Source organism: Brachyistius frenatus, unplaced genomic scaffold (genome assembly GCF_029030835.1).
Source record: "Brachyistius frenatus isolate BFR_SWC_R1_liver_20210118 unplaced genomic scaffold, ASM2903083v1 Contig_20, whole genome shotgun sequence".
Lineage (NCBI taxonomy): Eukaryota > Metazoa > Chordata > Actinopteri > Embiotocidae > Brachyistius > Brachyistius frenatus.
In genome coordinates this window covers 5,522,274-5,665,053 of record NW_027210619.1, presented here as the reverse complement: position 1 = coordinate 5,665,053, position 142,780 = coordinate 5,522,274, and the positions used below count along the sequence as shown (strand labels likewise).

Below are 142,780 nucleotides of genomic sequence, written 5' to 3'. Positions count from 1 at the left end.
AAGATCTGGCATTTCCCCATCAGCTGTCACTAAAGGTAGATATGACATGACTGACAAAACTATCTGGATTTGCTTTCTTTGAATGTTCCCGTAACATTTCTTGTGACTCCAGTGTGATTACTTGGTGGCAGGATGGAGTAGATTGAAGCTGGAGCGGTTTGAGTCTTGTGATTGAAAATGTTTTATATTGCTTGAAATCAGACCAGTTTGAATGCAATTGGATTAATTTATAATCATTGCATCGGTCTTGTATTTACTTCCGTTCGGATAAGATAAATCGAATAAAATGTGAACGTGTCGGTTTCTCAGTTCTTACTCTATTTTTGTTGTTGCAGATGTTGGGTCTCCATCAGAATCAGACAGTCCCGGGCTGTCCGATCCAAAGGTCACCAAGGTCAAGAAGCCGTCAAATTTTGTGAAACGGAAAGGACTCGGGCCGTTTGGGTATCGCTCTCGGAGGTGTGGAGTATGCAAAGGCTGCAACCACGAGGATGATTGTGGCAAGTGCATGAACTGCCTCGACAAACCCAAGTTTGGTGGTCCCAACACCAAGCGGCAGTGTTGTGTGTAAGTTCACTTACTTACTAGTTGTTGTGGAGCACAGGACAATGTTCAGAAGTAAGGATTCTGTTCTTTTTCTAAAAGGTATAAGAGATGTGATCAAATTGAGGAAAGGAAAGCACGCAGATTAAGTGGAAGAACGGCGCCCAAAGGTAATTTTTCACTTCAGCATGAAAGCTTCATGTTGCTAATACTAACACTTTCATAACATTCAGTCTGTCAGCTACAATGCCACCTGTGTTTTTTGTTTTTAAGGTTCCTCTAAGCGACGGCGATCCTCTCTCAGCGGGGGTCATTCAAGCAATGACGAAGGGAACGAGGGCGCTGTGGACTCGCCATCTGGTCTCCAGGGTGACGGCCACAGTCCGTCAGTAAGGAAGCAGCCGAAGCGTGTTGTGAAACCCCGTGTCTATTTTGACCTGGTAGACTATGACTCAGATCTAGATGACAAAGCTGTCTCAAGCTCTGCTTCACCAGCAAGGAGACGGGGTGCTGGACCTCGTTTCAGCCAAGGTAAATATAAATTTAAGAGACCGTATGAGATACACAATCTCGTTTAGTATATTTAATAACACCACGGATGATTAGTATCTGTTTTTGTATGGTGTAAAGAAGGGGTTTAAGAAAATATCAATACATTTGTGTATCTCGGTATTGCTTTGTATTGATTCTCAAAAACATTGAATTGAATTTTAATCCATAAAATTAGGTGTAGAGATTTGTGGCAGCCGGTAGTTCATTTTATGCCGTGTTTAAATATCTGAGCAGAATAAGTAGCATATACCTTAACAGTTTTCCTAAAATTTGATTTAAGACATTTGCAATGTATTGCTTACAGTATGGCAATATATCCCAGTATTTATCATATTGCAGACACTTGCCCGTACACAGCTCTTTAACCCCAGCTCTAAAACTGCACTGTATAAAGACATGTTTTTAAAGTTCGATATTATTTTGCTGGGAAGCGGACTCAGCCTTGTCATGATGTGTTTCTGTTTTTTTTTTTTTTATCCTGTCCTCTGAAGACTTTGTGTCACTTGATGGATTCTTGGGAGACATTTCAGATGATGAGGTCAGGCATCGAAAGTCCAGTTCACATCGTGTGCCACCATGTCGACGCAAACCTGAGAAGGTGGGTAATGCTGTGTTCGATCAGGGGCACAACTTTGTTGCAGTTTTGTTTTGTGTTTGATTTGCTATGTCTCGGCTGTCGGTCCGGGGTCTATTGAAGGTTCGCAAACAAGGCCAACAACGTCTGCTGTCCAGCTTTGGCACACTGAGTTATGCTTCACTAAACATGACAACATTTGAGGAGGTCGCTGTTGTAATTGCGACAGTAGCAGACAAAACAGAAGCTTCGGCAAAAGTCAGCTGCTGATCTTGCCCCATCTCCTGATTTACTTGCCCCACCATTAATGCTCTTAATTGCTTTCTGTGAACTTGACATGTGTCAGTGTGTATCCATGGTGACATGACATGTGTGAAAGCATAGTCAAAAGCAAATGAAAAAAAAAAGCGCCACATAAGTGTGTCCGTTACTGCCCACATTAAAGTTCTGGTTGTCACTCAGGGTCCTTTGGAGCAGACTCCTCCAAGTGTCCTGGCTGCACTGGCCCATGGGTTTGAGCAGCGAGATGTTGAGTCTTCAAAACCTACTCACAAAATCAGGGTTGACTTCAAGGTATGTTATTTTTTTTTTTACAGTTGCGTTACATATATTTTAATATGAACACACTTCTTTTATATGTTCCCGATGTAGAACAGGTAGTGATGTAAATGTAGCTATTTGATGTAAAGTGATATTTGGAGTTAAACACAAAAGTTTTTATATTTGTTTTCCTCAAACATTATTTATTCCATAGATGTAGTCACACGTGCAAGAAGCTCAAATGCAATTCACTAGTTCAAACAATACTATCATTTTTACCCAATAGAGGTCAGTGTTTGTCTCTAAATCCCAAAATGACTTCATTGCAGTATTTGGTTAGAAGCATGTTTCTACTGATCTTTACAAAGATACATTTTAAATGTTTGACTTGACATTACCACTTACCTCAAAATTTAAGATGTAAACCCACCAATCAACTGTCCCATCATAACTGAAACAACAAGATAAGAATATACATACTGTATATGTCATTTTTTCTTTAAATGGACAGTTTGCCTGACAGAATACTATGCGAGCAGTCTTTTCTCATCTATTATTGTCTCGTTGCCAGGAGGACTGTACTTTGGAGAACGTCTGGAATATGGGTGGTTTGAGCATACTGACCTCTGCACCGCTTATGCCACCTTATGTCTGCTTCCTTTGTGCCAGTAAAGGGCAACATGAGGTAACTGCTCAATATTTTCCGCTCAGTTTTAATTGAAATGGTTAATCTGTTTCTTTGTCTTTGATTCTACCACATATTCATAAATTGTTAACTGATACAGTTGTACATTCATGTTGAACCTACTTGTACACATGACACCACATGATACAGCTGAAAAAAGGAATTTCATCATGTTATACATTATTTGAGTGCCATTTTGAAATTAAAGTCTTGTTTGTTTTGTGAATTTCTTTGTACAGATGCTGTATTGCCAAGTATGCTGTGAACCTTTCCACCAGTTTTGCCTTGAACCAGCGGAGCGCCCCTCTGAGGAAAACAAGGAAAACTGGTGCTGCCGACGCTGCAAGTTTTGCCATGTATGCGGCAGGAAAAACAAGCTCTCAAAGGTACAGACAGCTATTTTGACTTGTTTTGTTTCCTCGCCATGAATGTAGTTCCGTCTGTTGGCTTCACGTTGTTCGTGTGTTCCGCAGCCTTTATTGGAGTGTGAACGCTGCCAGAACTGTTATCATGCTTCCTGTCTTGGACCCAACTATCCAAAACAAAACAAGAAGAGGAAAGCCTGGGTAGGTTTCTTGGAAAATGCAAAGTCATGAATTAGAATCGTGCTAACTTCTTGTACTAATATGATGCACTTTGTGCAGGTTTGTATGACATGCATCAGGTGTAAAAGTTGTGGTGTCACACCTGGCAAGAGTTGGGACACTGAGTGGAACCACGACAAAGGACTCTGTCCAGACTGTTCAAAGCTCTATGAACAGGGTGAGGGGAGACTTTAACTTTTGAGAGTACATGTGTGTTTCATTTGGTGATCTTGTCAGTTACTGTATCCTGTATATCGTTTGCATCTTCCAACATTGCCTGTATGATGAGGCTAAACATCCTTACATTTCTCTTTACCTTTCTCATAGGTAACTACTGTCCAATCTGCTTCAAGTGTTATGAGGACAATGACTATGATAGTCAGATGATGCAGTGTGGCACCTGCAACCACTGGGTACATGCCAAATGTGAGGATCTAACAGGTGAGTTTTATTTGTCATCTTTCTGGATAACTTGCACTTCCCGTAGTGCTGCTATTATTTTTATGTAAAGCCCAGCTTCACACACATGCAGTATGCTCACCTGATCTTGGGGAATTTCTGCTTTCTTTGGAATACAGTAAAAATATTGTATTGTGTGTAGATTTTGGATACAGATACATTTCGCTAAATCTCCACCCTAACTCCCGCTCCTGTAAAATCCATTTCAGATGAGCTGTACGAGATCCTGTCCAGCTTGCCAGAGAGCGTAGTGTATTCGTGTCGGCCGTGCAGCGTGACGCAGCCCAGTGCCTGGAGAGAGCTGCTCTACATTGAGCTCAGGGCTGGGGTGGAGAAAGTGCTAGCTTGCCTGCTTTCCTCCACCCTCACCCAGCACCTTGTTACATGCTCGCAGGTAGGAGACTATGCTTCCATTTTTATGAATCAAACGCACATGTGACAGATAAAGTCCAGTTTAGACCAAAGACTAAATCAGAACTATTTTAGAAGATTGCGGGGAACTGTTGCAGCAGTGTGAACTGGATGGTTTTAGCTCAACTCAAGTCAGCTGACAAGTGCTGCCAGCAACTCAGTTTGTCAAGTTTTCAGTAGCAAAGTTAGCTGGTCATGTTATTTACAAAATGTCAGGTGATCGAAATTTCAGAGTTAGAGAAGACACCAGCTCCTTGAAATGACAGAACTGCTCCAGGAGAAATTGACAAAAGGGGAGATCTCCTGTCTTAGATGTATGGCATTTGCCTTTTTTTTTTTTTTTTTTTCTCTCCATCATTTATGCTATTTGCATAAGCCCTTTGGGTATTCCATTGAAGCACCAATGGGGGGCTCCAAATTCCCTACCCTTTAAAAAAAAATTAATATTTTCGCTGTTTCATCACTACACAAAATTCAACTGTTGCAAGTAACTCACTATCATTATCCTCATTCACGTTTTAAGACGCTACACGTTTATATTCAGCCACAAAAAAACCCGGAAAAACAGGCAGTTAAAACAGAAGTACAGAGAGTTGTTGCTTTGGAGATGTTACATCATCTTGTTTAGTTGTTTTGGTGTAACCTGGCAGGTTTTGTAAAGGAACGTATCCACGACTGAATATACCTATGAAATAAAAAATGTCAAATATGCTTTGGTTTCTGTTACAGTGTGAAAAGTTGGTTGACCCTGACAGTGGAATAGAAGGACAGCCAGCCTGTGACCTGCGAGCTGTGGGCAAGAAGTTTGACAAAAGCCTTTATACTACATTGGTGAGAATATAACCTCTTAATAATGTCAACACTTAAGCACTTTGTGTTAATTGTATGGAGCTTTATAGCTTTTAGCTTTAACATGTCAATAAGAATTGAGAGGTATTTTAAAGGAAAGAAAACCGAAATGCTAATATGCTTGGGATATTAGGATTGACATATTTATAGTGACACTGTACCTCAGCAAAGACGGTGCGCAGGTGAAAAGGATGTTGCATTAAATACTGTCGGACATATTCGGAAAAACACTTAGACCAAGAAAACGAAATTTCCTAACGCTTCTACTCAATTTACTTAAGTTTTGAGCTATTTTTTTTTTCTTTCTTTTTTTTTTTAAGTTTGGAAGCTTTCAGAGCCACACATCTGATTGGTTCTATGAAGTAAATTTACTCCAGTTTCCACTGTTACACATAGTATTGTAGGATAGTGGTTTCATGCTGTTAGGAATTGCTCCAGCTGTCGTTTGGCAGGGCATCAAACCTGTTCAGTGGTAGATGACAAAAAGCTCTGCAACATAATTGATTGTTGTTCTTTTAATAGAAAATGTTCCATGAAGATGTGGTTCAGGTGGTGCGAAAGAGGCTTGAGCAGGAGGAAGATCTTCCAGAGGAGAGGAGACCCACTGCACTGGCACGCTCTTACTACTTAAAGGTGCTGTATGGTCAAAGAGGGTTAAGGGGGATATTACCCAGAGCTACCCAGTTATGTAATTGTTGTAGAAATGCAGGTGGGTTAATTGATTAATGATTTTTCTCTTTAGCTCCTCGAGGAGGTATTCAATTGGTTCAACAGCCAAGACCCAAAGGTGTGGAATCCTTGTACCAAAGACTTGCCCGTGTGAGTAATGGTTACCATTTACTGGTTTGTATACATGTGTCTATTTATGAATTACTCTGGTCCAAGCCAAAACTAATAAAGTGCATGCGATTCTAACACTCTAGATGTTTAAAACGCACTAGCAGTCTTATCATCTTATGTATTTAGCGTGCTGTAGACCTACTTGTTTATCTGTAGTTTCCAAATATCTAAAGTGTTTTTTTTGTTTTTTTTAGGGGGATGGTGTCCCATGCTGTTCATCCTCCTACAACGGAGCATGTTTATGCCCAGTGGCAGGAGAGGGAGGAGCTCTCGTGCAGGGCTCCACTGGGGCTCCTGCTGGAGGACAATGGACAAAACTTGGATATAAAGGAAGAAGAGGCAGTTTCTCCGTTGTCTGGGGAGCCAACAAGCCTGAACCACTTCAAAACCAGCAGGGCTGTTAGGCTGAAATTCAAAGGTAATGCTGTAGGTTCAGGAGGGATGTTGAAATGAATGAATGAATGAATGAATGAATGAATGAATGAATGAACGAACGAAAAAGAACTGGCTATTCGTAATTTATTTTTTATCTTATATGTGGAGTTTGGGCCAACTAAGTGTCTACTTTTGTACACTGATACAGGTAAAAGAGGCCGTCTTTCAAAAGCGGATCTTGACACTGGATGGTCTAAAGATGATGAGAGACAGTGCTCTTTGTGCCAAAAATATGGAGACCTTAAACCTAATGTAAGTAAAGCATTACACATGAAAATGATATATGTTGTCAACTCATTTCACTGCTTGTAAATACTGGATATACGGCTTTAGTTGTTTACTCACTGAACTTGTTTGTCGTTGTTGTTCAATAGGAAGCTGGCAGGTTACTGTACTTGGGCCAGAATGAGTGGGCGCATGTCAACTGCTGTCTGTGGTCAGCTGAGGTGTTTGAAGAGGACAATGGCTCTCTGTTACATGTTCACAGTGCCGTCACAAGAGGGCGTCTGATGGTTAGTATTTAATCAACCTGATTTTGATTACTCGCAAACCTGTAAATAGAGCCTGACTGACCAATGCTGGTACTGATATTTGAGTATCAATACGTCTGTCTGGCTCTGCTAACTGCTTGCTGTTTCTTTATTATTTTGACTCAAACTTAACATTTCACTCTTCTGCCCCACTAATCCTAATCTCGTTAGCGATGTGAACGCTGCAACCAAACGGGAGCCACAGTGGGCTGCTGCCTGACATCTTGTCAAAGCAACTACCACTTCATGTGTGCCCGCTCCCGTCAGTGTGTGTTCCAGGACGATAAGAAGGTCTACTGCTACAAACACCGACATCTCATCAGTGGCAGGGTAAATTCTACGCTTCCACCTTGTCTCGTCGGATGTTGCAACAGTTTAAAGGTTTATAATTTGAGTCTGAGTTGTTTTCTTTCTGTGTTTCACTTGCTGTTCAGATGATAACTGGTCAGGAGTTTGAAGTGAACCGCCGGGTGTACGTGGATTTTGAGGGAATCAGCCTCCGCAGGAAGTTCTTGACTGGGTTGGAACCAGAATTGATCAACGTGATGATTGGTAGGTCGGTTTCTCATCATCGATGCTTGTTTCTTTTGAACTTTGGTAAACTAATAATTGCTATTCACATTGTCACTACATAGGTTCCTTACAGATTGACAAACTAGGTGTCCTGTCAGAACTTTCAGCAGGCAAGGGAAAATTGTTTCCTGTGGGTTTTCAGTAAGTTGCTTTTTTTCTTTTTAAATATAAATGTGTGAATAAATCATATTTGCAACATGGACTGAGAAGCATTTCTAAAAAAATATATTTTTCCTTCGTCAGGTGTTCCCGCTGGTACTGGAGTACAGTTAACCCATCGCGCCGGTGCAAATATACATGTACAGTCCGAGAGGTCCGGCCCATTGTCCCAGAGAAGCCTGTTGAGGAGATGCCTGATCGAGGAGACAATCACACCATTGCTCACAGCCCCCGTCCGCTACCCGGTGTGTGTCCTAATAGTGAAAAACCACACTACATTAGTAAGTGATCTCCTGCAAATTAATATATAAAGGTACCTATTGTTTCATAAGCTGTGATTATGAATCTTCAGAATCTAAAGCCCAAGAGACTGACATGGCAGAATCCCAACCTCCAGCGGAAGAAACCTTTGCCCCAGGTCCTCCACTGAAGTCAGATAACGGTGCAAGGCCAAAGATTCCCAGCTATCCCCAACCCAGGAGACCACCAGGAGGAATGTCCCGACCCCTGCCATCCCCAGGTAAAATATAAACTCCTAACTGTTTCTTGATAATGATAATTATCAACTGATAATTATTTTTATCCACTAATAAACTATATGTGAATCCAATCAAAAGCTCACAAGCCTTGAGCTGCTAATTACTTCTGTTTTTGTCTTAGGAGTAACCCAGTTGAAACCCCACCACATATTGACCATAAGTGATCTGGAAGAGACTCGAAGAGCTCGTCGCCACAGCCCACACTCACAGCCCACAGGCATACGCACTCACATATCCCCTCCCCCTCTGGGCCCTCTGACTGGACCAATCACCCTGCGTGCTGGAAAATCTTCCCTTCCTACCTCCCCACTGTTCCCACTTGGTGCTACAGACAACCTGATAAATTCTCCATCGTCCCGCCCAGTTGGAGGTAGAAGTGCTTCCTCCGTCCGATGCCCTGGGAATACAATAACTCATTGTATCTCGCTCTTCCCTCAGTCTACCTGGCAGGACAGTGCCGGGAGCTTTTCCACTGCAGGTCTGCCCTTCTCATCATCCATGCAACATGTACCCCGAACTCGATTGTCATTTGATTTGAGCCAGTCGGACTCAGTCGAGGTGCCGCACAATTTCTTGGCTTCACCAGAGCCTGAAGATGTCTCGCCAGCAAATGGTACATCGCCCCAGGGGGACTTAGACCAACAGAAGGATGAAGAAGAGTTCCCCTACAGTTCATTTCATAAGGATCCCAGCATGAGTCTGGGCCAAGAGATGCGGACAGAACTGGAGATTGAAGAAACACCCCTGAATGAAGGTGTGGCAATGAACTGTGGGGGGCAAATAGTGGTGGAAGGTGATGATCAGGAGGAATTTTGGGGAAGAGCCCAAGAGGTACACAAGAAGAAGACCCTTGTTGCCAATCTGCCACGGTCTGCGGCCTCAGCCAGGGATGATTTGGGCAACACATCCTCTGATGATGATATGGAGCACTACTTTGACTTTTCACGGACAATAGTCAGCTGTCCTACATCAAAAGATCATTCCAAGTCTCCCTCTTCTCCTATGGCTCAGCTGGATGGGGTAGATGATGGCACAGAGAGTGATGCAAGCATAGCGACTAATGATGATGCTCAGAAAGTTGGTGGTTCTAGTCAAACCCAGATACAAGCCAAAAACCTAAATAATAAAAATGTCCCTGACACAGAAACTACAGTCGGCCCCCAGTGCCCCAAAGCATTATCCGATGATAAGAAAAACAATTCTTCATCAGTCGCCATCTCCGTTGCCAGAATAGGTCCTACCTATAGTGCACCCAATGAGCCACCTAAATCCCATGACGCCAGTCAAAGCTCTGACACTCCTTTAGCAGATCGGGAGACCATGCGTTCTGCTCCAGTTGATGCCGCTCTGCCTAATTTACTCACAAAGGTGCCTGAAACGTCATATTCAGGGGAGTTATTGGTAGCTTCCAGTTTAGGGTTGGCCTCTGAAACGCCTCTTGTCCTTGAGAGATGTGACACTAACCCACCATTCACAGAGATGGTTCCTGTGCTGCAAGGCACACCACCTGAGACCAAACAGTCTGAAACTTGTAAAGCCCCGAACTCGGAGCCTGACAGCAGCCACTTTGCATCATCAACCGAGGGGTCTACTGTGTTGCTGAACCACGTAACATCGGCTACGATGGAGCCGTCATTGGCAGATTCTTCTGATACTAGTCAGGGCTCCCTGCTGAGTCTTCTTCAGCCTGCTCCTTTAATGTCTGCAGGTGTGCAAAACCCCTCTCAAGGCCTTGTAGACTCTATCCAGATGTATTCTTGTTTACCAGGTTTCAGTCAGCCTTCTCTAACAAGCATTACACTTCAGCCAGTGACGGTCACACAAGAGTCAACGACCCTCCCGGCCATGGAGCCGTTGCCCACTAAACTGACCACCCTGAGTCCGGTTGAAGATGTGACACAAACACTGCTAAATGTCACCCCTCAAAATGATCCAGTGTTATCAGCTACACTGAGTACTGGTTCCCCAGCAGGAACTTGTGGTACCGTCTCTGTACCTATCTACTCAACGCAAACACAGCCATTGGGTTCTACAGCTGTCACCATTGTGTCTTCCTCTGCTTCAGTATCATCTCTTTCTGGACTGTCGACACACTGTTCAGTGGCTCCAACACCAGTACAAACCAGCTCGGCCCCTGTGATATTAAATGGTTACAGCTCCTCGTCTGTGCAGAAGGAAGCCACATCTGGTCACACAATCTCCATCAACTTCTCTGCACCCAGGCCAGCTATAGAACCTCAACAGCCTTTGGTATCCCAGGCGTTACCTGGTCACGCCATTCTTACTGTGAAGGAGGTGGGAGGCCCAAATGTCGATCCTACACCACATGTCCTGCTGGTGAACCGCCTTGGGCAGATCTTTGTGAAAAACCCGGAAAGCAACACTTTCCAGCTGCCCACTCCCAACTCCCCTTCCTACAACTGTGTCACTCAGATTGCCAGCCTTTTGCAGAGCAACGCACTGTCAGCCACACTGGCAGCAGCTGGCAATATGACTCCTCCACCACCTGGGGGCAATGCGTCGACAGCAGTTTCTCCGTTGGTCACACCTGCAGTTCAGAGTCCAGCCACGGTTACGCAGCTGCTCACTCACAACAGCAACGGTGGAGTGGCAGCGGTCAATGTGAAAAAATCGAGAAAAAACCCCAAAAAATCTAAAGATGAAGCTGCCACAGAGTTGAGAAAACCAAAGAAGAAGAAGGATTCCAATGCCTCCCGAAAATCCAAGTCATCCAAGGCCTCAGAACAGCCTGCTGTGTCAACTGACAATAATCCCATGACTCCTGGTGAAAGCGCCCAAGCAATTATCAACCAAGCAATGGCGAGCAATTACACACCCAAGTGGAGTGGTCTTCGAACAATGAGCCCTTCCTCACTGGTTTTGCCACCTGGCCTCTTAATTGAACCAGAGCCACCAGTGCCGCCTCGCTCTCCGTCACCAAAATCAACACCAACTCCCGCACCCCGCCCTCGCAGCCACGTCCGCATGAAAAGAGTTTCTTCGCTTTCAGACCGCATTGTGACAAAGAAGTCCAAAGTTGATTTCCTAAAACCAGAGCCCATCTGTGAGGATGAGGAGCGTCGCAAACCAACCTTCCCAAGCATCTCCAGCAGGGCGTCAGGAGTTCGCATCAAGACCCCAACAGTGAAAGGAGTCCTGAACCTGGACGAGTTAAAGGAGGAGCATATAAGCGATTCTGATAGCTCGGGGTAAGTTTTTTTGTTTGTTTGTTTGTTTTCTTTTTTCTTCTTCTTCTTCTTCTCACGTAGCACTGGAACTAAAACTACTTATTACAGTTGTCCAGAGCCAGAAGGGAAAATAGTCATGTTGTTTGTTCTGGCTGAGCAACAATGCAAAACCACGAGACATTGCATGAGAAATGATTAACGAAGATGATTGTCGCGGCTCTTCTACAATGTTAGATGTAGCCTTCTTGTTTGAAATGGAGCTAACACAAGAAATGGACTTTGAATACACACAAGGAAGAGTTGTTAAGAGCTGAAGCTTTGCGTGCTTCTTTTGCATTCCTGTTCTTGTTTTGCAATATTCACAAATGATGTAATTTATTCAGTGATTTGAGTTCAACGTCCATATTGAGCTGACTCTCATGTTTTATGAATGAATTTGGTTTTGGTTTTTAATAGACCAGACATCAGTTTACCAGTTGTGGGTACTGAAGTGTAGATATTACATATGGGGACAGTTTTTACACCTTGTGGATTTGGTTACAAATGGAAAGCGTTTCATAAAGCAAAACCAAACATCTATTAAGTTCAGAAGTACATATTTGTAGATATGGAATTGATGTAGTTTTGTGTTTGAAAAGCTTTTGTGCTCTTCATATTTTTTTGCAGATCGGAGCCTTGGAATTACATGTCTCAGGGTGAACAAGGCAAACAGCATGCTTGGGAACCAGTGGGACACAGCACCCTGACGGACTGGAAGAAATACTCTGGTATTCTTTAGTTAAAACTGTTTAATCTAATTATTTCTGTGACTTGGAAAACAAATTCTTGCTTGGAACTTCTTTTGCTTCTGACCTCTTTCAGTTTGCTCAAAATGCAGTTATAATCATTTAAGAGTAGCGTAACAGACGGGCTGCATGAATTGTGTTGTGTCAGGTGCTGCTTCTACCTCGGATGATGAACCAACACCGTCTGATGAGCACGAGGGATGTCCGACTAACAGAGACCAGCCACACTTAAGATTTGAGATAACCAGTGACGATGGTTTCAATGTGGAGGCAGACAGCATTGAGGGTGAGGGGCGATATTGCATCGGAAAAATATTCTTCAGAAGCCTCCAAATGACCTCAAATCTCCTGAAAATAATTCAACAAGTTTCCTGATATGACGATTATCTAGCAATTTACTGACAACTAGTTCTCAACTCTTCCTTCAGTGGCTTGGAAAGCGGTGATCGACGGGGTGCAGGAGGGACGAGCTATTGCGAGGCTGAGGCCTCTGACGTTTCAGAGGATCACTGGCGGCCGTATGCTCGGTCTGGTCCACGACGCAGTGGTGTTCTTGCTGGAGCAACTTCAAGGAGCTCATCGTTGTCAACGCCACACTTTCCGTTTCTTCAAACAGTTCAGCCAGGAGGATGATCTGCCGGTCAACCCCAGTGGCTGTGCCCGCTCTGAGCTCTACCTTAGGTATGTTTAACAGCTACACTTCTTTGGAGCTGTGTTTCATGAACACAATAAAAGTAGAACTAATGTCATTTTCTCTGCTCCAACAGGAAGTCTACGTTCGATATGTTCAACTTCCTGGCTTCTCAGCACCGACAGCTTCCAGACATTGGGCTTTATGACGACGAAGAGGATGAGGTGCTTTTGAAGTCTACGAGGTCAGGCGTCACTCACTTACCTGTGAATGTTTCTTGGGTTGAAATGTCGTCTTTTAAAAACATCTTTCTCTTAGAATATATATTTTTTTTTGCAACGTAGCATTTAAACATAAACTTCAACGATTACATTAAATGCAGGGATATTTTTTTCAACAAAATATGTCTTCACCTTATTTCTTCATATTTGAACCGTTCACACCATTTGCTTTAGTACAAAATACTGTTGTGAATGTTTTGGTGGAATCAATTTCTGCTATTTCACTTAGACGGGCTACTAGTTTGGAGTTACCGATGGCCATGCGCTTCAGACATCTGGAACGGACATCCAAGGAGGCCGTAGGAGTGTACAGGTAAGCCACGTTTGTGGAAAAGTTGGATGAAAAAGAATTGTCAGTAGAAAATACGAGTAGTTTTTTTTAGTTGTTTAAACCAAGTGGAAGTGGCTCATGTCTCTGATGTGTTACGTGCAAATAAAAAGTTTTAGTATAGGGAAATTGCGAGTGTGCAATGGTAAAAACGGCACTGAAAAAAACCCAAACACTCTGCAGTCATGCTGGCAGCTTTACCATCGTAAAGTGTCAACTTTTACTGACTATAATTAAACACAAATCGCAGCTGAAGCTGATGGGAACATGATTAGTTTTGCAAAATATGGGCGATAAACCAAAGCAGTGGACGACTTGATTGCTATTAAAAATGTAATATTTTATGCTTCATATACTTTTTAATTTTAAAGAATGATGGGGAAATCCCATCCAAAATTGCGATCTGCTGGACTAATCGTGGTTTATCATCACTGTTTTCGGCATCCCGCCGACTGAATTTGTGACCTAACCAGTTCGGACCTTTGTTCGTCTGTTGTAGGTCTGCTATCCACGGGCGTGGTCTGTTTTGCAAGAGGAACATTGAAGCAGGGGAGATGGTTATTGAATATGCAGGCATCGTCATTCGCTCAGTGCTCACAGACAAACGGGAGAAGTACTACGATGGCAAGGTTTGTCGGGCTTCTCTCTATTCCATCATTTTCAGTCTAATGTTGGGGAATCAATCCACAGTAATCGAGATGGGTTAAAGAATGCACCAATAGGTCTCATTTTCTGCCTGCACAGGGTATTGGCTGTTACATGTTCCGCATTGATGACTTTGACGTGGTGGATGCGACCATGCACGGCAACGCAGCAAGGTTCATCAACCACTCGTGCGAGCCCAACTGCTACTCGCGGGTGATCAACGTGGAAGGTCGGAAGCATATCGTCATCTTTGCTCTTAGGAAAATCTACAGGGGGGAGGAGCTCACCTACGACTACAAGTTCCCCATTGAAGACGCCAGCAACAAACTCAACTGCAACTGTGGGGCCCGGCGATGCCGTCGTTTCCTCAACTGAGAGATCCCTCGGACGAAATGGGGGAGGATCCTGTTTACTAGTAAGCCTTAAATTAAGGTGGCACTGGATTGGGCTCGGGGAGGCTGCGGTCTTTCTGCGCAGCAGGGGAATTAGCCACTATTTGACTGGCCGGAAAACGTGTGGCTGGTTACAGCTGATATGTGGACGTTGTGTGGGTCAGAGAATAAGAAGAGAACCAGCAATCTTAACTTTTGAAACTGGGAAAGTTTCTTGCCTCGTACATGTTCACAATGTACGTCTGCTTGTGAAGAGTTCACATGTAGAGCTGATGTCACCGCAGCAGTGATCATTGTGGAGGAAAAGGTTTTGGTGTTCATGACAACAGGACATTTTAAACCAGCTGTTTAATACGTGGGCAGTTCCAGGATCTTTATGGATGACGCCAACAGAATTTTTTTCTGATACACACATCAAAGCCTTATCTGTTTGACTCGTGGCAGAGAACCTATAGCTAAACTTTGAGAGATTCCTTATGTTTTATTTGTTTCTGGGGGGATATGTCTGTCTAAAGTACACTTATAATCATGATCGCTCCATCCTCCAGTGACAGGAACATTATAGCACCCATCCGTGCTGTGGTGAAGTCAGTTCTTGAGCCATACATTCACCCAAACCTTTATTTTACCTGTATTTTACCTTACATTCGACACGTTGGTAACTTTTTTCCTTTTCAGAATTCTTTTATTTGTTGTTGTGAATAACAAAACAACCACGGTGCTAAGCTTTGAAAGCTTTGTCTTTAGTTGGACTTTGATATCTTGCAAATCAGGAATTGTTTAGCGGTTTATTCACCCTGCTGAGATGATGTACCTTAAATTTATGCACTCTTATCTTCATTGGATTAGTAAGTATCTGCTAAGTTTCACATTCAACATCACAGATCCGCTATTTTTTCCAGACTCTTCTGGTGTTAAGTTTAAAATAGATGGTTGCAATGCACTGGTTTCAGTCAGTAACATAGTGTCATACTTCTCACAACAGAAACATGTCATGAAGACATGTTGTTTTTCCTTGATTTACCGTGTATGTAGCAAACACTACCCAAGCCAAAAGTGCAGATTTGTGGTGAATATCATTTTTTTTAAAATATATATTTTATTACTCTCACGGCAGTTGCTCATCACCTATGGCAATAAAACTTTGCTGCCCTACAGTTGCACAGAAATAACCATCAAACACGCAAATTATCTTCATCTTCGTAAAACCTGCTACAGTTTCTCTTAATCAGGAAGAGCACTGGTGTTAAAGCGATGCTACTGAGTGTGTACGTTCAGCTCCTGCACCAGGCTAGTGGAGAAGACGGTGCACAGACTTTCTAGATGTTGCTGTTGCAGAAAACAGTCAGCCAGACACGGAGCTGACAGGATGCATTCAGCACCTTTAAAAAAAAAATAAAAAATAATGTTTAATGTTGTTGTAAGTTGATGTTCAGTGCTGTCATTGACGAGGCTTTTTGAATTCACACACTGTTCAAATTGTTAGTTATATTTATTCATGTTTTGATTTATATTTTTAATGGTAAACGGTTGTGCTGTGTATAATTGGTGGCGGTGTAGTGTATTCGGAGATTTCCCCCCATTTGTATCCTTTGTTTTGTTTACAAACGATGTACTTTCTTTCACTAATTTACTTGAATTTTCGTTTGGGGCAGTTGTGTCATGCATTTTAAGCCTTTATGACAGAAATTGTTCTAAAGCAGGTATTTTTAAAGAGTTTTTTGTTTTTTTTATTTAATTCTTTTGTTATGGTAGATTACTTATGGTCTTAGAATCAGGAGTAAAGTGAGAACTGTTTGCCTACTCAAGCCCACGATCTTTTTTTTTTTTTTTTCACCCCCTCTTTCTCCGAACTTGACATCAAGTTTTGTCTATATCTTAATCCCCTTTTCCTTCTTGCATGTCCAATCACTGGGATGGAGCCCAGATTATCTTGTGTCAATCACCTAGCTGACAACAACAGCAGAGTCACTCCCAACTCCTTGCAAGGATTCTACCTCAGCTGTTCAGACAGATGTTTGGGAATACTGATGCAAAATGAGAGGATGATGATTTAAGAATGGCTTGGTTTTAATATCCTGATGTGTGAGTGTGTGTCTGTGTGTATGTATGCTTATATGGGTGTGTTTGTCATTTTGTGAGTATGTGCGCAATGAAGGATGCAAAGCACTAGTCAAAACCTGAAGTTATCATGACCATCTCTCCCAGAATCTGTTAACAAAGCTGTATGTTATATATACACATATATATAAAAAAAATATATATATATATATAAAGTAGGGTTATTTTAAAGTAAATGTAAAAGACATGAAAATGAAAAATTATGTGCTCTTTAAATTTGTCTTTGTTACCATGTACAAATAAACCCTGAGTTTGTAAATATTTGTATACATATTTCTAAACCTGTTTAATTTTTCTATGCACTTTTTTATTTATAATGTTATTTGCTTAATAAAGATGTTCGGATGTTTGAACAGCCTTTACTTTTTATTACAAAAGTCAAGAGTTGAAAATACATGGTAATATGAATGTTACAGAAAGTTGTTTGAATCTAAAAAAAAAAAAATGGACCATGTTGTATTTTGCTAAAAAAAAAAAAAAAAAGTCAGTCAATATAGCTTGTATATTTCAGTATATGCCAGCATCTGGGATATTTTGGCTTTACTTCTTTCCAGTGGGAGGAAGTGGAGCCGCATCGCTTATGTTTATATGCAGTCTACTGGATACACCAGTGGAAAAAGGGTGGAAATGCAAGAGACACCATTTTGTGATATAAAAGAACTGTCACATGTCAATCTCATTTACTCTTTGAGTTGTTTCGAGTTTGGCAAGAACCGCAATGGCATCATTGCGCTCCATATTTTTTAGCAGCTTAGCCAAGTGCTCAACAGTCCAGTCAGGGTTCCTGCTGGTGACTCCCTCCAGTAAAGCTTTCAGAGGGCTTTTACTGTCCTTCATAGAGTAGGCGTAAGTAATCCAGGTGGAGGGGAAGGAGCAGTAGGAAGCCAGATGTTTGGTGTTCTTTTGTCCAAGGCTCTCTGGATCCAACAAAATCACCAACTCCTCCAAAACATCCAGGTTGTCTAGGACTGTCTGTAAGGGCGCTGACAGAATGTGAGGACCTGTACATTACAAAAAAAAAAGACGTGTAACATCTTAGACTGAGCAGAGGAAGTAAAAACAACTGGTTTGGCTGCAGCCTGCATTAGTTATTTCCACTCACTGAGAATATTCTCCAAGTCATTGTTACTTGCTGAAGCAGAAAGGGAAGAGAAGCCTGGACTGATGCATGAAGATCTAACGTTGAAACTCATTGCTGTGTGTTGTCCTGCGTTACAGATAGGAGAGACACACAGTTACAGTACATTCAATGTCAGAATCATTTTCACCAGTCGCTCATGAAGCTGTGCTGCAAAATTACTCGGCAGGATAATAACATGTTTGCCCTGCACAGAAAGGCAGTAGTCAGCTTGTATGCCATTTCCCAGGCTCTGCTTTATTTATGCTCACTCGTCTGTAGTTAAATTTACAGACCTCTTTTCCGTTTGACGATCCAAGCAGATAAGACGACAATGATTAAAATAAGGATGACAAATGGTACTGCCCCTGCAAAAATATAAGTTCAATTTAGTCAAGGAGGAAATGCATTCTTGTTTTCATGATTGAGTGCAGGTTTAACTTACATGCTACACCCAAGTCATTTGGGATGGCTGTTGTAGTTGGTGTAAAGATGGATCTTCTGTATGTTTGAGTCTGTAATGAAAACAGGTCTCTATCTGTTGCTAAAAGCCAAATAAAAACTCGTGTCTATGAACCATCTGTCATGTCAAAGCAAAACCATTTCCCTAGTTCTGTTAAGATAAAACTACCCCCAAAAAATACGAGTAAATGCCACTGCTGTCATATTGTTTTACCTATCAATTTACATTTATTGATTTTGTCAGCAGCTGTGAGCAGATGACTACAGATTACTGATTTAAAAGCTGAATTAAAGATTTGATTTTGACCTGTTGATTATTATCTTATTGTTATTAGTATTAACTATCACCGTGCAACAACTATTTTTTTTCTTTAAATAATTAATATCAACAGAAAAATATTAATGATCTGACTCAAACTGTAAAATCAGGGAAATTTTACACGTGGGTGTGTTTCCGTTTTTGAGCTACGACCAGACGTAATAGTTTCCATAGGAACACAAAATATCTGCTTGTTCTACCTGTCATGTCAGGACAGTCATGATTACCGCTGAGACATTACTACAAATAGCGGACATGCTGAGGAATCTTAGGTTTTAGAGGAGACAGAGTTCAACTTAAAATGCCTTTAAACTTTTGCTATATTTAGGGGGGCCAGCCTACTCACTGTGACAGGAATTTCGGTCGTCGCACTTCTGTTGAATGACAAAAACAAAAAACGAAACAAAACAGCCAGGATGTTTTACTTAGAAAAAAACAAGGCGAGAAAATCATCTCCATGTAAAATAACGTGATTTTGTGGTGGGGTTGGAAAAACAACATCCTTCAACTTAAACTACACAAAAACTCCGATGCCTTTTCAGGGCGAGAAATAATTCCCGAAATCATTAAAAAAAAAAAAAAAAAAAGTCGACTTTCGGTCGGCCCGCTGTTTAGCAACGTCACCAATGGTAAAAAAAAACAAGTTCTTACCTTAGGTGGTGGCAAAGGATGTCATTTTCTCTGTCGCAGTCTCTCGTAACGTTATGTCCAAGCGGACATGAATTACAGGGTTTACAAAATGGGCTGCTGCCATCGTTGAAAGTGTTGACTTTGCACGGTCTATTGGGGGGCTCGTGTTGCCCTCCGTCGTCATCAAAGCCACAGTTAGTCGTAATTTCATGTCCTATAATATAACATAATACAATATAATATAATATAATATAATATAATATAATATAATATAATATAATATAATATAATATAATAATAGTTGCACATACCTGGCTTTATAACACACGGTATACATTGTTTAATTTCCCTATCCCATCGGAATGCCAGATCAGGACAGTTCTTAGAGTGCCCCATCCTAAACTTTGATCAAAAGAACAAATTCACAACCACTAATCTGTACAGCACAAACCCCTCCCACACAGACCATGATCCAGATCTTATTTTTGTTCCGTTTCCTTTTTTACTTAGAAATCACACCTCTTACGTCGGTTTAGTCTTACTTCCGTCCCCAACGGGAGCCACCAGTTTATGTTCACAACTAATGAGACATTAGCCCGTCGTTTGTCTTCTTCCGTCTGTGTGAGTTCACAGTTTCTCACTTCTTGTGTTCATGCCACTGTTCTGCCACTTCCTGAGTATTTGTTGCTTGTTTGTGTAGAAGTGCTCAACTCCCCCAGTTTTTGCATTGGCTTTGAAGTAAACTTTTTGTTTGCTTGAGTTTATCACCTGCTGTCTTGTTCATTGGAATCCTCTCCCCTGTGGATCTGCCTCAGATGAATAGTGCATGACTGAGTCACATTCATGTCAGTAATTTAGGCAACTGATTTTAGTTAGTTTCATCTCTTCCCCTTTTTGTTGTTTTGAAGGGGCACTCCAACCAGTATACTATTCATGTCAACTTGTGCGTCTGTAGCCTTATTACAAATTGAAAATGTGGACTTTGAAAGGTTGAAAAACGGACCAGGCACAAGAGGACTATCAAAATATATCGGGTTGTACTATGGGAAATGCAAGATCCTGTGTCTTTTTGCGTTTTTACATAAGTTTCCCACCATTACCATTCAGGGGTTCCAAAAAAAAAATCAGGATCCTACATTTCCTATAATGCAACTCACAAGATTCTGTCATTAACCCCTCCCTCCTAATGCACATTTCTTTATACACCACACAAGTTTTCAACAACTGCTTTTGTAACATTTAAGTGTTCAGCTGAAGCCAATGATAATGAGTAAAAGGAGCTTAATAAAAATCAGTGGCGAGCCCCTATGAAGGTTAGATAGATGTATGACTTTGTTGCTTACTTATTTGTTACTCATTAAATCTGACATTTCATTGGAGCATTTCACTTCCCCAAATGTACCCCCACATTATTATTGCAAGGTTTTAAGTTGGAAATGGTATCATAGGCTGGTTCAGGTGTATTTTCTTGACATGTTAAGTGTTAAATTAGGGTTAATTCAGCTATGTTCAAGGTAACGGGTTTAGATAACCTTAGTACTCAGTACTATGTAGATATTCTCCATTAGAAGAGCAGCTGAGTCGATTGCTTGACTCAGTAGTATGCAGCCCTGCTGATTGTTGATACAGACGTATGATTGAGAGGATATCTCCCTAAAGCTTGCTCTTCCTGTGTTGGTTGCTCAGGGCTCTCAGTATGCTGTCCAAAAAACATTGCTTGAAAAGAAAGTATTTGTCATCTTATGTCTGGAATGTATCAACTGCCCTGCTCACTGGTTGGTTCATCTCGGACTTAATGTGGGAGTTCTGCTTTATCCCAAGAAAAGAAAATCCCGGAGAAATGCAAGCCACTGAGATGTATTTTCCAAGAAGCAGGAGTTTTTCTTGCGAATCCTTTGAAGATACACTGCACTGCTTATGTCAAATATTTTCTTTGCCATTGTGAAATGGAAAAGGAAATGTTCAAGACAAAAAGACATACAGTATTACCACTTGGTCCATGCTTTGGAGTTTTCAGTGGCATGACACTATCTTCACCAAATTAAATCTTCCCTGGCTTAATGGACGAGTGTGCTATGTGTTACAGTTTTCTGAGCACTTTGAGTACTTCTAGTAATAAATTGGCTTGAAGGTTGAGATTGAAAGTTCATTGTTGACCTTGGAAACAGTTATTGACAAATTAATTTCAATCTGAAAGTCCAGTTTGCAGCTGATCTGTAGTTTTCAATTGTTGTTTAAAATGTTTCTGCTCAGGCCAATAGAAACCGCGCATTGTTTTGTGCGAAGGTTGAAACATGCATTTAGGGATGAAAATGCTCTTGAGGAAAATATGTCTTCTATTACTGTACTGAGAAGAATCAACTCAAATAACCTCTTAAAATGATCCAAGATGTGGTGGTGAGTATTAACATCTGTTCCTCTTTTTCTTAGCAGACACAAGCAATAAAAATTCCAGACATCACGCCAGGGACTTAGTGTGTCATGCCGCCCTCGCAGTGCACTCGGTGTGCTGAACATGGGCTGCACCAGTCCCTTTCCTGTTATTAACAGCAGTCCTCCCCACAGCACCCCACTCTCTCCAGTACACAGCAACATATCCAGCCCTGCTAAAGACTCCCAACCTGCCCCCAGAAACCAGAGAGCAACTGTGCTATGTCTCCAAGGAAGCCAAGTGCCGTGTCAACCTGTCAGCTAAATGTAATGTAACCTGTGTCATATTTCTGAGAGGGGACGATTCCTGTCTGATATCTTTGTCTTTTGTGGACCTCCAGTACCGCTGGTTTATATTTGTTTTCATGATGTGCTATATCACCACCTGGTTCTTGTTTGCTGAGTTGTACTTCTTTAATGCCTCCTTTCGAGGTGACCTGGGACAAGAGAGACCTCTTGGCACCCGTGAGAACCACCTCGAAGCCCAAAGGCCCTGCTGTTTAGGTGTAGACGGCTTCATGGGGGGGCTGCATGTTCGTTAAAATATCCCGACCTAAGAAGCGGGCAGAGACGCTTCTTTTCAGTCGCACTTGTGTTATCGCAAACCGGGACGATGTTCCGTCTAGGAGACCTGAAGGAAACCCACATGGTGGATGTAAAAGTCAGAGAAAAATTAATCAAGTCCCGCCAAAAAGCTGTGGGCGAGTTCTGGCCACTGGAGCAGACAGAGATTGACATTGGCTGTGAAACCGACTTTCCCTGGTGGAGCCTCAAGTAATTCAGCACATTATTGACTCAAACAGTCCGCTGTGGGAACTGGGCTCAGAGCAGTTTAGATGATGACAGTTTGAGATTATTGTAATCATGGAGGGAATTATTGAGGCAACAGGGAAGTAATCAATTATAGTGTTTTTTTTTTTTAAAGGGATAAAGAGGCAGATATCACACAAGTAAAGCAGGTTTCCTCAAGATTCCTACTTCTGTTCCAAAATATTTTAGATTTTCTGTTGTCTTCCACACACAGTTTAGGATATCCACATAGATTTTCAGTGATGTTCAGGTCAGCTCCAGCTTTTGTTTCTTTAAGTAGCTCATGGTAGATTTTAAGGATGGCTTTGGATTAGTTTCTTGACAGACTTTATGATATTTGCATCCATAATTTGCAATGTTTCCTGGGCCACTCCCTGCAACACAACCTCAAAGCAGAATATTTTCACACAGTCAACAAGACATTCATTTCATCAACTGTTGCTCCTTTTTTCCCCTCTGAACATAACTTTTGGCAATTGTGGACAAAGGGTTACATTTCCATCTGTCCACAGCACTTGTTTCCAGTGACTCTGGTTTATCTAGATATATGTCTGTATACTTCAGAAGTTGACTTTAGTGATATGGTGACATAAAGGTGTTGCATGCTGTGAAACCATTTTACACGGTGAGTGATGGAATAGCACTTATTAATATTTCTTCTTGAATATATTTGCTGTTGCAAACGGGTAATATGGAGCTGTAATTTCCAGGAGTCAACGATAACCTGGATTACAAACAACTGTCTCAAAAAGAAAGGGCATTCTATATTTCACAACAATACCATCGGTACCGGCGATTTTAATGGGGAACGTGAGGTCGTTGGCCAATAAGACGGATGAGCTCGGCGCACTGGTAAAGGCCCAGCGGGAATACCGGGAATGCAGCATCATGTGTCTCACTGAGACATAGCTGCACTCACATTTCCCGGACCACAGTGCGGCCGTACCCGGCTTTAGGACTGTTCGGGCGGACAGGGACGCTGTGCAGAGCGGCAAGAAGAAAAGTGATGGGATTGCAGTCTATGTGAACAAGAGGTGGTGCAATCCCGACCACGTGTGTGTGAAGGAACGTTTCTGTAGCCCGGACATTGAACTTCTAGCTGTGGGGATGCGCCCGTATTATTTGCCGAGGGAGTTCTCGTCCGCCATTGTTATCGCTGTGTACGTTCCTCCATCAGCTGACGCAGAGGCAGCAGTGGACACCATCCACTCCACTGTGTCCAAACTTCAGACTAAGCATCCCGGTGCATTTTTGGCAGTTACTGGAGACTTTAACCACACCAGTCTGGATAAAGTACTGCCAACTTTGCACCAGCATGTTAACTGCCCCACCCGGAACAATAAAACCCCGGATCTCCTGTATGCTAATGCCATGGATGCATACAGTGCTACTGCCCTTCCCCCCCTTGGTAGATCAGATCACAACCTGGTCTTGCTGACTCCAAAGTATGTTCGTCTGGTGCAGAGGCAGCCTGTAACCACCAGGACTGTGAGGAGGTGGACACAGGAGGCTAAAGACACCCTGCAGGACTGCTTTGAGTCCACGGACTGGGATGTGCTGTGTGGACCACATGGGGAGGACATCAACAGCATGACGGACTGTATCACAGAATACATCAAATTCTGTGAACGCACCACCGTACCATCCCGGACTGTACGCTGCTTCCCCAACAACAAGCCGTGGATCACCAGTGACCTGAAGATGCTTCTTAATAAGAAGAAAGCAGCCTTCAGGTCTGGGAACAGGGAGGAGCTCAGGAGAGTGCAGCGCCACCTGAAGGAGAAGCTGAGGGAGTGCAAGGACTCCTACAGGAGGAAGCTGGAGGCAAAACTCCAGCAGAACAATGTGAGGGAGGTGTGGACCGGTATGAAGGAGATTACTGGGTTCAAGGGGAGAGAGAGACAACCAGGGGGCTCCCTGAAGAGGTCCAATGAGCTAAATTGTTTCTTCTACAGGTTTAGTTCACCGCCCTCATCTGTCTCCTCCACACCTCACACCTCCCAAACACCTCTGCTGCCTTCCCCCCTCCCCCCTCCGTCCCACCTGGTGAGCTGCATGGACACAGAGCCCTCAACTCCAAAGGGCTCTTCCACCATGACTCCCCTCCCCCCCTCTCTGTAACGACTGGCCAGGTTAGGAGACAGCTGGAGAGACTCCACCAGCGCAAGGCTGCAGGACCTGACGGCATCAGCCCCGGGGTCCTGAAGACTTGACGCCGTCCAGCTGGCTGAGGTCCTACAACACCTCTTCAACCTGAGCCTGAAGCAGGAGGAAGTCCCGGTGCTGTGGAAGACGTCGTGCCTGGTTCCAGTCCCCAAGAAGACGACTCCATCTGGCCTCAACGACTACCGACATTGTCCTGCTGCAGAACCCAAGTTGGCTTCAGCTTGAGGTCACGAACAAATGGCCGGACATTCTCCTTCAGGATTTTTTTGGTAGACAGTAGAATTCATGGTTCCATTTATCACAGCAAGTCTTCCAGGTCCTGAAGCAGCAAACCAGCCCCAGACCATCACACTACCACCACCATATTTTACTGTTGGTATGATGTTCTTTTTCTGAAATGCGGTGTTACTTTTACGCCAGATGTAACGGGACACACACCTTCCAAAAAGTTCAACTTTTGTCTCGTCAGTCCACAGAGTATTTTCCCAAAAGTCTTGCGGATCATCAAGATGTTTTCTGGCAAAAATGAGACGAGCCTTAATGTTATTTTTGCTCAGCGGTGGTTTTCGTCTTGGAACTCTGCCATGCGAGCCATTTTTGCCGAGTCTCTTTCTTATGGTGGAGTCATGAACACTGACCTTAACTGAGGCAAGTGAGGCCTGCAGTTCTTTGGATGTTGTCGTGGGGTCTTTTGTGACCTCTTGGATGAGTCGTCGCTACGCTCTTGGGGTAATTTTGGTCGGCCGGCCACTCCTGGGAAGGTTCCCCACTGTTCCATGTTTTCTCCATTTGTGGATAATGGCTCTCACTGTGGTTCACTGGAGTCCCAAAGCTTCAGAAATGGCTTTATAACCTTTTCCAGACTGATAGATCTCAATTACTTTCTTTCTCATTTGTTCCTGAATTTCTTTGGATCTAGGCATGATGTCTAGCTTTTGAGGATCTTTTGGTCTACTTCACTTTGTCAGGCAGGTCCTATTTAAGTGATTTCTTGATTGAGAACAGGTGTGTCAGTAATCAGGCCTGGGTGTGGCTAGAGAAATTGAACTCAGGTGTTATAAACCAGTTAAGTTATGTTTTAACAGGAGGGGGCAAACACTTTTTCACACAGGGCCATGTGGGTTTGGATTGTTTTTCTCCCTTAATAATAAAAACCTTCATTTAAAAACTGCATTTTGTGTTTACTTTTGTTATCTTTGACTAATATTTAAATTTGTTTGATGATCTGAAACATTTAAGTGTGACAGACATGCAAAAAAATTGGAAATCAGGAAGGGGACAAACACTTTTTCACACCACTGTATCTATCTACAACACTACATTGTTTCAGACTGCATTACATTTCAGGTATAATTCAATTTAAATTGCCTGTTTTCGTGTGAAACATTTTGACTTGTCACAGGTAGTGAATGTTATTGAATTCCATTTAGATGTTTCAGATTCTGGCCTTTTACATGCTGCCTGCCTCACAGTCACTCTGTCATGGCTTACTGGGACACTTGAACAGAACATCATTAGTGTTACAACACAATTGTATTTTCCTAAGTCAAATGTCTGATGTGAAAAAGAGCTGTTTAATGCCCTGACTTGCAATGCAATCTTGACTTCTACAAATGTGGAGATTCAGACATGCAGTTGCATCATGTGGCCATCGCTGTGTACTCAAAACTAACCGTTACTTCTATCTCATTATTTTAATCACAGGGATGATGTGCCAAGCCAAGCCATCTTGTTTTGAAACACAGGTTGAGTGGGGTGCTCGCTTTGAACTGTGCATGATGCTGGAGAAGAGCTCATTCAGGGTGGACCTCCGGTGGTTCCACACCACCTACTGGGTACCTCTACCTGACTGCAGTGCCAGCCAGGTACACCAGTTAATGGCTCTAGCAGAGTGTAAAGTCCAAAGCCACAAAGGCAACAGAGACTGGGAAACTTGGGCCAAGGGAATGGCTGAGGAGGACAATAACAAGCAACCAACTCATGGAGCTTTCACTGTTGATAATATTCAGCAGGAGAGAATGTCTGAAGGGAATGAAAGTGAAGTGAGTGCAGTAAAAAGCATGCCATAACAGGAGCTGATACAATACTTTTTGCACTATTTCTAATAGTATTTATAGTAAATAATTTATCAGAAAGGTGTATAAGAATCAGCCTTTTTCACATATGGCCCTGGCATGTCAGAATATGAAACCCACAGGTATGAATAGAAAAAATTGTTGTTTTAATTGACTGTTTGTTAAACCTCACACACACAAATATTGTTTCAAGGGTAATTCCCAGCATTATATGTTCCCCAGATTCATATGGCACATATTGGTCACATAAAAAAAAGGGCCCTATGTTTCCCAGCTTTACATAACACATACTAGGAAACTGAATAAGATGTTGCTTAGCTCTATATAGCTTTAATCAGATAATCACTGTTCTGGGAAGTTGATCAGCCAGCGGTCAGCTCAAACTCATTTTAACATTGATATGTACATGTCTTTCATTAGCTGTACAAATGACAATGAGAACTGCCACACTAACTGTTTTTTGTAAGCTTGTTTATTTGATGCTAGTGGTCAAGGACATGGCATATTGATACATTAAAGTCCGTAAATGAAAAAAAAAAAAAAAAACGAGTACAATTTTTATTTATGACAAGCGTACATATTAAAATTATGGTGTACAAAACAAATAATTTTCAGTGAAAATAGGCCCGAAAGCTGTACAGAGAGCTCACTCTAGGCAGCAATGTGCATAGTTACGTATATGAGGACAGCTGGGATAACTTCAGCCGTACAACTTGTGTGATTTCTCTACAGAAGTATGTCAGCTACTAAATATCACTATTACTTTTGAGACACAGTACAGTATGTTCAGATATTTCGAGTTATAGGCAGCCTGGTATCAAAGACTAAAAATGCAGGAAACCTAGTAATGGAAGAATTAAAATTTGAAAGTGCTGGACCTTTTTTTTTTTTTTTTTTTTAATTTTTTTAATTTTTTTAATCTCTAGCCAGACAGACAACAGCAAAAGGTCTTTTGTTCTCATCACAATCCATCCAATGAACTGGTCCACATTAATAAAATGTATAGTAACAAATATTTGGTAAAATAAAGTCCCTTTTAACTGTTATTTTGTTGTCATATGTGGGATTTGGCTGGCCTTTCTGTCATGCTGTGGCATGCTACAAGATTGTTGCAGTGATTATCCTCATGAGGGTGCTATAAACCTGGGTCAAACTTGCAAAGCTTGCACAACCAGTCCAATAATTGTGAAAAGTCAGGGGGAAGGTGCCTGCTTCATTAGAGAGGATGAGTTGTTAATGTGGCATTAAATGCACGGTAAACACTTTCAATACCTTTTCAGACATTTTATTGGAAATTAAAGCTGCACTTCTCTGTTCAATACTTGTGCATGTGAATAGAGAACAGTTTCAGTTTGTACAGACGTTATTGCTTCGACCTTAATAGCCCCAGTTTGTGCCTATGTATTATTGTGTTGTGTTATTATAGTGTTCGGAAAATGGCCTTCTGTTTTTTTTTCACTTCACGAGTAATTTATCCTTCTGATAAAAAAAAAAAGATGTTCACACTGAGTATGTAATGATAAAACACAAAACGCACAAAGCAAAGCTACAGCTATGAGAACTTTGTATAGATGGAGGTGTCTGGGCTGTGAGGTATATGGCTTCAGATGTGGGAGATGTACAGGTAGGTGTTGTTGATGCTCCAGTCAGGAGGGAAGTCTTGCACGGCGTGGCCCTTGATGTGCCTCTGCATGGCGACCAGGCTGCTGCAAAACTCCAGGCACACCGTGCACTGGTAGGGTGCAGCCCCGCCGTGAGTCCGCAGGTGCTTGATCATGGCTGAGTAGTCCCGTGAGCGCTGACCACAGAGACGACACTCGAAGGGTTTCTCTCCTTGAAGCAGAGAGAAGAGACAGCAGGGGGCACAGGAAGGAAGACAGCAGAGGGGGAAGAGAGGTGTCACTTCCGAGAGGGACTCGTACATTTCGGTGTTAAAACCATATTTTTTGCCTGTTTTCTAACATTTGGTCATTTTATAGCCAATAACTTTTCAATATTTAGTTGTTATATCCCAAACTGTAAAACCCAAACCCAGGCATGTCACTGCTACTTAATAGTAGTTTATCCAGTATTTTTTTTTTCCAATTTAAAGGTGAGTGAAATCACAAACTGGGATATTTTTTAAAAACATCTGTGCGAATATGAAAAAATACAACTTATTAGATTCAATATTATGCAAGATTTGCATCTTTCAGGTTTATAACAATAACATTCAAGTAGGCTAGTGGTTAAAAGTTGCGTTTAAGATATTGTTTTAATGTTTTTACCAGTGGCCTATTTTGAAGTAGTTTCATTTAACACCATTAGCTTGGCAAGTTTGAACCAATTCAAATTATTGTGTGTGCGTCACAATGTTGCAAATTGTTTTTCCTTTTGAATTATTCGCTGCTGGTTTCACAACAATATGCAATATACAGCTACATATGTTTAAAAATGTGTTTGAACTATTGCTACATAAAAATGTTGTTGCCTCGATGATAGCAGTTAAAGCAGAAATGATGTTCACTGTCGATCAATAGATTTTTTTGTGTCACGCAAGTTCCAAGTCTGCCAGTTCCAAGTTTCTGTCAGGGGAGCTTCACAGTATTAAAATGAGTAGAAAACTGTCACCTGCCTGGAAGATGGTTAAAAATGAAAAAAAAAAAACAGTCCTCTTTGGAAGACGTTCATATGTAATCGAAAGTATACAGCTGAATTGTTAGGAAATGGTCTAAAATATTCAAAAGTGCTGGCACAGGCCTGACAGCCTAGTTTATCTGACTTCAGTCTGTAACAAGCTTTATGCTAAACTTGTAAATTATTTTATTTAATTTTTATTAGCCATCACTATGGTTAGGAATACTCTTGGGTCCTAACAGATGTAATGTCTAACTATTCTCATAAGCACCATGAGTCACAGAGCAAGTTTAGATTTCTTGTCAGAATTTTTTTAAATGTATCCTTAAGTGTGACACATACTGTAAATAATAAATAATCAGAGTAAATGAACTCAAAAGTTAGTGCACTTTTGTTGTGCATTGCACATTTAACAGCACGTTTACCGGTGTGAACTCGGTGGTGTGTGTCCAGTTGATGTTTAAGGCTAAACTTCTTGGGACAGTGTTGGCACTGGTAGGGTTTTTCTCCTCTGTGGTCTCCTCTGGTCTCTGCCTCACGCTGCACCACGTCTCCTCTTCCACAGAACCGACATCCTGCACAGGTTTTACCTGTAAAAACAACAGGATGAGGGAAAATGGGTGAAGGTGTGAATATTGAAGTGACAAAAACACCATAAACGTACTGTGGTTCAAACGCTTACAACAACCAACATTGCTGTTAAAATGTTATAGAAACATACAGCTCCAGTATGTTCCTTCATGCTTCTGCCAAACACAGTATTAAATGAGAATTTCTCACTGTTTTCCTCTATGTTTTTTCTTTAACTCTTTAGTTGTGAATTATTTGCAAAGGTGATTGTTATATATTGACGTTAAATAATAAAGAGATCTACAGGCCACCAGCATATTTCAAAAACATAACTGAATCCATTTTAGACCTACAATTCTTAATTGATTAATCAATTAGTGGATCAACAGAAAATGTTTTGCAGAATAATTATTAAGTATGTAATTGGTCAATTGTTTATGTCTTTGTAAGTTGGGCATTTTTGGGCTTTTGGAGTTATGGTTGTACAAAACAAGATTCCTCATGGGCTCTATAACATATTGGTGGGCATGTTTCACTATTTTCTAACATTTTATGGACCAAATTTCAAATTAGGTAGTTGAAAAATAAACATCAGATTAATTGATAATGACAGTGCAGTTCCTACAATCCTGTTCACGGGAACAGTCACACTTACTGACCACCTTGACCTGACCAAGTATTAAAAAAAAAAGGGAACTAATGATTGTTGCGAGAGCTTTAAAAATATATGTTAGTGTGACAAATAGTATTGTTGCATTTTAGAGACACAAGTAATTTTTTGTTTAGCACCCTGTTATTTTCCTGTCACTCTACATGTATCTCTTCTCTAAAAATGACAAAGGTGTGATTTTGAGGTTGAGGTAGCAACTCTGAAGCTTTTCAGTAGCCTATTTTGTTTTTAGGGTCGCTCAAGTGAAAACATGGGCCTTGTAGTTTAGACAGGATGCTGAACGTTTTGAAAATAAACCGCAACAATTGAATACTTACTATTCTAGACACCAACTACTGTCATTTGCGTGTTTCCTGTCCAATATACCGCTTCACTTCTAACTTTAAAAACCCAACTTTGTATCACACTTGAATTTGTGTGAATCCTCTTTGAGAATAAATCATTTCTTGGGAAGGTATTTTGCTTTGAAATGATAATAATAATAACAAATTTTGTTAACATGCCAAAAATAGAATTCATATACAGTATCTATACATTATATAAAGTACATATACAGTACATGTATAGTGAAGAAAAAGCGATAAGGAAACAAGGCAACATAAGGAAATGGTGAATGATTTTTAGTAATGACTTGAGCAGCTTCATTAATTGAAAAGTGAGTTATTGCACTGGAGTCACTTGTAATGCACATTTTTACCATAATCTAATCTTTTCAAGTATGAACATGATGTTCCATTGAGCAGAGATATTTAACATCAGATAAGGAGTTTGTCAGCTTGATTGTGCACATACACACGGATGTACACATATACATGCACACATGCAAACTGACAGTGAGGCTCATTTTTGTGTTTCTCACAATTACATAAGTAGAATCAATATGTTTGACTTTTTTGGCGAAGGAAAAACCGCTGTTACGACGAAGTACATACTGTACTGCATGTATCTAGCTGTATCTTGTAACCACACTACTGCTCCTGCTGCACCATGCTTTCAAAACCACAGCTCTTTTTTTTTTTATCACTTTCCATTGCGTTGCTACGTAGCTGGAGTCTGCCAAGGTAGGGGTCATGAGAAGAACTGTCTCACTATCTTGTTAAATTGATCAGTTCTACACAGGATAAGTACTTCTGCAGCTGCCAAAGTGCTGTAGAGCAATAATAGTACATTCAGTGTGTTGTGATTATTAATAAAGAGCATGTTTTTTCTTTTTCATATCATTACCTAATTGTGTGGAGGCTGATTCCCGCAGTACTGCATTATCCTGGAGACTTGTACTGCAGTGCTGGCAGTCTTTCACTCTCACTGTGCTGGCTTTATGCTCCTCTGGGTAACTGTGAAAAAAGAAAAAAGAATTCTTACGCAACAAGTTACAAAATAAAAGGAAGATGCACTAATTGTATCTTTAACACAATTGAAACAACTCTTATTTGTGTGCCTACAACATACATCAATGCAAAAAAAAAAAAACTGCAATAAACTTATTCTAAGGCATATTTTTAAAGTATAACATAAAAAAGGTCTGCTTTTACAACATTATGCATTAGGTTAGGTAGTTACTTTATTAATCCCCGAGGGGAAATTTTTTAAATTTATCATATACTGTATTACGTCCTCAAACACCCTTTCCTTCCTCTCCAATCCCAACCACAAAATAAAAGTGCTTTCAACTTTCAACTCCATTATTCAGGTAGCAGGATAATAGAGGATACTAGAGGAAAGCTATTCTTTCCACAAAGACACACAGTAGTTTTGAACATTTTCTTGTGGTACAAACATGGCCAGTCTAAACACTGAAAGTATGTTTCAGTGGGTGGAAAAACATAAATTCTGCAAAGAAGGGGAGAAATTTAGGGGGCTCCCCTTCATGCATTGTCTGGTTACGCTGTGTGGAACACTGTATAATGTGCACAGACTTGAAAGAAATTGGTAAATCACATAAAAACAAAGTCAGTGAGGTTTTCACACTATCTAGTATCGCCAAGGAGTGCGGTGAATTTCCTTAGAATCAGAGCAAAAGTATAATTTCTCTCAATCCAATTAAAAAAAAAAAAAAAATCAGAAGTTGTATTTGTTTAATTATTTTGCTATCTTATGCTGTGAAACCAGGATTATTGTTTCTCAAAAAAAAAAGAGCTTGAGAGACTTGGACTGGCAGGGAAGGGTTAACAGCTGAAACTCATCTAGCTGGAAAGTGCAAGAGCCTTGATCGCACACATCTACCCAAACAGTAGTGAGTCAGGTACGGTGGCTGTCGCAAAGGAACAATTGAGCACATTCGGGGATTCTAAATGACTCTGTGAGAGGAAAAACATGGAGACAATGACTAGAAATAAAAAAATAAAGTTTCCAAAATCATGTCCAAGTTCTGACTTACCTTGTATCACCAGTTTGAAATGCTCTCTGGCTGGATTTTTTTCTTTTTAACAGGCCTTGCTTGATTATGCTGCCCATCCGTGCAGATCCAGTGTAAAGGTTTTGTGTATAACGGGGATGGAAATATGGGTAGCTCATTACAGAGTTCTGAACTGGAGCTTGAGAGAGGGAACCCAGTAGGGGGAACATGTGGGGAGTGGAGAGGGAGAATGGGTTTACTACAGAGGTCTGGTTTGGGGACTGAAGAGGGTGACCTGCAACTAGGTTTGTGTAGTTTTCTGCGAAACGCCTCAGGGTGCTCACAGAGTCCCACACGTTTGTGGAGAAAGTCCAAGGACAAGAGAACGAGGAACTGCTGGCGGTAGGCCTGGTAATAACACTATCTCTGTTGTAGCATGAGGCAGACCCGGGGGACAATCTGGGTTTCTTTGTGGGGGATGGTGGACTGTTGTGGTTCTTAGGAGGATCAGAGGGGGAAAGGTTTTCTGTGACAGTGCTACCGCTTGCTTTCTCTCGACGGGAACATGTCTGTTGGAGTCTGTCCTCATGAACTGGACTTTTGTTTTTCTTTTGACCTTTCTTGTCTGCACTTTGCTTTTCTTCTTTGACATCTGTGATCTCTCTGCTTTTGGCCTCTTCTCTGGCTTGAGAATGCCGGTCTAGCTGCTTCCGGCACTGGTCCACCAGTAGCTGCATCTCCAGCAGCTGAGCAGCTCTCAGCAGGAGATGCAGATCATCCACAGACACCTCAAGAGCTTCAGTGTAGGTGAAGTCCAGAACTTGCTGGAAGGTATGGGGTGAGAAATACTCCAGAGTGCAGTGGACAGAGCTGTCTGTCTCTCCTTGGACTAACTGCTTTGCTAAAGTTCTGCTAGCACAGGCTAGTACCAGCCGATGAGCCCGGAAAGTTTGACTCTTTACTGAGATGATGGCATCGCAGAACGACCCTGAGCGACGTAAGGCATCTGCCTGCCGCAGAAAGTTGAAGTACTGGGTGTTATTGATTCGGATCATTTCTGAAGTTCTGTAGAAATTCTATGAAAGGTCTGAAAAGAGAAAACCAAATAGCATGATCCTATCAGATTATGCCCACACTTTTTATAATTAGTTATTCATTTGGTTGTTGTGTGACATTTGCAGAAATGAAAGTAGGAGAATCACTTTGCAAATCAACAGCAGGGATCGGCCTGTGTTAAACAGACATATTTTTGTTTCTCTGTGGTTTTTACTGTTTTTTTCCCCCCATCCTTTCCAGACAGTATTACCTGTATTGAAAGTTGAGGGGGCAGAATATACCTGAGGGGATTTCAGTATTGTTTATATTATGAAAAGTTGGTTTAACAGGCAGTTTAACTTTAAGCTACTTTGAAAAACTGTCTGTTGTTTGATTTTTTTTTTCTTAAAGTGTAAAGATTCTCACTTTTTTTTAAAAAAATGACAATTTTCCTCAATCACAGTTCTGTATGTTATCATGTTAAAATGTCTGGTTGATGGTTTGAAATGTATTCTGCTGTGTGGAAGCTTTGATATTCGGAGTCTGCATACACACTCTGAAGCCACAAAGCCCTAACAATATATGAAACCATGACTAATGACTGTACACACGAGTAAACATGAGTAAAGTTTGAATGTCAATAACAATAAGACAAAATTTGGGCGCACTTAACACCAAATGCAGGAGTGTGCAGGGGTTGAATATGTAAATATGTAAGTAAGTCACAGAAATCATTGGAATTTTACATCTAAAATTGAGAATACATGGATGAAAATGCTGCAGTTGCGCGATGAAACTACCGGATGCCTGAGAAGTTGTGATCTTCACACAGTCAGAAGTTTATAATGAACTTTTATGATTATACAGTGTGCGGTCGGCTTCTGAGGCATAGGTCACAAGTACTACGTGCTATTACAGAGGGTTTTTTTTGTTGTCTTTTTGTGCACAATTGCAAACCCATCTGATAGTGACTGTAAATGGAAAAAAGATGTAAAACGAAACAACATTTAACAGTCTCGTTACTGGAATAATACAAAACAATTCATACATTACTAGGGCACTTTCAAAGTGTCCAGCCCTCTCTCGCTGTTGTTAAATTTATTTAGTAAAGTGATTTGAAATCACTGAAATCAGCAATAACTCTAAATTGATTTCTCAATAATTTTATTCAAAATTTAAAAAAATAGCAGCATTTCCAAGACATTTAAATATATGTACTGCATGTTACAGCATGTAGCACTGACAGTGAAAGTAACAATAGAGCAACGGTATTATCAACATAAATAGTTCCTTAGATTTACTGTACGCACGGGTGAGATGGCAAGCTAAAGGTTTCACTTTAGTATACATTCATTATTTTAATTAAAAGATTCACCACAATAATCAAATATGTAGTGGTCAGTGAACAGTGTTGAGAGCATGAAGGAAAATTATCAGCAAAGTATAGCAAATTAAGCATGCATTATTAGTATATCATCAGCATACAAGAATGGAAGGTGGTACCGTAGATCTGTTATTGTCATGACATTCATAATTATCATAAACTTTTCACAGATTGAGCACAATTGTTTTACTTCATATTATGACAAATAGCAGCATCACAAATTTATCAAGTGATAGGCCTATGTTTTGGAGTTTTTGTCAAGAGAAAATGACTTCTGTAAATTCACAGGTTTTTTACAGTTGTTATTTTAATTCATTTAAAACAACAACAATAATAATAACAATAATTATAATAAGGCTATCAGTATATTTAATAATAATAATGTCTCGGTAATATTAGTAGTCACGGTAGCAAAACTACAATGATAGTAATTGAGCGGGTGGATTCACATGGTGTTCTACAATATATTTTGTGATAAATAACTTTAAAGTTACTTTGGTTAAACATGATTTTATATACATGAACATTTTGCAGAGACTTTAAATTGCTTCTAATAGGGAAATTCTCTATTTATTTGCAACCACATTTCAGAAATGTTACAGTCTTTTGGTGCAAGTTAAATGGCAATTAATAATTTGTTAGAATGTATTTTCAAACACTGCAGCTGTCTTTATTCACGTGAATACTATAAACCTAAAGCTGTATAATTGTGGGTTGTAGTAATGCATGTAGTAGTGCGCTCCTTAGGCTGCCAGCCGCTATATTATTATTATTATTTTTTTATAGCACAGTATTTTGTTTTATCAGGCTTTGGGTCCTTGCTAACCTTGTCTAAATCTTTTATTCCTTTAGAATTTGACTTTACATCTGATTTGTTGATAAACTGACTTGTGCAATAATCAATTCCCCCTGATCCTGCCCACATCTATAATGCACTCTTGCAGAGTTGTGACATAGTTAGCAGCTTCTTTCAGTCACAATAGAATCTAAAGGGGAAAACCAGATATACACATCCTTTGACAGGACATGAACTCACATGCAGCCTCCCCACAGCTCACACGTAAAGGACTGGAGTCACAGGAGAGATGCCTGATTCAAAAGACTCTGTGGGTTACAGCGAATCAGCAGTACAGTGCTAAGCTGTGTTTACACTACATTACAGAAAACATAGTAAAACAGACCAAAGATGAGCTATGATAAAGTGTATCTGCTTGTGGTTTCAAGTCTCTGAAACTTAAGAAGCAACGAGCAACATGAATGAGACACTTACCGGGTGTTTAGTAAAGAGTCTCCCTGGAGAAGGGTGAGCTATCTGGTGTCATGACTACAAAGGGACTTGTGAAGTGACATGTCTGTCGTGGCACAGGTTATGCCGTAGGACAGCGTGGTTTCCTTTTTAGTTTTACAGTCCCTCCTCTTCATGTTAACTCTTTCTCATTGGTGCATTGATTTCAAAGCTTAATGGTTTGCATTTTGTGATGAAAGACGGTGCTAATTCATTGCTATATGTTGTTTATTTTGCATAATGCACAATTTAATGTCCTTCACCTCTTGTCTTGTATGGACAGCATACAGCATATTATTGTTGCATGCAGAACACAAACTAAACCAAAGTAACAAAAAATATTGTGCATTTTCTAAAAATGAAGAAAAGAGTGATCGAGAAAGTGGGTAGAAAAACGGGGACAGTGGTTTGATGGATAGTTTCGGGTCTTACTGATGTTGTATACCTGTACATGCTGCACACGATTTCCTCCCTTTCAGCATCATTTGCTGGTCACTTACTCTAATAGACTCTGTCTGTTTGTCTCTGTGCTGAGACAAAAACCACTTCAAAGACATAGATCTGTGACAGGAAACAAGCAGACCAGTGGTGCAGATATATAGGACTAGGCTTCACTGAAACCTGCACCCCTGAAATAGAAGTATCGGCTTTGCCCTTTTGATATGTCAGATGTCATGGTGTGAGAACCTGTAAAAATAGGCCAACTGTAGAGAGCTGGTCAGTTTGTCAGACCTTAATGGTTGAGTGCATGGTTTTGTCAATACAAAAACAAGCCGAACATTCAGTCTAAAAGACATTGAGTCAACAGAGGTGATCACATTAGTCCAGCAAACCTTGGACTTTTCAGCTGCCTATTACGTGTGGGTTGTTTTGGTTAATTCTGACTAGATAAGTTGCTCATTCAGCATCAGGTCTGTGGACAGTTGATCATTAGTCCAGTAACGGACAGTGTGAGTTTGTGGTCTCTCAATCTGAGGCTGAAATGTGGCCAAACCTGTGTCTGATGCTGCTGCAGCAACAGACAGCATAACTGCAGCATACTGTGAAACTTTAAGCTATTTTAAAACTGAAGATTTGAAAGGTCTTATATATGTCATAAAAAAAAATATACATACAAAGTAGCATTTTATTTCCAGACTTGTTTGGGTCTTTACATGTATACATGCATGATATCATTGGAATTTGCAGTTCTTTTCAGTATGCTACTCTCCATTTTGTATGTGCAACAATGCTTTCATTTCATGAATACAGTGAGCAAATATGCTGACTTATTGCAACAGATTTTAGAATTTACACAGTTGAACTTATAAATTAATATCTAACTCTGAGCCGCCATGAGATACGTCCCAAATTGCATAAATTTGCTCACGTCCAGCTTAATATTACTACTGAACGTAATGGAACTGTGAAATGCACAAAAACTTTGTCATCTAACTTGGAAATTAAGTCCAAACATGTCGTATTTAAACTTTGGTGTCTCTTGCAATTCTCACCTTTATAGTCATCAGGCACACACATCGTGTTAACCACACAATGGTTTCCTTATCACAGGTTTTAGTTGTTGATGCATGAGGAGTGGAGCAAAACTGACATTTCTTGTTCGTTTTAGAGATGTCTTACCATGTATTGTTTTCATTTCTGGCCCATACAGCGATACAGTTCTTCCTCATAATATTCTATAACTGACCATCTATGATAACTTAATCTGTGTATGTTGTTTTGTGGATGTATACTGTAGGTACACTGGTAATTTTCTATATCAGCAAAGCAGGCCAAAGCCATGATGCTACCACCACTATGTTTCACAGATGGGATGAGGGTCTAATGCTGGAATGTAGTTTTTCCTTTCTCCAAACGTAACCATTGTCATTTAAACCAAAAGGTTATATTTAAGTCTCATCCGTCCACAAAATATTGTTGTAATAGCCCTCTGGTTTGTTCCCCTCAGCTTTGAAAAAAATTGGCACTATTGCTGTTTTTGGGGAGCATTGGATTTCTCGTTGCAACCCTACCATGCACACCTTTGTTGTTCAGTGTTCTCCTGATGGTGGACTCATGAACATTAACGTTAGCCAATGTGAGAGAGGTCTTTAGTTGCTTAGAAGTTACCCTGGCTTCTTGTGACCTCGTAGAATATTACGTACCTTTTTCTTGGAGTGATCCTTGTTGGTTCACTTCTGGGGAGGGTAATACTGGTCTTAAATTTCCTCCATTTGTACACAATCTGTTTGACTGTGGACTTGAGGTGTCCAAACTCTTTGAAGATGGTTTTGTAACCTTTTCCAGGCTGAATAACTGTTTTTCTGAGCTCTTCAGAAATCTATTTTGTTTGTGCCATGATGCATTTTCACAACCACGTGTAGTGAAGCTCAGACTTTGACAGATCCCTGTTCTTTAAGTAAAACTCCCACTCACACCTGATTATCATCCCTAAAAATAGCTGATCTCAATTTAACCTTAATTTAACTGCTAATCCTACAGGTTCACATAATTTTGCAACTCAGATGTGTAATGTTGTTTAATTTTCCTCAATAGATAAAAGTTTAAAAATATATTTTTTTCTCATTTGTGTGATTCAGTTCTATCTATCTACTTTTAAAACTTGATGTTTTTGGTCAGATTTATGCAGAAATCTCTCTTTCTTTCTTGAACAGAGATACGACTTTATTTAATCCCACAGCAGTGAAATTTAGTCTTCACAGCAGCATAGAATCACAGTTAGGAAAAAAGGTGCACACAATAAGAAAAGAATACAAATACGTATACAATAAAAATAAGATAGATAAAAAAGCATTTTTTTTTCGAAAAAGTAAGACCAATGAATACACACAAATACACACACACACACACACACACACACACACACACACACACACACACACACACACACACACACACACACACACACACACACACACACACACACACACACACACACACACACACACACACAATCTATATACACAAAAATAAATGAAGGAGATGAAAAAAAGTGTGAGGTGCTATGACATATGACAAACGACCTGCGGCAGCGCTCTTTCCTACACTGAGGGTGCAGCAGTTTGACACTGAAGGAGCTGCTTAAAGCTCCTACAGTCTCATGGAGGGGGTGAGAGGTCTTGTCCATGATCGATGTCAGTTTGGCTAACATCCTCCTCTCACCCACCTCCTCTATGGAGTCCAGAGGACTGTGCTGGACAGAGCTGGCCCTTTTGACCAGCTTGTTCAGTGTCCTCCTGTCCCTCTCTGTGCCTGCACAGCCCCAGCAGACCACTGCATAGAAGATGGCAGACGCCACCAGTGTCGTAGAATGTCCTCAGCAGAGTCTTGCAGACTCCAAAGGACTCCAGCTCCCTCCAGCTTCCCCCGTAGCATTGATGGAAAAAACTGTTGTCTGTGCAAGCAATTATTGTCAAGAATTGCTCAAACCACTGGACAGTCTGATCTCATCTATTCCTGTCAGAGAAATTAGCATTATACCAACACTTAAATGTCATCCTGTGCTAAATGGGAAGGAAACAGCTAGAGCTGCTGCACAGGGCTTTACCTTCCAGTAATATCAAGACTATCAGCCCCCCTACACCACACTCCTCAGCACCTCCTATCCCCCCACTGTCAGTTGAATAATAACCATCAGACACCCTACACAACATCATTGCTGAGTCACTGAGGTGTCTGTGTGGGTTGTTTGAGAGAATGTTCGTCAATGCACAATCTACATTAGTGAGTCCCTCATCCTCCCACACATATGATGATAACTGTATTTATCTTTACACATCTCATGCAATAACATTTATCTATCCAACAAATGCTTTTAACCTCTGCATACGAATGGGTTTAATATTGTTGTTTTGTTGAATGAATCAATGTGTTACTGAGCTAAACAAAAAGCACACTCAGACTGCGATGTGATTAAAGGTCTAGGTTAATATGAGTCGTCTTACATTACCACAGTGGCGGTATGTGAGCAGTTGACTTCAGAGGAACCACTACCAAGATGACTGATGTGTGCTGGAGGTATCAATGGTAAACTGTCACTGTACAGCCACAGCGCCGTTTCACAGTAATCTGGGTAAGCAGGACTACCCGTTAAGTGTTGTGGTTTGGAGGAAGGGAACCTGTGCAGAGCAAGGGGCTTGGGCTTCTTTGTAATTTGTGGGTGAAGGAAGTGTGAGGCGTACCCACGCTAGAGACTGTCAAGTGAATTAGTGCTTGGGAACTGTGTCAAGGCAGCTTACTAGTTGCTCTTACTGAGGGTCTAATGTTTATCAATGCTTATCACAGCATAAAAGTTCAAGAACATGATTAGATTAAAGCAGTCATTTGCTCAGGCATGAAAGGAAACTAACACACACCCCAGCTACAGTATACCATTAATCATCGCACCACACTGAGTTCAAAGGAAAATAACTCATCACCTGCTAACATATTTTAATGAGTTGGAGATTGTAATTGGACATACTGTATATCTGAGGTGTTAGTTGTTTTTCTCTGTATTGTATTTAAGAGTTCAAATGCAAATGAGATGTTTTAGCTCTGGTGCCTTAATTACACAGCTTAATATGGGCAATTAAAGCTAAATGAAACTTTACTTAGTGAAACATTTTTCTTCGTCAGCTTGAAAAAGGTGAATGACGTGATAATGTCAGAGGTTTTCCTGACAAAGGAAGTGCAATTTTGGCTTCACAGAAATGACACAATCACTTCAGGTGTCACTGAAACTCCACACGGAAAGCTGAGAGAAAATCTTATCTTCATCTTGTAGAAAGTTTTACAACTAAATGTTGTTATATTACGTAAATTTTTCACTGTCGTTATACAGCTGTTAAATCCCGTCTCGTACTTTCAGATAAACTGGGTGTTCAGTAATGAAAACAATGGTAACATACTATAATACCGCAAAACAAATACTTTCGAAAGGCACTTTAGGTTTCTTTTTCCAAAGAAATTTGACTGAGGAGATGCATCAGAAAAAAATAATTTTCCAGTGTGAGTATGTAAAAGGTTTCCCCTTTTGACTGTGGCTTTTACATCATAGGGTTTATGACACAAGCCACATCATGGTCAGTATTCAGTCTCCTGCCTCTGTGAGATGATGTTTCCTTACCACGTGAAGAGAAAAATGTGCATGTGAAGAGGAGGACTGAAAAAGCACAGGCAGTTATTTATGGGTCATTCATTTTTTATTACACTATTAATTAGCTTGACCAGTTTTAATTTGTCAGATTGCTTGTAATATAGTTTAAACAGAAAACATTTTGCCAAATTAGATTATCTGTCTGTTTATTTATGGAGCATGTCTTTGGTTTAAGGTCTGAATGGAAATGAAGAACAGCTCTCCTCGATAATTCTATCGACATCCCTAGAATAATGCAGTGTATTTGAAATCAGACAGACAGAATAGATGTCTAACGTTTAGCAACCTGTACACAAATGGAGTAATTTAGTTCTACTTGTGCTTAGTGCCACTCCTTGTCAATTAGGCAGAAGCCATATGTCTGTCTATAGTTCACATTTTATAAACTTGTCAGTGTTTTATTCATACAAGCTTCTAAAATTACATTACATGTGAAAAGCATGACCCTTGATCCAACTGATTATTACATATAAATAAAAAATACAGAATAATTACATCCAAAACACAGCATTGTAAAAGGCAATAATGCAGCAATTAAAATCTCAACAACATTGTTTATATTTCATTGGGAAGTAAGGGGACAGACCAACAAAGAAGTCTAGAGTTCGACAGAGGACGTAAGTACAAATGTGATTTGAGTAACTACAGTATACACCATTCTAAGTCTGCTAAATGCTGGTAGGAAACCTTCAGTGGTTTGGGAAACACAGGTAAGCTTATTCTCATCTATGGTTTCAGTAGTATCATTACAAGATCAACTGACTTAAACTGTGAACATACAATGTTTTCATTCACTAACGTAGCTGTACAAATTATACAAGGGCTATTCTTCACTTGTCATAACACAACCTGCAATGAACCTGCCCAACGAGAGAAACAGAAGATTGATGCTAACGCAAATAGTCCATCATCAAATCTCGTTGCTTATTTCCAAGCAAACTTTACATTAAAAAACACAAATCATAAGTCATTTACTTTTCCTCCAAATGAATAAATGCAGGTTGTTGTTGTTTTTTTTTTTTTTTTTTACAGAAAATGTCCACCAGAAATAAATAAATAAATCTATCCTGATTTTGGTATGGATTATCTGTACTATAGCATATATTTAAAGACTGATGAACCAAAAGCAACATTCCACAATGTGACCTTTCTTAACCAAGACAGTCCGGTAGAATTAAGTGGCGAACGGAAGTCAAACTGACACACTAAGCAGTCAACAATCAGCCAGAAACAAAAGGGACAATCCCTTTTTTACTTACCTATACAGGGTACTATGTTGATCATAAATATGACAAACTACAATGAGTCATTCAGTGAAAAGCTTTTTATGAAGAGAGTAACTTAAATATAGCATCTATAGAGTACTAGCATTCAATGTTGTTGAGTTTAAAGATGTCAAACTGGCAGATTCAAAGACACAGTAGCTTTTTACTACTGTCATGCCAGAGTGTGGTCTCATTTTAGGAGATACTACACACACTGACACTTCACGTTACTATAGCTGTGCCCTCTTTTACACTGTCTGCTGCTCTGCGCTATATCATAACCGTCAAGTTCCTCTGCTCTAACACACCCGCCATATGTGAAGATGAATATGCTGCTACACAAAGTGATGAAAAGGGCATCAGGCATGTAGTCTGTTGGGTGTGTTGAACTTCACTACTCCTACTAAGGTTTACTAAGGGAATGATGCATTACTGAAAAGAAGATGAATCTCAACGTCTACCTTAAATACATTCAGAAAGTAGTTGCTGTGTCGTTGTCTTGTGCTGGTTTTTACAACAGTCCGTTTTCAATCAGCCATGTTAGGAAAATGTTTCTCCTTCTCGTAACAGCACAATGCACTATTTTTATGTATTATTCCATTACATCAATGCAAATTAATCATCATAGAAATGTCTACATCTAGTAGCATGTATTTCTTACGTTATTTACAGTGTCCATTTTGAACGGTGACATTTCTGACTCTTCAAAAGCAATGACAGGAACAACACAAATAAATACAGCTGCATCATACACCAAGTTGTCATGCTTTCATTAAAATAACGGACTTCCAATTATTCTGTTTTACAGTTCTTTAGACAGCAGAACAAATAAAACAAACCCATTCACCGACGAAATGAAATATTTGGTATATTTTGCCAAACAATTAACAATAATTTTGAGGGCAGATCCTCATAATTGAAAAACATGGTGCTTATTGTACCACCAGCACGCAGTTCTGTATCGACCAGTGTGGTCATTTTGATATTTAAAAAAAAAATTAAAGGCTAAAATGTTCTTCACATTCAAAGTAAACACCTCCCCATCCTTGCTTAATATTCGTGTCCTAATATTTGTGTCCAATGTTACAGTAGCTCACAGAGGTGAGTTTAGTTGAACAATGAACTCTGTATTTGTCCTTCTATCACTAAGTGGGTTTTAAATTGAGAATTACACCATGATTTAACTAGGCTGTCACTCACACTCATCTACACTGATACATTATATCTAACTGTGGTACAATTTAAACAAAAGACTACTACTGAAAAATAAATACTATGAAGCATTATGCACCGTTCAAATTCAGCTTCTAGTGAGGAGCAATCGGTCAAGTCATGCCACTGGGATGAGGTGAATGCTTTCAGGATCATGAAATGTTGTAGCTCTGGTAATGGGATGCTAACCCAAAGGAGTATAAGATTACAGTTGGTGATGTGGGTTTGTATCATATCTCATTATTCACATTCTGGTACTGATGAAAGGTTGTTGTTGATCATTTACAATGGGTTTGGGATGTACCCCGTACTTTTCACTTACTGTATATTTGCAACACATCATAAATCCATCAAAGGGAGTGTAGCTGGGACACCACTGAGGGAGAGTGGGAAGGGGGGACAAAACAGGTGGTCAGGCATGACTTGTGGGCAGCCCCAGTACTTCAGTTCATCTGTTCAAAGAATTTGTAGGTGGGGTTTTCATAGCCGTGGTTTTGCATTTTGTTGAGCTGTCGTTCTTCTGGTGTCAGCATTGGGTCGACCTGCTGCGAGACACACAAGAGCTTGGATTATTACACACTAAAGACAAATTCACAAGCAAGGACAACAACATCAACGGACACGTAAATACATTGTTCACTGAATATGGAAAATATGAGTAGTAATTGACGGATGGAAAGGCACTGGGCCTGGGAGAACCCCCAAAAGCCATTTTGAAAAAAAACGAGAGCATTGAGAATTGCACAGGTCTTGAGTCAGAGCTGATGTTTGTAGACTAGGTATGGCTGTAAGGCCATGGTTTTGATTACATGATCTATGTCCTTAACAAGTCCATAATGTGACAGTTTTAAAAGCTTTCAGTATTCAGTATCAGCCAGTTCCAAGTTAGCAGTAAGTACCTCTACATCTTGGCAATTAGTATGGTATGTCTCATTTGTTTAATCCATACAAAAGTCAAAGTGTAGAAAGAACAATTCTTCTCTCTACCCAGGTTTATATACTGGACTACTTCTTGTTCAAGAGCAGTAACTGGAAGTTTCTGGAGCTGGAAGGCAGGTTTTCTTTTTTTTTTTTTTTTTTACCTTTGAACACAGCCATGCATAATTCCAGTGCAAACATGAGGGTGCTATCAATCTTGCTCATTCAGCTTTTTACATGAAAACATGTATGCAAATTTCCCATAATGCCAAACCTATTCCTTTAACCCAAAGGATCATACCAGTGGTTTGCAGACAAAATGTTCAAATATGTTTCATTTTGGCAACAATAAATAACTTTATTTTTGGACTGATGCCTCATTTTGGACTGATGCCAATACCCTTCAAACAGCCACTGGTTTCCAAATCTATTTTACAGTTAAAAATGAGCTTGCAATAAAATGATAAAATAATAAAAAATAATAAAAGCTTTGCTTGCAGGTCTTCCACCAAAAAGTATCCTTTATTTAACATTGTCTGAGTGTGAGGCAGTTCAAAGCTAGAACAACTTCTAAAATTATTTGCATGCTGAATTTAAGCACAGTCCTGAAGTCAAAAATAGTAAACAAATGTGGTTTGAGTTAGCGTTGGTTCTGGAACTTGCATCAATCCCTGTGGGTTGATATTTCAATATTGTGGTGAAGTAACCAGTGGAAGACAGTGAAGGTTAGCAAAGACTCTAAAAACCTTTGTTAACAGTGTTGCACAGTGTATATGTATATATTTGTAGTTAAACTATAAAATGCTAAACACAGGTGTGGTCCTTTAAGACTGCGCTTTGCTTAATAGCCTAGCTGGGGTCGTACCTCTATGATGCCATGGCTGATTGTGCCATATGGCTTCCTGCGCACCAGCAGCAGGCTGATTACCATCACCATGGCAATAGCCACGGCCACCACAAGCAACCCCACCATTGCGCCACGGTTGAACGTCTCCAAGGCGTCAGGTTGCTAAGGAAAGAAAGAAATGCATGACATTAACCAGGAGAAACATGTAGAGGCAAAAATAAAAAGATCATTATAATTTCATGCAGAATGATTATACTCTCACCAGTTCATCTCTGGCAATCTCATTAGGCTTGACTACCTGCTTGAGCTCTGCAGAGGTGTTGATCTAAGAGGAGAGGGAATTAGTGAAAGACAGGAAAATATAGAGGCACAGAAATGTCAAAAATAGACCAAACAAAAAGGACATATTTCTGTATCTAAGTCAAGCGGTAACTAACACTGACATCGCCCATTGGTTTGTGAACTGCTGCTATGAAGCCTCAAGTTCAGCATTTTTGGCTGTCATCTTGCTATTTCTGAGCCTTAAGTGACCTAAGTGACCATATTTGGACGAGCTGGGGAGGAGTGAGACGTGGATCTGACTCAATCTAATTGGGAACCAGAGGACTCTACACCTGACCACTTATAGCTGTAACCTGTCTGCACCACAGCCATTTCAATCAAACAGACACACCACCAAACATACCCCCTTTTTTGAGGCCTATTATCTAATTAATGATGGAATAGTTTTTAGATGGACCACCAGAAAACTAATAAGAAGGAGTGACTTTAATGAATGAAACCATAATGACACTTGGAAAAAATGTATTGACTTTGTATTTCATGAGACAAGTTGAATAGGAGTCCATGGAGCCAGAGCCTTCTTGGAGCCAACCCCTAGTAGCCCTCGTTTGCACTTTATGAGACTTCCTCATTGCCGTAATTTTTTAGACCCGGACGCTACAGTATATCCACTTTTGTTTACAGTCTATGATCTAAGCACACTTACTGTCTGCTGATCGTGGAAATATCACTGCAATGATCATCATCTTACCTTTTCCTCATATTCATAAGTAGGGCCTCTCTCAGATGTGGTATAATCATATTCATCTTCTGCAAACATAATGATGGAGACAAAAATGCAATAGCACATTTAGCCGTGAGAAAAACTGTACAAAAGTACAAAACACTGCAGTTATTGTAAACAGTAAAATTCCAACAACAGAATCCCAGCTGACCTTTCTTATTAGACTGAAGTTCTAAAGAGAAAATAGGAGAAAAAAACCCACAGTATTAATGAGATCAACCTATGAGAAGTAGTTTATCATTTTACGTCACTTACACAATTAGGACAAACTTAAGGATGTCAAATTTGTGGATGTGTGTATGAGTAATAGGTGAATATGTACCAATGCGGGGAGGATAAGGCCTGTTCTGGAAGGCCCTCTCCTCTTCCTCCTCATCATCCTTTTCCTCCTCGCTCTCAGCTGGCAGAAGCTCCTCAGTAGTGCGAGTCTCGGAGAAGGAGGTGGTCATGAGTTCACTGATGTCTCCTCGTTCAGCCTTGACCAGGTCCTCTATTGGTGATATGTAAAAAAATGTGAGTCATCAATACAGATATCTGACAACATTAACATCTATCAAAAAATACAGCAGAGTGCACAGAGCGGTCAGCAGATTTGAAAAACGATAAAAAAATGATTTGTAACAGTAGTTTATCTTACGAATATCATTGTGTAGTTCCTCAGCCAACGTAGGATCCTTGTACAGCAGTGCAAGACTCTGGTTCATCCTCTCCTCAATCACATGGAGATGTGTGTACACCTTGAAATATAAAAATCCATTCTGATTAGGCTTTTTGCCCCAAAAAAGGACCAACAGAGCTCAGACAAGCATTCTCTGTGTTGAACTTGGCTGTTTAAAGAGAAGTCGTCAACTGATTCCTGAAGTGAATCCACAATGAAAAATTAAGTTCAGATAGATTTTTTTTTTTTATCAAGTCATGTGTATGAAGCTGCTTTTGAAGTCAGGAGAGATGGCCTTTGATCTTATTTTAATGAAAAGAAGATTGGTAGCTGCTTCACATCTGTGAGTTCAGCAATTAACTTAACTGCAGCATGTACGAACTTTTCAGCACACAATGTTCTGTAGGTTTCATGGTCAGCAGAAAGCAGCCTCGCATCTCTAAAGCACAGATGTGTGCGAAAAGATTTTCCAAAGCGAATACCGCTCACACACACACACACACACACACACACACACACACACACACACACACACACACACACACACACACACACACACACACACACACACACACACACACACACACACACACACACACACACACACACACACACACACACACACCTGGAATTTCATCTGCTCAGCCTTCTGGGGGTCGACTGCCACAATGTGCTGGTAATGCCTCAGCGTGTGTCTGCGGTCCTTCTGCTCAGCAGCCATGTACCGTTTCAGAGCTTGCAGCACATGTTCCGGCTACAAGTTTAAGAGAAGACAGAGTCAGGAAATGCCAGACTTCGAGATAAAGGCTCATCTGTTACATTGAATCTAAAGCAGATCTGTTATTGTTGCCAGGTTTAACTTTGTTTTTTTTTGTCTTCCTCCTTTGCACTTCAGGATCGATTTACCTGTGGGGGATCGGATTGTACAGCAGCCAGGTAGTTCTCCAGAGCCAGGCGCCGGTTGTTGTTGAGTATGGCCTCGACTCTGGCAAGATGATTCTCCACCAGCCTCTGCCTCTCTCCAGCGACCTGCTCCTCCAGCGTCTGCAGCACAGACTGGAAGTGCTGGTCGAGACAAGGTGAGGGAGTGGATACAAGGATGAGTGACGCAAATGCTCGTTATACTATTAACGTTTAAAGTACTGAACAAAGTCAATAAAGCAGGTTGACAAATGTCTGCTCACCTCATTCAGGGCCTGTCGCTCTAACTTTGGCAGATTTTTGGACTGGTTGTCTGCCTCTGCCCATTCCTTCATGATCTGAGTGATGGAAAGACACAGTCAATATATTATGTGTCCATTAATTAAGACGTTATCAATTGGAGATATATATATATATATATATAAAAGGGAGAGTGGTATTAATTATCTTATGGAACTGAGCAAAAAAGCTACTAAGTGTAGACACAGAACAGTTGAGTGGGATGGCTTGACTGTTATGATAAAAAAAAGAAAAAAAAACACCCTGTATTGGTGGTATGTGATACAAGAGCAAAAACCAAATCAAAGAGATGATCTTGAAGTTGTACTGTTGCTATCTTGAGATTGTGAGCAAAGATACCCAATTACACATATGCAAACATAGCCAGATGTAAGGATGTAGATTACATTTTTATCATTGATTAATGTGAAGGAAAAAAAAGTCTTGTTTAATATAGATTTTGTGTTAAAAATGTCAGAAAACAGTGAAAATGTCTGTTATAATTCCTCTTTAAATATCTTGCTTTATGTGCCCCACAGTCTAAAGATATTCGGTTTTGATCATGAATGACAAAGACAAGCAACAAATCTTTATATTTGAGAAACTGGGATCATCAACTGTTAAGACTTAATCCTTTGACTATTCTGTTTACTATTCCAGGTTCTGTTCTATTGAAATTAAAAAGGGATTCTACGTCCAATAAAATATTATATATATATATATATTAAACAAATATGAGAAATTGCCTTTTTTATTTGCTCCCTTGAATGCATGTGAAACATGTTCAGGCCAATTTCCCCTGTCACTCTGAGAATTAGATTAGACAAAGAGAGCAAGTCTCATCGCAGATTAATGAATCACCTGTCAAAAGTGTGACTTGCCAGCCAACAGGCTATTAGCCTGTTCTCAGCCCTGTGAAATTTACCTCATTGATGCGCTTCATTCTGCGCTCCTCTAGGTCTGTTTTGGCACGCAGGAAGTTGGCATGCTCAGTGTCATCCACAGGTTTCTCAAAATAAACATCGACACCATCTGTGGGCCGAGGTGTAGTCACTAGATGAAAAAGACAGGAAACCGGTAGTTAGTCACGCTGCAGGAGCTAGAGAGCAGTTACAATGTGACTACAAGGAGAGCTTAGGTATTCAGACAGCAGCACAAGAAATGCACTTTTACACCACATGGAGAGGAGTGGAAAAAAAATTAAGCAAGCAACAATGGAAAGCAACATCTGCTTTGGCCAGGAAAGACTCCAAATGTAAAATTGATAATTATAATGATCTATAACTCCACCATAATACCAGGGAAATATACAAAATGTTATTTATTCATTACAATAGATTCTTAGGCTTTCAACAGTAACACTGAAAAAAGTTAAGAAGATTATTGAAAAGTAAAATGAAAATACCAATCTCATTAGTTTAGAGACGACATACTTAATTCCAGTTCTGAAGATAAACATGCTTTCAGTGTTATTTTAAATGTAATTAGAACAGCCTATAAAACTATGGATGAGACAATGTATAATGTTTGAGGATTAATTGAACCTAATCCTCTCTTTGTAAAACATAAATTAACATTAATTTTCTTTGAAATGTAATTGAAAATTAGTTTATCCACTTTCTTAAACGATGTGTGTGAAGCATCCACACTTGAGAATTTGGAGCTTCTTTGCAGAATCAAGGACGCATTCATACGGTTAGAGACGGTTTGTGCTTTGTGTTAACCTGGCAGCTTGCCTTTCCCAAATCCCTGATATTGCTGTGGGGTGCAGTGATAGAGAATAAATTGAGAGTATTCTGCAATCTGGGTCAATTGTAATAAAAGACAACACGAAGTCACTGAGTGATCTCTTAGAGAGGTTCGAACGGGTACTTGGCTTGTCAAAGTTGAGAAATTTGTTGATAATTTAAAACATTTAGGATATTAAGGGTCAAAACTGAGTAGACATCGTGATCTATTTCAGTTCCTTAATTGAGCATGTGCATTGCATAACCAGAAGACCAGGTAGGGGAGAAGAGAACAGTCTGCTGAGAAGTGACTACTTGCTGATGCCTTTGTTTTTATCAATTCAGACTTGTGTAATGGGATTCCAGAGTAGCAGGCACAGAGACCAAAGACCAAGAGCTGAGGGTAAATCCTCAGCCTGCAGTCCACTAAGAGAGACTGGAGCATTAAACACCAGATGGCTCCGAGCTTGCCTCAGGCTGCTCAAGCTCAGGCTTGCGGACGTGGGTGTGGCCAAGGAGGAGGACAGAGGGACAGAGATGAAATGCACAACACCCTGAATGGCTTTTGTGTGTTACAACTTCAACAAAAAACAGGACACCTCGACCCCTACTACCCTGAGCTCCAGTATGAAAGCACCCTGGGGGATTGACGGTGTGTGGGGTCGGATTAAAGAGGACAGTAGGAACTCTATCACCAATACACACACTGACAAACAACAATTAGATACTAAATGTGTCTGGTCAGACTGTTTTTAGTCGACTCAGGAGCAACAGAGTCTGTAATTAAAACTACCAAACTGTCTTCTGCCCCAAACATGAGTGGCAGAACTCTCAACAAAGTAGATGCAAGTGCTGGGAGATAAACACTCCCAGCAGGCCAAGATTTTGTTTATAAACAGAAAAAAAAAATGAAGAAGACTCACAGCTGTCTCCCTTCATCAGAGGTGCAGAGGGGGTGGGTTTGTGGCTTTTCTCATAGTAGGAGTCCAAATAGTCTGATGTCTGGTAGGGACCCGAGTCAATAGGGTATTCATACTCCTCTGGATCTTTCACAGCTATCACCTCCTCTTCCTCCTCTTCCTCTGCCTCCTCCTCATCAACTTCTTCCTCCTCTTCCTCCTCCTCTTCCTCCACCACTTCATCATCCTCCTCTTCCATGTCGGCCTCGTCTACATCTGTGTCAGGAGAGGGGCTCGGAGTGGGAGCTGTCACTTTGGTGCTGTGGAAAAGCAGGGAGTTGTTACTCTGATGAATATTAATATTAATAGCAAACTAGGGCCTCCTACTGTGAACATCTCCGTGTGGTCAAGGTGTGTAAGAAATTATCTTACACAGAGTTGAGTTTTCCACTGGTCTGCGATGTCTGAGGACCAGCAGGGACATCTCTCTCATCTGTCTCTCCTTTACCGCTAGAACTCCCTCGGCCCGGGCAGCACACATATTCAACACCCCGGAAATGGTCGCCACACGGTAACAGCATCCCGTAGCTGTGGAGCTCCAGATTGTCCACAGTGCATTCCTGATACAAACAAAGAAACATTCAAGAGAGAGAGAGTGAAATTTAGGATGTGATTCATAAATATTGTGAAGGTACTGCCCACAAATGTTTGCTATTGAGTTAAAAACTCAATGTATAATGTCCATTGAAATATTTAATGTCTGGATATAAACCTTGTATGAAAACCTTAGGATCTGTAAGGCAAGGCAAGGCAAGGCAAGTTTATTTGTATAGCACATTTCAACAACAAGGCAATTCAAAGTGCTTCACATAAAACCATTAAAAGCATCAAAACATCAGGCAAAGGAAAAGCAAATTAAAAAAAAAATTAAGAACATTGATTGAAACATTAAAAACAATCATTAAAACATTAAACAAGCTAAAAATAGAATAAAAGTTGCAGAGCAATTTAAGAAATAAAATACAGTAATAAAATGCAGAAATGCAGGAAATTGATCAAAATCCTTGAGTCTGGTTCAATTGAAGGCAGCAGCAAACAGAAAAGTCTTCAATCTTGATATGAAGCAGCTGAGAGTCTCAGCAGACCTGCAGCTTTCTGGGAGTTTGTTCCAGATATGTGGAGCAGAAAAACTGAACGCTGCATCTCCATGTTTAGTTCTGACTCTGGGGACAGAAAGGAGACTCATCCCAGACGACCTGAGGGGTGGGGATGGTTCATAAGGTTGCAGCAGATCACAAATGTATTTTGGCCCTAAACCATTCAGTGCTTTATAAACCAACAGCAGGATTTTAAGTCAATTCTTTGTTGGACAGGAAGCCAGTGTAAAGACTTCAGAACTGGAGTGATGTGATCCACTTTCTTGGTCTTAGTGAGGACTCGAGCTGCAGCGTTCTAAATCAGCTGCAGCGTTCTGATTGACTTTTTACAGAGACCTGTGAACACCGTTACAATAGTGGAGTCTACTGAAGATGAATGCATGGACACGTTTTTCCAAATCCTGTTGAGACATAAGTCCTCTAATCCTTGATATATTCTTCAGGTGATAGTAGGCTGATTTTGTAATTGTCTAGATATGGCTGTTCAGATTGAGGTCTGATTGTTTTTTAACATCAGTGATTGAAGCTGAGCGCTGACTTTCAATCGTTCTTCCTTGGCCCCAAAAACAATTACTTCCGTTTTATCTTTGTTTAATTGAAGAAAATTGTGGCACATCCAGTTGTTGATTTGTTCAATGCATTTACCCAACCCGTGTATGGGATTATAGTCCCCTGGCGATATAATTATGTAGATTTGTGTGTCGTCTGCATAATTATGATAACACACTTTGTTTCTTTCCATAATCTGAGCCAGTGGAAGCATGTAGATGTTGAACAGAAGAGGCCCCAGAATTGAACCTTGGGGAACACCACATATCATTTTAGTCCTCTCTGATGTGTAATTAGCTACAGACACAAAGTATTCTCGGCCCTTCAAGTAGGATTCAAACCAGTTTAGTGCTGTGCCAGAGAGTCCCACCCAGATTTTTTGTCTGTCTAGTAGTATGTCATGGTTGACCGTGTCAAATGCAGCACTGAGATCCCGTAATACTAAGACTGAAATTCTGCCACTGTCTGTGTTTAAGTGGATGTCATTGGAAACCTTAACAAGAGCAGTTTCAGTACTGTGGTGCTGTTGAAACCCTGACTGGAAGACATCAAAACACTTATTTACGGCCAAGAAGTTATTCAGCTGTTGAAAAACCGCCTTTTCAATTATTTTACTTAAAAATGGGAGGTTTGATATTGGCCTGTAATTTTTCATTGTTGCGGAGTCTAAATTAGCCTTTAGGTATTTGTAGCAATAATACGTCCTGTATACACCACCTCACTTCGCACCATTGTTTCCTCGAGTGCACAGCCAAAGACAGTGTAAAAGTGTACCTTTTTCCTTTCCACACTTGATATGTACGTCGGGTATAGTGCTGTTGTATTTATTGTATTTAGTGCTGTTGTATTTCTGGGGTTATTCTTTTTCAATTTTAAACTCCCCTCTCACCTCCTTAGCAATGTTTTGCCAGTACACGTAGCTCTCGCAAGTATCCATCTGCTCCTGGTGGAGGAAACGGCATCGGTCGGGCACCAGCAGGGACTCCCTCACGTACTCGCCCTCTGCAGCAGGAGGGCAGGAAAGATGAGGTCAGTGCATGAGAATTTCCAAGCAGTGGGAGGATTATATGAGTTAAACTTCCGATTTAACAAGATCTCGCTTCTGCACTTGTAACATCAAACATGCTTGAGTAAGGACTGAATGAACGAACACAAAATGTGCAGTACAGAGAATACATGAAAAAGATGGAGATAGGGCTCTGTAAATTAGGACTGACAGAGAGCATAAATGTGTAATGTTCAAGCACTTTGAACAGACAGTTACGACACAAAGTGAAAATGTACGGTTTAAAATGTATGTGAAATATTTAATAGAGATCATAAATGCGAACAGAAATGAACTGTTTTTACAATTTATATATTTTTTTATTACTTTAAAATCTGTTCTTCATACTGCTCCTTTATTACATACAAGTCTTAAAGGCTCATGCTTAAAGGACAGTGTTCACTCATAGTACTGTTAGAACAGAAAGAAGGTGCAGTCAGTTTGTCAGCGCTGTGTTTGATAAACCCAGTGACCCAATGTTCATTACTCATTCATTCATTCACTCATCCATTGTTGGCCTCTCTGGCCCCCTAGTGGCATTTAGCAGGCTTGGCCTCTCTACAATAGTGATGCTGTGAGAGTATTGAACTGCACATCCCAAGTCTTTTTAATCACTGCCACTATGCAGTTCTAATAGTAACACATTTTAAAAGCAGTGGCACTGAGAGAGATGCACAATCAATGTAATGCAACATGTAAACCGATTAACAAAATATTTAAAATCATGCTTACAGTGCATCCGGAAAGTATTCACAGCGCTTCACTTTTTACACATTTTGTTATGTTACAGCTTTATTCCAAAATGGATTAAATTCATTTTTTTCCTCAAAATTCTACACGCAATATCCCATAATGACAAAGTGAAAATAGTTTGTTTAAAATTTTTGCAAATCTATTAAAAATAAAGAACTAAAATATAACATGTACATAAGTATCCACAGCCTTTGCTCAATACTTTGTTGAAGCACCTTTGGCAGAAATTACAGCCTCAAGTCTTTTTGAGTATGATGCTATAAGCTTGGCACCTATTCTTGGGCAGTTTCTCCCATTCTTCTTTGCAGGACCTCTCAAGCTCCATCAGGTTGGATGGGGAGCGTCGGTGCACAGCCATTTTCAAATCTCTCCAGAGATGTTCAATCGGGTTCAAGTCTGGGCTCTGCCTGGGCCTCTCAAAGACATTCACAGAGTTGTCCCGAAGCCATTCCTTTGTTATCTTGGCTGTGTGCTTCGGGTCGTTGTCCTGTTGGAAGATGAACCTTCGCCCCAGTCTGAGGTCCAGAGCGCTGTGGAGAAGGTTTTCATCAAGGATGTCTCTGTACATTGCTGCATTCATCTTTCCCTCCATCCTGACTAGTCTCCCAGTTCCTGCCGCTGAAAAACATCCCCACAGCATGATGCTGCCACCACCATGCTTCACCGTAGAGATGGTATTGGCCAGGTGATGAGCGGTGCCTGGTTTCCTCTAAACATGACGCTTGGCATTCAGGCCAAAGAGTTCAATCTTTGTTTCATCAGACCAGAGAATTTAGTTTCTCATGGTCTGACAGTCCTTCAGGTGCCTTTTGGTAAACTCCAGGTGGGCTGTCATGAGCCTTTTCCTGAGGAGTGGCTTCCGTCTGGCCACTCTACCATACAGGCCTGCTTGGTGGAGTGCTGCAGAGATGGTTGTCCTTCTGGAAGGTTCTCATCTCTTCACAAAGCAACGTTGGAGCTCTGTCACAGTGACCATCGGGTTCTTGGTCACCTCCCTGACTAAGGCCCTTCTCCCCCGATCGCTCAGTTTGGCCGGGCGGCCGACTCTAGGAAGAGTCCTGGTGGTTCCAAACTTCTTCCATTTACGGATGATGGAGGCCACTGTGCTCATTGGGACCTTCAATGCTGCAGAAACTTTTCTGTACCCTTCCCCAGATCTGTGCCTCGATACAATCCTGTCTCGGAGGTCTACAGACAATTCCTTGGACTTCATGGCTTGGTTTGTGCTCTGACATGCACTGTCAACTGTGGGACCTTCTATAGACGGTGTGTGTCTTTCCAAATCATGTCCAATCAACTGAATTTACCACAGGTGGACTCCAATCAAGCTGTAGAAACATCTCAAGGATGATCAGTGGAAACAGGATGCACCTGAGCTCAATTTTGAGTGTAATGGCAAAGGCTGTGAATACTTATGTACATGTGATTTTTTTTTTTTTTTCTTTCGTTTTTGATTTTTAATAGATTTGCAAAAATTTCAATTTTTTTTTTATTTCACGTTGTCATTATGGGGTATTGTGTGTAGAATTTTGAGGGAAAAAATGAATTTAATCCATTTTGGAATAAGGCTGTAATATAACAAAATGTGGAAAAAGTGAAGCGCTGTGAATACTTTCCGGATGCGTTGTATATTGTCACCTGATGTATTAGCTGCATATGCATGAACAGATTCATGTATATATCTGTTTTCATACACAGTCATGGTTAGTTTTCTCTTCTTTAAAATGAAGGCTCAATGCCAACAAATAAATAGATAAAAGTGTAACTTTTCTACGCAAAAAGTAATTCTAGAAATATTATGTGAAGGGTGTTTCTTTAATTCTTATGTCTTTTCTAGAACACTAAACTTAAATAAGGGCTGAGTATCATTCAAATATCTTCCATTCCAGTACTGATACCTCTTCTTTGATACCAGTTCTTATACGAAACTTTATATACAACACCAATTTTATACAATCCATTTTTGAACAAGAAAATAACAATTATAGCTTTTAAGCAGATGTTCCCTAAACTCCTTACATAGAAGCTATTGCTAGACACAGCAATTTACTAATGTTCCCTTAACGCCTCATATTTTGTTGGTAGATGCTTGCTAGAAGACTCCAGTTACCACAGTGCACATAACTCAGACAGATATGTGGCCACAAAAAAGAGTGAAATAAGGTGCTCCAGTGTAAGATTTACCAAATCTAAAACTGAGTCATTTTATCTATGTACAAATAGAGGCTTTATACAGTAAATGCTGCAGCTCACTGACTCTGATGTGATTTGTTCCTGCGTAAATGCAGCAAAAGTTGTGCTTTTAAAATGAGAATGTGTTTGTGTGGATGCAGCCTTGGTATTGAAATTTGGTGCAGAATGACGAGGCATTTTTTGATAGTAGATAGTATGAGTATTGAAGTTTGGTACACAGCCCCAAACATGAGTGAATACAAAGTACATGCTGGAGATCTAAATCAATGTATCCTTGTTATTGTATAATTATCTAATGGCAGTGAGGTGTGTTGTTCTTACCCAAACAGCGGTAGGGCAGCACTATGAAGGGGTGAGTCTGACAGTGGCCCCAGCTTTTCTTACACCAGGCTGGGATGGTGACAGGTCTTTTTGACTCCTCTATGTGGGAGATTGGAAGCGCAGGGTACATCTGGATGCACAGGTCCATGCAGAGATGACAGAGACACAGAAACAGATGGGTGGATGGAGAGAACGGAGGGGTTGAAGACAGGAGGAGCAGTGGATAGGGGACAAATTGGTTAGAGGAGGTTCAGGGTTTCGTTGGGAGAAGCAGCAGGATGAGGGAAGAAGAAGAGGGAGAGCGGTCAGTGGGGAGAAGACTTGCAAGGGAAAGAGTCATGCAGCATATTTTTGTACAACCTGAGGCTGTGTAAGGCATTTGTCTGAAGCCACATTAGATGGGGCGTACTAAAACTATTATTTCAATGAACATTCTTGTCTTTCAATATTTTTATTTCACACAATCTCCATTTAGGATTTAGGCCAATCACTTGAATTGCAAACTCATAATAAGAATTAATAGTGAGAGATGTAGCTGGCCCACAGTCTGAATGCAAACTTTCTCCAAGGAAAAAAGGAGGGCTTAGTTCAAGCCATCGCAGATACATAATGTCTCAGCTAATCGCATTACCGGCCATTCAGGCTCATGGCAGCTGTCTGCTGTGTCTATTTCGGCCCCCAGATGGCGCTTGGCTGCCTTTCCTGTGGTACGTCAAAGTACTATTTCTGAAGGTGGAGTGTGTGGAGAGTATGTGTACACCTGATAACTCTACACCTGAGGTGGAAGAGTTCACATCCAGTAGTAGGTAACAAGGGAGGGAAAGGTGGATGGTGGCACAAATGAAATATTGTAATATTCCAACAGACCACCATCACCACTATATATAGTTAAATATATAGATTTTAAAGGACAGGTGTTAGACAAATCAAATTAAAGAGAGAGAAGATGAGACTTCTTGACTGCCTGTGTTTTCTTTCATTTCAAAATCAACATTCAGATTTTTAAAACGGCTGCTGTTAATAGTGGTCCAAGCTGGTCTTAATGAGACCAGTTCAGGTTTATGTTAATTCCCCTGCTAAATTCAGATCCATACCTCCTGACAGTAGGACAGGATTTCGTTGGGATCTTTGAAGCAGTCCTGGCGGCCCTGAGAATCCGGCTCCCACTGGCCCGTCTGTGTGTTCATGTGCAGGAGCTGGCGACCACAGAACATGACGATCTGCGGCTCGGCCGTGGCCAGAGCCTAGAGCGCAGAAAGAGAAGAGGACAGGTCAATACAAACACAGCAGCGGAGAATGTCTGAACACCACAGACAGATAACTCCTAAATGCATTCTAGCACTATCCAACATTAGACCAAGAGTGTGAGTGGAAGATCGAAACAGAGGAGCGAGAATATGGAGGAAGGACAAGGAGGCAAATGCACAGGAGAATTGGCTGTAGTGCACACTGCTAGCTTCAACACAACAATGGCAATCCTAACATTCAGTGAAGACACAATGACAAAAAGGGACTATATAAAGCTTATCCACTGATGGCCTGTGCTCCTTGTTTGCGGACAGTACATATGAGAAAAGAAGGAATAAAGAGTGGATGAAAAGTAAAGCAAAAATATACAAGAGTATGTAGAACATTGCTCCCTCTTTCCCCCTCTCATCCCCTTCCTTCAGTGGCCTTCTAGGATGTTGTTATTGATCGTGGGATATGTTGCCTCTGCCTGGGGGGAGGGCCCAGGGGACCCCACATAGAGGAACAAACAGCAGCACGGGCTGGGAGTCAGGTGTTAATACAAGCTCATTGACCGATGTGCCACTTCACTACATTAACACACAGGACAGAGAGAGCCCAGGGAGGAATAAAGGAGGGGAGGGGTTAGGCAGGGGAGGAAAAAGCTCTGTAAACACCACAAACAAGGACTCCTTCTACCTCAACAGACAAACCAAGATTTTCCAGAAAACATGACAGCAGGGAGCCCTCAAGTACCGTGAAGAACTACAAAAATGTTTCATGTTCCACTGGATGCCTGAGTCATCTAAAAAAAATGACATGTTTACCGAAGATGTATCGGCTCCTGCAGGTCATGTGAAGTAAAACGATGTGGGGTTTCTGGGTACAACGTTTGACAGTAACGTTCATGGCAAAGAAAATACCATAATGTTTACTGTCTAACCCTGAAACTCTCCAAAAAGACACCCTGCTCCCTGGAGCCCAAAGCTCATATCCTTTCATCTGCGCTGACAGACAGAGATAGACCCGCTGACGACAGACAAGACGAGCGACGCTGAGCCAATTAAAAGGAAGTTGCCCAAAGGGAAGAAATAGAGGAGAAGAAATATGGGAGAGTGACGCTTGATCAAAGGAAAGCCCTGCCTTGGCCGAACGGAGCTAAAGTGTTTGAAGTCCTAATTAAAATTCATACTGAATAAAATAAATATATGAAACCCTCTGAGTAAATGCACAATAAATATAATAAGCCCTGAGCAGTCTATGCATTATAATTACGCTAAGAGGAGTTTGTGTTTTTGCATGTCTTAGCAGATTTCTTACAAATTACGGATCTACTTTTCATTACTGCTGACCATTTCCCAAAACAGACCAGAGTTTTTGAAGATTTATGAATGCATTTACAGACCTTAATGGAAACAGTTTTTTCATTCATTGAAATTGTTTGAATATCAATGAGAAGATGCTGGCAAAGTTGTTTGAGACAGGTGATCCATCACAATTAACATAATCAATCTTTTTTTCTGAATCACTTTCAGGGCCATGAGCTGTAAATCATTTTTTACAGTTATTTGGCAAACGTAACCTGCTTTAAATATATTAGTTTTTTTTAAAGGCTATATGTAATTGACTTTTTCCCTTTTCTTGTGAATATTTTCACACCATTTGTCTTCTTGGTTGTTATTTTACAAACCTCTCTAAAACAATTTCATTTTGCAACCGGTCTACAGTTTTGGCTGTCAGCACTTGCTGACATCTTCACTGTTATAATTTACCCGTCGCAAACGGGTTTGAAGTGCCTGCAAGTCCCTACAAGTTAATAATCACAGCATGGAGAAATGAATGGAAACAATATGGAAAATGGTTCCAGACACCACATGGTTCACTTCTAACTCTTTTATTTCTAGTTTTACAATATCGACTATTAAATCCTCTGACAAAAGGGGTTACATTTTCCCCTGAGCGAATGTCTGACTGACTGGGTTTGTCATTGACAGAGCTGAATTGGATCTTTTAATTGGTTAAGTGTATTGTAAGATAAGCACAGGAAAACACTGCTGAAGCTGCTGAAACAGTCTGTCTAGAGTAGCTGCTGAGCTCATGTCTAAAGAGATGTATCTCTTTGAGTCAGAGAAGGTCAGTGCCACAAAGAAGAAGAAGAAAAAAAAAACTTCCGGATATTTGAGATGATAACCTGGCAGCTCCCCCTGGTCCAGCTCTCTCGTTCTGCCTGCTCTTCACTACTGCACTTGCAGAAAATCAATGCTGAGCGACTGCAACTGTATCGCCACGTTCCCCCCAATCAATAGCAGTCCATCAGGAGCCCGATGCCCTGATCTCCAGCCCAGCAAGGCTGCACTCCCAATCTCAAGGAAGATCTGAGACCAGATTATATCTTCCTCTGATGATAACCCCTAATAAGAAATATTGTACATATGCTTGTTTTTGACCCAGTTTGGAGCATAAACTCCCTTTTTCCTCGTGCTGGTCGCCAATCCAGCATCTCATAAACATCACGCAACAGACTGACATCACAAAAGCTACTAGAGACTCTTTGCTCTGCTGTGTGAATACCACAGTGTCTTTGTAGGTGATGTAGTGTGCGTTACTTCTATTTATGAAATGGTGAGAAGGCTTTTAAGAAGCATTAGTTGCTGGATATAAATGCATTTTGTGCTATTTGATGTCTTTATTTACAAATTGCTTTGAGCTGACTGGTCAGATTATTTTTTTTAAAACACTGAAAAGGGAAAATCATTTAATTTAATAATAAGGAGTCTAAGAAGCATCTTCTAAGACTGTGTTAAACAGCTTCTGAGTGTGTCATGCAGGTTCTTTAATTCCAGTGAATGTTGTTATTGACCATACTTGTTTTAAGTTCGTACTGTTTCCATTTGCTTTCTTTATTTGATAATGTGTGTTATGATCATACAGACCTTTAATTACTTTATTAGACTGAATAATATAGCTTTAACAATAAAGCCAGGCAATTGTATTACAGTACATTCATACTTTAATACACATCTTGTCAAGTTCAATTAAAAACATGATGTCTATTTTTCTTAAAAGTTCTAGATTACGTTATTTTTTTTTTCCAACCTGAAGCACAGCCAGGACAGAGCTACACAAACATTTGTGAGCGTTGTCGTCTTTGCAGCAGAACCAAGGAAAGGATCTGCCAAGTTTCTAATCTTGTTTAAATGGCAAATTGGTCAGTTAACCAAGCGCAAAGTTTACCTGATAAAGATGGTCAATTGGATATTACGGGCCAGAAAGGTTGGGGATGATAGAGGAAAATGGAGCAGGATGGGTAATAAGTAGCTAGGCTTTCTTTACAATAAAAAGATACATACAAATATACACACAACAAATAACAGGGTCATTTGACAGTACCAAAGTGTTTTTTTAAATTCCTAGTAGGGAGGCAAACCCAGGACTTTTACTCAAGGAGACCCAGGTTCGGGTCCGTGAGAACGCGATGTGGAAATCTTTTTCTAACACTAACATAGTAGTTTTGTTGTCTAACCCAAACCACATGGTTTTGTTTTCCTAAACCTAACTACATGGTGATAGCAGATTGAAGGTGAACATGTGCAGAGTCTCTGTGGACTGCACCATCGTTCATGGTTTCTTCCAGACAATATAGACTGGAGACTCTTCCTCGACCACCATCATCAGGTCAAAATTTTTAAATGTTCAGTATTTTGGTTTTGGACCAAATACCTGCAAAACAAAAATAATTATCATCATCTTAAACTTTGTATTTTAAGCTATTTAGTAAATATTAGTCTGCTAACAGATGAGCCAAGAGGATGAATAAGGTACACACTATCAAGCACTGCTATGCACACAGAGCCTGACAGAGCTGCAAGCAGGTTAAACTTGTTAAAGCTGAGTCACATATTTCAAACCTTTTTCAATAGCATTGAGCACTATTTGAAATTTAAACACATTATTACTCTTCTTAATTTAACCAAAATAGGTTGGTAATGTTTTGAAAAATTCAAACAGTAGAATGTGCTTTCATCAGAAGGCTTTGGGGTGTTTAGTAGTAGATTGCTGTATTCACTAGATGCAGATTAACGGACACAGACAACAGTCCTCTATTGTGAAGGATAAGGCTTTCATTCACAGCTAAAAATAGGTTTTGCTACAGTGAATGAATCACATTCTTGCGCCTTGATTAAGCATTTTCACCGATGTTTTATAATTACAAATTATAGGCGTATTTCTCTTAGGACTGACAAACATGTAGTACAAGATTTTCAGTGTCTTGGTGGTACCCAATTTCCATTTTGAAGCTAATTAGACTTTAGAGTGTGGAGACTGTCTCTGAACTCTCTGAACACGCTGATCCAGTCGGCTTCACAAGAAGTGCTTCACAATCTGTCAACAATGACGCTTCTCCAGTAGAAGACAGGCTGCAGAGCTACTCTGTAGTGTACTGAAGCATCTCTGAACAGTACAGTCTGCAAGCATGTAGGGGGCAAGGGTTCAGAAGTTAGTAAAGCGGTGCTGTTCAACCATCCTGAGCTCCACATATCATGTCCTCGTGCTGATGAGGCTGAACAGGCAGACGGCCCAGAAGCCTGACAGCTCCCCACTGCAGGGAACGCTGCATCATTAATAACAACCTGGTGATATAAAGCCAGAGACATCGATTGGCTTTCAGCCTTTTCACCAGATTCTTTGCCTCCGTTAGCTCCCCCGATAGTCTATTGTTTCTCTTCTCTGCTTCTCCATAGCCACTGCATACTGACTGCACTGCCTGACTTTGTAATCACACGTGTACCTCCACAGCAAAAAAGAAAAGGAGAGAAAGGAAATGATCCCATAGAGATAAGAACACACTGCACCGGACCAGATGTAGTGGAACAGCTGGTTCAGATACAGTAATGGTTCATTATATTTCCACAACGATCCCTCTTAAAGAGGACATTTTGCTGCAGTGTGGGGCAAACAAAACAACAGATATGATCTGTTCTAAGCTGAACACAAATACTTCTGTCAGTCGGTGCTGAGGTTGGGCCAGGGCAGTACATTTACATGTTCCAGCAGCATCTTCCATCCTGTTCTAATTAAATTTTCAGCACCTGTTCCACCCTTATGTTGCAGGATGACTTCATCCTCTTTAATGATGCAATCTCTCGGCCCTGGCAGGCAAGCCAGAGCAGAATAGGCAGAGGGGAGAAGCCCACCCATCCTTTGTCACCTTTTACAAGCCGTTGCTTGTACAAAGCTGTACATTGAAGAGCCATATCAAATAGTCTGAGCAGATGGGCTGGGAGCAACATGTCATGTTATGTATACAATAACAGTCATACAGGGCCTCTGATTTCACAAAGCATTGTTAATCCCTTGCATGCAATTATGATTGAATCTGTTTTTGATTCTGCTTTAATGTATGTATGTTTAGTGTACCTATAATTCATTAGCTCTATACTTTTTGTCATCTTACATCCACACAATTATTTGAGGTAAATACTTTGTGAATGCACTTGTATTTATATACAATAGTGATTTAAAGTAGGTGAACCCTTTTTAATTTTCTATTTTTTTTGCATAAATATGACCTAAACAAATCAACAAAATTTCACACAAGTCCTAAAAATAGATAAAGAGAACATAATTAAACAAATTAGTATTAATTTTGCAGACAAATGTTCTGACATTTTCCTCTGGATTTGGCCGTTTTATTTTAGGATTCATCATTACAATAATGACGGCAGGTCGTCCCTGTACCCTGATGCTGCGAAATAGGCCCAAATCATGATACTACCACTACCATGTTTCACAGATGGGACAAAGTTCTAAATAATGCTGGAATGCAGTGTTTTCCTTTCTCAATACATAACACTCCTTATTTAAAACAAAAAGTTTTATTTTTGTCTCATCTGTCCACAAAACAGTTGTTCAGAAGCCTTCTGGTTGTCCACTTGATTTTTTTTGAAAACTGCAGATGGGCAGCAATGTTCTTTCTGTGGAGCATTGGCTTTCTTGTTGCAACCTTGCCATACACACCATTGTTGTCCAGAGTTCTCCTAATGGTGCATTCATGAACTACAACCAATGTAAGAGAGGCCTGTAGTTGTTTAGAAGTTACCCTGGCTTCTTCATAACCTTGTGGACTGTCACATGCCTTCCTCTTGTAGTGATATTTGTCGGTCGACCACTTCCAGGGAGAGTAACGGTGGTCTTTTTTTTTTTAATTTTGTAATTTTTATGCATCCATACAGAATCTGTCTGACTGTGGCTTGTTGGAGACCAAACTCTTTGGTTTGAGTTTTGTAGCCTTTTCCAACCTGATGAGCATCAACAACTCTTTTTCTGAGTTTCTCAGAAATCTCCTGTTTGTGCCCTGATACACTTTAACTAACATGTGTAGTGAAGCTCAGACCCTGTTCTTTGAATAAAACAAAGCTCCCACTTACACCTTTTTATCATCCCATTGACTAAAATCTAACTCCAATTTAACCTTCAAGTAACTGCTAATCCTACAGGCTCACATATTCAGATAATGTGATATGGGATCACTTTCCTCAAAGAAGAAAAAGTCATATTTTTACCTCATTTGTTTAATTAGGTTCTAGGACTTGTGTGGAAATCTGATGATGTTTTAGGTCATATTTATAAAGAAATATAGTACATTCTAAAGGGTTGACAACCAAATGCCACTGTAAATGTGTGTAGCCGGTTTGTGTACATGTTGTTAGATACCTATTTGTTTTTGTTTTTTATATAAATCAACTTTAATACATTAGCACTACTTCAACTTGATACAGTAGGTACCACACAAACACAAACTCTCAGGTCAGAGATATACTGTAAGGAGTTTGCCTGACAGCTGATGATTAACCTGAGACATCATACCCCTAGGGAGCTAATCTCTACTTACTCTACTGTGCTACAGAGATCTGGGATATCCCATCTAAGTAAAATACAAAGTGCAGTGATGAACATCACAAAAACAAAACATCTTTGTAAAATTCTAGTATCTGTTCGTTACCTCGGGTTCTGATTTGAGAAGTGTCTTACTATTTTACTCCGACTTGACATTAAAGACATATGCTTTAAGCGAAGGAAGAGTTATGAAATTACAGACACAATAATACCTCCTCCCAGTCTTACAGTATCAAAGCTCCAGACATAACAACCTGTACAGTACAAATTTGTTCTCAACACTCCTTCAAGTCACTGAATTTGATCACATAGGGCATACAATCAATTTAAAAAGACAGTAAATGTAACCAGCAAATTTTAGACCCACTATGAGCTTTGTCAAGGTCGGATTGCTCCTGATTAGAATAACACGGCCGATTACCATCACTCGTGTAAAAAACACACCCACACAGGCCTCATAAATGCATAACACGTACATCTATGAAACACACAAACCAGCCTTCCTGAGCATGTCTTTGTGCATCTCTGCAGCACAGATGGCTGAATAGTGGGTGTCTTCCTGCTTCTGAGCCCCTCCTTTACTCTTTCACCATTTTCCCTTTTTCTTCTCTCCGTCTGCCTACTCCCAAGGCTGAGCTTGATCCACCCTCTCGCCCGCCCTATCCTTGATGTCCCTCCTGTCTCCCTCTACCCTCCCTAACAGCTTTCACACAATGCGTGACACTCTGCTGTTTGGCCTCCCTCCCTAGTGCTAAATGGCCAGATAGATTTAGGAGCATTCATTATTGTAATCATGTTGTTTAATTATTCATAGGCTCCATCAGGCCTCTTCCTGGTGTGGCATGTAGTTATTAGAGTGGCAACATTAGTCTGCCAGACTCTCCTGGTGCAGAAGGGACAAAGGATAAAGCAAGTTAGCTCTGCATACTGACTCATTATAATACATCCCTGACTAATGGCTAATTGAAGACATTTATTTTCTATTCAAAAGAGACTGATGGGCAGAGCAGAACATGTTGCATTGTGTTTTATGTGTTGTTCTATAGCTTCCTCCTGTAAACCACACATGGCTGTAAAGTCACTTATTGAAACTGAATGCCTCATTTCAGTACTTGACAACCAACCATTATGATAGAGGCTGTTAGCTGCAGAGATGTGCAAACATCAGGCTAAATCAGGCTTCATCAGTTCAGATTACAGTGGTCCAGCCTCCAGCTGGGCACACTGGGAGCAGATGGCCCCATAATCACCAGGGTTCATCTAGGTCTGTAACAGCGGCCAAAACCAGCTCCCAATATTTGATTTAATTTGAAGTATAGTCCAAAATACAGGCCATGTCAGCTGGCATCACTGCCGGAGATGCCATAGATCTGGAGGATGGCAGTGCCAGTTCTTTTATGATAGTGGTTATTTAGGTTACTCGAAGCTGTGCCCAGTGGGGTCTGTTTATATCCAGAGTGGCAACTCCTTTCTCAAGGTTTTAGCCTATAGCTTTCCATCCAGCTCTCTCCAGACGACTGCAGCTGAGCCATAGGAAAGAGAGGCTGATTTTGCTTTGTAAAGGTCACTGTCTCCTCCTGGAATCACATGATCTAAGTTGGACACAGATTTCCCACATGTGCAATAACGCCATTGGACTCAGCTGACTTCACCTTTTCCAGCTGGGACTGGGATAAATATCATGTTGAAACACATCCTGCTTTATAATAATGAAACCTAAATTTTGCTTCCATTATGGCAGGCATTATTGTTACAACTATGTTTCCTGCTTTTCTTCACATCCTGCCTTTCAGCAGCTTCAGTAAAACGTGTCAGAAATGTCCATTACAATTACAAAAACACAAAAGGAAACTCCCACAGATATAAAATTGATTTAATGCGCTGTGTTCCCAGTTCTGTGGAAAGCGATTGAGCAATATTCAGAATGAGAAGTGATTGTGACACTTGTGCTGCGTAGAGTAACTATGCTTGTCTGCCTCTCAGTTCCACCCACATTTCAACGAATGCTTCTTCTGAGTCATGCAGCATAATGACGCACACTGCCAATGTTCTCTTCCAGAAAAGACAAAAACATAAAGCATTGGTCATTTTCACAATCCGTTCTATGCAGCCACACCCAGCAGATATGTGGGAGACAAACAGCTGTGTAATAATGCTTTGTAAATGCAGCCGGAGAAACAGAGTCCGGAAACATGAAGTACCTGAAAGATTATGTTTGTTCAGTACAGCCAAACTGAAATTATTTTGTCTTCTGTCGGTATTGTTAATGAATTTCTGCTGTTGCGTAACACAGCTGAACCTCCTTCACAGTTAAGCAACACAACATGGGAATGCCAACATGTTAATGCCAAACATTTTGAGCCTGCAGATGCAATTTCAAGCTGAAGAGCTACCTCAGGGGATTGAAGGAATCAACGGCTTAGCAGAGATTTCAGCACTGCAGGTCTATCTGAATCATCATAATGTCGACACAATTGACACTGAATCATGGATTTTCTGTGGGCCGATTGAGATTGACACAATGCAAACAAGCTCTCCAAATCTGTATTTATGCTGTAAATACATTCAAAAGGCTTGAGTCATATCTGGGACTCAATGGGTCAAATTTCTATCAGCAACCATTTTCAGGCTTAAGTATATGCTGTTTATTGTCGTAGCTAAAATGTGTGATCATACTAAACACTGAGACAATTACTTTCTACAAAGCTATTGTTGCTTTTGTCTCCCACATAGTTTAATCCTCTTGTTCTGATTAATAAAAAAAACATATTTTCATGCTAAATATACATAAATACCTCAAATCATTGTAAGACCACGACAGGACAGAAGCAGTATTTAAAATGTTCATAGCTTGTTTTGAATTCAAATTCATTTTAGAAATCACTGCCAGATTTTCAGCTGGATTTCTGAATTGAAATTGTGAATTTAGCACAAAAATGGAGATACAGAAGTCATGCATGATTTTCAGTTTCAGACACAGGACATATATTGAGCTGAGTGAGGTACAACAAGTGTGCATAGATGCAGGGGGAGACTAGACTGTACAGTGCATCCGGAAAGTATTCACAGCGCTTCACTTTTTACACATTTTGTTATGTTACAGCCTTATTCCAAAATGGATTAAATTCATTTCTGGGCTCTGCCTGGGCCTCTCAAAGACATTCACAGAGTTGTCCCGAAGCCATTCCTTTGTTATCTTGGCTGTGTGCTTCAGGTCGTTGTCCTGTTGGAAGATGAACCTTCGCCCCAGTCTGAGGTCCAGAGTGCTCTGGAGCAGGTTTTCATCAAGGATGTCTCTGTACATTGCTGCATTCATCTTTCCCTCCATCCTGACTAGTTTCCCAGTTCCTGCCACTGAAAAACATCCCCACAGCATGATGCTGCCACCACCATGCTTCACCGTAGAGATGGTATTGGCCAGGTGATGAGCGGTGCCTGGTTTCCTCCAGACATGACGCTTGGCATTCAGGCCAAAGAGTTCAATCTTTGTTTCATCAGACCAGAGCATTTAGTTTCTCATGGTCTGACAGTCCTTCAGGTGCCTTTTGGTAAACTCCAGGTGGGCTGTCATGAGCCTTTTACTGAGGAGTGGCTTCCGTCTGGCCACTCTACCATACAGGCCTGCTTGGTGGAGTGCTGCAGAGATGGTTGTCCTTCTGGAAGGTTCTCATCTCTTCACAAAGCAACGTTGGAGCTCTGTCACAGTGACCATCGGGTTCTTGGTCACCTCCCTGACTAAGGCCCTTCTGCCCCGATCGCTCAGTTTGGCCGGGCGGCCGACTCTAGGAAGAGTCCTGGTGGTTCCAAACTTCTTCCATTTACGGATGATGGAGGCCACTGTGCTCATTGGGACCTTCAATGTTGCAGAAACTTTTCTGTACCCTTCCCCAGATCTGTGCCTCGATACAATCCTGTCTCGGAGGTCTACAGACAATTCTTTGGACTTCATGGCTTGGTTTGTGCTCTGACATGCACTGTCAACTGTGGGACCTTCTATAGACGGTGTGTGTCTTTTCAAATCATGTCCAATCCACTGAATTTACCACAGGTGGACTCCAATCAAGTTGTAGAAACATCTCAAGGATGATCAGTGGAAACAGGATGCACCTGAGCTCAATTTTGAGTGTAATGGCAAAGGCTGTGAATACTTATGTACATTTGATTTTTTTTTTTTTTTTTTCATTTTTAATAGATTTGCAAAATTTAAAAAAATTTTTATTTCACATTGTCATTATGGGGTATTGTGTGTAGAATTTTGAGGGAAAAATGAATTTAATCCATTTTGAAATAAGGCTGTAATATAACAAAATGTGGTAAAAGTGAAGCGAATACTTTCCGGATGCACTGTAGGTCTTAAAGCAACATCGACATGACTTTGAGCATGTTTTAAATACATTACTGAGAGGTAATCTCCAAGCCTAAATAAGGGCATGTTTGGGTTAAAAGACTGCAATAATTGATCCACTTAAGGACAGGCTATCTTTCTGCGCTGCCTGTGACAAACAGCAGGCAGCAAGCATCAGTAAGATCTTCTTGCCTCCTTCTTATCTCGAGCTGTGGGTCTCTCAGGCCCCTCACTCAGTCTTTGACTCTGTTGTCTTTGCAGCAGATCTGAATGCGAGTTATTCTTCCTGGGTATTCTCCTTTGGATCCGCATGTCATCTCTCCCCGAGTTCTACTTTTTTCTGTCGCTTCCTGCACTTTTTGAGCATTGCACATAGTTGGTGTGTGTGTGTGTCTTCTCGACTACACTGAATCTTGTGCTTGTTAAAACAAGCAAAGGATTCTGGAAATTTAGTTTTCATGATGCCAGCATACTAAACTGGCGTCAATCAAAATGTCAAAATCTTTAATTAGTATCTGTCAAGTTCTGGTTTTTTTTTTTTTTTTATTTTTTTTTTGGGGGGGGGGATTATAAATGCCAAATAAATAAAGCTGCGCTGAACTATGTATAGTGGCAAAGCAATAAAACCAGCAGAGGCTTTCAGCAGAAGATGGAGTAAAATCCTGCTGAGAGAGGTGGCGACAGAAGAGGGGGAGGGGTGGGGGTGGAGTTGGAATAGAGGTTAAAACATTCATACGTCTCTTTCCTTCTGTCTCTTATTTATGCACATATACAATTCTGATTACACTGTGTCAGCTCCCCCGAGAGCCTGTCTAGCAAATGCATCTCATGGAAATAAGGCTTTGAGGTTATGTACTATATGTTGTGTGAGCCCCAGCAAGAGAGGCAGAGTGGTGTGTGTGTGTGTGTGTGTGTGTGTGTGTGTGTGTGTGTGTGTGTGTGTGTGTGTGTGTGTGTGTGTGTGTGTGTGTGTGTGTGTGTGTGTGTGTGTGTGTGTGTGTGTGTGTGTGTGTGTGTGTGTACATCTTAATATTGTTATTGTTATATATATCTATATTTGTGTGACCAGGAAGTTAAAAGCAGCAATTTATGTTTGTATTAGTGGTAGAGACCCCAGATTCATACCATATACAATCCATTATATACCACACTAAGTCTAATGGTATGACATCCGATTTCATCAAAATTTGATTTGGTGCTTTAATTCAGAAGCATGTGGTAACGCCACAGTGAGAACAAACTGGTCTTTAACTCCCAGTGAGAGGTCAGACAGTTCACCAATGCTGGTAAAAGAGCACAGCATGGCTAGTGTGACCCTTGCACCTGTGAAGACAAGTAGAGGGGACAACCTCTTCTTCCTGGGTCTCTTGGAGAGTCTGTTCCCCGCTCAGCATCTTTGGCTTACAGTTATGAGGCGCTCTGTTAATGAACAGCGGGACAAACAACTCAGCTGGGACCGACTTGCCACGACACTTATACAACGAGCACAAACCATGGTTCTCAAAAGTTTATTTCCAAGAGAAAGTTGGTGTCACTCTTCCACATTCGACTTCAGCTTCCGCTCCTCTTCATCTGTCTCACTTGTTCCCATCAAACGTGTAAACACACATTTAAAAAAAAAAATATTTTTTTTTAGCCTTCTCCTCTACTTTCTCCCTCTCAGCATCACTTGGCCACTGAGGGTGGTTGCCATGGTAACACCACCCACAGGAGCCAGCTACCTTCCCTGTTACCGTAGCAACTGGTTCCCCACAGAATTTCAAGCATGTCACTCTCTCTCTCGTTCTGAGTCTTCCTCCCTCTCTCTCTCTCTCCATCTTTCCCACATGAAAGAGTCAGCATATGTTTGGTTCGACTTTCTGTCCTCGCCAGGTCGCTGCTCGCTGCTTTAATTGTTGGTTAGCTTTCCTCAATACTGCCTGTCTGTTGTTTACACGCCATTGTAAATTACATTTACAATACTGAGCCAGACTGACTTGGGCTTCTTGTGTTTCTTTCTGATGGAGAAAAAAATAAAATGCTTCCCCTATGATATTGTACATTTTTTTAATAGTTATATTTTTTTTCCAAAAATCTGCAAATCAAAGCACAATTACACAATAATTTTAGGTAAATATACAGCACACATTAGTGGCAACAATAATGCCCTTGGTGGTGCCTAGCCTTCAACAAACATGTGTCAAGCCAAGACATTACATTACATTACATTTAGCTGACGCTTTTATCCAAAGCGACTTACAATAAGTGCATTTCAACCATGAGGGTACAAAACCCAGAACAACAGGAATCAAGTAAATACAATTTCTTCAAGAAAGCCAAACTACAAAGTGTTATCAGTAAGTGTCATTTTAAGTGCTACTAAAGTTCTACTGTTCAAAGTGAAGTCTGAAGAGCTGTGTTTTTAGTTTGCGGCGGAAGATGTACAGAGTTTCTGCTGTCCTGATGTCATTGGGGAGTTCATTCCACCATTTAGGAGCCAGTACAGCAAACAGTCGTGATTTTGTAGGGTGTTTAGCTCGCAGTGAGGGAGCAACAAGCCGATTGGTAGAAGCAGAGCGGAGTGAGCGGGCTGGGATGTAGGGTTGGACCATGTCCTGGATGTACACTGGACCCAAATCATGTCCAATCCACTGAATTTACCACAGGTGGACTCCAATCAAGTTGTAGAAACATCTCATGATGATCAGTGGAAACAGGATGCACCTGAGCTCAATTTTGAGTGTAATGGCAAAGGCTGTGAATACTTATGTACATGTGATTTTTTTGTTTTTGATTTTTAATAGATTTGTAAAAATTTCAAAAAAAATTATTTCACATTGTCATTATGGGGTATTGTGTGTAGAATTTTGAGAGAAAAAAATTAATTTAATCCATTTTGGAATAAGGCTGTAATATAACAAAATGTTGAAAAAGTGAAGCGCTGTGAATACTTTCCGGATGCACTGTATCTACAGGAATGTGTTGTTGCAGTGATGTTGGCAGAAAGAGAGAGTTGACTGTCGAGTGTCACGCCGAGGTTCCTAGCAGTCAGGGTCGGGGATAACACAGTTGTCCAACTTGTCCAAGTTGTCAGGTCGAGGGTGGGAGAGTCTTTCCCCGGAAGGAAGAGCAGTTCGGTCTTGTGATAGTGTGAAGACAGTGATATAAATAATAACAATATAGTATTCTAAAAGTAAGTATGTATACTATATCATTATGATAATAGAATAATATCACATAGGCAAAAAATGATTGTGAAGTTTATAATCAATCGCTAATAAAAGCCCATTTCCAAGAAAAAAAAATATTTGTTATATATTTTATTATTTACCATATATACACATAGCTAACAGTAAACCATAAAACTATTTTGTGTGTTATCAACAATTATTCCACCACTATCAGTGACCATTATATTGTTTTCTTTTTGATGATCCCACTCTTGCTCACGAGCTGTGCTTTGTAAATCTCAATGTGGTGAATCAATAGCTGACTGAATAATGCGTCACGTGTCCCTCTGGATTCCTGCTTCAGAGTCACACAGCCTACACGTTACCACACAGCTGATGATCTTTCCATTTTACTTTAATCAAGATCACCAACTCTCTGTCCTTCCCTGACTTCCTTCAATTGTGCTCACACATACTTTGAAAAAAAGAAAAAGAAAGGGCAAGTGCAGATTTAAATCGTCCGATTTTCTTTCGAACCAGCAAGATAGTGGTATTACTCCACTATCCAGTTATTGTCTGTATGCATCATATTCAACACAGACTTTTTGCACAAAAAAATTGGTGGATAAATTCTTTGACAAAATAATAATAATAACTGAGATCATGTCAGGCTGACATGTCCTGTCTTGCTTTGACTCTCAGTATTATTCTAGAACGGGGTCACTCTGGTGAGATAATGTGTGCTGGCTGTGCAGTCTGCAGTAGATTAAATATTAGTGTTATCTCATTTCCTCTGGATATAAAGTCTCCACAGACTGTCCAACTGAAGGCAAAATGGTTTAATCATTGAGACAATCTGTACAAATTGACTCCTTACCAGGGCGTGGAACTTCCATTTATGCCATGTACATTCATTACGTTATTTTCCAACCCAGATTTAAACTCCTGGAAAGTAATTTGTCAGCGTAGGTTGTGTAAGTATTGGCTGTTAACTGGCACTGCCTGGCCTTGTTCGACAAATGACTGGGCTGAGAAAAGACGGAAATACTATTTGTCTCCCCTCATCACTGACTAAATCGTATTGTTAACAGAAGCCCCAACAGCACCACATTTTCTTTATCCTCATTCTCCCAGTTATTCATCCTTACTTGTTTTTTTTCCTTAATAAACATCACTTCACACATCAATGGTCTGCTGTTGGCTGTTTAGCAAAATAAACTTTTGTATAATTTTGATATATTTTCATTTGAAAAAATATCAAATAACTTCAGTCTTTTTCAGTCTAGTGTCAGCAAAATCACATCACATCTCAATGGTCTCCTGAAGTTGTGTTTCCCTATCGAATGAGTGTTTGGTGCAACGTTATTGTGCAGTTAGTTAAGTTACAGGACTTTTTTTCCTTAGACGAATGATAATTCTACGTATACGCTGCTTGTTGTTACAATTGCTGCACCATCATGATCTTAAATTAAGTTTCCCGTTTATATGCTTTACTCAGGTGTGTGAATTGACCTGGACAACAAATGTAGATAGCACAAAGTAATTTAACGTAATTAACGTAACGTAATGAATTCTAAAGAGTCCCGAAAGACTGCTCTCCTCGTCTCTTGTTGAAGAAAAATGCAGCAGTGGTCTAATTTCAGCAGTGGCATACCGACGCTGTTAAAAGCATGCAAGGAAAACACGGCACTGTTTGAACAATGAAGTGAAATGCCTTACAACTGTAATGGTGTATAAATTCATGGATGAAAGTACAACTCAAGGCCTTGGATCATGTCCTCCCTCTCAAAGACCACAGTTTTGTTAACCCCACCACTCTCTGTTTTGCTGTTTTTTACAATAAACCGGCATGTGTTTTGTTTCAGTGAGACGAGAGGACACAGAACCTTGCTGACTGTAAATCAGGAGCTGTTTTTGTTGATAAAGTTTTGTTTGGAAAGGCTTACTTTGTGCTAAAAAGCCTTCAGCTGAGTTTGTATTTAGCACCTTTACTGCGGAGAAATTGTGGGAATTTGGGCAAAATTAATAACCCCCAAAATATTGTCGAGATTGGTTGAATTTGCTTTAATTGTTTCCTGGAGGGACTGATAAATGCATTCATCAATAGCCTTACACGGAATTGCCTTTTAAATGACAAAAACAGGTACTTATTGAATATCCAATACTCAGTAGCAAAAAACCTTTACTGCTCCCACATACACCTCACAGGTGAATGCAACGAGTTCACACACAACCTGAGAAGTCAGAGAAATGTAAAAAAAAAAAAAAAAGGGAAGATGGAATTTGATGGCACATTTTGGAGAAAAATGTAAAACAAAAAAGCCCACAAAATAACTCCTTAAATGTGCTCAACAAAACCAGTGTTATATTACACAGTAGGACAATCTTATGGTCAAACGTTTGTTAAAGAGCAGTAGTCAGATGTAGTGCTAATAGAGAAATAACTACAAATAAAGACAGTCGGAGTGAGATCTCTGAAAATATCAAAAAAGGACAAGAAAAGGCACAGCTAGGGGAGAAAAAATATATAAAAGAGAGGAATGAGTTTGGAGCATGAATTATTCAACAACAATCAAAGTATACACACGGGAAGTGAAAAGATGTCACTGGCCACTGAGAGCTGCTGAGGCAGATGGAGAAGCAGTGTTGGAGGAGGGGAGGGGTAAAAAGTGCCTTTGGGATGGGGGTGGGGTGGGGGAGGGGGGCAGGGAGGAGACCTGCGTGGGGATTTTCTTTTGTGTTAAGCGGAGTGAGGGTGTGGTGTGGACGTGGGCGGTGGGGAACAAGGGGGGTGCATACAAACGAGGTAGCATGAAGACAGAGAGAGGGCTGGCGTCTGACTGTTGAGGGGGTGCGTGACAAGTGCCAAAGCCTCGTCGACAAGCGAGAGCCCAGACCTTTCCATGGCCTTCAATAATTGATGCAGCTTCTGCAGCGTGCCATCCTTATAAAGCAGCAAGTGTGCGGTGAATGTGTATGTCCGCGTTTGTACTTCTACTGTCAGTGTAGACTGTGACCTAATTGTGTGCATAAAAGGGATTTCTAACCATCTTTCTCACATTTGGATGAATGTGTTGGATATTAGCTTTTTGTCCTTTTGATGGAGCACAAGGGGAGTTAATCCATTTCTCTACCGTTTCCAGTGTTCTGCTGTAGAATATTAATACTGATCAATCTCAACCCCACACACTCTCAAACCCTGTAGGAAATTCGATTTTGCAGTTCCGCATTCATGCAACTTAGCTCTCCACTCTGGCCACAGGTTTTTTTTCTTGCCCATGCCAGATGCTTGGTAGGAATAGCGCTGCCTTCTTGAGCATGCAACCCACATAACATTCTGCATGCGCTACATCACTTGCACTTTCTCTCCTCCTCTGTTTCTCAAATCATCCGATGTGCCGGGGCAATCCCCTCTCTCTCTCTCTCTCTCTCTCTACCAGCCCTCAATCTCTTTCACTCAGCTCTCTTTTTCCTCCTGAACATGGAGGACAAGTGTTATCGCTACACTGCAGATGTTTCAGAGGGGGGCTCGGTTGAAACCTCCCACTGGCTGCAGCAGGACTAAATAGCTCGCTTTTACCCCAGCATTACACTTTTTCCAAAGACATACAACCCATTAGGCTTACTGAAGCAGCTATGCTGGGTGTGAAGAGGTTGGGCTGGAGTGATATCTCTGCCCTGCCAGACTCCGGAGAGGAGGCAGAGCTGGATGTCATCAGCATGGCTCTGTCAGTCTTTCAATCCCTCTAGGTGACACTGGACAAACTTGTGATTTGCAAACACACGGATTCTCTTGCACATGTTTAAAGCGCACAGTCTCATCTGGGTTTCAGCTGTTACAGACGCAGGTGCAAGCAGTAATACATTGATCTGCAAGTGCTCCACGCTTGAAATTGCCCCATAAATCTACATATATATATATATGTTTTATCTGACCATTCAGTAAGTGGATGATGCAAGGTAAAGCAATCTTTGGGAAACTGGAAGCAGCTTTAATCAGAACCCTTATTAAAATGGTACTCTTTGAATATGTGTAACTTAGAAAGAGCCATGCAACCGGCAAACCAAAGAAATTAACCCATCAATTGCAGTGCATGACATGCTATGGAGATGATGTACAGGGATGAGCCTCCCGAGCAAATATTATTAAACTCTAAATTGGGAATTACTCCCCTTTTTAACTGAGATCCATAATTGAAAATATTTCAGAAAAGCCAGAAGACAAGATGAATCATCTTTAATTGGGATTTGGCACAGTGTCCCCAAACCTATCAGGAGGATGCCGCGCAAATGTACAATTAATGTTGAGTTATTTTCTGCAGAATAACTGGATGAAGTCTACACCTGGGGACACAAACACAAATGTACACTTTCTTCATTTCTACCTCAGACTCTCCAAACAACTGGCAGCGGGAATGAAAATGAAACACCTCCAACAGCACGTTGAACCACAAAGCACAAAGCACTGTTTCAATGTTGTCAATTGCAACAGCGGCCCGAAGGGTGCATTCGTGTCGCTCATTAGTTTGTCACCTCTGGTAACAACTCAATTGCTACGGCGCGTTTACGATGCAGCTCTCATTTCACAATGACTCTGCAGGATCTAAAGCCGGTCCTGTGTGTGTGCCGCACTTCAAAAACTTGGAAAGGAAGCCAGATCCAAAGAACGGGGGGAAAAACATGTGATACAATAAAATGGTATGTTTTATACCCACAGGCACACGGATATAGTAGAGAGAAGCAAGCACACGGGAATCCATTAGTGAAACCCGATTATCTCTTAGCTCTAAAATTAATTGACTGTAGGGCAGTGAGTGTGTGTGTGTGTGTGTGTGTGTGTGTGTGTGTGTGTGTGTGTGTGTGTGTGTGTGTGTGTGTGTGTGTGTGTGTGAGAGAGAGAGAGAGAGAGAGAGAGAGAGAGAGAGAGAGAGAGAGAGAGAGAGAGCGAGCTCTGGTTGTCCTTATCTTTTTTTTTTTTTTTTTTTTTTTTTTTTAAACAAATCCTCTTGTGTTACTGCATTGAAAGGCAGATGGGGGTGGGAGGTGCATGAATCGGTATGGCTGTGTTCCAGCACAAGGCCTGAAATTGCTGCTGGTGGTGATGAGTTGGTGGCAGAGTGGGGAGTGGCGGGTTACGCAGCAACTTTGTGACTTACTATTTTCATTTCATGTATAGCATGATAGATAGAATGATTGCCTTCATTACATCCAATTTATGGGGATTTTGTTGTAGCAAACACAGAACTCCTTAGCTCCAGTCTGGCTTCGTGTTGTGGTGACAAGTGAGTATTCACAACATCATCGGGCTTCCCTAATAATTAAGCCTGGGTTTGTGTGACAATGTACTTTATACTGCAAGGTTATACAAATTAGTCAGCTGTCAACGGTTTTACTCGCTGTTTTTATTAATATCACTGGTTGTAATGAAACATTGCAGGCAACTTTGCAAATCAATGACCAGAACCGTTAAAGAATCATGTTAAATTTGATCTGTGAACAGTTTCTTCATAGATTTTTTTTTTAGACAATAACCTCCATCATGCTAGGGCTGCACCATAAGCAATGGTATATGTAATTTTAAATCATGATTAATAATCATTAATGAATTACTTAATCAACAGACAAATAATTTGACAAGTAAATTGTGTTATTTTTTTAAGCAACAGTGCAAAGATGTGCACTTTTCAAATATGTATATATTTGCAGGTTTTCTTACACTTATACCATAATAAATATTGATATAGAACACCTTTGGGTGTTTCGACACCCAAAGGTGTTCTATATCAATATTGGTAAGACAGAGCAAGCTTTTTTCAAATGAAATTGTGATGAAGATTTTTCACTATTATCTGGGATTTTATAAGCTAAACAAGTGACTACTTGAGCAAATAAAAATGATATTAATTGATGATGAAAATAATTGTTAGCTATAATACAGGATACAATCCCTGGAAAATAGCTTGAGAAATGTTCAATGGGTTAAAGAGTTTCTTTCGAGTTAAACCTCAAATGAAATGTCTTAGGTACAGTATCAAGATACATTTGTATAACAATCATCTCAAATCCAACATGTTGCCACGAAGCAGACCTGGTCACTGATTTTCAACAGTAATATCAAGATGTCAAAAGGACAGTGTCCAGACACACACACACACACACACACACACACACACACACACACACACACACACACACACACACACACACACACACACACACACACACACAGAGTATCATGACATGTAACGTGTACTAAAGATAGGACTGAAGGGTACTATACAAACAACATAGCTGCTTCTACTTCCCATTAATGTGAGGCTGCACTGTACAAGTTTACAGGCTGCCATGGAGGTGCTCGTTTCTGTGACCTTCCGTGTCAGGAAGAGAACCGCTCTGTGTGTCAATTAGCGAAATGCTTTTTGCGCTGCGACAAATTTGTGCTATCAAAGCTGAGCTAGCACGGAAGCCATTACTGGACATGCGACGTATGTGACAGCCCGGCGTCAATGTGTCTGTCCACTCACAACAATAACAACATCCCAGAATGATGCTGAATGTGCATTTCTAAAAAAAATTCAAATGAAGAGGTGTAGTGAGGCTGCACTAATCCAAAATACTGTCTGAAAATTAAAGTCAAGTGTGATTGCACTCTGATTAGACATAATCCAAATGAACAAACACATTTGAATATTACACAGTAATAGAAAGATCAAAACAAATTTGCCCAATTCACATCTTCATAGAATTAATGTTGAGTAAATTAAGGGAAACTGACAGTTTTATTAGGGTCTAATACCACAGTGTAATCCAGCCAGTCAACCCTCCTACAGTGTAATCTTCAGTGTAAACCTTCATGGGCAGGTCTTCTTGTATGAGGCTAAAGCCTGTTCCTCGGCATAGCAGTAATCCCGCTAAGGCTCTTATGGAGGAGTGAAATTATTTCAGAATGAAAGGAGAGGCTTTATGACTTGTTACAGATTCGCTGTGGAAGATGGCAAATAAATACACACCTCACCAGCCGTCTTAAAAACTCAAGGAGATTCTGAACCGGCGGTCAGATGATCCATGTTGTACGTCAGATATCAGAAACAGGTGTGTTCGCTTGTCATTTCCAGGTGGAAACGTGCGTTTGATCTGAACCCCAGCTCCATCTGGGACATCATGACTCATCCTCATGTACCCTCCTCCTCCTCCCCATCTCCCTCACACACACCTCCAACACCACCCTGCTCCTACACACGCACGTGAACATGCTCCAACCTGAAATCCCGCCTCGCATCTGTCACAGGGGGAGATGACGGGTGAGGGTGACTGAAGAGTTATTGAGAAATAAAGGTCAAGTCTATTAAACTATGGGTCTGCTGTGAGTCGTGATGAGACGGCAGGGAGGAGTGAACAGCTCGAGGCCTGGATGACTGCCACTCTGAACAAGTGACTTTCACCATTTCCCCTTTACCTATTGATGGAGACAGATGCCAACAGGATGATCCCATTTTTCTCATTAGCACATACACCTATCTCTGTTTATGTCCAGAAATACATCAGAGTCATGCCCTCTTGTTTGCTCACATGCATTATCAAGGCAACAGATTTAGAAACAGAGGTGTATGAACAAACATTATCCATTGGAAATCTGACGCTGGTTCATACGTCACAGTATTCCTGATTCTCTCTCTAAGATCCATTTGGGACACTTCAAAAAAAACAAAATCTATTTCGTTTTCTTTCATGAAGAACACGGAACAGCAATTGAATATGCGTGATATTGAATATGCGTGATGACCCCATCCTGCTCGAGAGCTGCACCACTTCTCTAAAGGACGGATGCAAGCTGATTTCCCATCCTGACAAGGCCAGATGGGATGCAATGAGATGGGATTTGATATCCATCCTTCCACACAACAAAACGCATGTAACATTCATCTTTTCAGAAAACAGGCCCAGACTTGACGCAGCAACCAAAACCATACTGTAAACCACATCTTGATGAAGCCTCCCCTGAGTGTGTGACCTACCGTCAGTATCACAGAGCAATATTTGCATTTCAACATTACAGCCTTTTTATGAACGCTGTGTGTCATCACTCTTGTTGACATGGGACGTTGCTCGAGGGTGCATCTACAAATTAAACCTGCCCTAGATGAGTACATGCAGATAGGAGCAACTGTATGCATAATCTCAACATAACTAAAAACACGACGTTTTGCCCGAAACACACGTCGACATTCAGTGAAACAAGCAGCAAAACTGCAATGCGCCTTTACGAATGATTCAGATTGTCTTACCTCGACGTTTTCACGTACGCAATAGGACAATACAGCCATCAATATAGGTATTGCGGTATGTCCCATTTTTTCTCGCCTTCTTTTGTCTCTTTTTGTGACGAAGTTGCTAATGTAAAACAACTGCCTCCAACATACGCTGTCTGGTTACATCAGCTGAAGTGATGGACACTGCGTTCGTGCGTATTCTCCTGCGTCTTCCTCCTGGTCGCTCTCGCTGCCAACGGGCTCTCCAATGGCAGCCGGGGCTTTTATGGGGATGAAGTCTGACAGAACCAAGCCCTGTTTCTGCGGGTATTTATCACAGACTTTACTCATGGCGTCCTCGCTGTGGCTTGATAAAGAGAGACATCTGGTGGTGACAATTTGTGAATGCATCTGAGATTTTTTTGTGTGTGTTGGATTTAAGAGACAAAACTAGATTTGTATTGTGTATTATCAGTCAGTTTGTATTCTTTTAATGCGTAGCTGTTTAAACTGAGCAGAAAGCTGACTGCCTTTATGATATGTCATCTAATGAAAAATCTACATATCTGGTAGAACTGCACACAGATTACATTTGGAGTGTAATATTTCAAAAGAAAAGAAGCAGGGTACACCCTGGATAGGTTGATATTTTGTCACAGGGCCAACACATATAGACAGACAGAAACAAAGACCATTCACACCTACGGGCATTTTGTTTTTGGAATCACCAATTAACTTGACATGCATGTCTTTGGACGGTAGGAGGAAGCCAGAGTACCTGGAGAGAACCCGCGCAGACACAGGGAGAACATGAAACCTCCGCAGAGAAAGGCCCCGGCCGAGGTTTGAACCCAGAACCTCCTTGCTGTGAGGCGACAGTGCCAACCACAAACCAATTTGTGACATTTACTAAAAGGCTGCATGTCCTTGAATTGTACCACTTCCGCTGAAGTAGTATTCAGATTACACTCAGGTGGATTTGATCTACTCATGTCATTGTTCACCTGTGATAAATATGGCTGTACCTCAGTAACAGTGTGATAGTGTGAAAAATGGCATCAAAATCCTGTGAAAGTGTCAGAGGTCAAATTGTAGTTCGAAACAAAGATGAGCTTCTTTACTGTTAAATCATGGGTGTACTGAAGGTTTCTATGAGGGCCATGCATGGGACTGCAAAACGATTCATGGAAATTGGATCAGTTGTATCCAAAGCACAATGAGGCCAACCTGAAGTAACCTCATCATCAGAAGATCAATACATCAAGCATAAAAGCTACTTCATCACTTATACAGAATTTGCTAAATAAGGAGCTCAAGACTCCAATCAGCAAAAGTCCTGTCAAAAGAAACCTCTCTCGTAGAGGTCGAGTAGTGGTCCTAAAACCACTTTTCAGAGGGGGGAACAAGGCCAAATTCTTGAAGTGGGCTAAAACAGTTAACATTGGATGATGGAAAAAAAACTTTTTACTGATGAATTCAAGTTAGAGATTAGTGGCAGTGACATAGGTGTGTATATAGGGAGACACACCATACAGAGAGTGATACCACAGTGGGACAAGCCCACAGTGAAACGTGGAGCTGGGGATGTTTCACTACTCTGGAGTTGGGCCCCTGCACCGAATCGACTCCACATCAGATTCATACTGGAGCAGGATAATGAGCCCAAACATGCCTTAAAGCTTCGTAACAACTTCTCGAAGGGCCAGAGAAGACCAAGGAGAATTGCTGACTGTCATAGACTTTCCTTCACAGTCATCTGGCCTCGGACCCACTGAACATTTATGGGGGAACTTGAGGGCCGAGAAATCCAAACACAGAGCTCTCTGGGACAGATCATGGTGAGATAACATTATCCGGTTATCAGGTTTAACGCAAACTTACCCATGCAGCTTGAGTGTTTGTTGATATTAAAACAAAGGAAATACGTAGACCAAATACCACAATATTCTGAAATTCATGTACATTTTATTGAGATGATATCATTTATAATGAAAACTGCATTAAATTATAAATAAAATAATAAATGAACGCAAAATAGAAGTAGTTTCATTAGATGTGTCAGCCTTTCAGACCCATATGTTGTATGTGTATGTGTGTGCATGCAGTACTTCTTTGACCTGCTTAAAATCATTCCAGTGACTTATTCTGAGGGGGGGGGGGAATTGTAGAGCATGCCATATAGTATGCAATCAACTGACTTTTATTATGACCATTATTGGGCCAAAGGTTGACTGAGTAATAACCACATCCCAGTCAGTAAATAAAATACAATTATGACATATGAAAATACTATGAAGCATCCATGTAAGTATTGTAAAGCATCAGGAAATCTGTAGCCCTTTTTATTGTATATACAGAATATAAACATAACTTAGCCTACATTTTAGACTAATTTGCAATTTAATGTACTTTCCACACAGGCTACTTGGTCACAGAATGACAAAAATCGGAGTACTTGGCAGCAACATCCACAAATGGTCAGCAGGGGGAACACATGTAATGAAAATAAAGGGGGGAAAAAAAAAACACTTCCTCCTGCAGCAAGTCCCCAAATGGAGAAGCGGGTGGTTGAATAAAACCTGTATCTTTAACACTGCTAGAGAGAACACAGGGACATTTATTTGTATAATTGGTCTTACGGTTCATTGAAGGGCATTGAAGGGTATTGAAGGAGGGTCTGATTTCTGTAGGACAGCTACAGCTGCTGCAGGTGCTGCTCTGGGCGTGGTTTATATCATAGGTGTGTGAGGAAAAGGTCGGTCAGGTGTTGCAGCATTTCCAGTCCGCGACGGTACAGGAAGAGACCACTGGTACTTTTTTTTTAAAACTTCAAATACGCCTTTTTGCTCGTCATTTAAGACAATATTTTCGTAAATTCCTGCACTTTCGTTCGTGAAGGAAAACAAAGTAACACGCCAAAAATAGTTGTTTTGGTTCCTCTTGGTTTCCTGTCGGTTTTCTCTCTTGAAGATGAATTCTGCCAGATATGAATATGAGGTGAGTTTTGTCAAATTTGACGCAACTGTTTATTTATTTAATTTGAACGTCATCGTTCGTGACGGTATATGTTGTTTTGTTTCACCCAGGTTCACACTACATAACTAAAGTTTGCTCTGGGTCCAGATCTGCTGCTGTTATACTGCTCTCTGTGGGAGCTGTGTCCATAACACGATTACATTTACAGTGATTCATTTAAAATCCTTCCTCCTCAGACATTTGGCCTTTGATAGCCTTTCTGTATATTACCATAAGTCGCCTACATTTCTGGGCCGCACTCAATCTTGAATAAACATTCACCCTTTGAATAAATAATTTAAACATGCACTTCTGGAGTGTTAGAATGGGTCCTTCTGTGTTCTTCATTTTGGCCAAAGACAGACTTTAAAGTAGGAAGTTTTGAATTTGATTTCAGCAGGAGTCAGGGAATTGACCCTTAAAGTTGTTTACAATGAGGTTGCACTTTAGAAATAATATAATTCACTAAATTAAACATAAAAGCCAACTACTGGAAATGTAGGTTATCACATTCTACATTCTCAATTTCTATGTTGTCCTTGATCTCTTCTACACATCATTTTGTTATTATTTACCAAACAGTAATTTCTGGGTGTCACTAAGGCACCAGGTCAGATGAGGGAATCACACTTATCAGTCATCAGACTTATTTACCTTTTAGAAGATACTTTTTATGTTCAATTTGGGTTTCTTCAAATACAGAAAACAATTCTTAAAGCTGTGTGACTATTGTTTAAGCCTGTGATTATTCTGGATCTGGTAGATGCTGTACCAAGGGGAGTGGTTGCGATAGGGATAGAGGCCTAGAGACATACTGTGTCAGTATTAGTAGCTGGTACAAACTTGTCTTTTAAAAAAAAATTGTTTATGTTTTCCGATTGTATGGAAGGGGTTTGGTTGAATGTCATTTACTTTGGTAAATCACTCAAACCGAGGAACTGGGTAGCCTGCGTTGGTGGAGTCACATTCAAACTCTTCGGTAGAAGCACCCATGTAGCAACTATTCAAGATCTACAGCAGTGTCTCACTTCCATTGTACCACCACACAACAGGGTGGGGTGGCATCAGTGGCACAGCTGCTGCCTGCTCATCACATTCACACTGGTTTGATGATGAAGGCATATCGTTGTTTTAGGAAGTGAAAGGCTTTTTTTGTAGTATAACATTTAAGCAGACTTGTATGTTAAGTGATAATAGGATGTGAAAACTACCGAAAGCGTATTTTGCCTCACCTATCGGTCAAATTCTCTCAGAACAGGCATACATTATGTAAATATTCAGACAGTTCTTGTTATTTCATACTGTAATCCAGTCTTCTTTTAGACTCTCTGCAAAACCAGTGGAGGATGTGGGCGTAAAAAAAAGTGACAGACAGCCAAAGGTGAACTCCTCTTTGCAAAGAGATTCATTAATGGTTACAAGGCATCGGTCCGTGCTGCTCAAATTTGCCAGCCCTACATCCTGTTTTTGACAGCTTCATGGAAAGTGTTTGCTCCTGGGTAAATGCACATATCTTGTGTACCAGTTAGTGTACTGCTGCTAATATGAGTGAACAGCATCAGAAATCAGGCAAAAGAAACTACTTTTCTTTCTCAGTGTAGAGAATATTATTAACAGACTTAAAATAATCTGTAGCATATTGTTATATTATCTCTCGCATTGCTCAGAGATGCCCACAGTATAGGGTATTTGACACAAGTGAACAACAAAAACACAAAACTTTATTTAAATGTAGCCAAACATCCATCAAACCATATAATGGATGCAGTTAAATTTGATAGAAATCAGCACGTATAAACATTGTCATTCAACACCTTGACTGTTTTCATCTTTAAGCTGGGACAGATACTTGTCTTAAATTACATAAATGTATTGGGTGAAACTGTTAGTAACTAGATATTTGATTACTCACAGACAATGAGGTCATTTTTAGACACTGAATCAAATGGGAATACTGTGGTTAATGTAGTCGGTCTGTTCTCTGCTTATGTGGTGACTCAGCAGAGTCGTCTGTAAATAATTCTTCAGGCAAGGCCACGCTGCTTTTCTTTTGTATTTCAGCCCACATTTCTAAAGCGGCCATGTTGAAACTCAGCAACCAATGTGAAGTGAATGCAATGCTAAAGTCACATCTCTTCGTATTGACTCCACTGAATGACACATTCCAATTAAAAGTTGATCCTCTGTAAAGTTTAACAGTTCTATTCAGTTTTACGCAGGCTTTATGTGCACTTTGTCAGACCTTTTTAGCCACTGTCTGCATCTTTGGGGAGAGAATATGCCAGTGGGCACTATCTGAACTTCTGTTCTTCCTTCAGTCTTCCTCAGTTGTGTAGTGAGAAAGACGCCATGAGGGTTGATTTGTTGACTTACTTGTTCCCAACCTCATACTCATACACAGCTGCCTGGCTGGACCTGCAGCACACAGTAACAAGCGAACTGCTAAAAATATGCTCGGGGCTACTGTCAGGTAGGAGATGTGTGTAGGAGTTTCTTCACTGAAAGTTATCGCTGTATGATCTTGTTGGACCCTGAATTGCTCTGATTTGTTGTTATATTTCTTTGGGCCTTTTGGTTGCAGTACCAATGCGCATGAGAGTTTTACACAGGGCAATGCCAACAATTTTACACTTTACTGTTTCAAGTCTGTTTAGAGGTCCTGGTTAATATGACTGCATGTGTGCAAAACGTTGTTTGAAGCCTTTTGTATAGGATCTGCATGAAATCTGATAAATTGCCTCGAGTCATGTCACTTGAGTCAGCATTAGCTGAAAACTGAAGTTTTAAGCAACAAAAAGTCTGGGTGTGTGGAGGTAAAAAGACGTGGCCAGCCTGTCTTCATCTCCGCTCGAGGTTATCAGCTTGAGGCTACATTAGCTGCTAATATTGTAACAGTGAATCTGCATTGTGCGTAATTAAGCCTTCAGGGTTGGACAAGAAGGAAAAATGCATTCAATAAATTAAATAATGTCTTTGGTTGTGCTTAATCCACTGATTATTTTTTTTAAAGTGTCCATTTTGAATGCAACAGTGTTATGCCGGTGCAATGCTAAATGGGTGGAACTGAACCTTCCTGCAAGGCCTCAGATGTTGTGCTGTGTGATACTGTGACACTGCAGTGATGTTGCTGCTCTAAAATGGGCCATGACCTGACTGGCTGATTGGCTGAGATATAAAATTAAGGTTTTTTTTCAATGTAGAATCCCAGAGGCCCCCTTTTTTTTTTTTTCCTTTTTTTTTTTTTTTACACCAAACATTTGGATTTGTCACGGTAAAGGAAAAAAAAAAACGGCAGTGTGACAGATAACGTTAGTGATGGCTCTGTTTTTTTTCCAAGTGTCCTTGTAAATCGTGATGGTGAGTCAGGATACGCAATACCGGGTCCCAGAAATGGAATTTGGCCTTCACTGATTTCATTATTTACACCTGTGCGTTTTCTTCTGTGAGATGTCAAAATGTTGTCTGTGGAAAAAAGCCTATTGGAGAGCTTTGTTTGTGATCATAGTAACTACAGTGACCGTATATCAGCAAAGGTTATCAGATCTGTGGCTAAACTCAACTTCAAGGGTTCCCATTTGCCACATTAGGGAAATGAGGTATGGTTGCTTGCCTTCAAAGAAATTAGGAAGGTAAAAGTTAGAGGGTGGCTGGAAGGGAAGACATCTTTGTCTGTCACAGAAAGGCACTTGGGAGTCTGCAACCCTCCACACCAACTGAAGTGGAGACAGTTTAGGAGATAATGGAGCTGAGAAGGAGAAAAAAAAGTTTCTCACAGAGCTCAGAGAACCGAGTCACAAACCAGTTTCACACTATGGGATGTTTTTTCCTCTAGTGTTGGCTGTGTTACCTATTCATTAAAGCAAGTGTGGCTGAGTGCTTAAAGCTTGAAGATGTATTTAAATGTTGGAAATGATACAGGTGGCATAAGCACCAACTACTACTACACTGATTGTATTGTGTTTGTTGTGCATGTACAAGTAAATACAGTCATCAGATAAATGTAATTACATAAATCAAAATATATACAGTCAGTTAAAAGGGAAATAATCAAGGTAAGTGCTATAGTACTTTGCAGTATGAGAAATTGTTGTCAGTGAAGTTGTTGAAATTACACGGCTCACAACAGTCCACTGCTTGTGGGTGAGCTGCTATTTTAGCCACACCTCGCAGCCTTGTTAACTTGTTTCCTACTTGTCAGGCAGGTTCGACTACACAGGAATACTTCGTCGCAACTGACTGCACGTGTTTACCAGCGATGTTTCAGCCCAGATTTGTTTTCTCGTCAAACATTAACAGTTTTATTTAGCGTCAGCATGTTGTGTCTTTTCTTCATAATTCAGTGCTGACTGACGGACTGACTACTTTCCATTTAAAGATAGCAAAGCTGACTGAGATGGTATGAAAAAAAAAATGCAGCACATAGTTCAAATATGGGAAAGTATTTCTTTCTAGTGGTGAAGAATGGAATATGATGAAGAGTATGTAATGGTTTTATTAGGCTGTGATCAGGGTGACTGATAGAGAAGGACCCTGGAGCACTTGCTGACCCCATATCTAATGATTCCTCTCATTCTGGCCCATGATTGCGGTTACAGATTCCAATTAGAAAGCATGTGTGGAAGCCTGGGCTGGGCAAGAATAGGCCTTAATTGCCGTGAGTTATCATCCAGACTCATGTAATTGAGCCCCCATCTTAAGGGGCAGCCCATCTGACAAATTGATTTAATACCAAAGTGATTCTCCATCCCTAATGGCACTCGGGCTTCTTCACTCATGGCCTGCAGGCACTGAATTCATTGTGTGTTGATTACTAACGGGCCTGAAACCTTTTCTCTCAGTCCACCCACTTTAGAGAGCTCAACAACAGACACGCATACAGTATTGACAGCCACACACAGCCCAAAGCCCCATGCCCATATTCTTACTCTGTGAGGTTCGCACGTAGCCATCGTACGATGGAGATATGAGTGTGGTAGCTGTCACATTTACTAAACAGGTTTTGCCAGTTTTTGCAAACGTATAGAAGCTGCGTGTTTGAACTCGTAACGCTTGGAACATTGTGTAATGTATTTCACATCACATTGTGCAATTAAATCATGCAGCAGTTTTTAACCCCTGCCTTTCGGTGCAGTCTGTTTGTTTGTCAGCAGGATTACAGAAAAGACCCTCCCCCAGTTTTCATGATATTTTGTGGAAGGGTGTAGCATGGACCAAAGGGGAACCCGTTATATTTTGGAGAGGATCCAGCAATTGGCCAATTAAATGCCTCTTAAAATCTTGAAATGGCTTTAAAATTGAAGTGACAAAACATAGGCTATTGTAGAAATACGCTGACTCCACATTCAGAGATGTCAGTAATCCTCAGGGATACGCATACACTTGCTCAAGCTCAATAAAGCCAGCAGTAGTTATGAAGCACTTGAGGACAGTGGTTTGATCGAGGAGAACAACAGCTGAGATATGAGGCTTCAGCTGGGCACAAACATATTTTGACATCTTTCTAATTGTTTTGGAAATACATCCAGACATATATAATGATTGCAGATGGAGATTTGCATATTATATAAGAGTGAACTCTTGGCCTTGGCAGAGGCTCTCCGAGTACTCTTTAGTTTATTACAGTAAAACTGTTCTGTCTTCCTCGATTACACTGAGTCGACTTCTTTTTAGACTCTTCATGGCAGCGGGTCAGAAATATTTTCCTTCTAAAGTTTTAACAAGTTTAGACATAGAAAAAAAGTCCCGGTGTCAGAGAGTATTTTTCACTTCTGTAAAGGGAATGGTGTGTTTATACAGTTTTCTTTCTAATGTCAGTCATAGAAAATTCCATCTAAGCTCACTTAGGAGCTCAGCTGTTTATAGAGAAGAAAATGATCTGAGGCTGAACGCTTTCAAAGCAAACACGTGTATTGTTTATGTTTTCTAGATGATATACACACAGATTTACAGATACATCTTTTGGAGGTTCTCAGTTTACTACCATGATGAATTTATTTGCATAGATTGAGGATGGAATAGTTATGTAGCCAATACATTTTCATGAAATGGAATTTGTTCAGTCAAAAAACATCTGTTAATGAACCACTTCTGATAGAATAATCTGTAAATCTATTTTAAGGTTTGGGTAAAATTTAGGTTTCCTGTAGTTCACAATGTCAAGGTCTCCATTCAGGGCATGGCGTATTTCTTGTTTGTTTGCTGACTCTGTTTTTATATTTTTCTGCTTTAGGGCCGCAATGGCCATCTTGAGCGGATCGACTTCTTAACCAGCAAAGAGAAGGTGCCATCGAAGCGGAAGACTGGCATCTTGATTGCCGTTCTTGTGGTGTTTCTCATTCTTGCAGCTGTTGCAGCATTTCTCATTTGGTTTTTTGTCTGTGAGTATTTAAAGCTTTCTGATAATAAATCATCCAAGCTAGATATTGGGAGTACAGCACTGCGCTTTTATATGCTTGGGTAAATTAAAGATGAAGATAATTACCACATGCTGGACGATCTGTGAGCATTTCTGTGCATAAATCAAAGTTATTCCTGATAGAATTAAATGAGAAATTCAGATATTTGCATCGGTAACATCACTTACTACCAAGACAGCCATCATAAACTGTAAAGTGGATCATTTACACCAGCTGTGAAGGCACAACTCTTTGATACAAGAGTGCAAGAGTGGCTTGTTTGGACTTTGTAATTTCCCATTAGTGTTAGCCTATTTGACAGCTCTGACGTTCTCCTTTAATAATGCAAAGAAGAAAAATGTCGGAGTCCATGGCACAGCTGTCTTGTCATTTACACATGCAGAGTCTGATGAAAAAGGCCTCTGAAGTCTTGATAAACACCATCTTGATTCAACTGGCTGTTTTAATTGCTCTGAGAACCAAACTGTCTTCAGTGAGAGATTGCACAGTACAGCTTAAGACAGTGCTTCAAAGCCAGTTAAAAAGTTTTCTCTTTCATCAGAGGCATCCATCTCGTAGCATTTTGTTGATCAAACACTTAACTCTCATCTGCCTCTCTCCTCCCAAGTCAGAGCTGCTGATTCAGAAGCCACCCTCAGTAAGAAGGTCAGCCCATCAGTACAGGTCTTCAGTGGGCACATGAAGCTGGTTAATATGCCTTACGACCAAAAGCTGGAGGACACCGACAGCCAAAAATTCAAGAATTTGGCAGGAAAGTTGGAGGCAATTGTGAGTCTTACATGCAAAGATGTTCTTTTCCAACTATTGTTAATTTTTCTAACATGTAAAATGCTATTGTTATCTATTTTGAGCTGAGTATTACACCCAGATCTCTTCTCTTGTTAAGGATTATCTCTGGATGTTGTTTGCTGACGTGGAAATAATTTTTAAATATGTCCCTCCTAGTACGCAGAAACTGCTGAGGGCACATTTGCGTCGGCGGAATAAAACGCTGTGCATTCCCTGAGTAATTCCCTCAACAGCATCTCCTATTATTGGAGGCAGTGGAGATGTTTGTAGCACCACTTAGAACCATGTTGGTAAAAAAAAAGAAATGCTTCGCTCAAACCCATCAAGCACACACTTTCTCAGTAAAAAGCTACATTAGTAAGGGTGATAGGTGAGAATTAGAGTGGAAGTGGTGGACAGGAATATTGGCTGACTAGACAATTGGGGGAAAGCTTTGTGATATACGAGGTTCATGGAACAAAAAGAGAAGCTTTTAAAGAATAAATCCAGATATCTTTGCATGGCAGGTAGAAGTAGTGTACAGCTTCAAGTAAACAGTGCTTTGCTGCAGTGAAGCGTCGTGTTTAACTTGTTGTCCCATGACTTTACACTGTAATCTGTCACCACCTGTCTGTGGAGTCCTGGAGAATGGTGCTGTTTGATCTCCTCTCTTTCTCCTAGATGGGATTCATATTTCATTTTTCTGAATCGAAATTTAGAAATTAACTTTTGGAATATGGTCTTGATATTTTATTTCATGATAATTGACCACATTGTTCTGTGAACAATCATTTTCAATATAAATAGAAACTTCTTGTGTTCTGCAGCTTGTTCTTTTTCCATGTTGGTGTTACCTTGAGGGAGATTCAGTAAAACTTGAATGCTCTGACTTTTTCCTACCAGTTGGTGTATTATATATCCTTCAGTTGTTTTTTTTTCCCACAATCAGCACTTGCTGTGAACTTAGCTAACACTGCAAGTTTAATATATGATTGTGACCGAGTATGACTGCAGCCCATTTTTTTCTTTTTCTTTTTTTGACACCGCTCACTGCAGCTGAAGGTTAATTGAGAATTGCGTCATGTGCTTTCATGGAAGGCAGTTTTTTATGTTAACATGTTAATTTGTCTGTAGGCACACAATCCTTGTACATGTTCTGTTCAATAAAAAAAAAAAAAAAAAAAAACGTTTTTTCTTCACAGCTGAGCGAAAACTACAAGAAAGATCCACTCCTGGCAAAATACTACACAACATCTGTGATCACTGCATTCAGGTATCATTGAGCTCTTCTATTTTTTTTTTTTTTTTTTTTCATACCGCTAAACAGTCAGCTGTAATGCCTGTGGAGACTTTTTGTGAATAACAACAGCTTCACGCTAAAACTTATGAGGGAAAAACTTTGCGGCACCAACCTCCTAAGGGTTGGGAGTTTCAAGCCTGTTGCATTTTCTAACAAAGGTTAGATGTCTGTTGACATGTGAGCACATGTTTGTGTAGTATTGCATTGTCGTGAAATATGAATCAGCAGTTGCAGTAATTCATGACAGTTGATGCCCCATGTAGTCATGCCGTACTTATACAGGATGTGAACAGAGCATGCAGCTTCTGCCAGATGGCAGCACCAGCAGCAATTCACTCTTATAAGTTGATTCAATTTGGCTTTTGTGATCTACAATAACCCAAATTACACATTTCACCAATGTTTGCTTCCTCTTGAATGTTGAAGCTTGTTAGTGAATGGTCTCTCTGTGCCTTCTTCCCACTCTCCATCCTCTTATCATCTGTGCTTCCACCAGTGAGGGCGTGATAGGCTATTACTGGTCCCAGTTTGATATTCCAGCCAGTGACCTGGCGGTCGTGCCAGAGTTCTCCGAGGAGCGGGTGTTGGAGACACTGGAGAGTGGCATTGAGGATCAGCGCAGCATGGCAAGCAGCAGCGATGTCGAGATCAGTGAAATCACTGCCTCATGTAAGTACCACCAGGGGGCAAAAGATAGGCACAGCTAGGTGTTTTTCTAAAGCAGGTTCTAAAAAAATGACATTCAACAATCATCAAAGATGAAGCATTGTGAATACAGATCTGAAAAAGGTTATTGTCATCTCCCATCAGCATTGGTATTCTGCGTGCTTTCTCTTTGTATTATTGGGGTCTGCTCTGAATTGTGCTGATAAGATGATAACAGATAAACTAGACCTCTCAGCTTGTGCTGCATCTGAGATTGCACATTTTATGCCGTTTGGATTCTCTAATGATATTAGCTTGGCCCTGGCCTGGCTTGAGACAGCCATTTTTCTTCCTTCTGTCTTCTCAGCATTCACATTGCATTTGTCCACATCCTGGCCACTACCCAAGCGCTGGCCCCGTGACTCAGTGGTTTTGGTCCTATTTAAAATGATTTCTGTGGGTATGATTTGATGTTGCTGTCCCAGATAGTTAGACAGAGATGTATGGGCTGCTGCTGTAGGGCAAGGTGAGATGGAGCAGAAAGAGCTACACACCATCACCAGTTCCCTTAACTGCGGGGAAATGGAACAGAAAATGTGCAACCCAAATATTTTAGGCTCATGCATCAAATTCTATCAGCCTCGCAACTTTAGTGACCCATTCTTACCTTTCCTCCTGTTTCTCCACCCTCACCCCCATCTCTGTGTTTCCAGTCACAGATCCTCGCATGGCCAGGAACCCCACAGCTGGTGAGTACAGCATGTCCCATTTCAATCACTCGCAGCTGTAATTTTCCAGCTGGCTAGATGCTAGATGTAACGAATGGCTGGCCAAGCCTGTATTGTACATGTGCTGCTCCAGTCGGAGATTGAGAACCTTGTATCAGGCCAGGGCGAGTTACTCACTATGCCCGACACTTTTCTTTGGCACTGTCTGGTGATTTATAACATTTCGATGATTAGACGATTTTATATAACATTACCATAGTAAGTGTACTACCCTTACACCCATACACATCTATAGCATAAAAGGTAGAAAAACTCATGATTACATAGAGTTCAGATAACATTATTTGTAAAGCAATGTCATTGCTTTGTAAAATTAAGAATCTAGATTCTGTTTTTACTGTCAGTATGTCTTAAGAAAATAAAAAAAAAGTATTTAATGAAGATGATATAGGACTTGATGTTGTTTAGGCTTTAATTTGCCATTTATAAACTACTGTTTCTCAGGATGCCCACACCCATTGTTTGACATAATCATTGTCTTTATTCTCAGAAGAATGTTTCTACCATCTGGAGGCTGACAAAGCGACGCGCAAATTCTTGTCTCCGGGGTACCCCACAGGCTACCCCTCCAAGTCTCGGTGTCAGTGGCAAATCCGAGCTACGGAGAACAACGCCATATCTGTCAGTTTCCCTTTTTTCCACATCGAAGATGACTGCTCCGATGATTTTGTCTCGATTTATGACTCTTTGAGTCCTGACGATTCACAGGCCATCACAGAGTAAGTAGGGCTGAGCATGTCCAGAGGGTTTGGGAGACATGTTGGCCATGGGACATATATAATAATAATAATAATAATAATAATAATATTGATGCTTTAGAATGTTAAATCTTGATGGATGGATCAGACTTTACCATTTTACTATTTACAAGCGGCATACTGTCATTGCACTACTACTAGTAAATGACACGTTTCACTTACTACATCAAATTGTGGCACATGTCACTTTCTCATTTTGCCTTAGCAGCATTTGTTTGAAAGGCTTCAACCAACATTTATCTAATTTGTTTAGCCCTGCAGTCCAGACAGAGGGGAAATACAATTCCACATGATTCCCAGAAGGCAAACCACTAGGAATCACTTTGTATTTGAGTAAAATGTTGCAGTGGGATGTGGGCATAAAAGCTGTTTTGATGTTGGTGAAACATGTTCCACTTCATTTCTTTCACTGGATTTGTGATAAAAGAAATTTTCCTTTTGCTCTGAAGCCTTCAGTGCTATGTGTCCCATTTAGTGTCAACTTTAGAGACCCCAGTGAGATTGAGTTGGCTCGAAAAGACCTCTGCTTTCAAATCTGTGAAAGGTGCCACCCTGAACCCTGCTGTACCACAGTGTGTAATTGCACTTTGTCTGTGGGGAATGAGTTGGATTCTGAAACTACAGGCTCTGAATGCAGCATCAGTTGTAGCTGCAGGCAGTTTTAAACTCAGAAACCATTGCCAAACAAATATGCGTTACCAAGCGATGCATTACATTTTTATAATGCTATTGAGTGATCAGCTTTATCCAAGGTGACATGGGGTTTATGAGAGCCATAGTATAATACTCTATAATGACATTATTATATGGGAGGTAGATGTATTGCTGTTCTTGCAGCGTCATTCACACTTCCATGGCTCTGCCGGCAGCAGTGCTGAAACTTTTTGCTAATGTACCAAATGTTTGACTTTGAAACTCTGCCTAAGCAATTTCTATCTAGTACTGGCACATCTCTCTGTATTTATCTCTTTCTCGATTTGTCACTGCTCATCCATTGGTTTCTTTTCAAATTATTGTTTTTCTTAGAGCATCTTAATGCGCTGGAGTTTTAATGCTTCTGACTACAGAGAATTACAGCTGTATTTGTGATCTATAAGTGTTGCACTGGCTAAGGAAGATTAGACTCGATCTATAAAATGCATCAAACACTTGGAGAATGCATGGCAGTTGTGTTTGCTACAATGTTGTTATGAACACCTTCTGTTTCTACAATTGTGCGTGCGTTGTTTACCACCTTGCTTGACTGCTCATTGTTCTCTTGTAGGAAGTGTGGTCAGAGGCCTCCCTCCAACCCTCTGGAGGTGGTGTCATCCGGCAACATAATGCTGATTAACTTTATTACTGATAGTCATGTCCAGAGGCCAGGCTTCGAGGCCCACTACAGAGCGATTCCCATGATTGATGGTAATTAAGTAGATATTAACAGTACTTAACATCATCCATTTGCCAGCAGCATTCTGTACTATATCAGCTACATTTGTTGAGTTCATTTTGATCTTTGTACAAATGATAATTTTGTGCCACAATGTGAATAAATGATATGTGCATTTCAGTGAGAAGATGTGGTGGTGTCCTCACTGAGCAGGCAGGAATCTTCACCTCCCCACTTCATCCCAGCTTCTATCCTCCTGCCGTGGACTGCAATTGGACCATCCAGGTTTACAACATTGCCTCTCTCCGTGGGCCCCCTCCTCTGCCCAACTGCCCCCCTCCTCCTCCTCTTCCTCCTCCTCCTCCGCCATCCTTAGCCTGCCATGAGAAGAATGCCGAGGCAGCAGTATAGAAGCCAAGCTGTTCAGTACCTCTTCTATCTTCATCTGTCAGACCGCTGTTGCTGCTGCAGCTCCAGCTGAGCTGCAGTGTTTTTTGCAGAGTGTGTTTGTTATGTGTTTGTTATGCATGTGCCCGTATGTGTGCCCGTGTGTGTGTGCCTGCAGCTTGTATGCTTGCATTTACATGGGATAGACAGGTCTTTGTGTCTGTGTGTAGGTGGAGGAGTGACATGCATGGCAAATAAGGTTGTTAGGAACCAATCACCTGTTCTTCTGCACTGTAGGTCCCTGCTGGGAACCAGGTGCGGGTGAAGTTCAACATGTTCCGCATGAAAGAGCCAGGGGTGGACACCCGCATTTGTCACAAAGACTATGTGGAAATTATGGGAACCAAGTAAGGAGTCAATACTCATTTAAATGACATGCAGCATCTTGTGTGAATTACTTGTCTGGGAGTGTATGCATTCAAGGGACATTCCAGCTTGTACAGCAACAGTAAAGTTGTATTATCGTACGAAGGGTGGGCCATATGGCCCTAAAATAGTATCACAATGTTTCAGGGTTGATTTGCAATAACAGTATTTTTGAAGGCATGTAAAAATACTGAAAAATATGGTCTTATTTTCAATGAAATACAATTGCAATGCAACAAAATCAGGGTTTTAGTTTTATATGTCTGTATAAACTCAACCATTTCTCTCAGTCCTTTAGTTTGTAACAACATTGGTAACTCAGACTAAGATTCAGATCCTCTATTATATATCATGCATTATTACATCACTAAGTTGGAATATTGCCATCATCACTAAGATTTCTTTAATTACAAATTATACTGATATTATAATAAACAACACAATTGTTCTCAGCCAGTTAAAGAGCTAAAAAGAAGTCGGACTGTACAAGAAGCACATACAAAGTGGTCTAATAAGCAGACGTACTGGTTTTGAACAAACTTTCAGGTTGGCCAAATGTGTCTGCAAGAGGAAACAAAGGGGAAACCGTCTTCTTTGACATCCATCTCATTTTACACACCAACTTCTTAGTTTAACTTTAAACAACTTTTTCCTGCACAATTGATGACAGTTTAAAGTGTTCTGACCTAAAATATTTCAGATTCTAAACTGTTGGTGTGTTTACAACTCGTCTGGCTGCTCATGCTTTTTGCCCCGTTGCACTTTTTTGTAACGCGGCTGCATGTTCCTCAATATCAGCAATTACTTTTTCATCAAAGCAACTAGAAGTACAAAAATGAAACTGGGTTTTGCTTTAATAGTTGGTTTTACTTCCCAGGTATTGTGGAGAAATGTCTTCTTTGGCTCTGACCAGCACCACCAATATCCTAATTGTGAGTTTCCACTCCGATGAGTCCTACACTGACAAAGGCTTCAGTGCACAGTACAACGCCTACGATCCCGCAAATCGTGAGTTCAGTCTTATCTCTCATCCAAATTTACACAGAACTTGTCAAGATGGGTGACATATTACAACGTGACAGTGACACCCTTAGCCTTCCATTATAGAGTAGACAGGAAGAGTAACTGTGTAGTCAGAAAGACGAGAAAATGGTGGCTGACTGACAGTCAAAGAGAGCTGTTTAGTGATAGAGGCTTAGAGACTGCAGCAGTCAAACTCGAGAGCAAGACTAATCACCAGAGAGCTTGTTTATTGGGTCTATTTTATTTGCCACTGTCAGTCAGGAGCACAGCGCTTTCAATACCCTGTGCTCTTTATGTCATCTCCCAGTTTGACTAAAATGGATTTATAATTGCTCTGATGAACAGGGACAAGCATTGGCAACATGACAGATGTTGTGAACATACTGTCACCCCCTCCCGCTCAATTCGTCATCATCGTCTTTCTTTTCATTCTTTTTTTTCCTCTGCTGCCTCTCTCGTTTCTGTTTTATGTGAGCAGCTTGCCCCAACAAATTTGCCTGTGCCTCTGGCATTTGCATCGCAAAAGAAATGAAGTGTGATGGCTGGAACGACTGCGGTGATATGAGCGATGAGATGAAGTGCCGTAAGTTCCCCCTTGACCCGGTCACACGTGTCTTGCCTTTTCTCCCTGAACTCCTATTCCAATCATCTCCTATGTCCTCCTCTCATTTCCTAAAAGGAATAGTTTGACATTTTGAGAGCCAACTCCTTGCTTTCTTGCCTAGAGTTAGATGAGAAGATACTACTCTCATTTCTGCCTTTTAAATATGGCCAGCAGCCAGTTAGCTTAGCAAAACTACTGGAAACGGGAGAAAATCTCACCTGCATCAGACCAAAGGCTACAAAATAAAAACCCCAAGCTGTGTGTTATGGGTAAGGTTATACCTATCTTGTCTTCATCTCGCACTGCCTTGTTTTTATATTCTTTTTAAAATCAATGTCAATTTATTATCAATATCTCATTTGTAATGTATTTCTATGTCAAGCACTTTGAACTTATTTGTGTCTGAATGTTGCGACATAGATAAACTTGCCTCAAGGATGCCAGACTCCAGCTAATGGGCAAAAAGCAGTCTACAGCTAATTTAGTTTTTTTTTTTTACACACATTAAATTAACTAAATATAGCACATTATTTAATGACCTTTAGAGGTGTTGGGCAGAGCCAGCCTTTACAGTCCAGTCTTTGTGCTGAGCTAACTGGCTGCTGTCTGTAGCTTCATATTCTGCAAGGAAGAGGACAAACACATTTGTCAAAACACAGCTCCGTTGATTTGTGTTGTTGATCATCTCATTTTCAAATCCCCGATAGGCTACGTACATTTTCTTGAGTTGCATTGTCTGATTGAATCTCTGCTGTTTCAGACTGTGGGAAGGACCAGTTTTCTTGCGAGAATGGTTTGTGCAAACCGAAACTCTGGGTGTGCGATCGTGTCAACGATTGCGGAGACGGGAGCGATGAGAAACAATGCAGTAAGTGTCCCCCTCTCTTAAAGCATCCTTTAGGGGACTCTAACCCCAGTTAATGCTGGGCTAATTGTGCTAACATTAAATGCACATCACTGCTAATGTGGTGATCACTGACTCCTGGGCTGTGTACAGTCATTACTTTATCAGTAATGGACTTTGTTTGACGCCTCGCCCGATTTGCTCAGCGTCCATCCAGACACTTAATCATATGTGGTACATGCAAGAAGAATGGAGACCGATGCTAATGCGTACCGTGGCCGCGCCATTATTTCGTTGTAATTTCCTTCCTCACTATGTTTCATCGCCTGCAGATTGCGGGGAGAACGAGTGGCAATGTGGTAATGGGAATTGTTTGCCCCAGGATGTTTTGTGTGACAATAAGAAGGACTGTGAAGATGGAAGCGACGAGGCCTCTTGTAAAACCTGTAAGTGGCTATGCTTATTCTCCTCCCAGCTCAATGCACACTTAAAAAAAAAATCACCAGAGATTTTTAAGCATGTTACACACACCATTAAGTAATTAACCACCAACCACAGCTCCATGTAGTTGCAGGTTTAACAAAGATGTTGCACTGAAGACTTTATTCTGAACTCCAAGTATTTTTTATTGCACTGTTTTTTTCTTTCATTTCCTCCCCCTCTCCACTCCACTTTTTATCAATTTCCCTTTCACTCAGTAACAGACACACACAAAGGGCACTCTTTCATTTCCTTTTGATTTTCACTTCTGTGAATAAAGAGGGATATTAGACCTCAACCCCAATCAATACGCCCAATCAATGCAATCTCTTCCTCAATCACTCTGTATTGTGCATTCAAGCCTCACTTTGAAGCCTCGCTGATTGCATAGTATTTTACTGGTTAGAAATGTTTTTTCATTTGGGAACCTGTCTCCATCCCGCTGTAGCTCCTGGAATCTGTTCCGACTACAGCTTCAAGTGTAAGAACGAAGACTGCGTCAACAAGGTGAATGCCGAATGTGACCGCATCAACGACTGCTCTGATAACTCGGACGAGGCCGACTGCGGTAATACATGTTTTAATTTCTTTCCCCTTTACAAAATTCAGCATTTTAAAAATTTCAAAAAGTGGACCTAATCTTAACATTCAAACTAGATTATAGAGGCAGGGTTGAACTGCGCGCTGGGCTGTCTGTTAGAAAAGAGCCCCGGGCCCTGACTGCTTTATTTATTTCATTCTTCTTTGAAAGCAGTTCTTGTCATCTCTGAAGTTTTTGTTTTTTCCTCCATTTAAGCCTCAGGGTGTGTCTGTATTTTTTTCTCTCTTTTTTTTTTTTTTTTTTTTTTTTTGATCAGCTAATATGTCAGTATGCCTTATTAAGATTCCAAAGAGTCATAGTAGCATTCACAGCCAAGGTCGGTGTCATGATGGCTCCAAGTCAACTTAATCTCATTTTCAGATTTTTCTCTCCGATCATTCATGCCAGTTTCACCTTGTATTGTGCACTCCAACACCTCCCTCTTTCATTATATTTTCTGTTGAATTACAGATTGTGGCACCAGGCCTTACAAGCTGAATCGAATCGTCGGCGGGCAGAATGCTGAGCTCGGGGAGTGGCCCTGGCAGGTCAGCCTTCACTTCATGACCTATGGACATGTTTGTGGTGCCTCCATCATCTCTGAGAGGTGGCTCCTTTCTGCTGCCCACTGCTTTGTCACCAGCTCCCAAGAGTGAGTCACAGATCCATATCACATACACATGTACAGAGCAGGACTATGCTGTATATTCCCTTTTTAGATCTTACTATTCAATCTTCTCAAATGCATTCACCTGGATAGAAATAGAACTGTGCGCAACAGAGGAGTATTTATACACACATTGCCTGTAAAATTATGGAAAACTTCCCCTGATACAATGGGGGGAAAAAAAGTGTTCCTACATCTCATCCATGAAAGCATGAAGCTGTATTCATCAGAGTGGCCTGTAGGTGGTGCACTAACCATGCTCTTCAACCTTAGCCACTATTATGATTTAACAGGGAATGCCTTTATTCTCATGGGTTCACAGTTGCTGTTGATAGTTGCAATACAACATGTTGTTATTTAAATGTGTTCATTGTATATTTGTGTGTGTGTGTGTGTGTGTGTGTGTGTGTGTGTGTGTGTGTGTGTGTGTGTGTGTGTGTGTGTGTGTGTGTGTGTGTGTGTGTGTGTGTGTGTGTGTGTGTGTGTGTATATATATATAAGTATGTATATATGTGTGTATATATATATATAAGTATACATATACATATGTGTGTATATATATATCATATATATATGTGTGTATATATATGTATACGTATATATATGTATATATGTGTATATATATGTGTGTGTGTGTGTGTGTGTGTGTGTGTGTGTGTGTGTGTGTGTGTGTGTGTGTGTATGAAAATATGAACATTTTATGTAGTCCAATGATATCATGCAGTGGCAAATGTAAAAAAAAAAGCTTACGATGTACAGGTTTTTTTTTTTACACTGTTGGAGTTTTAGTTTGACAACTTAACACCAAAAATGAACAAAGCAAAACAACAACAAGCAAAACATAATCTAACCTTAAACGTAGCACATGTTGCAGGGCTGTTGTGCTAGATTGCATGCATCCACCTGGTCCTTACATGTAAATAAATAACATCTTGATACTGCTTCACCACAGGAACCATGTTGCATCCAACTGGCAAACCTACAGTGGCATGCAGTCCCTGTTCAAGCAGGATGGCATACAGCTCCGCCCATTGAAGAAGATCATCTCCCACCCGGATTACAACCAGATGACCTTTGACTATGACATTGCACTGCTGGAGCTCAGCTCGCCACTGGAATTCACCAACACCATCCAACCCATCTGCCTACCCGCTTCCTCCCACGTCTTCCCTGCAGGCATGTCCTGCTGGGTCACAGGCTGGGGCGCGCTCCGAGAAGGAGGTATTATGCATGAATTGGTGATTCTTGGTAGAACTGTAGTCTTTTTTTCATTCTTTTTTTTCCACTGTAAGTAATTATTATTATTATTATTATTCCTGCTTGGGATATTTATACTGTTATTCCTCGATTATGGGTGACCCATTCTACCACTGTTTTTCCTTTTTGCATATCCAACTTGCATCAAAATTAAGGCATCCCACTCCTCCCCCATCCTTCTCACAGTGATCTATTCATCTCATTCCTTCATCTTCTTCCCCTGCCTGCCTTTTCCTTCCCTTCATCTCTTCCCCATTTCATCCTGTCTACTTCCTTTCCTTCAGTGTCCCTCCCATTTCTTTATCTCTCCCATCATGACATACATTCTTTTCCGCTTCATCCTGCCTACCTTTTCTCTCATCTTTTTTTTCATCTGTTCTATTCAATTAAGCCTTCTTCCATATCCATATATCACTGCAGACGTCATCTCCCCTGGGAAGCCTCTTAAACCTTCATTAGCTAACACTGATCCAACCCATTAACACCTTTGAAGTTAGTGGTGAACACAGAGGTCACGTGCCAGAGTGCTGACCCCATTGTCGTGCTCTTGCAGGTCAAAAGGCGCAGGTTCTACAGAAGGCATCAGTGAAAATCATCAATGACACAGTGTGTAACGTGGTCACGGAGGGCCAAGTCACCTCCAGGATGCTCTGCAGTGGATTCTTGGCTGGAGGAGTTGACGCATGCCAGGTGAGATAGTGCAACAATTTCACCAGAAAAGAATAAAAAGGACAATGGCCTGATACAGATAGGCTTTCACTCCCATATAATTATTGTGCTCTCACATCTAAAGCCAGTCTCATAAGCGTTCTCCCTCGACTGTGCTTACCAGGGAGACTCCGGAGGCCCCCTGGTGTGCTTCGAGGAGAGTGGGAAGTGGTTCCAGGCCGGCATTGTGAGCTGGGGTGAGGGCTGTGCTCGTCGTAACAAGCCCGGTGTCTACTCGCGCGTCACCAAGTTGAGAGAGTGGATCAAAAAGGAGACAGGAGTTTGACGGCGTTGTGAGGAACAGGGAGGAACGCCGAGCGGGGAACATCATAGTGCTAAAAATAATGGAGACGGAACATTTTAGTCTGATTCGCGACACGTCTCTCCTGAGATTTATTCATTTAGCAGCAGGCTGGGGATGCTGTTGCATGGACCCAGCTACTCGCATGAATGACTTTAAACACTTTATTTGGTTGCCAACCACCCAATGAGCTCCTCCCACTTACACATTCACAAATAAACAGACTTATATTTTGTATAGTTTTTAAAGGAGTTCATTAACACTGTCTTTTACCCCATTTATTTTACCACGATTTGTCCACTTTTAATTCAGATTCAGAATATGACTAAGTGTTTTTCTGAGTACATTATCCTTCCCTTGTTTAGTTTTTTTTTTTTTTTTTAAGCCTTAGTATTATATATTTTTAAACTGGTGAGATGCCTTTATCCTCTTGCTGCAGTGAATGTTTTACATTGCCAGTAGGCTCATGCAGTTAATAGCTTTACTTTTGGGGTTTTATATGATAAATAGAATTTTGACAAAAACTAAAACGAAAGAAAGGAAGAAATTACATCCATGTCGAGGCATTTTCATATCATACGAAACTGAATAAAAACTGCTGCTTTGAAGGTAGAAAATGCATTAATCAATCTATGTTTTGCTTTGGAAAATGGCCAGCAATGAGGTATATCAGATTTGTAGTCAGCAGGCTAAAACAGGCAAAAAAAAACACCAGCATGGTCCTTGAAGAATGAGACTGGAGTGATTCCTAAGTTTTTGATGATCTGAACAGGCATCCTAGATCAGTATTTGTACTTCATATTTACAGATGCTTACTGGCCTTGCCAGGTCTGTGAATGATTTGCCGAAATATTAAACTCAAAAGGGAGGGATGAGGATTAGGCCCGGTCGGCTTTTGCACTGGTCTCTAGTTAAGTTCAGGGTGATTGGGGTCTTCGATCACATGCACCTCAGAGTCAAAGTAAATCAGCAGGGTTTTCACCAGTTGCCAGAGCAATGCAATCCATTCGTATCCCTATGAGAGTTTCCTCTCACAGCTTGAACAACATATTTGACTGGATGGTTTCCTTGGACTTATTCTGGAACTGTTAAATCCTAGATAAGCACACCAAAGATTTACATAAGTATTATTGAAGGGGAGAAAATTAAGAAATTATTGTTGAAGATGTCACTCAACTGGCCTTTTTTTGTGAATTCTATAGAGACTGTTAAACTATGCAAGAGTAAATGTGTATTTTCTCAAAGTAGGGAGGCCTCAACTTTTAAATCAAGGATATTTTCATTTTACACTTTAACTGGGATTTCGATTATGGCCTTACTTTATATCCTTTCCTTGTTTGAGTGTGTTTGTATGTTTTTTTTTAAAGAAAGAGTCAAGATAATAAAAATATTTTATCTGATTCCACAGGACCTAATTGCATTACCTGTATCATTTGTCTTTGATGGGATCTTGTTTTGTATTATGTCGTGCATAATAACTGCATGTCTTGGGAGACCTTGTCCCTTCTCACTGTAGAATTGTAATGAGCATGTACTTCTCCTCCCCATTGTGAGCACTGTGCTTACCTGGGGAACAGAGGTGACAAGACGAACTCATATTGTCAAATAATACCTGCCTTTGTCACAGCTCTATCCTATTTCCCAACGAGATCGGCAGGCTGACTTCGGGAGGTGGATGCACATACGGTGGGGGTTCTACTATCTCATCTGTCTTCATTAAAAGCAGCACACCACTGGGGGAATTGGAAAATCAACATAGACAGTGCTGCTAATTTATGTATTCATCACTTTTGCTACATGGGAAGCTTTGTTTGTCACCGTTCTCCATGCCCGATGAAGCTACTCACCAGGCTGATTAACTCCCAGGATTCACGCAAGCCGGTTGTTTATCGGAAATGGTTTTATTTAAATATAAATATGTGTACAAAGGTACAAGCAACAATAGCTCATTTTTAGCAAATAAAATTCTTAATACATTATTGAAAGAATGAACAAACAAATGACAATTAGTTGTGTTCCAAAAAAAAGCATAGTAACTGCATTCAATGATTGATGAACAACTTTGACAAGAAAATCTGTGGATCCAAATAAATCAACCAAGATCGATACATATGTATATAAAGATACTTTACAATAGAGCAGCTTACACGCTGTACTTTAAGGCTTATATAAAATATAAAAATAAAGACAAGCGATGATGTTTGCCTCCTTACTTTAAGTGACATTTGTTCTCTCATTAGGCTGCCTGGGAACAGCTTTTTAGACAAATGGCAGTACAGGCGTCCACACTGAAACATCCAGGAAGTGGAATGCAACTGGGTCAGGTGCAGAAACAAATGTCTCAAACATGAAATGGACATGAATATAAATGCTGAAGATTTTCACTAGACACATCGTTTGCATGCAACAGAGAGAAAGTATGGGCTCAGCCATTTGTACAGATACTTAGTGTTTCAGGGTAGTACTGTTTCTTGTAAACATATTGAGACAATTTGATTGAGTTGTAAAACTTGAGAGTGTATGGCCCACGTTAGGACTGCCTCACGTCTTTACCCCACCTGAGCCTGCTGAAGTTGACGCTGCATTCAAGTTTATTTCAAGTTCAAGATTGCCACCATTTTCCAACCCGCCACTTTTGATTGTTCTGGTCAAATCCTACTCTTTAATTTTACAATCAGAAAACATGGCAGAAAACAATACCAGGGGCAGGACAGCAGGTTTTAGCATCAGCTCCCATTTTCCCCGATACAATTATTACCATCTTTGGGATTTCATGGCCTTACCTTGTCCATCTTGGTACAACATACAGTTAACATAGAGTCCCCCATTGAAATGAGAGCTAAAATACACATTCTCTTCACAGCTCCTTCTTTTATCCACTGGTAACCAACACTGCTATGTCCAACATGTTACAATTATTATCAGGAGAAGCTCCAGGAATACAGCTCAGGCCAGAAGTATTCCACCGTCGATTAGACTCTTCATACAGTAGAGTGCATGTAGCACTTGTTGGTCAGTACAGCTAGCCTGTTGTGCAGAATAGTTTATGTCTGTCTCTGTGGAGAGCTCAGTCTTTTGTTGATGATAAGAGACACAAATGTGCTTAGAATTCCTTTCGCATGCCAACAAAACACCAAATGACGGACAACAAAAGGTTGTTCATATTGGGTTGTTTGTTTTTTTTTCCCAAAAAATGTCTTAGCTTGTTATATCTTCTTTCAAAGTATTTTTGAAGTCATATTTGACATTTAATGTTGACACAAAGCAAACTCTGGAATGCAGGTAAACAGTGACCCCAGTTGTTTTGGCCACCCAAATTCAGGAGATGCATTTGATATATTTTCTAGTTGGCCCTTTCACTCAGAGAACACCTCCACAGGTTTGGGTGGTCATCATGTAAAGATGACCTCGTGAGGTATCACACTGTAATGTTCATCATATGTTTGACTTGAACATCACAATCGGCAGAATTTTCCAGCTCAGGAGCTCTACATTTAGCGTTATTGTAGATCTCGTTATCCTTCCCAGGTTGTTAGGTTATCCCACAACCTAAATCACAATTCCCTCCAAAAACTGTCCACACAAATCCTTGGAGGACCGTCTGAGAAAAAGAAAGTCTCTGTTCATGTTAGTCCAGCCACACATGTATGTGGAGGTGACAATGGTTATTTACTCACCGCTCCTGTACTCTTAGTTTTTTTTTGAGTTTTTGTCCAATCAGACATGAGTCTGCATACGTTGTGAGGGCCGGCCATAGTCAGACTGCTGGGAGGACACTTGTGAGGAGGCATAAGAGAAACGAGACGAGCTAGACACCTTGCTGGCCTGATCTGATTGATCATACGCATCCACCTTCTCATAGGAAGCAGGCTTAACGTAGCTGGTGAAGGCACGGCCATAGGTAGCAGGTAGGTAAGCAGAGCCACTGTAAAGGGGATCCGTGGGATAAATACTGGCTGGCTGGGCAGGCTGCTGCTGGGCAGCTTGCTGTTGTTCGTACGAGGTTCTGCTTGCTGTGGTGGTTGCGTATCGTTGGGAGAAGTCATAGACACGAGGCTGGGTGCCATGCTGACCATACACAGGGCTGGGGGAGGGCAGCTGCGATGGAGTGTAGACTGGCCGAGAGTTGGGCACATATTCGGAAAATCCACTGCTGCGGATATGGCGGTCATCATGGCCATGAACATTGTAATAGCCATTGGTAGGGTCCTATGAGCAATAGAGAAAATAAGTCATTAACATTAATTTAGTATTATGTGCAAAGGATGAGAAATATGTATACTTATACATACGTATACTACTCAGAGTGTTTCTTTGTGTTTTCAGTTTTACCTTGATGTCCGATCTTTCATCCTCCTCCTCCTCCAGGAGGTCGCTGTGTTCTGTTCGCGATGTCCCAGGAGACTCACTGCTGTTTGGAGCCTAAGGGAAGACAAAGCATTTTTGAAGAATTACTAGGATGAACAAGATCTTACTTTAACAAGAACACAAGAAAGTCAGAGCATTATGTTACAGTGTTAATGGGATTCCCCCCATCTTCAATAGAGCTATCTGACACACAGAGAAGGTGAACAAATGAACCTACCATTGGTTCTTTGACATCCTCCTCATCATCATTGCCACGTGTAGCGTTGTGATCACTGTGAACAATCTGAACTCTGATGTCACTCTTGGAAAGACGAGTACACCTCTTACCTGTGGGGATTGAAAGGAGTTTGACTTGACATTACTGAGCAAAAATTCTACTTAAACGCTAAAGTGAAAACTGCACAAAATTGAACATAACCTGTTCAATTTGTAGCTCACAAAAAATAGTTCAATTTGTTGGATTTGAAGAGTTGGCTGTTGACCCTCTTGCCCATACTAACCGTTGAGCTCACCTTTGCCTGTGTGCCTGCAACACAGGGAGACCAGAGTGATGACACAGATGAGCAGGACACAGCCTCCACCCACTGCTCCACCGACAATTATCAGCATAGGCAGGGCTTCTGTAAGGAGAACAGCGATAGAAGAAAAGTGTGGCAAAGAGGGTGGGGGTAGATGGTTGTCAAGGGAAAGGAAAGGATGAAATGAGAGATAGTAGAGCATAAGTGTCGGTGTCAAGAAAGTGCATATCGCAGCAAATGAAAGAAAAAAAGAAAGAGATCCATTAATTTGTCATGCTAATCCTCGAAACGCGTTAGTGCCTATAAATTTATCTGCAGTAAGCCCTGGTCTTCTCACTGCTACTGTGGCATATGCTCATGCGGACGATCCAGCATCTCACAGCCTGGCTATTGTCTCTAATCTCTCTGAAAGAAGGGTAACAAGGCCTGACATGCAATGAAGCAATAGACAGTAATCTAATTAGAGATTCCAGGAGATACCGCTGCCCATTTCTCTGGAGACCTCGCTCTGCTACATTGATGTAAATTACTGGTGAGGACCTTATTTTTGGTGTCTGCTGCAACAAAGGTTTCCAATAGCATCAGAGTAGTAGTACTACCGTCTAATTTTAAGGCCACTTAAGGCAGCTGCAGCTTCAGATGCTGAGCTTGGCTCTGAGACAGTGATAGAGAATATGATCCCAACTGCAAACACATGTGGGTTCCTCTAATTGACTTTTGTCCCCAATCAATATCTATGTTATGGGGCAAACATATTCATTAAAGAAGCCATCTCCTGATTAAATCATATCGATTAGAAGAGCATAATTAAGATAAGCACAAGACAGGGGCACTGCTTTTACCTAATCTGGCCCCCTTCACAGCAAAGATTGAGAGTATCACTAGAACTAAAACTACTCCTGTTAGTGCGAACCTTGTTCTTTCAGAGTGACCAGGGCAGTGCCTGTCCCGAAGCGGTTCCAAGCGGTGCAGTTGTAGCGCAGTTGGAAATCTTGTGCCAGAGTCTCCGATAGCACCAGAGAGGACAAGACTCCATGGTCGCTGGTTACTGTCTGCACTGAGTAACGACCAGAGGAGCCAGAGGACAGGCTCATTTCCCCAAAGGCCCACACCTGTAGAGCAGAGCAAGAGAAAAGACAACAGGGGGTAAGTCACTGTTTTATGAAAAATTCCTCACCAGTGAACAAAGCTGAGGCCCACACTACTGTTTATCCTCAGATCCCCGCCTGCCGCTGACTGAACACCGGTTTCTCTCTCTGTTCTACTTCCTCTCTGCCGACCTCTGAGGTGCTCCGTGGCAGACACAGCTCATAGGCTCATGTTTAAGCTGCCTCCCACGTCTGCCCTGCAGGTGAGGCCTAAGGAGGGTTAGGTAGCTGCACTATGAAATAAGGCTCCTCTCTGCTGTCTCTAGCACAGGGCCAGCAGGGCACCGGTCTCTTACTCCACCCTAATTATCCTTTCTCAGCCCAGCGTACGTTCATCAGTTCAACAGGGTCAGCCGAGTGATGCCTCTTGGGCCGCTAATTGAACGTGGTTTGGCTGAAACCTGCAGGAAGCCAGTCTTCCACAGCTCCCCTAACTCTACAATTGTTCCAGTCAATACCTGTGCAATTACAGCTGTGAATATATATATGTGTGTGTGTGTGTGTGTGTGTGTGTGTGTGTGTGTGTGTGTGTGTGTGTGTGTGTGTGTGTGTGTGTGTGTGTGTGTGTGTGTGTGTGTGTGTGTTTTAGCAAGTGAGATGGGGATGTGCTGGTGCAAAGGTGTGAAGGTGAGGTCAGGGGTAAAGCTCCTCTGAGTGTGCACTCTCGTGTGGGTGTGGCTCGGAGGAACATGGAGTGTGTAAGCTCCCAAAGATAAGTGAATGACCCGTAACACAAATAAGAGGCTCACTTACAATCTTATCGGGTGGGGGGCTGCTTCCCACACGGCACTCCAGCTTGCCCTTGGAGTGCTTGACGGCATGCTGTGTGGCTTCTGCTGTGATGATGGGTGGACCTGGTGAGAGGAAGAAATGAAAGGGGAAAATGTGATTTTTTTTTATTTTTTTTTTTAAATGTCGACGATTACCATAATTGTCAGATATACATTTCCATGTTACTTAGTCAACAGATCATTCCAAACTTTACATGAGACACTGAAAGAAGCTTAATGGAGGAAGAAATGCAGACCTTTTAGTAAAAGTACCAGCAGAAGGATGTAAACTTACTCTATGTTACCAGTGAAAATCCTTCATTCAAATCTCTGGAAACTGTATTTTAAGTAGCTATCAAAAGTCAAAGTACTCCTTTGGGGTAAAAAAATGTCCTTAGACAGATGTGACATAACTGGCAGTTAAAATTAAGCTAGCCTACCTACAAAATGACATGTAGATAGCCTGAATGAAATTGTAAATATCTGAAACAGGAAATGCAACTATAGTCAAAATGTAATTACATAATATGTAACAGTTTTGACTTGGTCAAATGATGTTGCAGATATTTTGTCATGAGTAACCATACACATGAATGTGATGTCAATGGTCCTGGTAAGATTGATATTGTGGATATTAGAAATTTGCTTTGGCAAATTTGTAGACTATACAAATATGAGTTGTGCACATGTCTCCACTAACCAGTTACCACTATGCAGTTGTTGGATAGAAGCCAGTAGTATATTTGGTATATGCGTGAAACTCGCACATAAAAAAAACATATTTTTTTGTAGTAAAATGAGCAAACAAAGTTGGCAGATATTTTGGCTGGTGACGCATTCAAATCGCCATTTCAAGTAAGTGTGCAATGGCCGTGTTCGATTTGATTTACGGTGCATTTATGATTACACCGTGTAGTCTGAGCGTGTACTTATCCAAAAAGAGCAACGATGGTGTCCGTGCATTATGTGCAGAAGTTTTGAGTCTGTTATGCAACAGATGAATATGCAGTGCATGATTACTTAAAAGCACAACAATCAAATTATGTAGCAAACATCTGAGTGAGTGAGCGGGAGATTTGAGTAGGTTACTACCTTTTGTCTTGTTTATGGTAAGATCAACATCAGCTGGTGAATTGACTGCAGCTGGTACGTTCTTTAGAAAGACAGTTGAAATGTTGTCTTTGCACAACAATTTCTTATCTAAATATGCATTTTAAATGGATTTATTATGGATTATAATGTTTTCTTTTGCTCAGGGGATCTAAGGGTTTCCTTTAATTGTAGCCTTTTATGCTTTTTTTCATACCTGTATCCTACAAATGCAAAATTAAAACAAAGTTTTGCTAATCATGTCAGGTTTGAATAATAATACATGCACGTAACTGTTTTGATTAGTATATTCATAGCTACTTAGATTTAGTGTGTTTTTAAACCTTTTGACTATCTTCCTTAATGCTTAGTTAATTCTTGAAGTTTAAGTATCTTGAAAACATATTTAACTCTGTATATATGATAATCAAGTCCCTTGTATTTCTGAATTAATGCAGGGTCAATGCTGAAATATATGCATGGAGGAGTCCAGGATCAAGAGGAAGATGCTGACCTACAACCTTCTAACAGCAGTTTGATTACGCAAGATAAACAACACACACAACCAGCTGGTCTGCAGACTCAGGAACAGGATGCAGCCATGACCAACAACCATTCACCAGCAATTAAGGTAAGAGACACAGCACGCAACCAGCAGCTCTGTAGGCACAGCAGCATCACCACTTATCATCATTCAAATGTCATCAACAAGTGAGGCTGTGGCTACAAATGTGTTCCCTCCAGTTGATCTTTTTGATAAGCTCTTATTTTACACTCTTGAAATATAGTTTCTCAGTTTATTTTATTGAAGAAGATTTCACGTCTGCATGTTTGTGTGTTGTTCTTTTTGGCACGTTCTATAGTTACCTCTGCAGTGTTAATATATACTTCTGGTTCCCTTATAAAATTGATAATGGCGATGTATTCGTTCCGTTTAAAGAACATTGCACTTCCAAGTATTTCTGCATGCAATTGTAGTTTTTATTGATGAAATCTTGAAATACTTTACAGAGGAAATGCCTTTTTATTGATGAGGATAAACATCTGGAAGGTGACAAAGGGCCCAAACCAAAAAAACAGTTTGCAGCCACTGGGAGCTTTTAAATGTTTTATAATTGAGAATCTTAATCTATAAAGTACTCTGTTACTACAGCTGTCAAATATATGTAATGGACTGATCTGAAATGTAATGAAGTAGAAATATAAAGTAGCATAAAATGCAAATACCCAAGTATTAAATGCATGTATTAAAGTACAGTACTTGAGTAAGTGTACTCAAAAACTTTCCACCACTGGAGGGTCCACTCACCATTTACAGTTAGGGTGACATCTCTTTCCGCTACTCCAATCCGGGGTACAATGGCCTTGCATGTGTATGTCCCGGCATCCTCCTGGGTAACAGCCTTCAGCTGCAAGGTGTTGCCGTTACTGAGGACCTAGTGAGAGATCCAGAAAGACAAGTGAGAAGTGTGTTAGAGAGAGTAAAAAGCGAGAAGGAACGAGTTGGTGCGGAGAAGAGGCAGACAAAGGAAACCGGGACCTTTATTAGCGGCTCACTTGTTGTGGAGGCAGCACAGAGGTGGGCTGACCATTGTAACAAATGCTGGTGGTTTGAGTTTAATTTCATTGTGAAGAGCTTTAATCACAGCATTAAGCACTCCAGCCACCGCTGAGTGACCGTGCTGCTGGGGAGATTGTTGTAATTAAACAGAAGGGACAGAGCGGAGCATACAATGTGTGAGTGGGCCCTAGCCTTTGGAGCTGCTACACTCACTCACTCCTTAGCTCATTGATCCTGTCATTCCATCAAGCTGTGATTAATCCATTTACCCCCACTCCATCCCTCTCCACCCCCCACCCCCACACTCTCTCTCCAATTATTTTTTTTTTTATTTCAACACACTTATGGGGTAACCCAATTAATCCATTACTTGTGGCTGTGTGAGGGACAGTGGCAGTGGGTGGATTAAAAAAAATGCTTGTGCATTTCCCTCTCTCTGAGATGAGAGCATTGCTTATGCCATCCAGCAGCATTCTTTCTGGGGGTGCTTTCTCCAGCATAGCTTCAGAAATTATATTAGTTGCCAGTAGAGAAGCTCCTCTGGGAGGCCCCCACTAATGGGGTGTGCGCTGAAAGACTTTTACCAGGATGATGTAAAATGAAGGTGGAAATGTCCCATTTGTTCCACCTACGAAATTGACTTTGAGGAGATGGCTACTCAAGTGCAGCCGGGCCTTTATAATATCTGAGAAGCGTCTCTAAAAGTTGCACCACATTTGGAAATTTGCGTTGTTTGAACTGCACATTGGGTCAGTCGTTGACTTTGATTGATTGATTGATTAAACGATTGATTGTGTTGGAGGTATGAAAGTTATGTCATGTGCCCTGATGAAGCTGTATGACTATGTCAGTGGACAGACAGTTTTCTGCCAGAGGCTTTAGCCCCTAGGGAGCGTGGTGAGAGGAGATGTTGAAGACTCAGCCTGAAAAAGAATGTGTGAGGGTTTCATGCCTCAAGGCCATGTGTGAATGTTTCTCTCTGGAGGAAATACTGTTGAGGGGTGCTGTTGAAGCGTTACCATCCAGATAAAGTGGTTACTCCTGTGTGTTCCCTTACCACACTGGAGCCTTGCTTAGTCCAGGCCAGGGTTAGTGGAGGGTTTCCAGTCCATGCACAAGTGAAGGCTGCATCCATTCCTATATCCACTGTCATTGGCTTAGGCTCCGACAGCAGTCTGGGGCCAACTAGGGTGAAGCAACAGCCAGTTCAACATAAGATCAACATATAGCTAAAAAAAAATACACAGCCACAATGTGTACAGTATCTGAGTTAAACTCACATTGGACATCGACCAGAGTGCTGACATTGGTGCTTCCCACAGAGTTGGACACCTCACAGGAGATAGGGTCTGTGAAGTAAGAGTAGTCCACTGTCACCTCAAGACTGTCCCCATTTGCTTCAGAGATGGGAACTCCTCCTTTCGACCACCTGGGACAGATGAATAATCAAATTATACAGTCGCATTAGTTCAGGGAAGGCACTTAGCCATGCGTATCAAAGTGGCTGTTAGCTGATTCGTGGCTTGTGCCAATCAAGCAGCCAATTTAAGCCAATGAGTCGACTAAACACTTGGCATCCTTTGTTCTGATTTTCTTGATTTCCTCTCTGCTCTGCCATGTTTTGCTGCGTATCATATCTTAGTTACACGATTGTGCTGTTCTAGTATTGTAGATTTCCGTGTTTAGGGCAGAATATCAGACTGAACGATTAAAACGAAGGATGTGTACCTGTATCCTGTGATTTCGGGATTGGCCGAGGCAGAGCAGATGAAGAGAACCTTTGCTCCCTCCGTCACAGTCTGAGGTTGGACTGATAGGGTCACTGAAGGAGGGTCTGTAAGAAGCCAAAACTTTCATGTTACTGACATCAATGGAGGGCCAAAGCTGGCTTTAACAGTGCAGCAGCATTAATTCTGCTCCACAGAACACTGTTCATCACGTGCACTCTGCTACAGTGTGATATTTTAAAGGTCTTCATAGGCAGGTTGAGGCTAGACTCACGCTGGACATTGATAGTGACTGATGTCTGTCGTCCAGCAGGGGCAGCTTGGTTGAGAACCCTGCAGGTGTAGGTGCGTCCGGAGTCGCTGTCCTCCGGGATGATCGGAAGCATACTGACAGCCGCCTCCCTCTTCCTGTCCTCCATTGTAATCTATAGAGATGGACAACAAGGTAGAACTGAAAATCAGCTCGATGCCGCACACAACAAGTCACTCGCCATTGGTGATCGCACCACTCAGGAATATCTCTATGACACCGCAGGTCTTATTTTTTTTCATATGTGGAGCATTAAAATTGCCATCCTGTACTTTGGCATGGCAGTTAAATCATATATTTTATGATGCAGCAGGGGATATTGTGCTGTTCCCACATTTCTGAGAGTGTTCCCTGTCAGCGCTCCTTGTTTGTCATCATCTTTTAAATCTATTTACTGCTCACAGAGATCAATACGCCTAAGTGAGGAAAGGTGTAGATTCTGAGGATATGGCTCACTGCTCTCACTTTCTCCCTCTCTTCCTCATACACACACACAGGAAAAAAAAGAAAAACTGATTATTATTTTTTTTTTTTTTTTGGGGGGGGGGAGTGGTGACAGTAAGGAAGGAGTGTCACCCATCTTTGGAAAAGAGCAAGGGCAAGCTGAACCTTTTCCCTGGACAGCCAAATCAATGGAGCAGGTCTTTCACTTCCTCAGCCTGACACAAAAAAAGCATTTTTATGCTAGATCAAATCACATCACTCCCTATCACCTCCTCTCCCTCGGACAAAGCCCTGGTGTCACTTCTAAACGTTGGACATTTTCTTTGTTTTTCGCAAAGCTATCTGACCAGTTAACTCTGTGTTCACCCCCCCCCCCCTACTCCTCCTTTTCTGTAGCGCCTCACATCATATCCTCTTCTCCCTCTCCCCTCCAACCCTACTCCCTCCCTTCTCACTGCAGGCTCTTGCTTCCTTAAACGTGGCGTTTACCGTCGTTTAGCGTGGTCAGAGAGCATGAAAAATGTGACACTTTCCCAGCCGCGGCTGGCTTACGCTCCGGCGCATCCCTATTGTATTTCTACATTGTTTTGGGTGATTTCTTCTCTGCAGAAACTCTACTGTATGAAACACTCATGCCTGTCTGAGCTTTGGCATGCTCCAGTTATGCTGTAGTGTCGCTGCATTAGCGCGCAAAGGGGGGTTGAAGAGGGGTTGGAGAGTGTGTGTGTGTGTGTGTGTGTGTGTGTGTGTGTGTGTGTGTGTGTGTGTGTGTGTGTGTGTGTGTGTGTGTGTGTGTGTGTGTGTGTGTGTGGTGGGGGGGAGCAGGGGAGGGGGAAGGTGGGGTGGGAGGAGAGGGGGTCAGGCATGAGTGGAAATGGGAGGGGGACTGCAGAGAGTGAGCGAACAAATCTTGCGAAAGAAGGGTGCCGATAGAAAAAAAAAAAAAAAAAAAAAACGGTTAGATACCATGTAGGAAAGATGGGAAAAATAAGAAGAGAAATGGGAGAAACAGAGATGAAGTATTATACCCTCGGAGACAATATTTCTGTTTTGAATAGCTTTGCATTTATTTCTGCCCACTGTTACATTTTGTAATATCACGTGGGTGTGAGTGATTGAATGATAATGCTGGGCACAGATCTGTTCTCACTGTACCTTGGAATAAATTGCCTTCTCCATGACCTCGCCATCTCTGTACCAGGTGATCTCAGCAGCAGGTTTGGCTCCTGAGGCTCTGCAGGTGAGGTTGTGTGGTGTGTGGGCCTTAAGACGTACAACGGGGCCACCCTCCACCACCGGGTCAGAAGGAGGAACTGTAAAGTAGAACAAACACACCACTCAAAACAAAAAGACTCATTACAGCTCCAGGCGAGCGCAGAGCCACAAAGAAGTAAAACTGATATTGAGCTTGCTGTTGCTCTTAGCTCAGCATCAATATATAACAATACTTTGTTATTGCCAAGTGTCTATTTAACAAGATGTAGTTTTAGATGGGAGAAAAGACCAAGAACAGTTGTCATTTGGAAAAAGAACACACTCAACCTTATTTATTTCCTTTCTTGGGACTAGCATTATTGCTCTATTTGCTCTTACTCTTGTAGAGTGATGTTTCAACTGAATTGCTTATTTGTTCATTTATTTGCATGGTTTCGCACGCACCACTAGCAAGCCAAGCGTGCCACCCCTGATGAAGGTGTCTATCTCCCCAGCCAATAAGAGAAGGCGTAAACATGGGGTTTGTGCTGGCCTTTCTCACACCCTCCACCGAACCAATTTCACTGTGTGTATCTGAATTGTCAGAGGTCCTTCCGCTGCCGCGGCACGGACACTAATGGAATCCGAGTGCTAGGTGATTTTAATTTCCATGCCGATTCCCCTGACTGCACTACCTCCGTTGACTCCTTTGACTGTGCAGGATTGCTTTGGTCTCATCTGGCCACATTGATTTACACACACGCATGCACAGAAAAAGTCCCCCACCCCTTTCCCTCTGAAACACTCCTTATACAAAAACATACACTGCAGACTCCTGAGCAATGCAACTAGTTTCCTTTATGGAATTCATACAATGTTCATGAACCACTATGCTCTTTCAGAGTCCATTTAATGTAAAAGTGGCAGTTTTATCAATTTTCACAACAGCCTCCACAAATGCATTTGTATGGTTGTGCGTGGGCTTGTGATGGCCACACTGCTTTGTGCTACTCTGTGCAGCTTTGACAGTGACAGTAGACAGAAAGGTGGGCAGATGAGCATGGGTGAGCTCTCTGAATCTATTCATTTAGCTGAAATGTTCCTACATACCGCTTGTGATCTCAATCTGTTTGCCTTCCCATGGTAACCTCATCTGTGCCGCCCGTCAACCTGCCTCAATGAACTCGGAATACACACCTTAATGGCAACAGATAGATTCAAGGACAGCAGGCTCTGTGGTGAAAGCTTCGTATTATGCTGTGGCGTAAGCTGCAGCAACAAATCTGTATAATTGTGTGTTCCCTCCTCTTTCTGAACAATACTGGCCTGAAGGGGAATTTATGGTCAATTGACAGGACTAATTAATAGAGTGATATTCCTTTGCATGCCACCAGATGCCAGCAGTGCTTTTCCAATTCCGATTCCCTCAAGACCTGGTGGTCCCCCTCATCCCTCACCCCCACCCCCACCCCACCTCTGAACGTCTGTGTGAAGAAGTAGATCATTCACATCACGTTAATGTAAAAAACGCCTTGCGGTTGACAAATGTTGTGGCTCACTGTAAAATGTGCTAACTGTGCAGACCCTGACTTTCAAGCGACTACGCAAGTCATTTGTGACTGCAGCAATCACATTATCCTAGACGTCCACAGTCTTGATTATCGCTACTGAGAGTAGACTCCAACCCCCCCCCAATCTCTTGCTTGGTTTGAATTATGCTTTCAAGACATGTTTTTCACCAGGAAACTAGATTTACAACCACGTTATCTATGCGTGGTGATAAGAAATGATTCTATGAATTGCAAATCACAAGGGTATTTTAATGTAGTTTGGTCCCCGAAGTGTTCAGAATATGATTATTTGGTGTGCTGTACATGTGTTATTAGTATATTTGTCTACAGGCTTTTGTGCTTTGTGATGAAGACACTCCCCTGGTTTTTCCCAAGCTCAGCCAGCCTGGAGGCCTTGGCAAGAGGGCTGGCTGCGAAGATCATGCGTGAGCTGTGTATCTTACCTAGTACAGTGAGCTTGGCATGGTGGGAGCGCAGTCCCGCCTGTGTAGCCTGACACTCATACACCGCGTCATCCGCCAACTCTGCTGAATCGATCAGCAAGCTGTGCTCGCCTGATAGCGGGTCGCCCATTAAGGAGTAGCGCGTCCAGCCTGCATGAAGCCAGCACAGAGAATAGAGTCAGAGACAAGCAAACCAAACAACAACAAACGCATAATGAAAGGACTACAAAATGAACAGACTTGTGCCCCGAACAAAGGCAAGAGAAACGTGGCAAGGCTCTTTAAGAGACAAATGAAAGCATGCAGCGCCTCACAGGGCCAAGCATTGAGCCATTGTGCTCGCAGAGCAGCGTCAGGCTAGAAATGCAACACGTGAGAAAGCTGCTGCATGAGGACACTGTCCTTTAAACACAGACACAATAAAGATGGGATGGCTAAGGTCAAGAGGAAGCCTCTCCACCTTCTCTCTCAGCTGCCACACATTTAAATGTCAGTGCGTGACAAAAGCCAATTGATTATCCACCTTCCTACAAGACTCTTAAAATGCTAAACAACAAATTGAAGTTTCGGTGTGTGCAGCAGTATCCGACCTGTCTGCAGTACATTGTTCTCTCACCATTCATTTGTGTAAAACCCCAACGGTTGACAGAGAGAGACTTGATTTCTAATGAGACCTGGCATTGATCGTGGCAAGACAGACAGAGACTGAGAGAGCAATAAACACAGAGACGGCAGTGGGGGAAAAAGAGAGACAGACAGACAGACAGACAGACAGAAAGAAGGTAAGAGGTCAGTGTACCTGGTAAGTCTCTCTCTCCACCCAGAGCCAGGCCATCTTTGGTCCACTGTACCATCCCTCGGTAACCCACAATGACACAAGGGAGAGTCACTGACTGACCAGATATGACCACCTGGTCCTTGGGCTGCTGGGAGAAGTAGGCTGCTTGGGTGGCTGCTATGGGGGGAGAGGAAAAGGGATAATGTGAATATTATATCTCTTATAAATCACATTTTCCATGATGATATATCGACAATTCACACACAAAATAGCTGTAAGATATACAGTTCAGAGGGTAATGGCATTATATTGCTGCCAACAGAGATGTAGTTTAAGAAAACTGTAAGAGGTGTGAAAAAAGCAGGTGGGCTCACTCACTCTCACGTGTGAAATTATGACCCCCCCCCCCTCCTCCTCCCGCCTTAAATGTGGCTTGTAGGCGGTAGAGTCAGCTGCTCCTCATAACTTATTTAACTCTTTCCCAGCACCATATGCTCAGTGACATGAAGCAAGCAGACTTCTGGGGAGGAAAAAAAAATCTGCCACATTTCATTGTGCTTTTTGTAAAAATGGATGTTAAACAATCAAAACTCCATTAAAGTTCCCGGGGGAGCCATCCGTTTGAGCCTGCTGAAAGTTGGAGGAGACACCTGCCGCCGTTTCGCTGCTGTGTTTAAGTACGGCGTGTGGGCTCTCCGGATTGGCTGGCTCGCCTTCACACGCATACAGAAACACAGCGTGAATACGGATTCACAGCTCCAACTGTTTGTGCCACTATGCTAAAGATTGAGCATTACAAACCCTACTGGCAGGGGAACATGGCAACTCTCCAGAGGTAACTAATCTGTAGGGGAAGGTAGGAGGAGAGCAAGCTGCAGTTGGTTATCTAAGTGGGGTGTCTGTGTGAGTTGGTAAGAGGACTTTAAAAAAAAAAAAAAAAAACTCTCACTCTCATTCTCCTTCTTTGTTGCTCAGTGGAGAATGGAAGGGAAGAGGGACAGAGGAAGATAAAGAGGGCTCTATTCAGGCAATGCTAAGCCTCCCCCCCCCCCCTCTGAACTGCTTCTCTTGGTGGGAGCGCTTAAACAGACAGGGCTGCCCCCCCCCCCCCCCTCCGGCAAAGAAAGCCACCACTGAAAGGAGGGCAACATACGGAGGCCAGAGACGCGCTATTGTCCCCTTGTCCCTCTCTTTTAATAGGCCTCTTCATTTCCAATCAATCCTGCTAAATGCAAGTTTAATAGCTTTTCAATAGCAGCTTTTCCCCCCAGAGGGTTGCTGGGATTTTCTCTCCCTCACCCCTTTTCTTTTTATCCGTCTCTTCCCCCTTTTTTTCTCACTGTATTCGCTCTAGTCTCCCCCCCCCCTTTTTTTTTTTTTCCTTTTTTTTTTTTTTAAAGAGGGGGGGCTTCCGAGGTTGTTGGCAGTGTTTGTTCGGTACTCAATTAACCACTTCATCTCGGGGTGCACCGTGGACTGAACCTTACCCCTCGCCTCCCTCACCCTTTGCACCCTCCCGTCTCCATCACCCAACAGCACAATTAAAGCCGCCAAACATTGAGCTCATCAGGAACGTGAGTTCTCCACCACTCAGACCCTTGAGGTTCTCAAGAACTGCCTTAAACCCCATTTTCACATGCGCCCATTGTCTCTTCTTCTCCATCTGGGCCAGAAGAGGTGTTAATAGAGAGTTGGGGGGGGGGGTCAGAGAACAATGCATGTTAGCTCACCAATACTGTCTGCCTGTATATCATTTTACCAAAGGGCTTTCAAAGGCGATTAAGCTGTGGGTGCAAACAGGTAGACTGTATGCGTGTCACGCTCCGTGGATCAAAAGAGGCCAATTTGAGAGCGTCAATGAGAAGTGAAACGTCTTCGAGCTTAGGCTATTAGGCATTTAGTGAAGGCTGGCATTTTCCCGTCATACCTTCAAAACTGCTGTTTTGACAGCGTGCCTGCCTGTCCCCAACATTCTGCCTTTATGAGCTATCGAGCGTTTTCATATTCCTCCCATTGCAGAACGAGTTGGGGATTTTCCTCTTTGTACTTGCAACAGTACAAACATTGATTGGAATTAAGTATCTTGCCCAGAGTATCTAAATGTTTACAATGGGTGATAATTCACTGCTTTGCGTGATTGTTTAGATGGATTACATGCATTGGATTGTTTCTCTTTACTTCACCCATGTACAATTTATCATGCTCGCAAATGGACAATTAACACCACACGCACATACACGTATACATATGCCATACAAATATAGAGTACAGAGCATGTGCTGTAGAGAATGTCTTCATGCCATACGAATGATTCATTGCTCTCCAGATCCCTTATTGAAAATGCTCAACAGAACATCTCGACTGGCTAATGACTCATGCCAGATTCCTTTAATTCCTCCTTGCTGAATTAGACAATTCTTTGACGGTGTATTAGCAGCTTAATTACATGAATACATTTCTGACAGCGAGAGAGAGAGAGAGAGCGCGAGAGGAACAGCAGCAGACAAAGAAATAGTGAAGGAAATGCAGTCAGAAGAAGTAGGGAGCTGCAATGTCGCATACACACATACATGTACACAAGCGCACAGCATAGTTTTCAGGGTTTTTCCACCAGGCCAAAAATGAATCGCATTCAAAAAGAAAGACTTCAATCCCCTTGAAATTCCAACATTTCTGCAGTGGATGTGTTTATTTACCAATTGTCTTGAATGCTATGCAGGTAAACATGTGCAGAGTAGATTAGTTGTACTACATGCGAGGTGCATAATGTTACATAAAATGGTGTTAAAATCTGGTTTTGAAGTTGTCATCACCAGAGATGCAACATTTACACTGTTTCTTACCTCGCTGAGTGTGTGTGTGTGTGTGTGTGTGTGTGTGTGTGTGTGTGTGTGTGTGTGTGTGTGTGTGTGTGTGTGTGTGTGTGTGTGTGTGTGTGTGTGTGTGTGTGTGTGTGTGTGTGCGCAAGTGTGTGTGCTTTTCTATTCCCCAGTAACAAGGTCAAAACACATTTGGCCTGATACATTTTAATCCGGATTTCTCAAAATGGAATATCATTTCACGCCGCAGGATGCACATGGGGCTAAGTTTATGTGTGTGCGCATTTCTGTCTGACTGTGTGAGCTCCGTGTGTGTGTGTGTGTGTGTGTGTGTGTGTGTGTGTGTGTGTGTGTGTGTGTGTGTGTGTGTGTGTGTGTGTGTGTGTGTGTGTGTGTGTGTGTGTGTGTGTGTGTGTGTGTGTGTGTGTGTGTGTGTTTGCCTGTCGGAAAATGTGTGATGCGGGTTTACGTCTGTGTGTATATGGGTGCATCTGACTATGTGAATGAGTGTGGAGGATGGGACAGTGTTAATAGGGAAAGCAACTTGTCAGGCACTGGAGGGCACATTTAGTGGTTACTTTGACACAGTGACTTTGCTGTTTCTGTCACATGGTCGGTCGGAGTTAAGTGCAAAACAGCCTCCCCAACTTGGACGCAACCTATTAAGGAGCTTTGCCTTGACCCGGGCACTGCCCTCACTCTCTCTCTCCTTCATCTGAACTGATAGGGATACAGCCACATCAGGAAGGATCAGGAAGAGATGGACAGATGTCAGCAATGATCCATCCACCACTGGACATCTGCCTTGATAGAATTAGATTGAAGCAACCATTCTATGTGTGTGTGTGTGTGTGTGTGTGTGTGTGTGTGTGTGTGTGTGTGTGTGTGTGTGTGTGTGTGTGTGTGTGTGTGTGTGTGTGTGTGTGTGTGTGTGTGTGTGTGTGTGTGTGTGTGTGTGTGTGTATTCCCCGGCCATGATGTTAAAGAATGAGAAAGATAATGGCACTGCAGCTGACCTTTTTAGATACAATGTGGATCTAACACACAGTGTGTTTACTACCACCTCACCACAGACCTTCAAATAAAACATAAAGTACCTTAACTCTGTTCATTTTCTCATGTTTTACAATAACACTCGAACGCATATGGACCCTCTGCAATTTGCGTATCAGCCTCATGTGGGAGTGGACGACGCCATCATCTACCTGCTGCAATGAGCTGTCTCACCTGGACGGAACCGGTGGCTCTGTGAGAATCACTTTCTTTGATTTCTCCAGTGAATTTAACACCATCCAACCACTGCTGCTGAGTGAGAAGCTGCAGGTTGGTGGGGGGGGTGGACGCGTCCACCGTCTCCTGGATCACTGACTACCTGACAGGCAGACCACAATTTGTCCGACTGGGCAGTGTTTTGTCTGATACGGTGGTCAGTGGTATTGGAGCTCCTCAGGGAACTGTTCTGTCCCCCTTTCTGTTCACCTTATACACCACTGACTTCCAGTACAACTCAGAGTCCTGCCATCTGCAGAAGTTCTCTGATGACTCTGCAGTGGTAGGGTGTATGAGGGATGGATGGGAGGACGAGTACAGGGCAGTAGTGGAGGACTTTGTGGAGTGGGCGGGAAGAAATCACCTGCTCCTGAACGTGGCCAAGACCAGAGATGGTGGTCGACTTCAGGAGGAAGACGACGGCTCCACAACCGCTGAGTGTTCTGGGAGAGGATGTGGACATAGTGGAGGAGTACAAGTACCTGGGTGTGTCCATCGACAGCAGACTGAACTGGAAGACCAACATCAACGCTGTCTACAAGAAGTCTGTCTCCACCACCTACTGCAGGGACAGCGGAGCACTTTCTCCTACAGACTCATCCAGCTCCGCAAGGACCAATACAGGAGATCATTCCTGCCCGCTGAGAACAGACTGTTCAATAGCTCACCTCTGGTCAAATCCATCACGCATCAATAACACCGTTGCACTGTTGTTTGTTTGTTTAATTCATTGCACTGTTGTTTAGTTTAATTTAATATTATTCTATTTTTATTTGTAGAAAATGTGCATTTTTAAAAATTTTTACTACCTCTATTTTTTATTCAGTAATTTTGTATTGCTTTGCCCTGCATGTTTGTATGCTGCTCCATCCATCCATCCATCTATCCATCTATCCATCTATCTATCTATCTATCTATCTATCTATCTATCTATCTATCTATCTATCTATCTATCTATCTATCTATCTATCTATCTATCTATGTTGTTGAGAGAAACTGTGTTTGCAGAGAGTCCCTAATTTAGTCCTGATTTTATTCCATGTCCTCATTCCCATCCAGAGCAAACGGTGCAACATCCAGTCCTGTGGGGTCTATAAATATAAGTGCTCTCAACTTGACTGGACAATTTGCTCTGTGCAGTAATAATTCAACATGTTAAAAAATAGCACCCAATATACTCGTATTTTTGCCCCAGTGGCAAAGGCAGAATCCTGAGCCCAGTTGGGGTGAGTTTTTCACAATAAGAGCCAGAGAGGAGAAAATGAGGAGGAAAACAGACAAAAACTAAAAAAAAAAACCAGTACAAAACAAGGCAATTGGCAAAAAAGTGTCATGCTTGGAATAAACAACCCCTTTCCCCAAATGCCATCCATTGTGCCTTGTCTAGATAAGGCTTCTAAATCGGGCTGGAAAATGGGAGCTCCATTTCTCTCTGTATGGAATTATTATCCCTTTGTTTTGAGTCAGCCTCTTTTGTCTTCCTTTTCCTGTGTGTGTGTGTGTGTGTGTGTGTGTGTGTGTGTGTGTGTGTGTGTGTGTGTGTGTGTGTGTGTGTGTGTGTGTGTGTGTGTGTGTGTGTGTGTGTGTGTGTGTGTGTGTGTGTGTGTGTGTGTGTGTGTGTGTGTGTGTGTGTGTGTGTACAAACAGTGCTGAGTAGTAGCTGAACCAAAGAGCATGTCCCAAAGGGGACACTGCACCCATCTCATGTTTGATCTGGCTACTAAGCTCATTACCGTGACTCCCACAGAACTTCTGAGTGCTTGAAGGAGGCTAACAACAGATACCACCCACCAGCTCATAGCAGTATATGGCACCCAACACATGCACTGCATGTGTGAGCACCTCTGTTTTTGTCTTTGACTTGGACCGTTGCAAGCAGCTCCAGCTTGTGTCTCTGCAGATGGTCTCGTCTCGCACACCTTATAATGCAGCCTGGGCCCTCTTCAATACTTTTCTCTCCCACGTTGCATTCCAGCTGCACTCCCACCCACCCACTCTCACTATCTTTCCTCCCATTCTGCATTTTTGTGCCCAAATTGCAGTCTAACAGCTTTTTAAGAGCTGTTTTGCTGGAGTTTAATCCTCCTAGCCTCCCCTTTCAGCCTTTATTCCATTGTGAAAATCTTGGCTCAGACCATGGCCCTTTTTAGAGAGTGGACCCGCTCATCCACCCAGCCCCGCCATCCCAACCCCCACCCCTCCTCCTGCTGCTTTGCTGATACCCCCACCCAGGGCATTCTCTTCCATTCCTGCATCCATCTACAATCCAGCCCCATCCTCTCATTCCTCTGCTTATCACTCATACGTCTACAGTCAGTGAGGCATGATCCCTTAAATCAATGCCCAGCAGCCCCCCCTGAGAGTTATAGAAGGTGTTACTAATTGTTGATTTGCTCTCTCTCTGTGGCACTTTTCTGCCATCACTCTGCTTTTCCAGACTCTGTGTCAACTTTCATTTCTTTCCAGACTCTCCCTTGCACTTTCTCTCCCATCTCTTCCTCTCTTCTATCCTGTATCCTCTGTCCCCTTTCTCTCACTCCCTGTATCCCTGGTGTGAAAATCACAGGGGTTTGTGTCAGCTTGTCAACACAGCACTCAAGAAAGCAGAGTAGTGGGAACAACAGGGGGAAAAAGCCACTGTACGTTAGAAAGACCAGAAAAAACTGAGGTAAGGTAAAAATGGAAAAAGTGGGCTCCTGTCAGCTTCCAATTGCGAAGGAGCGAGCCTGAGAGGGGATTGATGGAATGCTGTAATCAGTCCGTCTCCAAGGCTGTCACCACAAGGTTTTTCCCTGCTGGAATAGGGCGCTGCGCACATCAGGGCAGCAGTGAAGCTGATCGCTTGGATGAGCAGCGGCAGAGTTTCTCCCTGGGTAGCTGCTACAGCAGATGCAGTGGATAGTGTAATAGAGTGGTATGCATACAAGGAGAGGAAGGAGGAGGACTAAGAGTGCTGATGTGACACAGTCAGTGTCTGAGCGCATGTGACTGGTTCACACAGTCACTGTGCTGCAGTGGCCGACAATGTGCCATAGATACGCTCATTCTTACACTGTCTTCTCCCACTTGCTTCTCACACGCACGCAGACGCACACTCAGTGTCGTAGGCCCATATATTTAGGGTTTCTAGTGGGCAGAAGCATCTCTCCGAGTATAATTCAGCTTTTACATAGTTGCCCCAATCTGAAGCCAAGAGCCAAAGAGCTGAGAGCTGACTCAGTGTAGACAGATAGCAAGTGACTGGCTGGCTGGCTGGCTGGCAGGAGGACAGGAAATAAAAAGCCATATAAAAAAAAAAGGGAGAAAAGGGGAGGGAGTTGGTGGCGGTATGAAATTGTCTGTACACATCAGCTAGCAGTGTTGACAAGATGTTGATGGAGCTAGTCTTGTCATTTCGTTCCTGCTTACCTCCTGGTGTTTTCACTGCAAGACAGCTGCTGGCTGGATCTGTGTCACAGTTCCAGCCCTTTTCTGTCCCCCCTGCCTTTTCTCTCTACTTCTCTCTGTCTCTCCACCCCCCTGCCCCCCCCCCCCCCCCACACACACACTTTCATATGTGTTTGGATGGAAGGGCTTTCAGTATAATTTACTGTGCTTTTAAATCATTAACTCCTTGTGCTGTTTGCAAAAGCCCTGGTTTAGTGTATGAACAACAGCTGACATGGTGGATAAAAAAAGCAATGGTATACAACATGAGGCAGCTCAGAGATGGGACAGAAGTGAAAAAGAAAACATACATTTTTCCATTCCCATTCCCATCAGCAGACATGACAAGTAAACAAAACAAATATATTCATAAATGATAGATTAAAAAATCCATAAAACAATGAAGGGCTAATGTTAAAATTGCCTCCATCTCTTGCTTTTTCTAAAAGGTGGTGGAGATGAAAACAAAGGAATTCTCTCCCTCAATTCTGTACTGGGACTCTGGGCCTAATGCTCTGGGGTATCAATTAATTTAGTCAAGGGATTTACGGTCTACTCTTCCTAATTGAGCCCAGTGGAGACCCCCTTGGCTCTTCAAGATAGGAAGTAGTGCGTTTCATAATTAATACTTTTTTTCCCTTTATTATTATTATTTTTTAATGAGGGTGGTAATGTTGTAAATGTATGCATCTCATTAGAGTAAAAGGGCCATCTATGCTATTGTTCACTTCTGCAGTGTTTGCTGCTGGTGAGATGAATTAGAGAGACAACCTCATTCAGAAGCAGCGATGGCACATTGAAGTCAAAGCAGCGCTTTTGTGTGCGTTTGAATATAAAATACAGCTAGCTCAATGAGAGTCTCATTAGTGTTGCTTAATATGTGTGCTTTTTAAAGCTTAGAGGTTAATGCCCGACTTGCCTCCATTTCACTGGAGCTCTCTTTAATTTGATGCATAATTCTTTTTTGTCGGCAGCTGACAAGAGCCTCTTCAGAGAAAGCAGCTGAGCTGTGGTGTGAACTCTGCATCCAACAGGAACATAAAGGCACACAAACACTTCTAATTAAAACTGCTTCAAATGTTTCTCCTCGCTCTCCCTCTCATGCTCACTCCACATTACAGAACATATTTCTGAACTATCCTATCTTCCCATCTCTCTGTCCAGAGAACATAACTCCTGGCGATTAAACAAATTACCTCGCCTCCCAAGAGAGTCATGGATCCAGTGAAAACAATAAGTGTGTGATTCACAATGCTGCCACCTCGCTGTTCGTACAAATAGCCTTCAAATTGCCACTTATTGATCAATGTCTGCAGTTAGTCTGTGACCAGAGTTCTTTTTCATGTAGAGGTGGATAAAACACAAGTTTTAAATTAACATCAAACTTTTGTTCTGTTCATCAGATTGGCCGTAACTTGAAAGATTCTTTTAAAATTACTGATGAGTAAGAGCTTCCAGAACACAAGAAAGGGAAGGAAAAACATTACCTGCCGACCTCAATACATCCTGCTTTGTGCTGAGAAAAAGAAGGGAAGGGGAAAACCAATTTCCTGAAACTCAATTTCTTAAGCGTTGATTAGTAAAAGAGCATAATTAGAGTGAAATGTGAAGTCAGGGTTTTTTTTTCAGATTGCACCGCTTCCTCTAGAAAAATCAGGCCATGATTAATGAATGAATGATTAATGAGTAAAGTAATTAATCAATTAATTATTAAGCAAGCACTCTGAACAAGAAATGGGTAGGATGACAGCGAACTGTGGATATAAGAGATGTGTGAGGTTGTGTGTTTGAGAAAAAAGGGTTTAGGATAATCTGCCTGTTTTTTCTGTCAGTTTGTTTTGTCTTCTGCTTCTGAAGAGGAAGAGGAAGAAAGTGGATGGGAGGAGATGGAGGGCTCAGTCTTTGTCTTCCTGTGTCAGGACTTGTGTGAGAGCCCGGAGGGTATAAGTTACCTGTACAGTATATACCAGGGTCAGGTCTTTGAGTTATGCTTTAGTGAAGGCAGATACAGCAACGATGGCTACATTGGGCTGTAAATGGCTGTGTGACCCACAATCAACACCTATGAAAAGGATGAGGGTAACACAAAGTTCCCTTCTCTAACCAGTCGTCTCTCCTCCGCTGTCTTTAACTAGGACACGACATCAATCTTTGATAATCTGCAATGTGGGTCTCTCCTGTGTGACCAGGCTGATGAGACATCACAGCAGGGATTGATGTATGAAATACAGGCTCCAAATGTAACTGTGATATACTGGACCGTTTTAAGTCAAGTTTGACCTTTTATTTCTTCGATATTAATCGCTGTAGTGAAAGAATATATGTGTTCATCCCTCCCCCAGGAGCTCTGCACACTTTATACTTTGGCATGGGTTTCTTCCATACCTTTAGCTAAGAGGAGGTGGGATTTTTTTTTCTTTTCATGTCAGCCAAAAAGTCCCCAGAGGTGCAACACAACAGGATATGGGACACAAAATATTATTTTATAAGCGGATGGGTTTATTGTTTCTATTAAAATGCAGCATTACTCTATAAAGCTGCATTTTTCCATCTTCCCCTGACACCCGGAAACACAACCTCAAAGCAAGAACATGAGAGAAGGATCTTTCATCCCTGCATATTTTTCCTGCCGTTTACTGCTGGCCTTATTAAGAGAGTTGTGAGTGACGGAGGCAGACTGTGCCGGGAGAGTCTCAAGGGGCTTTGATGGAGGCAAGCGACGGAGCTATAGCGGGCTGAGGGCAAGATCATGCTTACATTTATCCACTCTAAAGTGCTTTATAAAGTTCTTTGTCTTCGTAGCCTTTTCCCTAACGCGCCTTTCATTTCTCTGTTCGTTCCAGTCAATTGTTTTTTTCTCTAACGGCCACCGGCTGGACGAGTGTTGCATTCTGGCCTAATCATACCATGGCATTACAGATTTCCTCAGAGTCAACTGTGTGTGAATAGGTCTTTGTCACACTGGGTGGGTTGGCTCATTGACTGTGAAACCCTGGACATATGGTGGCTGTGTGCTGGGATGTATCATAGCAGTGAATGCCATGGGTTGGGCTCTTGACCCTTGCATGGCCTTTAACACCTTCCCGGCTGCACCAGAGTCTGCGGCTTGATGAACTTAAACACTTCATTGTGCGCTTTGTTTTGTGGGGTGTTTTCTTCGGGGTTTAAGTCCAAGATGAAAAATGTGCAGTTTGCAGTGGGGGCAGATGTGTGCTGTGACTGTTTTACCAAACACATTAGCACACGCCTTTTCTTGGGCTGCAGTGGCACACGCAGATCAACACACACTTTTGTATGTAATACCCGGTTAGCATGATGGAAGTAAAGTAACGCTGGAAGGTAACTGCACCAGTATCTTCGGTGGCCAGACTTTTACAGAGAAAGTCTGCTTTTGTCATAGTACAATAAGGCCGCTAAGTCTCAAAAACGTCTAGAGTGTCCACTACAGTGACACAGCCACCCAAATATGACAGCATTAGAAAGGGAAATTAGTTCAGCTGCTATCCACATGTCTGGCAATGCTATAAAGATAGGAAAAGCTACCGTTTAGCTTTTTAAATATGCATTTTGCACCCTTTCCTCATACATTATATCATCTGTCTGAGACAGGACTGTCTTCGCAGGTCACATCTACTGAGAGGCCTCAGGTTTGGGGCTCTGATAAACAAGTGAAGCGTTACAGGCTCTTAAGCTCATCTGGTGAGATGATCGATCATTAGACAGAGTGTTGAGATAACTCCCTCAGCCTGGCTGCTGGCTACCACTGATCCCATATCACCCTCGCAGGATATGGTATGAATCACAGGAAGTTGAGATCAATCTATATAGATTGTGCCGCATGATTACAAATGAAAAAAAAAAAAAATCCCATTTGGCTTAGCCACTCGAATGCCTCAATGTCGGCTGTATTTGTGTGAATTTATGTGTATATGTGTGATGTGTGCGTTAAATAATAGCTTTTTAACTTTCTCCCTTTAACGATTTCTGATATTTGTTGAGCCCTCTCTACAATCTGTCCTACCTTCACTCATTTACTTTGCTTAGTCCAGCCTGCTCTTAAATCTCCCTTCTTGAGGGAGTCGTCTTTTAAATCTTAATTAAAACAGACCCCCCCCCCCTGCCCTCCCCACCACCACCCTCCACCCCCCTCCCAGGGGCTGGCTGAAAGCAGCTTAGAACAATCAAGAGAACGGATTAGAAGTGAGAAGAAAAGAAGAGAAGAGGAGATGCAAGAGGAAGGGAGGGAGGGGGGAACAACAACGAGAACGGAACGGCAGAGAACAATATTGAGAATGACCCCCTGATCTTCTCTCCTTCCCTCTTTGCTCCTTCTCTCCCTCACTTTCAGAGCTCTGGAGTCTTGGCCTGACCTATTGACATTCAGCTTCTCGGCAGATTAAGCAGCGAATGGAGCTTCTGGAAAGGGTAAACACACTGGAGGAACAATGACCAACAGGCGGCAACCTTATTGGATTCTAATTAACTGCCAGGAGAGATGGCTGGGGGCATGTTAAGTGCTGTGGGACACAAGTTAGAGCCCCAGACCTCAAGTAACACAACTCACATCACCTAACCTCCCCTCCCTCTTGGTAGATTGTCTCTGTCTTCCCTTTATCTCCCTCTGCATCTCTCCATCCTTTATTCTTCTTCTCTCTTTGGAATCTATTTTCCCACTGTTTCACGCATGGCCCATGAGAATGGCAAACAGAGGCTTTTAAAAGCACTCCTTAGAGAGCTATTTGCCATCCTTCTTTCCTAGGCTGCCTCTCCCTCTTTTCTTTTTTTTAACAAGGTGGAACGAGGCTCATCCCCTAGAGGTAACTGTTTGAGCGATAAGGTTAAAACAGGCTGAAAAATTGGGAGAGATTATTTGATATTAAACAGATTGAATTATCTGTAGTGAAGAAGAGGGATGAAAGAGAGCCAAATCATTTTTCTGCATCGCCCTCGGGAGGAGCACTACTGAAGGGAGTGAGGGCGCTAAATGGGAAGGAGTGAATCGCTGATGTTCAGTGGTCACAAGTTTGAAAATACAACCACTTCTTTTCTCTTTTTTTTTTTTTTTTTGTACTTCTATCCCAGTGACCCGGCATGCTAATTTGAATGTGAGTCCAAGCAGGTCTCTCTATACGTGTGAACTCTCTCGCTGGTGCAAAGAGTCCTCAGTCTTTGAGCGGTCCCCTGATTAGGCCAACTCACAATGATGCAGTGGTTTCCGGGGTCCCCTGTATGAAACCACAAGTACTAATTAGACCGGTCTCATTAATGTGTTAGTGTGAGAGAGGGCCCAGGCCATCGTGGGTTGAGGCTGACACAGAGGGGAGAAAAAGCAATGCCCCATTGGAGACAGGCCATCGTCACCTCGGCAAGCATGTAAAGCAATTCATTAATTGGTGTGAAAACACACACGCACACACTTAAAACCATATGTGCTCAAAAGCACACACTCTCACACCTCAGTGCGAATAAACATCCTAATGTTATGGGTATTCCACGAACCCATTGCTTGTTAACACATTACCTGGGATCAAAGAGGCAAAAGCTGGAGGGAGAAGACGAGAAGAGTCATTATTTGTTGAGGAAAATTGCACCCAGTGTTGTTTGTCCTTTGGCAAACCGGGCAGAATAGAGGTTTCCTCAGTTTCATAAAACGGAAGGATCTCTTTCCTTCGTCACCATCATGTGAGAGTCTTTGAAATCCTCAGAGTACTTTTTTTTTTTTTTTTTTTTTAATCAAAGCTGTAAGGAAATGAATCAGAGCTTCAGTTGTGATCTGAGCCTAGAGGTATAAGAGGGATCCACATGACCACTGTCCATTTCCACACCATTACAGCAACAGTCATGGCTGTAATACGTTGAATTGAGCCATTGATTTCTCTCACCCACAAAACTAGTCTGTGCCAGTTCTGAGATACACCGAGTCCTTTTTTAACAAAACATCACATGCGCCGAGTCAGCTCACACAAAATTTTAACCTAAGCCATAAAAGAACACACACTCATTCGTGCGCACAAATACACAACCAATACAATATGTCCCAGCTTGCGTTCCTGGAGAGTTAAACAAAGGACTGAGTTTAAATTGGCTTTTAAAGAATTCCCCAGAACAATCAGGGGGTTGACTTGAGCTACTATAGTGTGTCACAGGACTGTTTAGAGAAAGAAGGGTATTTAGGCCGAGGTCTATACTGCAGAGAATGGCTAATCTGAAATGTGACGACTCAAGAGCTTCTCTTGACCAGCTTCAATAGGCCTCCAATCAGGCCTAACTGCCCTTCAATCTTTGGTCAGATGTTTTAACTGGCCTGTGATTGAGTGGATTCATTAAGGGCCAATTTATCTCTCCCTCTTCCACAGTCCTAAAGACTGATGACATGCCCAGTACACCCATGCACCGCCTACGCATGAACCTGAACCGATGCACAACTGTATTGGCACATGAAGAGCATCCAATATAACAACAGTGACTGGCTATGAACACAGTCCAGTTAGTTGAAAATATCATTTTTTTCTCCCCTTAAACTGTGTTTGTTTCTCTGTTTATAACAGGCAACCTACATGTGCTCATCGTGTAGCTTTACCACCTTAAAAATTCTGTCTAGAAAATTGTCCCGGGCCGTGTTGCCAGTGACGGCTTTGGCATGTGGCTGTGTTGAAGTGTAATCCCACCGGAACAAAGTAGTAGGCCAGGTGAACCTGTGGCCTCATGAAGACAGAGACCCTCCCAAACAAGCCACAACAAACAGCTTTCAGTAGCCACTCTCTGCCTTTGATCTGAAGGAGCTGAGATGAGATCTGTCTCCTCTTTCCTCTCTTTTTCTTTTGCCCTTTTCTCGTTTTCTTTACATCTCCTTATATGTCCCTTTCCCCTCCTGCTGAGCAGGTGTTTTAAATGAGGTGACTATTCCGGCAGCACTGGGCCGCACCTCAAAGTGCAGCCTGTAAAAGGGGCTTTTTTTTCTCCCTCCCTCTTATCTCCTTTCCATCACCCCATCTCCTTTACGCTACCTTTTCCTTTCCCTTTATCCTTCTCTGTCCCCTTTACTCCTTTTAACATGTTCCCTCGCACTCTTGAATGTAAAATAGAGAGGGCCATGCCTCTCATCTATTTGAATTCATCTACACCTCCTTGTCTATCTCCCTCTGCGCATCTCTCTCTCTCAGCCTATTGTCTATTTAGCTATACATCTAATTATGCTGTCTCATTTATGTAATTAGTGCAAAAATAAATGGCTGCCGTAGCTTTGTGTCTCCCCTTCAACCCTCCCGTTGCAGGCTCCGAGAAAACAAATTATGGAGAACAATAGGTACAAATGGCTTCTGCACCAAACCACATGATGGATGCAGCCTGGGTTCCCTGCATCTCATCCCTTCCTTTCCCCCTTCCTCACTCACTCTCTTTACTCTCCCTCCCTTCTCCATTATCTCCAGCTCTATACAGTATGTCTCTGTTTGGAAACAGGGGAGGACTTGAGCACTCTCGCCCAACTACCCTATCATTGTATGGCTGTATCATCTGTCTTGCCTTCTTGGCAATGACACTATATTCACACTGACATCATATTAAGCAGGGTCCTTTTTCTATCCCTTTCTTTTTTCTTTCTCTCACTGCTATACTGTCTCTCTCTTCCCCTGCTGTTGTCTCCAGTGGTACTCTCTCCTCCTCTACCCCCCAGAGCATTCTATACATCATGACTGCAAAGCAAACGCCTGGGACTTTCTAAAGCAAACAGCAAGCATCCTGTGCCATAGCCCCATCTGTGGATAGTCTGAGCAGGGAACAATCAGTCCCTCTCCTCCTCTGCCGTGCGTTCTCTTTCCACCCCCCTGGGATCTGCACGGCACTAGGATGCCTCAGTCAGACGGGTGCAATGTGCTGGAACAATGGTTGGGCTGCTTCCTCCAGGAGGGGTGTTAGGTTTACCTCAGCCAGTTTGGGAAGCACTTAGCCATGTGTTCTTGCCCCCCTAGCTGCAGCTTCACAGGAATGTGGCAGAAGCAAAAAAGCTTTCCTCGTCCTCTCCCCACAGCCCTCCGCTCAAGCACACTGACACATGCACACACAATCACTTTCTGCGTGTCCAAGTGTACACTAGAGATCTAATGTTTAGCCTAAGGTGTTTGAATATCAACTTTCTATTAATCCCCCTCAGACTTGCAGTCAGTTACACCTTTGTTGTTTTTTTCACCTCTGCCGTGCTGGAAGAAAAACAGCAGGTTTGCTTTACACCAATACAATACAAGCATATCCATTACCTGAAATTCTAGGCTTCTGGCAGTAAATCCCTTTGACCCCTCTGCCTTCCTTTTCTTTCTCCCTCTCCCTCCCCCTCTTCTCATGCTGAGCCTATTGTTGTCTTTACATCAGCTTTCTTTGCCCAACAGGCAGCAGGAGAGAGAGAGAGAGACACACCTTACCCTCCTACCAGTTCAACCGCCACCCACACACTTCACTGTTACTCACGTCTCCACACAGCTCAATAACATTAACATGTTTTGCCATTGAGGGAGCTGCAGTTAAAAGCTCGATCAATATGCTTTGACTGACATCCCTCACTTGATAGCAAATTGGCTGCCTTCTCTCCCAGACCTCCCAGGGTAAGTTTCTCAGCCCTGTCCAAAATTCCCTGCAGAACAAAAAATGTAAATAAAAGACAAGGTTACACTCTCTGCAACCCCATCGCAAAGTCTCCTGCAACAACAAAAACAACAGAGCAGCCTTTCATTGTTCAGAGGCAGAAGAGACCGAGCCACAGCCAACCCACTATTTTGGTTAATAGTTGAGTCACTAACACAATATTAGCCCTGGCGTTACAGGCAGTTTGAACTGACAGGAAGAAGAGATGAAAAGAAGAATAAGGAGGGGGCCCGGACTTCAAGGAACAAGTATTTGGAATATTTAGTCCCACAAGGGTAGGCACTGTTTCCATCGCTAATAAAGTGAACAGCAGGCAGGCAATCTCCTGTTTCCTTGAATGTGTTTTTCACCCCTAGCTGGTAAAGGAGATGACATGTCCTGAGAGCTGGAGCATCATTAATTAGACAGTTGGACTTTGACTAATCGCTTCAGAAAGAGCACACAGCCCTGAAGATGCCAAACACTCATCTCAGCTTATCATCCACTGCCCCAGTGAGTGCCCTTGACCTCTGTGCGTGTGTGTTAAGGGTGTTGCCTTTGTGAACTTCTTGTGAGTCATTTCTGGCTGATGTGCACATGCCATAAGCCTCAGTGCACGCTGCTGAATATCTCAGATGTCCTATTTATTAAGTGCCACTGACAATCAAATTTCAGACAAAGAGAGTAAAAAGTAAAATAAATCAGCATCTAGTGCTAAATAAATGTCATCTCATGGTATTGCTAACTGAACTTTACTTTCTGCTGAGACCCTTCTCAGCTGCCAGAATCCTTCTCCAATAGAGCTATCTTTAATACAAGGTTAAGAACACGGCTAGTGAAGATAACACAGGAACAGATATTGCTGCAACGCAGAAGATAAATTTCAATTTGCTGTTGGTTTCTGTGCCTCAGCAGGAGATATGAAATTCTTGTCTTGCAGGGCAGGAATTGATTGGAAAATAGAAATGAATGTGTGGTCTAGTATGTCTGTGATTTTTCTGTTGTATGTTGCTTTCTGAGCTTAGGGTCTTTTGAAATGGTGATACATCTCTCTAGAAAGAAGTGACACTTGCATCTTAGCAGGAGATAAATGCAATACAAGTCTTTCTGAAAATAGCTGCTAATGTATGAATGTGACTGTTTCCCTTGGGGGGGGGTTAATGACATGCACAGAATTAATCTCGCTTTCCCCCTTTTTCTCTATTCTTTCCATGACTGTGTTTGTACAGAAGAATAACAGAGTAAACAAATTTGTGCCGTCCCCACCAGTCTGTATGTTGATGATACAGCCTGAAGAGCCATAGCTAGGGAAGAAGACTCTAGGCAATGGCATGAAGCTGACACGGCCCTCCATTGTCCTATTCCCTGTCATTTCCTCCCCGGATGCTCCAACTGCCCCAGAGGAAGAAAAGGTGAGGATGTGCAGAGACAGACACAAGGAGAGAGTGAAGACAAAAAGACGATGGGCGTGCAGGGGTAAAAATAATACTGGAAGAGGCCAAGTGCCATCAACAGTTTGCTACTTGGCTACTTCGCCTTCCTGTGTTGAGCCATACCAGCGTGCACATCCAGTTAAGTTGCTAACAGCTGATAACAAAGCCTCAGGACACACTGCCAAGTTCTTTATCTGTGTTTACCCGCATGGCAAAGCTGATTAGAGACAAGCAACATTATGAAGCCCCATTGTTTCCTTTCTCCTTCCAATTTCTTCTTCCGTAAATGTTGCAAGCGCGTGTGCAGGAAGAGGGAATAGGAGGATATGAAGAAGAGCAGAGACACTGGCATGTGTGCATGGCAGGTCTTTAGGATAAGAAGAAAGAACAGGCCGTTATTTCAGATCTCGCTCATTCATTAGTTAGTGCGTGTGTGCCTGCATGCACAACAAAACAGTTTGTGAAAGTGAAAATCTCAACCAATCGGCTGTTGAACTTTTTAAAGTTCTTTGAGTTAAATACTCAACTAAACTAAACTAAAACTAAAATAAATACAACATATATCTATACTTCAAACAAATCTCATTACATTAGATGTGTTGCCACAAGTGATTCCATAACATTCAGATACATTGTTCAGTACAAGACTCCAGCAGCAGAACCATTACACAGAGCTCACAAAGACAGGAAATCAAAGTAGAGCAGAAATTATCTATAGCTTTGCCATGACTATGTCTCCTAAATAATGCAAGACACTTCTGTTCCAGACTCAGCTGCATTCGGATTCTGCTGCGTCTGCACTATTGTGCACCTCATATCTCACACTCTTCATCGGCTGGCTGGGGTTCTTGCCTCTGAACTTCCTACCACTTACCTACTTTATCGCCAGCCATTTTATCGTGGAGGAATAGAGATGGAATAAATGTGACGGGGTGGGTGTTGGAGGGTGGAGGGTGGGGGGCTGCATGATTGTGTGAGTTTTTTGGACAGTGAGAGACAAGAGTAAGAAGATAAAGAAAAGCTTAACAATGCTCAGCAGTCTTCTTTCCGTGTTTACCCGCTGCTTGTCCGCTTAATCATCAAGACCTGGGTGACACATACAAGTCTTATCGCTGCTACAAGATTCCCCTCCCTCCATACCTCAACCTCTTAAACTTTGCTTTGCTCTGCCCGTCCTAACTCCCTCCACAAAAATTCAAAGAGCAGCAGAATGGCAGTTTATAAAATATGCACAGTTCCCTAAAACAAACCTCTTGGGCCGCCTTGCCTCTGCATCCACAAGCATACTGTAGTTGTGCTCCATGTGGAAAAGACAAGTCTTTGGTAATGGGGAAAGGAAAGTGGACGGGGTGGGAGGAGAGGGCTCGGCTTTGGTTTATCACTTCTTCAGCTTGGTTTCAGCTCTATGTTTTAGTCTGTGTGTGCCTGTATGATGTACGTATAGCGAGCAGGCTTTCAACCTTTGGTGAAAGTCTGTCATCTGCCTCCGGCCCATTAAGCAGATACACTCTCATGTCCTCGTGTTCCACAGTCACACATTCTGCGACCAGGCAAAAGAGTTGAGAAGAAGCAAGGTGGAAAATTTCCACAGCGTTTCACTATAGTGAGACGTGAGTGGCGACACGACTTAAGAGGAAGGGAGAGAAACTTGTAATCTCAGCGCACAGCCTTTGAACTTGGCCCGATGAGACGCAAGCGACCCAAAGCGAAAGGTTCCAAAGAAGAGCTCACTGAAGATTACTCAGAATACTGATGCAGTGTGGAATCCAATTCCTCTGGGAGCCCAGGGGACTATCCGAGAAAGTAAATTATCTGTGTTGTACAAGGCGGCATACATACAAATGTATGCAATATGCCATACATAAATTTTAAAGTGAAGCCATGTGTTGTGGCCAAATTTTGATACTACAAATACATTTCTGAGTGCAACTAATTTTGTGAATTGTGAATCTATACGAGACTGACAGTAAATGAGGTCTAAGGTCTCATAGGTTCTAATTAGGGCAGCTGTTACCATTTCATTTTTTGTGCGTGAGTGTGAGAGAGAGAAGTTGTGTGTGTGTTGGGGTTGGGGTCGGGGGAGAAATATGCCACTGTTTGGCCACCGCTCCTTCTCATCCAGCTGTTGCTAGTCAGTCAGGCAGCGGAGGTTCACTGGTGTCATATCCCTCCCCCGAGCTCTGAATAATGACAAAACCATGCAGAACCAAGGCTGAAGGTAAAGATGTACAAACAACAAATACCTATTTAGCATGCTTTGTCATTTGCTGAAAGCTGGTGAAACTCAGTCAAGAAAGTACAAACACTGTATCTGGCTGAAGCAAAGATATAAAAAGCCCAGAGGATTTAGATTTAATTATTCTATCTTTTGTCCCTCCCAGAGAAGATCTGTGTCAGTGTGAAGCTGTTGTATTCTCTTACATTTAAATTTAATAATTTTTTCTCAAAGTGTTAATACTATGCACGAGTCTATCGACTCTGAAAAACGCTGATAAGTCAACAATTGCTGTGTTAATTGCTGAAAGTTTCTTTTCTTTTGCAACAGCAGTAGCACACAATTATTCATATAAATTGTACCATCTGCTCAAAAAGCCGCCTTGTTCATAATGATTATATCTATACTGAAAAACATATGTTTTCTCTATCAGTCTATGCTAAAAGCTGCAAAGGATTACTTTAATAATAAGTTTGAAACATCATACGCTAAAAAAACATACCTATCTAAGCCGGACATGCATCAAAACACTAAGTATTTGTTTTCTAAAGTGCTTTTAATTTGTGCTTTTTTTCCTTATAGGATACCACTCAGTCTAATTTTCATTGATAATGATTAGGTTGAAGCATGGTGAATGTATTTTGTTAAAAGGATTCATAAAAAAACAAAAAACTGGGCAACTCAAATCTGCAAACAAAAAGCAGCAGGGGGTGGTGGTACTGATGGTGTGTAGAAGAGGGTGGGGGGGGGGGCAGACAGGTGCTTTATGTCTCTGCCTGTCTCAAGAAAAACAAATGCTCCTTCTCGCAATTTGTCTGTCTCACTCATTCTCTCTATCCCTTATTTACTCGCTGCCCCCACCCCCACTATGTCTGTCGTGCTCCACCACCAAAAAGCGTGTACCCGGGAGACTGCGTCCGCGTCCCCCCCCACATAGACCATGCACCTTTTTGTCCGTTTACGCACGATGTGATAATAACTTCAGACTTAACCATACCAGCCCTGAAGAAACCCCCTATTGCTTTTAGTTTCTGCTTAATGGAAATGCGCGTGGGGACCGGTGACTAACTTATGGGGAAAAGATGCAGACCTCTGCGCGGAGATGTTCTCAGTGCTCTCACTCTAGTTATATTGTTCTCACCTGCTTAAATGTCCATCCTCAGCGTTGGACCCTCACGAGGAAATGTATTGTGAGTGGGCACACACGCGCGCGTGTAGAGACCGCAACGCGAACCCCCAGTTTTTGAATTCATATAAGTTATATATATATATATATACATATAAGTAAACTTTCTGTTCGTGCACCCCGAAACAGTACCCTTGTGCCAAGCCACTAAAAACAGAAAGCTCGCCATCCTCAGACATCCGGTATTTGAACAAGAACAGAAACAATCACAGCAAACCCGGATTACGCAGTGACATTATTCATTCAGGATTGCTTGCACACAGTGAAGCCTCCTGATGTAATCACTCTTTCAAAACTAATTAAACATTCACTAGCAATTAACAGCAGTGAAATGTAGCATTGCAGCAGATCAGTTGCCCCACTATGAACCAGCGCACTGAATGGCTTGACGCAGCGCGCCAGAACCGAGCGCGGTCCATCCTCTCCACCGGTAAACACCTGCATGCTAAATAGTAACAAACAAAGGTATGTCTTACCTGTAACCATAAGGCAAAAGATGAGGTATAACGAATACATTTTAGTTGCTCTGGCCGCTGATTGCGTTGCGTAGAAAGATTCTTGCTCCGTCTATGCGACTGAGCTGGTTATGGTCCACCGCGGCACCAGGATCAGGATCACTGGACAGACGAGCGCACTGAGATTCGTCTATAATAGCATCCAGTGTAAAGAAATGGTCCAGACAGTTTGTAAAGTCTTAGTTAACAATACATCTCCATTGTTGGTAACTTTCCCCTCTGCATCAGCTTCTTTTCCACTGTCCGTTCCCTGCCACTCTGGCAGAGCTTTTGCCTCTCACTGTACTCTCTAGCAGCCCATTAGTAAATCGGGCGTTTCAGTCAGTAGGTTGGTCCACAGTCCACTTTTTAACCCGCTTGAGCATGCTGCGCTCGAAAGCAATCTCTCCTCCTCGACAGTGCGCAGTGATAACCCCGGTGAAGTTGCCTCTCCGCTGAAGTCTCACTCTGTTCCCTCTGTAACACACTCACTCCCTCTCCTCTCACACACACGCTTCCCCGGTCGCTCTCCACGGTTTACTTCTCACTCCCTCTTGCCAAATGGAAATGCGTATTGACAATCATCTGGTGGTAAGGTTCACCAAATCTGTCAGGAGCTGAGTCGGTGGAGCCCCTTTGCCTCAAATGCTTGCAAGGGGGCCCAGTGGCCCCCGCCCCCAGGGGGCTGCGATTGGCTGAGCGCGCGTCACGAGGAGGGTATTGAAAAACACTTATTCTCAGTTAGTTGACTGCCCTAACATTTTGTGGGGACAGAGATTTGAATTATATCATCTATCTAGAGAACAGAATAATGGACAGGTAATGATGTTCATGTTTTGTGGAAAAATGTAGATTGCTGTTTTTTATGGTACTGCAAATCGACTGTAATATCCTACAGAAATATTATAGTGTAGTCATACCATTCATGGTAACTACCTCAAGATATACATTGATTTTAAAATTCTCTAATTGTTAACCCGAGTACATCTTAATTTTATACAGGTATTGCAGCTTCTTGATTTTATTCAGAATCCATGCAAAGACTTATGAGGTGAAGTAATGTTCAACAAGCGACTCACTAAATTTCATAATGAGGTTTAAGAAAAATGGTTAGAATTACTGACATTGATTTTGTTTTAACTAGAGACAAACTCTTCCTTCCTCTCAGTAAAGGTACAGAGCATTTCTCCTCTTCTGTCAATCGGGTTATTTTTAATGTCCAAATCAATCAACGTTTTCCACCACCCAACAGGTTTAAAAATGAATTAAGGTGAGCTGTGTGCAAGCATTAGTGCAAGATGAACTGCAGATGTTTTGCCAGATTGTGTAATGATCCCTTAACTCTAAAAGCTTACGCTTGTAAAATAATAAATAATCAATGGTCAAAAAAGTAAAACTGTCAGCGTCACTACTTTTGTTGATGAACTTGTTGTCTCTGGTTTAATCAGTTTAACCCAGACTTCTAAAGCTATTTGACCCAACTCTGCTTTATTATTTCAGTCAGGCATTATGAGTTTGTAGTTGTGAATGCAGTTTACATTCCTATACGTTTTTTCAGTTAATTAGTCTTCACTGTCATACAGTGAGCACTAAAATGAATAGAAGAAAACGGAATCATTATCATATTCAACAAAAGCTAAGGCTGTTATGAAGAGATGAAAACACTGCAGTCTATCACATGCCTGTGGCTGTTTGTAGGC

The 142,780-nt window shown here is 41.6% G+C and overlaps 7 protein-coding genes across 11 annotated transcripts in view; 3 read left to right on the top strand and 4 right to left on the bottom strand.

Moving 5' to 3' along the window:
* Positions 1–15,929, top strand: part of kmt2bb (lysine (K)-specific methyltransferase 2Bb) — a 23,465-nt gene extending 7,536 nt beyond the window's left edge. For 2 of the 3 annotated variants that reach the window (XM_069696241.1, XM_069696240.1), the window contains exons 6-36: positions 1–35; positions 336–567; positions 646–713; positions 817–1,074; positions 1,587–1,693; positions 2,132–2,242; positions 2,781–2,894; positions 3,134–3,280; positions 3,368–3,460; positions 3,539–3,656; positions 3,806–3,919; positions 4,147–4,331; positions 5,078–5,179; positions 5,720–5,830; positions 5,940–6,016; positions 6,232–6,455; positions 6,621–6,724; positions 6,847–6,984; positions 7,174–7,332; positions 7,437–7,554; positions 7,638–7,716; positions 7,819–8,015; positions 8,087–8,254; positions 8,395–11,482; positions 12,128–12,228; positions 12,395–12,532; positions 12,675–12,927; positions 13,014–13,121; positions 13,388–13,471; positions 13,986–14,115; positions 14,231–15,929. The exon at positions 1–35 is cut by the window's left edge and continues 152 nt beyond it. In XM_069696241.1, the coding sequence (XP_069552342.1) occupies positions 1–35; positions 336–567; positions 646–713; positions 817–1,074; positions 1,587–1,693; positions 2,132–2,242; positions 2,781–2,894; positions 3,134–3,280; positions 3,368–3,460; positions 3,539–3,656; positions 3,806–3,919; positions 4,147–4,331; positions 5,078–5,179; positions 5,720–5,830; positions 5,940–6,016; positions 6,232–6,455; positions 6,621–6,724; positions 6,847–6,984; positions 7,174–7,332; positions 7,437–7,554; positions 7,638–7,716; positions 7,819–8,015; positions 8,087–8,254; positions 8,395–11,482; positions 12,128–12,228; positions 12,395–12,532; positions 12,675–12,927; positions 13,014–13,121; positions 13,388–13,471; positions 13,986–14,115; positions 14,231–14,506 (7,237 nt within the window). In that variant the 3' untranslated portion in view covers positions 14,507–15,929. The remainder of the gene's footprint in view (positions 36–335; positions 568–645; positions 714–816; positions 1,075–1,586; positions 1,694–2,131; positions 2,243–2,780; positions 2,895–3,133; positions 3,281–3,367; positions 3,461–3,538; positions 3,657–3,805; positions 3,920–4,146; positions 4,332–5,077; positions 5,180–5,719; positions 5,831–5,939; positions 6,017–6,231; positions 6,456–6,620; positions 6,725–6,846; positions 6,985–7,173; positions 7,333–7,436; positions 7,555–7,637; positions 7,717–7,818; positions 8,016–8,086; positions 8,255–8,394; positions 11,483–12,127; positions 12,229–12,394; positions 12,533–12,674; positions 12,928–13,013; positions 13,122–13,387; positions 13,472–13,985; positions 14,116–14,230) is intronic. The other variant, XM_069696242.1, reaches the window with a different exon arrangement.
* Positions 15,930–16,872: 943 nt separating this feature from the next.
* On the bottom strand, positions 16,873–19,774 carry igflr1 (IGF-like family receptor 1). Its single transcript, XM_069696243.1, has 7 exons — positions 19,484–19,774; positions 19,194–19,386; positions 18,889–18,916; positions 18,207–18,276; positions 18,058–18,129; positions 17,747–17,851; positions 16,873–17,645 (listed from the first exon to the last, which is right to left on the bottom strand). The coding sequence occupies exons 1-7, from the start codon at positions 19,566–19,568 to the stop codon at positions 17,308–17,310; spliced, it is 891 nt and encodes a 296-aa protein (XP_069552344.1). The 5' UTR covers positions 19,569–19,774; the 3' UTR covers positions 16,873–17,307.
* A 1,787-nt stretch (positions 19,775–21,561) lies between these two features.
* kcnj20 (potassium inwardly rectifying channel subfamily J member 20) lies at positions 21,562–26,931 on the top strand. Its single transcript, XM_069695504.1, is given in 9 exon segments — positions 21,562–21,569; positions 21,669–21,782; positions 21,784–21,883; positions 21,886–21,923; positions 21,925–22,125; positions 22,127–22,216; positions 22,218–22,348; positions 22,351–22,486; positions 26,278–26,931. Coding segments are annotated over 9 exon segments (1,188 nt in total). The 3' UTR covers positions 26,648–26,931.
* A 629-nt stretch (positions 26,932–27,560) lies between these two features.
* On the bottom strand, positions 27,561–33,518 carry zbtb32 (zinc finger and BTB domain containing 32). Its single transcript, XM_069695553.1, has 4 exons — positions 32,887–33,518; positions 31,734–31,843; positions 29,695–29,859; positions 27,561–28,486 (listed from the first exon to the last, which is right to left on the bottom strand). Exons 1-4 carry the CDS (start codon positions 33,072–33,074, stop codon positions 28,257–28,259), a joined length of 693 nt encoding a protein of 230 aa, XP_069551654.1. The 5' UTR covers positions 33,075–33,518; the 3' UTR covers positions 27,561–28,256.
* Positions 33,519–41,709: 8,191 nt separating this feature from the next.
* aplp1 (amyloid beta (A4) precursor-like protein 1) lies at positions 41,710–81,674 on the bottom strand. 2 transcript variants are annotated; one of them, XM_069696236.1, is made up of 17 exons: positions 81,399–81,674; positions 58,590–58,739; positions 57,496–57,625; positions 54,073–54,185; positions 51,910–52,097; positions 51,502–51,797; positions 49,777–49,904; positions 48,836–48,910; positions 48,558–48,716; positions 48,277–48,405; positions 47,631–47,730; positions 47,316–47,483; positions 47,145–47,165; positions 46,961–47,019; positions 46,190–46,252; positions 45,946–46,089; positions 41,710–44,707 (listed from the first exon to the last, which is right to left on the bottom strand). In XM_069696236.1, the coding sequence occupies exons 1-17, from the start codon at positions 81,462–81,464 to the stop codon at positions 44,606–44,608; spliced, it is 2,091 nt and encodes a 696-aa protein (XP_069552337.1). In that variant the 5' UTR covers positions 81,465–81,674; the 3' UTR covers positions 41,710–44,605. The 2 variants fall into 2 exon arrangements, with proteins under 2 accessions (XP_069552337.1, XP_069552340.1); XM_069696239.1 differs by having other exon boundaries at positions 41,710–44,704; positions 81,399–81,673.
* A 2,485-nt stretch (positions 81,675–84,159) lies between these two features.
* On the top strand, positions 84,160–105,101 carry st14 (ST14 transmembrane serine protease matriptase). The gene is made up of 19 exons (XM_069696233.1): positions 84,160–84,359; positions 90,607–90,754; positions 91,401–91,561; positions 92,764–92,834; positions 93,358–93,530; positions 94,220–94,255; positions 94,785–95,013; positions 96,317–96,456; positions 96,606–96,709; positions 97,109–97,218; positions 98,115–98,245; positions 98,739–98,843; positions 99,625–99,732; positions 100,041–100,154; positions 100,637–100,756; positions 101,240–101,420; positions 102,388–102,656; positions 103,246–103,382; positions 103,525–105,101. Exons 1-19 carry the CDS (start codon positions 84,333–84,335, stop codon positions 103,684–103,686), a joined length of 2,526 nt encoding a protein of 841 aa, XP_069552334.1. The 5' UTR covers positions 84,160–84,332; the 3' UTR covers positions 103,687–105,101.
* Positions 105,102–105,583: 482 nt separating this feature from the next.
* Positions 105,584–141,703, bottom strand: kirrel3l (kirre like nephrin family adhesion molecule 3, like). 2 transcript variants are annotated; one of them, XM_069696234.1, is made up of 15 exons: positions 141,063–141,703; positions 119,644–119,799; positions 118,845–118,994; positions 116,792–116,949; positions 115,157–115,307; positions 114,884–114,989; positions 114,436–114,584; positions 114,213–114,340; positions 112,904–113,030; positions 110,489–110,589; positions 109,501–109,699; positions 108,570–108,689; positions 108,287–108,396; positions 108,034–108,123; positions 105,584–107,910 (listed from the first exon to the last, which is right to left on the bottom strand). In XM_069696234.1, the coding sequence occupies exons 1-15, from the start codon at positions 141,100–141,102 to the stop codon at positions 107,419–107,421; spliced, it is 2,277 nt and encodes a 758-aa protein (XP_069552335.1). In that variant the 5' UTR covers positions 141,103–141,703; the 3' UTR covers positions 105,584–107,418. The 2 variants fall into 2 exon arrangements, with proteins under 2 accessions (XP_069552335.1, XP_069552336.1); XM_069696235.1 differs by having other exon boundaries at positions 108,582–108,689.
* Positions 141,704–142,780: the final 1,077 nt, after the last annotated feature.

Excerpts from the sequence above, each read along its gene's own strand:
- igflr1 (XM_069696243.1), bottom strand. The coding sequence starts at position 19,568 with ATGGGGCACTCTAAGAACTGTCCTGATCTGGCATTCCGATGGGATAGG. Across the intron at positions 18,130-18,206 it reads AAATGACTTGGGTGTAGCAT|GGGCAGTACCATTTGTCATC; the intron begins GTAAGTTAAACC and ends ATATTTTTGCAG. Across the intron at positions 17,646-17,746 it reads TGACTTGGAGAATATTCTCA|GTCCTCACATTCTGTCAGCG; the intron begins GTGAGTGGAAAT and ends TGTAATGTACAG.
- zbtb32 (XM_069695553.1), bottom strand. The coding sequence starts at position 33,074 with ATGTTCCCCCTACTGGGTTCCCTCTCTCAAGCTCCAGTTCAGAACTCT. Across the intron at positions 31,844-32,886 it reads TTTCAAACTGGTGATACAAG|TTACCCAGAGGAGCATAAAG; the intron begins GTAAGTCAGAAC and ends CTTTTTTCACAG. Across the intron at positions 29,860-31,733 it reads ATCAGCCTCCACACAATTAG|GTAAAACCTGTGCAGGATGT; the intron begins GTAATGATATGA and ends TTGTTTTTACAG.
- aplp1 (XM_069696236.1), bottom strand. The coding sequence starts at position 81,464 with ATGGGACATACCGCAATACCTATATTGATGGCTGTATTGTCCTATTGC. Across the intron at positions 57,626-58,589 it reads TCCTGTCCTACTGTCAGGAG|ATGTACCCTGCGCTTCCAAT; the intron begins GTATGGATCTGA and ends CTGTGCATCCAG. Across the intron at positions 47,020-47,144 it reads ACTTCAGTCTAATAAGAAAG|AAGATGAATATGATTATACC; the intron begins GTCAGCTGGGAT and ends TTATGTTTGCAG.
- st14 (XM_069696233.1), top strand. The coding sequence starts at position 84,333 with ATGAATTCTGCCAGATATGAATATGAG. Across the intron at positions 96,710-97,108 it reads ACTGCAATTGGACCATCCAG|GTCCCTGCTGGGAACCAGGT; the intron begins GTTTACAACATT and ends TCTGCACTGTAG. Across the intron at positions 97,219-98,114 it reads GTGGAAATTATGGGAACCAA|GTATTGTGGAGAAATGTCTT; the intron begins GTAAGGAGTCAA and ends TTTACTTCCCAG.
- kirrel3l (XM_069696234.1), bottom strand. The coding sequence starts at position 141,102 with ATGTATTCGTTATACCTCATCTTTTGCCTTATGGTTACAG. Across the intron at positions 119,800-141,062 it reads CTTTTGCCTTATGGTTACAG|CAGCCACCCAAGCAGCCTAC; the intron begins GTAAGACATACC and ends CTCCCCCCATAG. Across the intron at positions 118,995-119,643 it reads TGGAGAGAGAGACTTACCAG|GCTGGACGCGCTACTCCTTA; the intron begins GTACACTGACCT and ends GGCTTCATGCAG.